This window comes from Cornus florida, unplaced genomic scaffold (genome assembly GCF_030987335.1).
Source record: "Cornus florida cultivar Cherokee Brave unplaced genomic scaffold, ASM3098733v1 CherokeeBrave_3.0.0_Hap2_Chr10, whole genome shotgun sequence".
Taxonomy (NCBI): Eukaryota; Viridiplantae; Streptophyta; class Magnoliopsida; order Cornales; family Cornaceae; genus Cornus; species Cornus florida.
The window spans coordinates 85,661,165-85,775,795 of record NW_026775580.1 but is presented as its reverse complement, the minus strand read 5'-3'; the positions used below and the strand labels follow the sequence as shown (position 1 = coordinate 85,775,795).

Below are 114,631 nucleotides of genomic sequence, written 5' to 3'. Positions count from 1 at the left end.
CAGAACAACTCTTCAAACATAGTGGCGCTATACGTTCACTTCAGACCAAGTGGACAGGCCGAGTAAGCCGACCTCTTGTTTAGCTGCTGAGTGCTGATGCAGGCATAGGAATTCACATTAGCCTTTTCTTGGTTTAATCATTTATCACTTGTCACAATAGCAATGACAGACCGTAATTTTTTTTGGGGAGGGTATTTTAATCTTTTTGAACATAGGAAGAGTGTAGCAAGATAAGAAGTAGTTTTCAAGATTCAAATAATGTCGTAATATATAAAATAAAATAAAGTACATGCAGTTCTCCGATCCTACATGCATCAGGACTAGCAAAATTTCTTAGGGGATAGTCCCCGTAAGAGATTAGTTGAGCTTCGCACCTCTTTAAAGTTATACTAGTTTCTTTAAGGATGGTGAATAAATAAGAAGAGAGAGAGCTAATTTATGCTTCATTGTATGTACATTACTCTTTAAAAAAAAAAAAAAAAAAACAAAACAAAACAAACCCTTAAACAGTCCAACACTGTATTCACACTACGCGTGCTTGGAATTTGATACAAACACATGAATAAGAACTGAGGCTAGATATAGGCAGGTTCAAAGAGGTTTCTGTTATTGTAGTTGTGCATAAACAGATTTGAGAATCATCAATCTAATTCTAATGTGAATATTGATGGTGCGTCTTGCAAGTAAAAATATAAGAGGCTGCATTGACGAGAATATGTTAATAAAAACTTTCGGCTAGGATGATATTATTATAAGATGTGGTGCTTGGAAACCAAGAAAATGACTTTGTACAAGGTATAAAAAAGATCTACAGAGAATCACAATTCCATTGAATATTGAGGCTGCAAGTTAAATTAATATGAGAGGTAAGAGGTTATGTAGCATAAGCCCAACCCCAGTTGCACTTTATTTGTGTCCCTTTTTCATCAATTGCCCTTTATGTATGCCAAAAGGCAAAGTTAAGAGTTGGGGTTTCATAATTTAATTTGAATTGTTGTGAATTCATGACTAAAAAGTGTTCAATGAGTGTTTAAGCTGAAACTTGAGCAAAGGGCAGTATAACCTGAATAATTGCATATCTTGAATTCAACTGTCCTCGGGATATAAGGAATGATATATAGACAAACTTAAGAATGCCGACCACTTAACTCAAAAAAATTTGTTATTGGGTAGCGCAGCATTCCCACTCATAATACAATCTCGACATCATATTGAAAACCGAGATTATGCGGGGTTGCAGGATATTCCCTTCTATACCACAAGACAATATACCCAGTGTATTGCAGTACCATATGACAATGCTCATCCACTGTCAAAAGTACTGGAAGAAGTTTTCTGATATCAACTGTCAAATTATGCTTTGCTGATAACATTATGGTCAATTTTGCTACTACCAAGAAACTACTTTTAGAATTATTTTATTACCTAAACAAGAGGGAAGAGTTACAGTAACAACAAAGATGAGATAAATCATGTTTGTTTTCCCCTTCAATTCCACGCACCAGTTCTCCGCATGTAAGTGAAAATTGACAGAAACATCAGTCTACAAAGGAAATACAAAGAAAGAAAAATGAATCCTACAGACTCTTGATCAATTCTTTGCTCTAAGAGAGTTGTTTTCTTTGATCCTTGCTCGGTTGTCCAGCTTAACAAAACGTTTGAGATCCTCGTAAGGGAGAGTTTCAATTTTTTTCCTTCTTAGCTCACTTAATGCAGGACGCTTATCCACCAGGCGCCACAGCCAATCAGGGTATTCAGAATCTGGCAAAATTTTGGGATCTGCTCCATCCTTGAGGATATTGGCACCAACCACTGTAGTGGATTTTACTTCCTTGCTCAGAGTTGACTTTGTACCATCAGCTGCTCCACCCCCTTTGGAACCCTTCTTTGCTTTACCCCCGGCGGAAAATGTTCTGTGACCCACCACCTTAACTTCTTCCTTGATGATGATAATACTTCTCAATGATCTGATACTATTCATTGCCATCTCTTTATCCCTGTAACATCAATGATCACGATTACACGGAAGACTCACGTCCAAGATATAAATATTCAAGTATGTTTTTTCACATATTTCTATTTATCTGCTGCATGTGTTCTCTTTAAGAAATAATAAATGAAAATAACAGCAAACAGATGTTGATTTCTTTTAACCCACAAAGTTCATAAAATAACATTTGCGAGAAAACATTCTAGCAGTAAATTAAAATCCCTTTGAAGAAATAATACTGCAGTACCGTCGTAAGTTTATTTCCTTCATTGGCCTTTAGGTCAATTAGTGATCTGAAATCTTTTATGCATATCCTACATCATATTAATTAATTACAGTGCAGAACCCAGCAAAATTCAAGGATCGCGATCTTTAGAAAATAAAATAAAATAAAATAAAATATAACTCAATGATCATTAAAGTACTATCTCTATAAGTTGCATCTAGTAGAACTTAACCATAATATCAAACTTCCAATACCATGAGTTGCATTTCCAGAGGAATTATTTAGCTTCTTGGAAGAGCATTGTCCTAAGAACAATTATATAATGTCAGAAATCCAGCTTAATTTACCATGGTTCAAGAGATGCAGATGCAGCTCATATATGTTTGCTGTAAAGATCCAATGAAGTCATACCAAAACCAATTGAATTAATCAAAAAAGGTATATGAATGCTAAAATTGGTTCTAGTTTACCAGTCTATTAAAGGAAGACCAAAGCCAAATTACATCATCAAATCCATAAATCCGTTGAAGGAAGTGTGTTTTCTACATCAAATCCTGGGATAATTCTACTGAATTATTTTAGTCATCTTTCTTGATCCAAGACATGGCTTCATGAAGCAGAAGCATGCGAGTTCAACGCCAAACTCCAAAATAATTATAAACCATGTCATTTGAGCCGTAATTGCCCTACAAAGACACTCAAACTCCACAATTGCCTCTCTTATTTCACCTTCAAAATGTTGGATGCTCAAGAATAAGATTAAGACCCCAAGGCTTCTCCTTGGTTGGAAATGAATTCAAATGTGCCGAGCCCATATGAGGGGCTTAGTTGAATTTTCCCTAATATAACCCAAATTGGATTCTTATTCAGTAAAGGCATTACCCAGTGTGGTGTGATCCCATTAATTAAGGGTGACAGCACAGGTAGACTAGGTACAATGTAACCTTTGATAGCACAAAGTGGTTCTTCATTCATCAAAATTTTTACAAAAAGTTTCTGATTTCTCCCATCATAAAAGCTACAATTCTATTCCCTTCCATCACAAAAGTGTGAATAAAAATACGTATCAGTTTCTCAAATAGAAAGATTCATTATTTTTTATTTTTTATTTTTATTCTCTCATGAAATTTCGATTAAGAGAGGCTTACAAACAATAAGATTTGAGCAGAGGCATTCCACTTCCTCAATTCACGAGATCTAAGCCTAGCAAGCACATTTTATTGATAAAAATAGATAATACACCAAACAATTAATTACTTATCGAAAAAAAAAAAAAAAAAAAAAACACCACACAATTAATTACAAACATATGAAACAAACATTTGATGTTGATTATAAGAAAATTATAAGCATGGAAGATTAAAATCCACTAATTCCCATTACTTGATTTTCTGATCCTAAAAATCAGCCCAAGTTTCAGATTTCAACCTTCAATTTATACCCATACAGAGAATGAGTTATCAAACAAACCGGTGGCTTACAAATAATAAAAAATTAAAAAATAATGTAAAAAAAATAATTGCTACAACACGGATTATCTCAAAGTGTTATAAAAGGCTCATTAAAAAAATATAATAATGAATTACAGCTATATATCTCAATTGTTCACATTTCAGAAACCCTAATCCCAAATCTAATTTAGAGCATTGATACAAAAAGAAGAAGAAGATAGATTTAAATCACCTGAGTGAAGATCGGCGAAAACAGCAGCTAATGAACGACAGAGATGAACATGGTAAGTTTCGTTTCGAACGGCGGCTTCGCTCCTGGAAGAGTTAAACTGAGCGAGACCTGGAGAGCGTGAGATGATCATGGGGCGTGTTTGGTCGCTTCTGGGCCGATCAAAGTGGGCCCAAAACAGCAACCCAAATCCAACCCCCTTCATTTAGTCTGACCCATTTATAAGTGATAATTACAAGGATATGATGATAAACCCCGCATTCTTAAAATAGAATATGTAAAACCACCCAAATTATAATTTTTGTGAAAGATAGATAGAAATATCCTCTATTGCACTGAGGTTAGAACCTAATGTCTCATTGAAAAGTTGGAATATGGTACGTTAGGTGACATATTGATTATCTATCAATCAATACTTATTATTATTGAAGAAATTTATATTTATTTATTTATATAAATAATAGACTCTTAAAAAATCTATATCACATGGAATATTTTTGTTGAACAACAAAATTATTATAATTTAGGCTCCATTTGCTTTGACGTAAAATATTTTCTTTGAAAAATATTTTTTTAAATATAAAATATATATATTTATTTATTTGGATGTTTGATAAAAATCTAGGTCTAGTCTATTAGATAGGACATGTAAAATATCTTGTCGAAAATTGATGAGTAAGTTATTTTTGTTTGGTTTTAATTTTTTGTTTATTCGTAAATATTTTACAACGTCCAAACAAACCGACCCTTAATATTCTATATAACGTATTCAAGATATATTATTATTATTATTATTTTTTTGTCACTTGTTATTCATTATAATTAGTATTGTTTTGTTGAATAACAAAAGTTAGTTTAAGAGATAATTTAAGTATAATTTTGTTGCAAATTAGATTTACACGGCGTAAATTTTTACTGTGTAAGCGTAACTAAGTCATTTTATGAAGAAAAAAAATTATAAGTTTTAATGGAAGGTTGTTGAGCATACATCCAAATCTTAAGGGAGGTCCAAACAATAAATCCACTTCACTTGTGTGAAATTTGATCGAATCTCAAGAAAGGTTATTATAATTTACCCTACATTTAATCACCGAGAATTCGACTCATCACATGCAATGAGTTATCGGTATCAAAAGGTACCAACTCTCCACAATTACCCAGTTTCATGTAGACATGATCCCATGTTATTTTTGGATCTATTACCTTTTATTACAATTAATTTTTTTCAATCGACACAAATATTTATATAAAGAATTGACCAATTAAGTAGAAATTTATGGGCCAAAGATCAAACAAGCAACCATTTTGTTGTTAGGGCATGGCCCATCACTAGTATCTTGGTCGGTTAATTCAAAACCCAATTGTTTTGTCACTCTAATATCATATAGGAGATATGATCCAAACATGATTAGTGGGAAGTGAGTTTTGGACGCTATGGCAACTAGTAGTATATTTGTTAAAATATTTTTATTTCCTAAAAAGGGTTTTATTTTGTGCCTGGACAACACAACAGTACTCACCAATTGCCTACCAAAACAAAACAAAACAAACTCATGAGTCAATTCGAGTCCAACAAGGACAAGAAGCTTGCAACCAAAGTAAGAAAGAAAGACGGTGAATACATTTTATATATATATATATATATAATGTATTCACCGTCTTTCTTTCTTACTTTGGTTGCAAGCTTCTTGTCCTTAAAATCAGGTCGGATTAGCGCTACTATATATACATCCTTTAAAATCAATATAACTTAAATTACTTGTACAAGACACAACAAAGTTAGATCGAGACTATGGCTGTGGTTGAAAGGATTTGTGACGCAGAAGTTCGTGTGTTCAAGTGGAACGAAAGTGAAAGGATTTCTAGTAACGAGGTTGAAGGAGTGTTGATGGTTCGTGTATTATTTGGGGAAATCAAAACTGGATTCCTAAAGAAGAAGATTCAGAGGAAGGTACGTGCATTTTCATTCAATTTCGACAGCTTACAGTCTCGAGACTCTTTAAAATCATTGGCGGATTTGTCTAATCATCTACCCCAACAAATTTTCTTGAAAGAAAGCAATGCTCGTATTCTATCAGCAATGATATTTGAGAATTTAGTTGGTAATTTTCAGTTTACCTCCATATTAAATTCGTCATCTCCTTCAAGAAAGCCCAAGATCGTCATCGTTATAGATGCTTTTGTGGAGAGTTCTCCTTTGCTCGAGGAAGACTTTCCTAATGAAGAAGAAGAAGAAGAAGAAGAATGTAGTAGTTGTGAATATGGAAACATTGAACAAGAGATGGCTTCATCAAATACTTTATCAGTGGACGGAAATCATGATCAACAACAAGAAGAGACTGAGATACTCGACATGGACTATGACTTAACAGATTTAGAAGTTGAAGAAGAAGGTGAAGTTGACAGTGATGTTGAATTAGAACAAGCAATTGAGGATGAGGAGGACTTGATGGACGATGATAATATTGTCTCAAACATTATGGTTGACAAGAAGGGTGATTCTTTGGATATTCTAAGCGCGCTAAGGTCTAATCTACTTATTGAACCAATTGCAGCAACCCATGAACCATATGTTCTCAAGCAAATTGAGATTGCAGTGAAGGTGACGAGATGGATTGATGATGATAGAGCTGCAGCAGACACGTGTTCGATATGTTTGAAGAAGTTCTTGATGGGGACACTGATCTCAACCACGCCATGTTCACATGTTTTTCATAGGAGTTGTTTGAAACGATGGTTGCCAAAAAATAGTTCCTGCCCAATGTGCCGAACACTTTGCGCTACCATAGTTCATATATAATTAGTTTAAGTTGTTATGTCTTCAATTAATTTGTGTTATTCAATGTACTGGCAATTAATGATGTCAAAGCCTCGGTCTCTTTAATTTTGTGATTCAAGTGTTATAAGTACCTTATTTTTTAACTCATCGTGTTCAATAAGAGTCTTTTGTACAGATGGTTTTTAGAATACTCCATGCCCTATCAAGGTTATATATAAAACCAGGAGAATGTTTTTGACTCTGATCCTCCAACCATCCTTCAAATAAGAAGTACTAACAGATTGATTGACAAGAATCATAGATTGCCTTATGATATTATGATTTTAGTGATATTCTTCTTAATTTGAACATTAACTAAGTTTGTTTGTTTCGATGTAGAATATTTTTTTCGAAAAATATATATTTTTTTTAAGTAAAATATTTTTTACTTTTACTTATTCAGTATTCGGCAAATGTCTAAATCGAGATTGAAGTCGAGCCCATCGGACAGGACGTGTAAAATAACTTGCTGAAAATTGATAGGTAAATTATATTTGTTAGATTTTAATAATTTTTTTTTTCTTAAATATTTTACGATAACTAAACACCAAAAAATAAAAAAATATTATACACCCAAACAAACAAATGGAGCCTATATGTTTAACATTAGTTATAATCAAAGTATTATACTACGCAATTATTAAATAATTCAGGGCAGTTACCTGTTTGATGCTGCATAAAAATAATCTGACAAATCCAAAGTTTGCGCTGAATGTTGCAGTATTTGTTTTGTTGGAGGATTTGTTTTGTAGCTATTATTCACATTTCCAAACATAAATCTTCGTACTGTTTAAAAAAAATTATAACATTTTATTTCAAATTTCATTGATATTTTTCTTGGAATGGGTATACTTCTAAAACTTTCAGTTTTTTCTTCTTGGATGAGTGTTCATTAAATTAAAAAAAATACTAAGCAGCATAATCAATACAACTGTTATTTTTGAGTAATTTTTAAAAATAGATGAGACTAATTTTATAGAATAATATATTTTTATTAGTTCGGCATATCAATGATATGTCATTTACGTTGTGCTGAATATATTCTTACAAAATAAAAGTCAGAAGGTTTAAGTAACTATACGAAAATCATAAAAGACTGTATAGTTGTAGTTGTAGGGAGTGTGTTAGTTTTTTGCCAAAATAAAAAATAATAATAATAATAAATAAGTAAATAAATACATTACTTGTTGCATGCAGAGAAGTTTACTTTAATATATATATATATATATATATTTTAAAGATAAGAATATTATTGGTTAGAGAAGAGGGGGAGGAGGATACAGGGCTCGAAGGCTCGATCTGCACACCGTGACTGATCCAATCTTTGAAACAACGTGACACTTGCAAAGTTCACTCTAAAGTTGATGCATCAAATTCAATTGGTCATAATTTCATAAATAGGTTAAAACCCATTCGATATAAATCAATTGACCAATTAAAAATAAAGTAATTTGTTTTGAAATTTTAATATCCTAAAAACACGACCCAATTATACATAGACATGTGTGGGGAGTCCGGTTATATTTGCCAAAAAGTTTCTAATTTATGCGTCTGCTTCATATCCACGCAAAACCCCGCGACCTAGTCCAACAAGGACAAGAAGTTTGCTACTAAACTTGTAGCACACGATTTCTATATATATATATATATACACACACACACATCGGCGCAAGAGGTTTTTTAGAGAGTGATGGCTCTGCTTGAAAGGTTTTCTGGAGCAAAATTTCGCGTGTTTGAGTGGAAGGAGGAGTACTTCTCCGGCAGCGGCAATGAGGGTTGGGAAAACAAGGGACTGTTGATGCTCCGTATATTCACTGGTGTTGATGTTGGGAAAGACGTCACTGGAATATTCCCAATTAAGGGCGGTGATGTTTTCGAATTTGATCTCGATTACTTACTTTCTCCGCACACATTACAATTTTTGTTGGATTCACTCATAGTATCCGAACTAAATTTCTTGGAAGAAATCGACTCTCGTGCTATCTCGGAAACTATGTTTACTTACCTTGATAGTAATTTTCACTTTACCCCCGTCGACTCAAACTCCACCAAGCCCAAAATCGTTATCGCTGTAGATGTTTTTATGAACATATTAATTAATTTTTCTGATGATGGAGGAGGTGAAGAAGAATTTTGCAATACTTTATCAATGGTGGATAACTATGATCAAGAAGAAGAAGAAGAAGAAGCTGAGGACATGGATGATGATTCGTCGGATTCAAAAGTTCAACAACATGAAGTTAACTATGTTGAAGAAGAACAAGGAACTGGAGAGGAGGAGGATTTGATGCATGATCATAATTATGTTTCAAATTTATTAAGGAATGATCATCCGGATATGTTGAGCAGATTAAGGTCTTACGTAGGTATTAAACCAGTTGCGACGCATGAAGCTGACGTTTTGAAAGAAATTGAGATTGCATTGAAGATCAACAGATTGATTGACGACGATCATAGATTAGCAGCAGATAAGTGTCCCATATGTCTGCAGGGGTTCTCGAAAGGGATGGATGTCGCAACCACGCCATGTTCACATGAATTCCACTGTGATTGCATCAAAGAATGGCTGTCATATAATAATTCTTGTCCACTCTGTCGATTACTTTGCGCCACCGTAGTTCATGTATAACTAGTTTATGTTGTTATGTAGTCTTTTATTGTGTAAGATTTTGGATCTATTGGGCCACATCCCAATCATTGTTCATCCTGTGCAGTTCATGCACAATTTGGAAAATATCAAGGAAACAGTTCAAAGCAGTCACTTGATTCATCCTGTGCAGTTTGGTACATAATTTTCACAATTTGTCTCAATTTTTATGTGGAGGATTTCCTTCACCTACTATTAAAATTAAAACTGATGAGAAAATATAGCATTTTGTATTAATCTTTATTGCCATTGTCCTTTCCAAAAGTTACTTTGAACCTTCTTACTTCTTAGCAAACAAGTTTGAGCTTGAACACACACAAAGAGTAGTAGCATGAAAATTCAAGAACACACGCAATGAGATGTGGCATGAAAATGCATAGTGTGAAAGAGAGACCCATCAGAAAGTTAAAAGTAGCACCTCTTACATGGGGCCGGCTAAGAGTTTTTATTCTTCTATTGTCAAATGAACTTATATTTTTGGATTAATTTATACCTATGAAGTAATATGGCATTGAAATAATTTTTTTAAATTACACCCTTATATATGGGTGAAGTGCAGAAAACACCCTAATATATACTCTGCATAGCACTTTTATTCCCTTATTTAAAAAAAATATGCAAATAACACCCTTATTCTTAGGGGTGCACACGGTTCCGGTTCCACTTCCTACGGAATCGGAACCAGTCCCAACAGTAATTAGAAATTGGAATCGGAACCGTTGGGATATGGAACTGAAACCGAACTAAATCAGTTCTACATTGAATTGCAGATTTCATTGAATTGAATTGCATATTTCATCTCCCTCATATTCTTCCTCTATCGTCTATTCTCATCTCTTCTTCACTCTCTCCTCCCTTTCTTCTTCTCTCTCTCTCTCTCTTCTGGATTCTACTTCTCACTTTACTTCACTCTCACTACTCTCTTTCTACATCTGATTCTACATCACTTCTCTCTTCCCAGTCTACTTGTGTTCTTCATCATTTGGTATCACAGCTTTTGCCTCTTACATCAATTTGATATCAAAGCTTTTGTGTCCTACATCAACCTTTCTTGTAGAGAAAGAGAAAAGCCAAATATTAACTTCTTGATCTCAAAACTGAGGCGGTTAAAAGAGAGACCATATATGATTAGGAGTCCCCTCTATCAGCTTTATTTATATATATATATTTGATAAGTAGCGTTATTTATATATATAACTGGCACACAATAACGGATCAGAGAGACACGCCATGGGTGGCCTCAAAGGAGCAAGTTTTCGTGTGTTCGAGTGGAAGCAAAAGCTTAATCAAGTTTCTGATTCTCAAGGACTGTACATGCTTGGTGTACATGTCGATGTCAAGAAAAAACTTCCTCATGGTACTGGTGTTGACGAAATCGGATACTTTGAGAATCGTTTTGTTAATGTATTCGAGCTCTAAAGCTTACTGTCACGAGATTCCATAGTTGTGTGGCTGTAGACTCAAAAATTTTCAAAAATCGACGGTACTGCTCTTGTTCTTGCACAACTTATGCCTGTCGACCTTAATAATGGTTTCTACTTTACCATACTCCGTCCCAGAAAGCCTGTGTGTTCGAAGATTCTTGTAAAGATGATGATGATGAACATGTTGATTGGGAGTGAAGTAGCCAAACAACAAGAGATAGCTGATATCCGATGCTGATTCAAAGGCTTCACAAATTCAAAGAAGAACTTGAAGTAAACTATCTTGAAGAACAAGGACCAAGGGATGACTCGGAAGATCATAATGTCTCTTTTTAACAGATACGAGGGGGAAAGCTTGCATGACTTTTGGGACATTTTGTGTACGCTAAAGGTTGTCTAGACGAACCAATAGCGACCTATGAAACAAAAGTTTTGAAACAAATTGGGGCTGCAGTAGCAGATATGTGTCCAGTTTGTCTGCAGGGATCTTGAAGGGGATGGTGTTTGCAACGACCCCTCTGCCGGCAGATACATGTTCGCATGCATTTCATAGGGACTGCTTGTTACCATGGTTGCCGAAGAATAGTTCCTGCCCAATGTGTCGATCACTTTGCACACGCACCATGGTTTATCTGTAATAATCAGTTTTTGTTATGTCTTTATTTCCAGAATTCTGGTCAATTTTCATTTTGCAAGCATCAAATACGTGTATATGATGAAATTTTGAGACATATACAAATATATATATATCAAATTTCAGATGGTTTATCAGTAAGTATGTTGCAGGAAGAACTTTTTTACTAACAAAGGTCAAGCATTGACAGACACAGAGAAACATAGCTTTCAAAATGCATCACCAAGGAAGATAATTAATGAACAAAGCTATGTATTTAATAAAAAAATAAAACTCTTTTATAATCTAGATCCATATATTATCCAGTAAATAAACAAAGGCAATCAGTAAACACACAACTTTCAATGTCACCTGTTTTTTCAGTTACAATGCCTACAGCAACAGTTCTTCCTGATGCTCTTAGGTATGCCCTCCCAAGAGCCTTGCAGCTAGAAAACTCCTCCACGCAAACCGCTCCTTGCAAAATGAAATATGATAAACAGACTCATCAGACCAGGCTTTAATAATTTGAGCAATTCGTTCCACACAACCTTAACAGTTTTTATTTCCATTTTAACAAACCTCAACTACTGCACTCTTGGTGCCTGCTTTGTCACCTTTCCAGTCTTTGGACCGAGTAATGACAATAACCTTACAACTCTAGTTTATGGTCCAACTGACCAATTCAATGTGCACCACCATAAGTCATAAGAACAGCAATTATTGCCATTTTAACAAACCCCAAGCCCAGCCCTAAATCTATACACTTGGATGACTAACATCAGATGGATCACTTACAATAGGAAGATTTAATTGGGTCAGTCTTATCTTCTGCTTGATCAGCCAGTATCACTTCTCTGGTTTATACTGAAATTATTAGATAGCTCTTCCAGCAGTAATATTATTTGAGGATTAAGATTTAACATTCAAAGACGTCAGGCTACTGGAAGGACCTTGTGGCCATGCAGCATATGCTCGTTATCTGAAGAATTGGCTTCCTCCACAATTTTGTGTCTGCTTTCTGACTTTGACGCTGAAGAATAACAGACCATTTGGCATTAACTGAAACTCGACAGCAGTGTTCTGACACTTGACAAAACATCTAAAGAGAATAAATTATTGAAGTTGGCTGCAAAAATAAAGTACCATCATAAAATAATATTAGTCAAATTCTACACAAGGAATGTCAAATTCTGCACGAAAAAACTGCATAAGTAACATACTCTCTTCCTGTCCTTAATCAGTGTGTCACCATAGCTCTGCTCTTTATTTAGATATTGAGTTTTCCTTATAGATGAGGCTTGCCTAATTGAAAAGTTTGAACTTAACAAAATATTACATCTTTGAAAATAAACAAATACCAGATGTCTAAGATTCTTAAACACTATACTTTCAAGCAGAACACAATCATTTGTTTTGAAATATAAGTGAAATAATAAAGTGTAATCTACGAACAAAAAATATATATATATATATATATATATATATATATATATATATATATATATATTATCTGACCTTATTGAACTCAACTCAACAAAAAATTGTACCATCCATTTGAGAGGGAGTAAAAGAACACTTGTTTCACGACTTTCGCCAACTTCAGAGGCAAAGTAGTCCTTAGAAAAATTATGAAGCGATACCTGAAATCTGAAGAACTCAATAATTTGAGCCACAGGAAGTGGAGTCGATCCGTACATTTTTGTTGTAATAGTCCATAAAAACTGTAGTCTCGAATGCTAGAGGTATACTTGGTCCTAAGAATGAAGAAATTGGCCAAAGCGTTACAAAACATTGATTTGGGTAAGTGAGACCAACATCTCACTTTTCATAAGAGGTCATAACTACAAAATGTTACACTTTTTGAAGCAAAGGAACAAACACATCAACTTAGATTATCAAAACTTATGCAGCATAGAATGCCACATGGGAAATTAGAGAATTCTGTAAAATGAAAAAATTAGCTAACATTCACAGACACGCTAAAGGTTGCTGGCATGCAGAAAATAGAATACTTCCCACACACGACATTTCAACATCAAAATCGATTTTATATTTACTCGGATATAAGCAACGGCTTATGAAATTGTGCTTACTCAAAAAATGAAGGAAGGAAGTGTTAATCCACTAAATGGAAGCCAGTGGACTCTAAATGACTGCCCAAAAAAAAAAAAAAAAAATCATTTAGAAACCTTAATAAAATAACGGAGGTAGTAACTTATCGAAAAAAAAAAAGACAATCGAGGTCAGTCAAATCCAATCAAGCTAGATTCTTGACCATATTTATATGAAAAGAATCACATGATTGGTTGGCCAGGATATGGAGTTCTTGACAAATTAGTATAAAGCCAAATAATGCAACCAACAGCACACTACAGCTGAAATTATGAATTTTATAACCTTAAAAACAAAGCCATACTTCAGATTTCACGAAAAACTTCGCAGAAGTGTGGAAGGAGACAAGATACAATTTTATTCTCCAAAAGATCTATTTCAATTAGTCATAGAGAGTTAATAAATGATAAATATAACTATTAATAACATGCATATTCTTAGTATTTTGATAACATGCAGATTCTAAGTATTTTGATAAGTAAACAGAATCTACTAAAAATGGCAAATTGGGGGTCCAATGCATGTACATGGGAGGTATACAACTTTATACAAAAGCCAGTAAAATAACTCGTATCTCTCAAAAACTCTACAAATGAATCTCAACTTCGGTATATAAAATATTCAAGAAAGAAAAATGATTGGTCCCTGAGGAACAAATCATTTTCCGAAAGCATCCGGCACCACTGTTGGATGCTTTAGGAGTGGTTTTGGTTATCTGTTTTCAAAGGACCTATCACCACTCTTCAAGAAACGAGTTGATTTATAAAAGGAGAATATTGTATGTAAAGTGATTTAAGTAACACTATATGAATATATGATCTTACGACATACAACACTCTTCTACACTTATGAAGCCACTAAAATAACTCCTCTCTCCCAAAAACACTACAAAAGAATCTACAGACCATGCTCTCGAAAGTATTGGTTTCAATCTTTAAGCAGGAACTGGGAAACTACTCTCCTTCAAATTCCAATTCATTCCCTGCAAAATGCTTCACAACAAGCAAACGGAGCTACATTCCATACATTCCTAGATCTCAGGCTCTTACAACCTTCCCAATCCTCTAAGCACATCAATTATAGTCTATGTTACCCGGACTCGGGTACGGGTGTCGGACACGGGTACGTGTCTAGAGGTCGGATCCACCAATCTATTCAATTATAGGACACGGGGACACGGAATAAAAGTGTCCAAAATTCGGACACGGGTACTTGGACACGGCATACAAAATATTAAAAAATGAAAAATCATATTAGTGAAAGTTTGATAGATTTAATCATATAGGCAACTAAGCATGGCATAAGGGGCAGCAACAAACAAGATAACTTAGATAAGTAAGAGATGATGTTAATTCACAATTGTTAAATAAGTTAAATAACTAAATAAGTACCTTATTGAATTGAGTCAATTGACTGAATTCTCACACTTGCACCACATAGATTCGGATTTCAGCCTTCACTCTTCAGTCACACAGCATACAAATACAACACCACAGGTCCACAGTCAGACTCTGCACTTCAAAAGTTTGCACCTGAAAAGGCTGAAATATTATTTGAAATTTATGTTGTATTGACATTAACATATTGTTATGAACTATTGAACTTATGAAAAAATAGAAAAAAATAAACAAATACAAAATTGTTGAGTAGAACTGTATAAAGATTAAAGACAGAGATGTTAGAAACTTAGGAATCTTAGGACTTTAGAGTTTAGAATTTCATAATGAACTCAAAGACTTTAAACTTTAAACCATAAGGTCCATAATTATATATCATTCATATCATAAAGTCATACACTAACAGATTACCAATAGGCAATAACAACAATACCAACTGCTAAGTGCCACCAACTACTAAGTAAGCAAGTACCAACAACTGAACAAGGTAACAACTTACAAGGCAACATTCCAAAAATTTAAAACAAAAGGCAAAAGTTATATCATAATTCATATAAAGAGATAAACATAAGAAAAACAAAAGCCAAAAGGTACGTATAGTTCATCTTTTGCTTCATTTCTTCAATCCATCATTCCTTGTTGGAATTCTTCAGTTGCTTCACTCCCTAAGGTAGTACTCTCTTCAAACTCTTCATCAAATGTCAAAGCTCTAACTCAGGCTCATTGATGGAAAGCTCCACAAGTTCCCCAAGAGTATTACCATAAATATCAAACTTATCACCACCTATTAAACAAAATAAATTAATAGTGATGTAAAAAAAAACTAAAAATATAGTAAAAGAATATCTATGAAAGTCCTGTTGGAGATATTTAAATTTAAAAGTAAGTTTATGAACTTACACAAGTCCCAATACTTTGTTGGCCCTTCCTTGTATTCTTTCTTTTTTCTTGACAAGAGACGGAGGTTGCAATGTACGAAGACCAAATCCTCAGCTCTACTTGTAGTCAATCTGTTTCTTTTGATGCTTTGAATAAGAGAATATGTACTCCAATTTCTTTCGCAACAAGATGATGATGCGGGCTGTGAAAGCAACTTGAATGCTAAAGCTGGTAACATTGGTGTTGAAGCACCATGATTAGCCCACCATGAAATTGGTTCCTCATACAATTTTGCATCAATAACATGAGGCTCATTAAAGTAACCAGATCCACTTGAAAAAGCTCCATATTTGATATAAACTTTCGAAGATCATCTTGATTGCTAAACAATCGTTTGAAACATTTGCTTCTATTTAAAGAAACCTCTTGATCTTCATGTGGTGAGAGCCGTGGAACTCCATCACTTCCACCTCCAATCCAAGCTTTAGTATAGTATTTAGGAACTAATGAATGAGCCATACAATGCAGTGGATTGTTGCTTTTATTCCATCGTGTCTCCAAAATATTGTGAATGACGTCAAAGAAATTAGATTGACCAGTGAGCAGATCTTGTTTTTCATGTCCAAATATTCTAGATTTAACTTTCTCAATCATTGTGTCCCACATATCATAAATCAAATGGAGAATAGGAGCATCAGTGTCTGCTAACCTTAGAAATTCAACAATAGGCTCAGTAAAATCCAAGAGATATTCAAAATCAGCCCACCAACTATCACTCACAATGGAAATTTTAACTTCCTTAGCCTTGATTTCAATTGCTGATTTTCTATCCCATTTTAGATGCATTCTCCAACTTGGATCCATCACCATCTTCTCAAGTGCATCCTTCACTTCCCTCATGCGTTTTACCATAATAATGCTTGATGCAAATCTTGTTTCCGCTACTCTTAGCAAACCCAATTCCGAGTAATTGTTGAAAATTGAAAGTACCATGCCATGGTTAACAATGAAATTTCTTATATTTTGCACACTACTCACCAAATTAGCAATCCATTTACATTCAGCAAATTGAGGTGAATTTTCAGATGGTTCACAAATACTTTTTAAAGCTAAATTTAGGCAATGCACAACACATGGAGTCCAAAATATGTGAGGATATATACCTTCAATTATGGCCCCAGCAGCCTTGAAGTTATTTCCATTATCAGTAATCACTTGAACAACATTTTGTGAACCCATTTCTTGGATCACGAGTTTGAACAGATTTGCTACATAATCAGCATCCTTTATGTTGCCACTTGCATCAACTGCCTTTAAGAACATTGCACCACCTACCGATGCAACCATTATGTTAATCAGTGGCCTTCGTTGTCTATCCGACCACCCATCAGAACAAAGGGACATGTTTTTCTTTTTCCAAGTATTTTTTATTGGTTGGAGCTTGCAATTCACATGTGCTTTCTCTTGGGCTAGCAATGTTGTTTGTAATCTATCGAATGTTGGAGGAGTATAGCCAGATAACTTGCTGTTGGCTAATGTGAGTGAATATTTTCTGAAGTGAGGGCACTTTGCCAAGTTGAAGGATAAACCAAACGCATAGAACATGCGAGCAGCTTGCTTATTTGCCACATCTCTTTATGTTACATTAAATGTATTTTCCAGCACTCCTGGAGCTGATGCCCTTCTTTTTTTGCATTGCAACAAATCTGATCCTTCAGGCAAGGACAAATAATCTTCCTTCTTTCTCATATTCAATTCTTCTTGACCTTTTTTGCTTTCAGAATGGCCATGTTCCTTCTTTAATGCTTGAGATACATCATTATTGATAGACTTGCAAGCTTCAACCCCTTGATTAGGAATCTTCAATAAATGACCCTTCACTTTTGAATAGGATCCAGTAACCTTTTTGTTGCAATAATTGCAAGACCAGGTTCTGTTTCCACCTCCACATACTGGTAGGCTAAGAACCTTCACATGATTCTATAATGGTTTTTCATCAAATTCTGACCCTAGAGCTTTTGATGGTCGTAGGTTTCTCTTTCCTTTCCCTTTGATAGATTGTTGAGATGGAGAGGACATTGTATCCGAACTCTAAAGCACAAGTGTATATATAAATGCATGATATATTTAATGAATATAATCAAACTTAAAAGAATAAATTATCAAAAAAAATTCTCAAAACTTAAAAGAATAAATTTATTCCAGTATCAGTTGTATCAATTAATTCAATTGTATAATCAATGAATGCATAAAGGAAATAGTACGTTCTTGGCAGAGACAATTGATTCTAACTGGCGCCTTCCCAAGTTACTAAAAGGTGGCTTTCGGTTTTCTGACTACTGGCAGACAATTGATTTTGACTTCTTCCTCTTCTTTTCTGTCTTACTAATTCTGCCATGAGAGAGAGAGAAAAATTATATATACCTATTGTTATAAATTATAATGAACATAATAAAATTTAAAAGAATAAAATTATCAAAAAATATTCTGAAAACTTAAAAGAATAAAATTATTTATTGGAGGTGCATAAAATAAGATTATACAAGTATGGGTTGATACAGTTGTATAATCATACGAAGAGAGAGAGGAAGAGAAGATATATATACCTGTTCAAGGGTTGTTTGTGTTGCAGTCTTGGAGATCAGAGACAGAGCAACATGGCGCAGGTGCAGGAAGAAGAGACAGAGAAGATGAAAATGGCGCAGGTGCAGGAAGAAGAGACAGAGAAGATGAAAATGGCACAGGTGGCGTGTAAGAATGGTGCATTGCTTTGAGCCACAAAATGCCACAGTAGCATTTAATGACTGACTAAGCCATCACCCCCAGCCTTTTGATTGATATAAAATCTAATATTATATATTAAGTTAAAAATTTTGTACTTCTTGCTTACTATAAGGGCATGCGTTTTGGAGGCGTGGTATTTCCAAGGCTGACATAAGAACTTAAAATTCAAACAATCGTACCTGTTGAAACTGTGATGATGTGAAGTCAAAATTAATGTATAGAATTAGCAACATTAATTTAATAATTAATATTTTAATTCTTTACCTATAAATAATGTAAGCTATTCTTAGTTAATGTGAAGTCAAAATTAATGTATAGAATTAGAAACATTAATTTAATAATAAATATTTTAATTCTTTACCTATAGATAATGTAAGCTATTCTTAATTAAATGATGATGTGAAGTCACAAAATTAGTGTATAGAATTAGCAACAGTAATTTAGTAAAAAATATTTTATTTCTTTACCTATAATGTAAGCAATTATTCTCATAAGTTCAATTTTTATATACTTATCTATTCATTACTATAGTCTCAATAGTAAAATAATGATTATTATAATCTCGTGAGTTCAATTATTATACAGTTATCAATTGATCAGTGATCACTATAGTCTCGTTAGTTACCTTTTAATTCCATGTGTTTAATTATATAGTTATATAGGATCACTATATTAGTATAACCTCCTTAATTCAATGTGTTTGATTGTATAGTTATATATAAATAACTATACTAGTGTGTGATTTTTAATTCCATGTCTTTAATTATATAGTCATATAGGATTACTATACTATTTTAGCCTCCTTAATTCAATGTGTTTAACCATATAGTTATATATGGATCACTAAACTAGTGTGAGATTTTTAATTTCATGTGTTTAATTATATAGTTATATAGGATCACTATACTAGTATAGTCGATTACTATACTATTATAGCCTCCTTAATTCAATGTGTTTAATTAGGACAAATATAATTCAATGTGTTGAATTATATAGTTAAATGTTTAAATATAAGCTTCTTCTTTTTTTTTTTAGTTAAATACTTAATTTCATTCTAATATTTTTGTAAATAAAATAAATAATTTAATGTGTAATTATTTATATAATTATCTTACTAATAATTGGGTATGTGAGATTTAAATAGAAAAAAAACTGAAGTAATATAGATTTTTTTTTTTTTTTTTTTTGTAGGATATTTATACCCTTAAACATGATTAATGAGTAATAAGAAAATTATATAGCAATAAGTGAGTGTGTAAGCTACCAAGCTTTAAACATGGGATAAAAAGTTAATTAATTTAAATATAATGTATATAATATTTTTTAGAATATTTATAAACCTCAAATATGATTAGTAATTAATGTGAAATTAGTTTACTCTCAATATTTTTTATATGGAAGTTATATAAAAAAGGCATAAGTATTTATTTACCTTTTTTAATGGATTTATGAGATTTAATTAAGGAAAAAACCTTTTATTATTTTAGACAATATTAGTTTTAGATTTCTTAATTCAATGTGTTTAATTAGGACAAATATAATTCAATGTGTTTAATTACTAAGTGTAACCTTCTTAATTCCATGTGTTGAATTATATAGTTAAATGTTTAAATATAAGTTTTTTTTTTTAGTTAAATACTTAATTTTATTCTAATGTTTTTGTAAATAAAATAAATAATTTAATGTGTAATTATTTATATAATTATCTTACTAATAATTGGGTATGTGAGATTTAAATAGAAAAGAAACTTAAGTAATATAAATTTAATTTTTTTTTTATTTGTAGGATGTTTATACCCTTAAACATGATTAATGAGTAATAAGAAAATTATATAGTAATAAGTGAGTTTGTCAGCTACCGAGCTTTAAATATGGGATAAAAAGTTAATTAATTTAAATATAATGTATATAATATTTTTTAGAATATTTATAAACCTCAAACATGATTAGTAATTAATGTGAAATTAGTTTGCTTTCAATATTTTTTACATGGAAGTTATATTAAAAAAGGCATAAGTATTTATTTACCTTTTTTAATGGATTTATGAGATTTAATTATGGAAAAAAATCTTTTATTATTTTAGACAATATTATTTGTCCACTTTAAAAAGCCAAAGCAAATAAGTCTTTATCTTTTGATCATTGTCATTTATATTTTTAAAAAACAAGAATTAATATTAATAAATAAATATACATGTAAAGTTATAAACTATTGTGTATTTTATTGTAACAGATTTGTATATATATTGTTATATTGATGATGGTAAAATAATGTACAAAGCCCAATGCCCAAAAATAACCTTGTCTAAATTATTATTTTAATGGACAAAAAGTGGCCCACAGTGTTTCCTGGGCGATATCAGAGTGTTTCTTGCACTGCTGGCTTGGCAATATAAACTCTGAAAAAAACAGAGAGGGAAAAATAAAAAATAAAATAAAATAAAACTGAAGAAAATATTTTCTATGAATACAAAATTACATAATTGTTTTAACTTATAAACAAAGAGTAATAAATAGGTTTTTTTTTTTTGGAAGGTAAATGTATTTTATTAAAAGAAAAAATTTACAGCAGGCCAAAGCCTCAACCAATGGGCCAACCCATAAATTAAACAGCCCATAAGGCCTTACAGATGGATCAAGACGTATTCAGTCTAGGGTTTCCTAAACTGAAGAAGTCTAAGCCAAAGTCTCAAAGATCATTCGGTTTCAAGCGGCGACGCAGTAGCCGCACCGTGGTATCAGTCTGGAGGCTCTGCCGGTGGCCGTATGAAGGAATCAGGCAGATCCCACGTGAGTATCATTCTCCTAGCACAACCAGAGTCTTTAACCACCATAGATGATAGTCTCTGCCTTATCAATAATAAATAAGGTTATTCTTATCAACACCCCCCCCCCCCCCCACACACACACACACATATATATACACACACACACACACAAGAAGGAAGAAAGAAAAGAACACTCAGATCTTTTGAAGGGGAAAAAACGCAACACACACGAGAAAAGAAAGAAAAGAACAGTCAGATTGTTTTTAGGGGCAAAAACGCAACGCAACGCAACAAATGGTTTAATTATAAGGTTAAAATTGTAAATTTACACCTATTTAATTAGGTTAAAATGGTCAACATAATTGTGGTGAATGGGTTACAGCTGGTAACCCACTAACCACAATTATTATTATTATTATTATTATTATTATTATATATATACTACTACTACCACCATATATATATATATACACACGTTTCTCAATGACAGGCAGCTGTCGGTCGAAATTTGTTTACGCGTTAGAACGTGAAAAAGACGCGCCAAATAGGGTAACTTTCTATGCAAAACCAACACGTGAAGAACCCTCGTCTTCTCCAAAACGTCTTTCCTGAAAATCGCGGCAAAACCAGTGAAACCAGTAATTTCCGACCACTGAAACCAAGGTTTTCTTCAACGGCCGTGTCTGATCTTGACCGTACAAGGTCGGACGCATATCCCGAGTCCGTGTCCGTGTCGTGTCGTGTCGACACGGACACCCTCACCGGAAAGGACGAGTCCAGGTAACACAGATTATAGTCCGTGGAGTGGCCCAAGCACCACCACTAAGGACAAAAGAAGGCCCCAAAAATCAGTTGCTACTCCACAATTAAGAAGATGGCTCACTGCTTCCACAGCACCCATGCTTTTGTAACACTCTAGTTTAGAGATACAAAACTCTCACCTTCAGTTTATCTGTATTGATTACAGAATCCATAGCTGCAAACCTAGCAAAAAAGTGCCGCCTTGAAGGAGGCCTTTGGGAGATATAACTTCTAAGGGAACTAGATGCCCCCCATCCCCTAGAGTGTACCTCATAAAAGTACCAGAAGCTAATTCTCTACTAGATGCCCCCTTTTTGAGAATATACCTTAAACTGCACTCCATTTAGCTCATCTTCCATTTCACGACATAACCTGGTCCCTTGCGTCATTTCTAATAAGGCCATAACTAGTCAATCTCCCAGTCATGCAAATCTGTCCTACTCTAGGGCTCCCAATCACACCTGTGGGCAAAAAAGACAAAATCTTGCAGCTGAGGCAACTTTATCTGTTGTGATCTGGAAGAGTTCCAATAACCTGTCTTTAAGGTCTCTTTCACAAATATATGCCAAAATCTGACTCTCCTTTCCGCATTACAATAAACATGAAGTAGCAATTCCTCCCAATCTTTTGTAGTACCTCCAGGTCCACTCAGTTCGAAGAATCCACCTCCCTCGACAACTAACCACCCCAAGAACATCCATACTTGTGCTCTACTACTCTTCAGCACAAGGATTCCTTCCTAGCAAATCATGAAGGCACTTCTCCAGCAATGCTCAATAAGACACCCTGAGCTCCCTAATTTCATAACCTCCATCCTTGAGTAAAAGGCAAACCTTATTCTATCCCACCAAATGGACCTTATGTCCTCCCCAATTCCCAAAAGATCATCTTCATGGAGCTTATATAATTTCGTTTCGCCAATGCAGGACTGGTGAAGGGAGACATGAATCCTAGCCAATTTACTTAATATTAATCCTTCCCTTCTCGAGAGATGTTGCCGGTTTATCCCTTAAGCCACCTCTGAAACTACTTCGAGATAGCATCTGAATATGCCTTCAACTTGAAGGAAGCCACTCTGTACCCCAAAATTGGATGTTAGATTTTCCATGTCCCCAGTCTTCCCAACTGGAATAAATAAGCTTCTCTTTCCCATATTAGCCGAAGACATGAGACCAATGCCTCAAGTGCTCCATATTTGCACAGCAAAAAGATGTCTTCTTCTAGCAGCAGGTAGAAAACTTCCATCTGATAGCCACTATCCAACTTCAGAGCACCTCAACAAAATCCACTCATCTGCCCTCCTCAGCAACCTGATCAAGTCATCACCAATAAACAACAAAGGAGAGAAGGGATCACCCTGCCTCACATCTTTTACTCAAAACGAACACTTCTAAAGAGCCGACCACAAAACAATAAGTCAAACAGTAGAAATACAAGGCTCCATCCACTTCATTGCCTGATTGTATTACTATCCTCTCCGGTAGACACAAAAGAAAACCTCAATTTACATGGTCATATGCCCTCTTAAGGTTTAGCCTATAGAGTACTCTCTCTTCCTCACTTCACTTTAGAGTCCACATATTAATTCGCAATAAGCATCGCATCAAAGATTCATGTATCCCCACAACCCTTTCCTGTGCCTCTGAGACAATCATAACCCTTTAAGTCTTAAGGATAAGACTTAGCCAACAACTTACTAACACTCCCTACCAAGCTAACCAGTCTAAAATCCTTAATGTTAATCGCACAGTGCACACGTCCTTTCTAAGTTACCACTGCAATAAAGTAAGCATTTCGACTCCTCTTTAAGATCCCCTGCTCAAAGAAATATGAAAAAACCCATCATCACCTAATCATTGACCAACACTGCTGAAAGAAACCCATGGTGAGTCCATCAGGACTGGAGAGCTTCACAGTTAACTACTATTTGCCGCACTTATAACATCAAACTACAAAACCCCCCAAAGAAGGTCACACATTCCTACATACAACCTCTCATGGAACAACACTTTATGTTCACCTCTTTTTCATTTAGCTCCAACCAATTAATGATGATAGTACAGAGTGATTAACCCTCTGATCGGCGGTAGCTATTTAATAGAAGGAACTTGGTAATTTTATCTCCATCCTTAAGCCACAAAAGTGCTCCCTTTGGTAGGAGGGATGGAAAAATAAATGGAAGGGAGAAGAGAGTAGATAAAAGAGGCATCGCTAGGGAAGGGAGGATGTTTGTCTCTCCTATTGTTTGGTTGAGTGGAAAGGGAGAAAGAGATAATATTATTATTTTACTATCATTTACTTAAATGTATAAATTGATACACTTAAATGAGAATAATATCGTCTTTCAATTAAATTTAACAAATATCTTTCTTTCTGTCTCCTCTTCCTCCCAAATTTAGATGGATGCAAAATAGTGGACCAAGAGGGATGCCTCACCCATCATCCCATACTTCCTCTCTTCCGGTCCCCTATACCAAACAATAAAAACTTTGTTCCATGCCTTCTCCCTCCACTTCCTTCCCCTTCCATACAATAAACCACAAGCTAAAACAATTTTGCCAACTTAACTATTCTGAAATCACAAATCTACCTAATTCCCTTTCTTCTCATCTCTGGAGGCCCATCCTCCCCTGTGAAAATGAATTGCTTCTCCTCAACCAATTTCTTATTTTCTTGCAGCACTTGGGCCAACAACGTGTACATGTCATTTCACCATTGTAACGACCCTAGCTGATGCCAAAATTTAAAAAAAAAATTCGACATAACCTCCCCTAAAAATGGGCCTTCAACAATCTGTCCCAAAACACAAAACACATAATATCATCCAGCATCTCATTCATCCGTTCATTATACCTCAATATAGTTCCTCTCATGGTGAAACATCCACACACCAATTAATCTAACTTATCATAATTACAGTCCAAAAATACATGATTAAGATTTAAAATCCCTGTTTTACAACGTTACATGATACAATTGCATGAAAACATATACCATAATTCCATTAGTTTCATTTACATCAAACAAAAGATAAGTTCGTTCTTAAGTTACAAGGCCATGAATACTAACTTAGTTACATTTCCACAACTACGAATATACATAGAACGGTCAAAATACAAAATAGCAAACAACCTTCTAACAACTTTCAAGCTTGAGGTGGATTGTCGTCCACCAGTTCATTTCCAAGACCTGAAAAAAATAATAGTAGGGTGAGCATAAAGCTCAGCAGGTGACACTTAAGACACACATCTTGTGTCCTTGTGAATCCAAATAAAGCATAGGCCAATGGGAAATGGGGATCATACAATGTCGGGAAATAATACAGCATAGTATATCCAATGCAATGGTATGAGATGCAATGCATGCTAGTGTCGCTCCCCGTTTTCATAATCCAAAACATCGTTTCCAAACTGTTAATACAGTCTGCCCTTTGGTAGCCCCGCCGCGACACGAGAGGAGGATTGGCTAGTGTCCCTGACCCTTGGTAACCCCGCGGCGTCATTATGGGGCCCAGCTAGCTCAACCACGCTAGGGCGACTCCCTAGTCCCCTCTAGGCTATATTAACCTCCGGCCCATTGGTAACCCCGCAGCGACCGGGTTTCGCATAAAACCATTTCATCAAAAACACTTCCCTAAAATTCCCCATATTTATTTCAAGAACAATTTCTCTCATTTCATGCAACCCAATGGTATGTGCATGTATATATGTTCCATACATTCAATGTCATGGCATTTAAAATTCTACACCATAAAATTAAACATTCAACATGTTCAACATCTCCCAAGTAATTATTAACACATTAAGATATAACAAAATACATTTAAGCATGCTTTACACATAAAACAACTCACATTCAAATACATGAATTTCTCTAGACAACATTTAAAATAATCATTGATACAATTAACTTCTAATTAAGCATGCTTGGCACAACAAATGATTATAACTCACAATGGAACAAGAAGGTAGTGGATTAAGGTGTCCCTACCTCAAAAGTGAGCCAAAACCCTTAAAATGGGTCTCTAAATTCGAAGTCCCTAGGAAGACCAAATCTGAAATTGCTTACACTAGCGCGTAGAGCTCGTTGTGGGCTTCGTTTTGCCTCAAACGGCTCTCAAATCTACCAAGGATGAAGGAAGAAATCAAGAGTGGAAGTTGCAAAAGAAAAAGAAAAAAAGGAAATACAAAGAGGAAGAAAGGCAGCGGGGAGAGAGAAGAGGAACAAAAAAAATGGGTCTGTAATCCCATTTAGCACATGATAACATAAAATAAGTGGGTCCCACAGCTAAATAAAAAATTTCTTTTAACCTAAATATATATATAGATAAAATCAAAAACTTTACAACCATGTACCACTCCACAAGCCTGTCTCCTAGCTACTAGTGCCATTGGTGTTTTTCTTACTCTACCAACCCATAAACTATCTCTACCCATCAACTCCCTCGCGAGACTACATCTCTCTCAATCTCATAAGTCTCAACCTATAATCTAGGTGCCTATTATAGAGTTCCAAACCCAGTTCCTTGTCTTGTTGGACAAGGATTACAATTGCTTAGAGCCCAAGACTTGCTCAACAAGAAATTTCCTAACAAAATACAACTCTAAAATAGAAACCTAATTAGAATAGGAATTTAAGACATCCCAACACTCATCACGTTCAAAAATCTCCCACTACATCATGTACACTCGCATTAGCCTACAACAAGATCACCCCATAAAAAGCTCCCCTAGCATCATCCACATGCCTATAAACCACACAAGTCAAAAGGCAGAAAACATAAAAGATTTCCACCTAAAAGTCCACCCTAGATACCACCTCATATCCCACATGTCAAAGACGCCTCTGCCAGACTTACTGTGCCCCGGTTAAGCCCACTCGAGTCATATCGAACTCTAGAAGACAATTTATCCTCATTGATAAATAAATAAACAGAATTTGTGGTGAAGCAAATTGCTTTCTCCGAGAGAGAGAGCTCCTACCGGGTAAAAGCAAACAAAAACACAAAATGATAATAACATACTAAGGACCAACAAGAAGCAAACTAACAATAAGTCAAGGAAGGAATTAGAAGTCATAAGAATGTTGGCAATCAGAGATTTAGAAGTCATAAGAATGTTTGCAATTTCTATTTCCGTGAGTCCAATAAAAAAATAATTGTTATTTAAATAGTCCTAGGAATATTGAGTTTTTTGCACCAGTCATATCAGAAATATAGTGGGGAAAAAAATAAAGTTATCCATATAGAGGAGAATAACAAGTTAGAAGTATTTATGGAAGGAAAGATGATATTGGCGCTCCAAAATGGTCCGAGACACTCCACTTCTTTAGTCCATGTGGCATTAGAAATGATGTGCCTCAGCCTTTTCTTGGAGGGTCGATATCATTTACCTTACCTAAATTGCTGCAAAATTACGCTGAGCAACATAAATTCAGAAACTGCATAAAACAAAATGCAACTAAAATTCATTGTCTTTGCCATTTCAGAATAGCTTAGATCATAAAGATCCTCATCATGAGCCCAGTCATCAAGTTGAACATAACAAATAAAACGGATTAACAAAACCCTTCTAATGGCAAATATATTATAAACATAAGAAAGGACAATGGACAACAGTAAAAATATCTAACTAACAAAGAATTAATATATATAAAAAAATAAAAAATAAAACAAAGGAAATGTTTAGCCTACACAAAAAAGAACAAGTCCATCAAGTTGAACATAAGAAATAAAACGGATTAAATAAAACTGTTGTACTGAAAGGAAGGGTACACCTTTTGGTCTGCATTAAATCAAAGCAAGATGTGGTTAAGAGACCGATCGTAATTGAGTTTGTCTCATACAAGATTATAGAACATTTGACTAAAACTGTTGTTCATAGATAGAGAGGATAGGTCATGCTTTTTGTTACTCGAAGTATCTTAATGCCACCAACTAAAAATAATTACTCAGTAAATAACATTTAACTATTGACCAGTTGAAATTATTGAAGTCCAACCATCGGACTAGTTTAATCTTCATAATTCTATATTGGTTCTCCCTGGTGAAGGATTTGGAGCTATGGTCTGAAATATCGTTGTGCATGTGTGGCAGTGGCAATCTATCTGTTAAAGTTTAGATGGTAATGCAGAGTAAACGGTTAGCTTCATTAGGGAAAACATAAATTTATTGGTTTTGCAAATGCAATGGTAAAATCTCATGAGATGAGAATAAATGAAGAATAAAGGTGGTAAGATTATGACAAATGGAGTTCACTTGGTAAGCCCCTCCTCTACAACCACCATAAATAAGGAACTCTGGATATTAAGTTCAAACGCTGAACCAAACCCCAACAACCATCTCTTGAATAGTCTAAGGTGCATAGTCTAAGGTGCAGTAATATTCTCCCCAAGTACATGAAGAGATTTAACTCATAGATAAATAAATAGAAGAGTATGATTTTGAGACTTTCTTCCACACATTCGACAACACACCAATTCAGAAAAAAGCTCATCAAAATCCAAATTGGTATATATATATATATATATATATATATATATATATATATATATATATATAATAAAAGAACAACATTATTGGAGCAGTCCTCCAAATGAGACCCATCAAAAGGCTAATAATTCACTCCTTGACCATTCATTCAATAAGGATACACAAAAATTCGATTTCCAATGATCATAAAAACTAAAAAAAGTAAATGACCATCCTATACATAAAAAATTGTATCTTTAGAGATCAGAAAATAGTTACGAAACCTGAAAGCGACATGTGGGGCAGGAATTGGATTCGGACAACCAAGCTGAGATGCAGCGCCTGTGGAAGACATGCAAGCAACAAGTCTCATAGATGATGTCCATGGTGTCGGTCGACATTACATCCAGACATATAGGGCACAAACCCACCGCCGTTGATCTGTCGTCCTTAGTCCGCTTCCAGACGTGGTCCTTCTCCGGATCAACTTCGAAAAAGCCCACCGGTTCGTCGGTGTCAATCGGTTCCAGTGGATACTTCCCGCCTTCACCCAATTTTTGGGGTAGCGACACTAGCTTACCCATAATCTGTTTGAGGTCTATATCTTCATCCCAATTATATATCGGATCTTCATAAGTATCCTGAGCAGCCATAGTATGAAACTCTTCATCTAATTCGTCGTCCGATGAATCTGACGAACATTGCGTATGCGAAGACGGAAACAACGGCGACGGAATGGGATGAGTAGTGCGGAAGCCGTAATTGGCCGTTCGACTTCGATCAACGTCAACGACTATGACTATTCTAGGCAAATTGCGGCGAAGAAGATTTTGGGGGCTAAAGCGAAATCGAGAGATGAGATACGTAGAAATCTGATGAGCTAAGGATAGGACGGTGTTGGGTAGGAATTGGTTTGTGGTGTTAAGGGCGTCAACAGCCAGCGATTTGATGGAATTATCAGATAAAAGCCTTATGCGGTCGAAGATAACAACCTCTCTGATATTCCTTCGTTGAAGAATTCACGTTGGTACCTAATGGTTATGAATTTGTCGGAGATAAGGAACATGAAAAGGGCTTTACAGTCGGAAACTCCATTCTTGCAGAGCTTCTCATTCCACCTGAATACACGCACTTTTCTGCTATCGGCTTCTTCACTCACAATCACCATCTCCGTCGATCTATCTTTTCAGACTCTCTCTCTTGCCTCTCTCTTTCTTTATATATATGTGGGGTAAAATTTGATTCCACAGAAGTACTCCTTCCTATACTAGGACACTCGCGTATGTAATGTAATCTTGCTCCCCACTCCTACAATACATTCACACACATTTATTATCTGTCCTTTGTTGTTTTTTTACCCTTGTTGATAACGGTGTCCAACATTATGGAGTTTTCAACCAAAAAAATTCCCTCATGTCCCTAATCAAAAAAAGCATAACCAGGTTCTTTGATAATTCTTAGAATTTGTTAAATTAGTAAGGAAAAACAATAAGATTTATTGGTCTTATCTCACAATGGATTTAGATAGGAAAGCTCTTAAATATATATGAGCGAGTATGTAAAATCACCTACAGTTTAAGTTTTTAGGTTTTTAAGTTTTTAGGTCAGATGACAAGTGTTCAGCCCAACTAAGTCATTTTATGTAATGTTCAAAGTCCGAGTCTAAGTCATTGTTGAATCTTTCGAAAATTAAGAGGGACGTATAGACGAGATCGGATAGAGAAAAATAAGAGCATATAAGAAGGATCAGATGGTAAAGAATTACTACCCAACAACTTACTCTTTTGAGTTAGATGGCAAGTGCCTATCTCTTTCTAAATTGCCTCAAGCATCCTAAAATAAATTCCTCTAGTCTTAAAGCAAGCGTTCAATTAAGCGAAAGCCTACAAATTAAGCCAAGGTCTAAATAGAGATGCCACAAATTGTGCCTTTTCACACGACTTAAGAGAGTTTTATGTTTGATTAAACATTCTAGTAAATTTTTTTGCATCAAGTGACTTTGAATTTTTTTTTTTCCTTTTTTGGTTTTCTTGCTACTTGTTATATATTGTTAAAAATATTTAAACAACGTCTATTTTTTCTTCTTTTGTTACTTTATACTAGGAATACATTAACAATACGTGATTCTTTATCTTTTTGCAATATTTAACAAATAATGATTCTCGAGCCGAGGACTTCAATCTTTAGTGACATTGAACAGATAAAATTTATTCGGCCCAGGACTTCTTCGTAAATAAGTCACATTTGAAAATTTTATCTTCTATTATTTAAAAAAAAAAACATTATAGTATTTTATATCGGTCTTGATTGACATTTTTATCTCAATGATTATTTCTAAAATAGAAACTTAATTAGAATAACATTTTTATAAAGTAAATTTAAAAAAATTGAACCAGCAAAATTTTTTTTATACAATTTTCTGTTTTTAGTTTTTTAACAACATAAAATAAAATAAAATAAAATTAAGTTACAAGCCGAGGCTTATATATTTTGAAAGGCGTGCACCACCATAAGAAAAGCAATTATTGCCATTTCAACAAACCCCAGCCCTAAATCTGAACATCATATGGATGACTTACAATAGCTGGATTACGTTTGGGCCTGGTGGGCTTCTTTCCTGCTTCTGGACCTTCTGGTTGAGCTCTATTCCATTAATCGGAATGGGCTTTTCTGAACAAACCCCAGCCCTAAATCTGAACAAATTATGCATAATGAGCAAGTTTGCTATCCTCTCAATAATGGGAGGAAACGGAATGAAATAGAAGGAAAAGGGTATACAATTTGATGAAATTTTCTTCTGTATTTTTTTAGGCCTTTGTTTTGTACTAGATTTGAATGATGTTTAAGTACAATCTTTATATTTTTTTTTACCATTTTTCTTTCCCATTTATTAGCTTTTTAAATGCAAAAAGTTTTAATGCCAATGAAAAAAATAGATTATAGTGATAAATTAATTAAAATAGTTATTTTTGCTTTCTTTCCTAAACTAGATTGATCAGTAAATCACCAACTTAACTAATGTTATTTTTTCTCTTCTTCGTAGCAAATATAGCCTTAAAAACTTTATTTCCTAGATCCAAGATTGCTTTTTATTTTTTTATTTTTTTTTTAAATACTTAGTCTTTTTTAATATTCATCAAAATGATCGAAAACTGTTTGTTGCATGGTTTTCATTGTAACTTGAACACATAGATTTTTCAATGGAAGATTTGAAAGCTTGGTATGGATTTCATACAATTTTATCACCAAATCAATTACTCTATATACATTCTTAGATTTTGCTAACACCTAATTTGAAAAAAATCTATGTGTTTTAAATTACAAATGAAAACCAAATTATGTTTATAACTCTGAAATGTCTCAACTAATTATATATTCAAAATTCATGTTTTCTAATTATATATTCAAAATTCATGATTTTTAGATTTGCGGATTATAGTCCTGTGACCTTTACAAGCAACAAAAGCATGTAAATTACAAGAATAGAAATAGCCAGCTTTCACCCATTTTCAAATTTTAAAATCCAACTTTTTTTTTTTAAAATAATAATAATAATAAAATGGAAAGAACAAAAAATGCAAAAAAAAAAAATCTTCAACTAAAAACATGTGGAGTGGATGGATAACTGTATTTGAAGAGATCCGACACTATCATTGTCTAACTCAAAAAAATGTTTTGGTGAAACTCTTAAAAAATTGTGCTTTAGCTCAAGTGACCTAAATCAAAATACTGTATGAATGTGCATCCATACACACACACACACACACACACTAGGCTTCTATGAAAAATTATTGGGTACTGCATGAGTGGCAAGTTTTTTTTTATATTTTTTCGCGCGTGTTTCCTAAACGAGTTCAATTTCTAACAAACCAATTTATTTCCTAATTTGACTAACCTTTCCTGAGACTGTTGAAAGCGAGACCATATATGTTTAGGAGTACCCTCTATCAACATTATATATATATATATATATATATATATATATATATAAGTGGCACACAATAACGGATCAGAGAAACACACACCATGGGTGGTGTCACAGGGGTGAATCTCAACCCTGTAACAGGTGGCCTCAAAGGATTAAATTTTCGTGTGTTCGAGTGGAAGCAAAAGCTTAATCAAGTTTCTGATTCTCAAGGATTGTATATGCTTCGTGTTGACGAAAAAGGATACTTTGTGAATCGTTTTGCTAATGCATTCGAGCTCCAAAGCTTACTGTCACGAGACTCCATAGAATCGCTCTCTCGTCGTGTCTTTGTAGACTCGAAAATTTTCAAAAAAGACACTATTGCTCTGAATCTTCTTGCACGATTTATGTCTGTCTACCTTAATATTGGTTTCTACTTTACCATGCAAAACTTGATCCGTCCCAGAAAGTCCAAGATCGTCATTGTCGTGGATGTTTATATGTTTGAAGATTGTTGTAAAGATGATGGTGATGAGCATGACGATCAGCCATGCGAATATGGAAGTGAAGTAGTCGGACGACTAGAGATTGCTGAGCTATCTGATGCTGATTCAAGGGCTTCACAAGTTCAAGAACAAGGACTAACGGATGACCAGGAAAGCTTGCGCAAAAACTTGTCTAATACAGGCGCATGTTTTTCATACCAGGAATCCGACTTTTGGGACATTTTGTGTACATTAAAGTGTTTTCTAGACGAACCAATTGCTACCTATGAAACAAAAGTTTTGAAACAAATCGGGCTTGCAGTAGTGGATATGTGTCTGGTTTGTATGCATGGGTTCGTGAAGGGGACGGTGTTTGCAACGAGCCAGTGTGTTCCCCCGGCTGATATGTGTCCCATTTGTCTGCAGGGGTTCTTGACGGGGATGATGGTTTCAATGACCCCGTGTTCGCATTCGTTTCATAGGGACTGCCTGTCACAATGGTTATCAAAGACTAATTCCTGCCCAATGTGTCGATCACTTTGCACAGGAACCACAGGTTTTACCGTAGTTTATCTGTAATGATCAGTTCTTTTTATGTCTTTATTTCCACAGCTCTGGTTTGAAGGTCTCTCTTTCCTTTTTTCTATGTCGGAGGCCAATTTTCTTTTTCCAACCATTAAATACATGTTTATATGATGAAAATAGACTAATTCCCGCCCAATGTGTCCATCACTTTTCACAGAAACCACAGGTTTTACCATAGTTTATCTGTAATGATCGATTCTTTTTATGTCTTTATTTCCACAGCTCTGGTTTGAAGGTTTCTTTCCTTTTTTCTGTCATAGGCTAATTTTCTTTTTCCAACCATTAAATACATGTTTATATGATGAAAATTTTGAGATATATCTATATAACAATTTTCATATGGTTTTTAAGAAGTGTTGCAGGAAGAACTTTTTTACTAACAATGGCCAGGCATTGACAGACAGACAGACAAACATAGCTTTCAAAATGCATTACCAAACAAGATAATGAATGACCAAAGTTATGTGCGAAATAAAATAAAAAAATACAACAAACGTACTCGGAAAACACAAAACTTTCAATGTCACCTGGTCTTCAGACATGCAGTACTATCAGATTGCTTTTAGGCATGCCCTCCCAAGAGCCTTGCAGCAAGAGAACACCTCCACCTCCTTGCAGAACGAAATATGATAACAGACTCATCAGACCAGGTTTTAATAATTTTAGCAATTCGTTCCAGAGACACAACCATAACAACAGTAATTATTTCCATTTTAACAAACCTCAACCACTGCACTCTGCTTTCTGCTTTAGACATCTTGGTGCCTACTTTGTCACCTTTCCAGTCGATCGAGTAATGAAAATAACCTAACAACTCTAGTTTCTCGCCCAACTGACCAATTCAATGTGCATCCCCATAATTATTGCCATTTTAACAAACCCCAAGCCCAACCCTAAATTCATACACTTGGATGACTAACAGCAGATGGATGACGAAGTTTGATTCAGTCAGTCTTATCTTCTACTTGGTCAGCTAGCATCACTTCTCTGGTATATACTGAAAATATGAGAGAGCTTATCCAGCAGTAATATTCTTTGAGGATTCAGATTTAACAATCAAAGACATACTGTTCAGGCTACTGGAAGGACCTTGTGGCCATGCAACATAGGCTCATTATCTGAAGAATTGGCCTCCTCCACAATTTTGTGTCTGCTTTCTGACTTTGATGCTGAAAAATACCAGACCATTTGGCATTAACTGAAACTCGACAGCAGTGCCCTGACACTTGATAAAACATCCAAAGAAGATAAATTGTTGAAGTTGGCTGCAAAAATAAAGTAGCATCATAGAATAATATTAGTCAAATTCTATCCGAGGAATGTTAACAGCAAAACAACATCTGATTGATCTTCCTATCACTTGTTTACCAGGGTTTTTTGCTGCACGAAAAAACAGCATAAGTAACATACTCTCTTCCTGTCCTTAATCAGTGTATCACCATATCTCTGCTCTTTATTTAGATATTGATTTTTCCTTATAGATGAGGCTTGCCTAATTGAAAAGTTTGAACTCCACAAAATATTATATCTTTGAAAATAGAAGATCCACTTTGCACATTGAGTTGCAGGCATTGTAGGCTTTGCATATGAATCATGACTTCATTGATTATTGTTATTAGGGGCAAAGATTGCATGTTGTCCAATAAGATCATGATCTGCATAAAATCAAAAGCTCCTATTATATTTCTCTGGAATGCATTCCTCTGCCAGAACATAAAAATAAAATCACTAATTAAGGCAGAAAAATAAAATAAAACAAAATAATTTACATGCAGTGGAATGAAAATTCCCCTTCACAGCAAAATGTAAAACATACATGTCAGAGAAAGAGCCCATATTGCAACAAAGCAAGATAAACAACAAAATCAAAACAAAAACACTTCAGAGAACCCTACGAACCATATGCAGGCAGCTCTATACAGCAATTAAAAATAGCAAAAACAACAATAAATTGTGTAACCCCTATACACTCCTATGTCGAGACCACTAGGAGTTGTTCTGGCATAGTATGATTTTGAGCTCTATCATACATGGTGTATAAGAGGCTTCTGATCCTCAGTTAATCAGCAAGTAAAGCTATTATACCCATGAACTTGAACCGATAAAGGTTGCCAACGTATCTCGCCCAAAAACAAACAAACAAACAAACAAAAAAATACAAAACAAAACAAAACAAACAAAAACAATTTTGTCAACATGAATAAGTGCAACAATCCACTCAACTAAAGATACAGGATTGGGCTCCCCTCAGATACCTAATTGACTTGAATTCAACCTGACCCCTTGCTAACATAAATTCAAGTAATATTTAAGCATGACTTCCTTCAAAGGGTGCCAAAATAAGCTAGTCTCAGTAGCCACTCAGAGACCTATAATGAAATGCACGGTCAACCAACAATTATCAAATTTGAAAGAAAGAAAGAACCCCATACGGGGTAGGTTATTGCATATTTGTCGTTATGGAAACATACATCAGAAAATTCAGCTATCACCAACCACATTAGGTTGACCCTTGTGGCTACAAAGATTTACAAACAACTTGCATTTTCACTAGGACCTCCAACTTGGAAACAAAGCCATACAAACACCACTTAGTGAATAAGTTGTAATTTTCCCCTTCATTTATCAATTAGGAAATTTACATGTTACATTCTGAATAATATTTTTATACATATCCTATTTATAGGTGCCCTGGGGACACTAGGTATTTTTAGAATGGGTTCTCTAGTGCTCTTGCTCCAAATTAACAATGCATACTCGCTCCAAACTCTAGGGATTATAAATTTCAACATCTCATCTCCATACTTCTTCAGGAAATTTCTCCAAAGTTATTTTTTTTTTCGGTTAGTAAATTTCTCCAAAGTTGCCCTTAAATGACCTCATATGGCCACAGAAGTGACAGAACCAGTCCTTGTTAAGCAAAATTCAATTTATGACCTACTACAAAATAGATCTCGATCATTTGTAAATGAAATCCTCTTGACGTGAGAATTTTTTTTTTTCATTGGCAAGAAACATGCTCACACACCCACTTTTTACCCACATGGGGACTTGAACCCTTGATCTTCTACTTTGGAAGGCAAGGAGGTACCACTAGGCCACAACTCACAAGGCATTGCTTCAACATGTTCCAGTCAAATTTAAAAACCCTTTCCTTGTTTAAGAAAAGTTGTGTTAGCATATGCCAAAAATACCAACAAGAAGATCATCCTCGTAAAATGTCCCATTGCATAATGACCAACTATTAGATATTCAGTTTCTGGGAATGTCTTGCATACCAATATTTTATATTAGCAAGTTCAGAACCTTCAACTCAAAATGATATTTGATCACCTATCTTCACTACTCAAACTTGTAAAGAAGATACTCCAAAGTAAATAAAATAAAATAAAAAATAGCATAAAAACATCTTTGCTATAACCATATTACGAAGGTCGCCATCGTATGTCAAGGACAAGCTTCAATTTAAGCATGAAGCCCTTTGTTTTCTCCGGTATAGGTGGTTCACAAGAGATCAGAACCCAACATAAGCAGATCCACTTTACATACAGACTGAGTCATTATGTAGACAATTATCAAGAAAGGAACATCTTTTCGCCATTTAATGCCATAATGCTGTCTTTCCTTCTAAGAATTGACCCAAAAAAAAAAAAAATTGACTTAGACCAAATGGTTCTAAAACCATCTGAACTGTATAACTTTGGCATTCTTGTCACACATTATAAACAAATACCATACGTCTAAGATTCTTTTAACACTACTTTCATGCGCTACACAATCATTTGTTTTGAAATACAAGTGAAATAATAAAGTGTAATCTAGGAACAGAATATATAAATATTTTATCTGACCTTATTGAACTCAACTCAACAAAATATCGTACCATCTATTTGAGAATGAGTAAAAGAAATCTGGTTTCACGGCTTTCACCAACTTCGGAGGCTACTTAGTCCCCACTTAAAAAAATTATGAAGTGAAACTTGAAATCCAAAGAACTCAATAATTTGAGCCGCAGGAAGTGGAGTCAATCTACACATTTTTGTTCTAATAGTACATAAAACTAGTCTCGAATGCTAAAGGCATACTTGGTCCAAAGAACGAAGAAATTGGCCAGAGCGTGACAAAACATTCATTTGGGTAAGTGAGACCAACATCTCACTTTTCTTAAGAGGTCATAGCTACTACCGTACACTTTTTGAAGCAAAGGAGCATAACGCATCAACTTAGATTATCAAAACTTATGCAGCATAGAACACCACATGGTAGATGGAGAATTCAGAATAAAAATGTAAAATTTAGCTAACATTCACACACACGCTAAAGGTTGCTGGCGTGCAGAAAAGAGAATACTTCCCCGCACAACATTTCAACATCAAAATCGATTTATATTTACTCATATATAAGCAACGATGCATGAAATTATGCTAACTCAAAAGATGAAGGAAGTTGTGTTAATCTACTAAATGGACACAAGTGGACTCCAAATGACTGCAAAAAAACATTTAGAAACCATAATAAAATAAAGGAGGTCAGTAACTTACCCAAAAAACAAAAAAATATATATATAATGAAGGTGAGGCAAATCCAATCAAAATAGATTTTTTATCATATTTATATGAAAAGAATTACGTGATTGGTCAGCCAGGTTATGGAGTTCTTGAAAAAATAATATAAAGCCAAATAATGCAACCAATAGCACACTACAGCTGAAATTATGAATTTTAAAAACATAAAAACAAAGCCAAATTTCATATTTCACTAAAACAATTGCAGAAGCGTCGAAGGAGACAGGATACAATTTATTCTCACAATTTAATTCATCCATCATAGAGGGTTGATAAATGATAAATGTAACTATTAATAAAGTGCAAATTCCAAGTTATGACAATTTATTGAAGCAAAAAGCATGGCAGAATATATATATTAGATTTCACAAGAAGTTGATAATATTAGATTTCACAATATATATATATCATTGACCAAAAATACATATATAAATTTTTTTTATAAGTAGACAAAATCTGCAAAAAAATGGCAAATTGGGGGTCCAATGCATGTACTTGCAAGGTATACAACTTCATACAAAAGCCACAAAAATAACTCATATTTGCCAAAAACTTTACAAAAGAATCTACAGAATAAGTATAAGACTCCAGTCTTCTATATCCAGAAGTATCATGTTCTCAAAAAGTATTGATTTCAATCTTTAAGCGGCAACTGGGATATTCCTCTCCCTCAAATTCCAATTCCTTCCCTACAAAATGAATCACAACAAACAAAGGGAGCTACATCCCATACATTCCTAGATCTCAGCCTCTTACAACCTTCCCAGTCTTCTAAGCACATCAATTACAACCCCTGGAGCTGCCAAAGCACAACCACTAAGGAGAAAAGAAAGCCCCAAAAATTAGTTGCTACTCCACAATTAAGAAGATGGCTCACAGCTTCCTCGGCACCCATACTTTTGTAACACCAACTGGAAATACAAAACTCTCATCTTCAGATTATCTGTGTAGCAATAACAGAATCCATAGCTGCTAACCAAGCAAAAAAGTGCCACCCCAAGGGAGGCCTTTGTGAGAATACAACTTCTAAGGGAACTAGATGCCCCCTCCCCTAGAGTGTTCCTAATAAAAGGACAAGAAGCTAATCTGCAACTAGATGCCACCTTTTTTAGAATATACCTTAAGCGGCACTCCATTAACTCGTCTTCCATTTCACCACAAATCCTGGTCCCTTGCATCATTTCCAATTAAGGCCGTAACTAGTAACTAGTACATCTCCCAGTCCTGCAAATCTCTTCTATTCTAGGGATCCAAACCACACCAGTGGGCGAAATATATATAAACTTGCAACCAAGGCATCTTTATTTGTTGTGATCTGGAAAAGTTCCGATAACCTATCTTTAATGTCCCTTTCACAAACATGTGCCAAAATCTGACTCTATCTCCTTTCCGCTAGACAATAAACATGAAGTAGGAGTTCCTCCTGATCTTTTGTAGTACCCTCCAGGCCCACTCGGTTCGAAGAATCCACCTCCCTCGACACCTAATCGCCCCAAGAACATCCACACTCGTGCTCTACGAGTCTTTGGCACAAGGATTCCTTCCTAGCAAATCCCGAAGAAACTACTCCAGCAATGCTCAATAAGACACCCTGAGCTCCCTAATTCCATAACTATTAACCTCCATCCTTAACTAGAAGGCAAACCTTATTCTATCCCACCAAATGGAAATTATGTCCTCCCCAATTCCCAAAAGATCATCTTCATGGAGCTTATTCAATCTCCTTCCACCAATTCAGGACTGGTGAAGGGAGACATGAATCCTAGACAATGTACTCCTTATAAGATTAATCCTTGCCTTCTCAAGAGGAGAAGTTGCCGGTTCATCCTTAAGCCACCACTGAAACTACTTCAAAATAGCACCCCAATATGCCTTCGCCTTGAAGGAAGGCAAGGGAAGCCACACTGTACCCAAATTGGAAGTTAGATCCTCCATGTCCCCTATCTTCTCAACTGGAAACAGATCATCCCATGTCCCCTATCTGTTAAAGTTTAGATGGTAATACAGAGTATGGGTTAGCTTCATTAGGGAAGACATAAATTTGGTGGTTCTGCTTATGGAGTGGTAATTCTCACGAGAATAAATGCATAATAAAGGTAGCAAGATTAGGACAAATGGAGTTCATTTGGTACCAAACTCCTTGAGGCCCTCCTTTACAACACCCATAAATAAGCAAGACCATCTCTTGGATAGTCTAAGCTGCAGTAATTTTCTCCCCTCTCCAGTACAGTATAACTCATAAATAAATAAAAGTGTATGATTTTGAGACTTTCCTTCCAGACATTCAACAACCCAATGAAAAAAATCTCATCAAAATCTAAATCCAAATTGTTAAAATTGAAGGGGAAAAAAGAAAACATTATTGGAGCATGCCTCCACAAAGACCCATGTCACCCATCAAAATACTAATAATTCATTCTTTAGATTTAATGAATGCTAGCTGGATTGACCATTCAATATTCAATAACCATATACAAATTTAGATTATTCTCTGCACAAATCCGAATTCCAATTATCAGAAGAAAAAAATAATAATAAATAAATATAAATGATCTTAGACACTAAACTATGTCTTTAGAGATGAGAAAATACTTACCAAAGCTGAAGACGACAGGTGGGGTAGGAACTGGATTTGGACAACCAGCGTGAAATGCAGCGCTTGTGACATACATGCAAGCAACAAGTCTCAACCACGATGTCCTCCTCCGTCTCCGTTAACATTACATCCAGACATATAGGGCACACACCAACCGCCACCGCCACGGCGGTTGATCGATCATCGTCCTTAGTCCGCACCCAGACGTGGTCTTTCTCGGGATCCACTTCGAATAAGCCTACCGGTTCGTCAGTCGCAATCGGTTTCAGTGGATACCTCCCTCTTTCATCTAAATTGTTCCTTAGCTGACACACAATGTTTATGAGGTCTGGATCTGGATCGTCATCCCAATTATATATCGGATCTTCATAAGTATCGTGAGCAATTGTAGTAAAGATCTTCATCTAATTCATCATCTGGCAAAAATCACGTAGGCGAAGGCAGAGGAAACAACGGCGACGGAATGGGATTATCAGAAGATGAAGTAGTGCAGAAGCCATAATAGGCCGTTCGACTTCGATCAACGTCAACGACTATGACGATTCTGGGCAAATTGCGGCGAAGAAGATTTTTGGGGCTAAAGCAAAATCGAGAGATGAGGTATGTAGAAATCTGATGAGCTAAGGATACGACGGTGTTGGGTAGGAATTGATTTGTGACGTTAAGGGCGTCTAGAGCAAGCGATTTGATGGAATCATCAGATAAGAGCCTCATGCTGTCAAAGGTAACAACCTTCTCTGACATTCGGGTGATTTCTTCTTGTTGGTGCTAAATGGTTATGAATTTGTTGGTGACACGGAACATGAAAAGGGCTTTACACTCCAAAACTCCATTCTTACGGAGCTTCCTAATGAATGTTATAAAATGATACGCCTCGTCACACGCGATGCAGAATGCATACTCTGACCCAATGACATAAAATGTTCTGTTAAAGCGGTTAGCATTCTTAAGAAGCATAAGAACTCACTCAGTTCTGTTAAATATTAGTTCAGATAATAATGGCACTATGGCAGTATAAATGAGTTTGAGATATTTCAAGTCTAGTATTTACTCTCAAGTAATTTAGATTACACTAATCTATCATTCAATCATTCTCGAATTAAATTGGAATGTGATCAACCACCTGACATTTCTACATCCCATGGTGTTAGCACTATTATACGCTAGGGTTGTGACAGTCCATAGTAATCAGTTTGGACAATCATGTCACATGGCTTCAAATACATCAAACATCCATAGGAATCTTCATTTCTCAAGAAAAGTAACACTCCTCCTGTAACGACCCTAAAATGATACTAATTATAAAAAATAATAATAATAAAATAATAATAAAATAATAATAAAAATAAAAATTTCGGCATGACCTCTGCTAAAAAGGGGCCTACAACAATCTGCTTAGATGCATAAAAAAATATGCAATAGCCTCACTCGGGCCTTCTAGACTTATCCAAACTGTCCCAACACACAATGCAAAATATTATATTCCAGCATCTCTTTCCTCCATTCATTATGCCTTAACTTAGTTCATCCCGTGGTGGAACAACCACATACCATTTCATCCAAATATCATAATTACAGTCCCAAAATACAAGGTTAAGATCAAATGTCCATGCTTTACAACATTTAGACAACTTATATAGAAGTTACAGCCCATAGATATAATTACAATAATAAGAGTCCATAAGTCTTCGTACAAAATACATTATGTTAAGTTTTACAAAAAATAGTGAAACTTAGATACAAAAATAACAAAAAACGATTATTTAATCCATGCTAGGCCTGTGGTGGAAAGTCATATGCCACTTCTTTTCCGTGTCCTAAAAATATTAAATAATAGGGTGAGCAATTTGCTCAGTAGGCGGCGCCTAAGACACACCTCTTATAGCCCCGTGAATCCAAATATTGAATAGGGATAAAGAATAGAGATCATTCTAAACCGAGAAAAATACGACATAAATTTCTCAAGTTCAAAACTAACAAATTTCCATGCCATGAATGCAATGCTATGCATGTCACTCCCCATTTTCAAATTCACTACAAAAACTTCACTTTTCAAACCGTTAACGTAACCCGTCCCTCGGTACCCCCTTGGCGACACGAGAGAAGGATTGGCCACTGTCCCTGACCCTTGGTAACCCAACGGTGTCATTTGGGGCCCAGTTGGCTCAACCACGCTAGGGTGATCTCCCTAGTTCTCTCTAGGCTATATTAACGCCACGAACTCTTGGTACCCCTGTGACGTGTCTGATTTATTTTTCTGGAATTTTGTCGTTGCAGGGGTATTTTCGTCTTTTGCCCTTTTCGTACCAGACACTGTGGAGTGTGTCAGTTATGTCCGAGAGTTGTCTGGGGTATTTCATTGAGTTCAAGACTCTTTGAAATGCGAGGGTGATCATTTTGGTTTTTTTTCAATTTTTCGGACCGGACGGACCTGTGTGGGACCCGTTACCGAAACTGTTGCTTCCGGAGTTTTAGTTGGGTCCATTTGCATCATATTTATTTTTATTTATTGTGTTTTAAGTGGTTGTAAATTAAATGTGTATGCATATATGTATGTGGTGTAAAATAAGAATAAAAGAAAAAGGAAAAATGAAAAGATATTGGTGGGACCCACCACCATTTTTAAGTGGTCATGAGACCACACCCTTGCTCCCAGTTTTCTCTATCTCTCCCGCAGGTTTCTCTCTCTCCCTCCCAATTCTCCATTTTTCTTTTTCTTTTTCTACAACTTCAACTTTAGATCCTTCTCTCATCAATTGGAGATTTTGAGTGCCGTTTGCGTCAAATTAAAGAGCGCGTCGAGGGCTTCGAGTTGATCGGAGCCAATCTACATTTGGGGGATCCCAAGATCCTAGGGTTTGAGAAAAATTTGGGGCTTTTCATCCAATTAGAGGTAGGGGTCCCTAATCCATACAATGTTGCACCTTAGTGAGTTAATTTTACTTGTATGTCCTAACATGCTAAATTGTGTTAATTGTAATTTAAAGTAATTTGATTTATGTAGATGAAATATGTTATCATGTGAAATAATTAAATTTGTATGAAAAGCATGCTTTATTTAAATCGATTGCCTTGAAAATTACATGATTGTTGTATTAGAAAATCTATGCCTATATGTGTTGATGATATTATGAGGAGCATGCCAAAACATTGATTTACATGCCATAGTATTTATCACTTTCCTAGAAATTGCTATGAAGAAACATGTTAAATTGTGATGTATAAATTTCCTCTATTTTCATACTGTTGGAAAAATATGTGGCATGCATTCATAGCATTGGGCATGAAAGAAATGGGCGAATTGTTTGAAATGATTTGAAACAAATGAAAAAAAAAAGATTTTTGGGGAAATGTTTTGATTAAAGTGATTTTGTGAAAACCCGGTCACTGCGGAGTCACTAAGGAGTTGGTGTGTTAATATAGCCTAGAGGAAATTAGGGAGATTGCCCTAACGTGGTTGAGCTATCTAGGCCCCAAATGACGCCGTGGAGGTACCAAGGGTCAAAAACAGTAGCCAATCCTTCTCTCGTGTCGCTGCGGAGTCACCAAAGGACGAGTTATATTAACAGTTTGTAAAGTGATGGATGTTTTTTGAAAATGGAGAGTGACATGCATGGCATTGCATTCATGGCACGACATTTACTCATTTTGAACTTGGAATTGATATGGTATTTTCCCCGGCTTAGAATGACCCCTCTCCCAATTGTCCTATTCATTATTTGGATTTACGGGGTCACAAGAGGTGTGTCTTAGGCATCACCTATTGAGCAATTTGCTCACCCCCTATATTTAACATTTTTCAGGACACGGATGGAAAGTGGCGGACGACGCTCCTCCACAGGGTTCGATGGGTTAGTAGACCGTTTTGACATACTTTGTAGCTATGATCTCATTTTATTATTTAATTATTTATTTATTTATTTATTTATTATTATTATATATAAATCCTAAGATGACACATATATTATGTATTGTGTTGACCTCGGGTTCGGGTAAGGACCCGCTTAGTGATTCGGACCCTCGGGTTCGGGTCGTTACAACCCCCTTGGCGTCCGGGTTTTTCACCAAAATCCTTTTCTCAAATAGGTTTTCCAAAACCCCTTTTAATTATTCATTTCAAAACATTTCCCTTCCTTCATTGCCCAATGACATGCATGTATGTCACATGCCTACAACATTATGGAATAAAAGATTTTCATATAATACAATAAAACATTCTTTATCATAATTTCAAGGATGATCATACATGTTTGCATACATCACTTCTAGCAATTTAACAACACAATAAATATAGGAAATCAATACTTAGACATGTTTTTCATACAAATCAACATTTACATATAATCATGAAATTTATATACCACCATAAAATCATTCTAGGGTAATTAACATCAATTAATCATGCTAATAACATTAATTAATCATACTAATAACATCAATTAATCATGCTAATAACAATTAACAGAAATTGACTCATAAAGGAACAAGAAAATTGCGAATTAGAGACCCCTACCTCAATCTTAGTCAAAAGCCCCAATTTTCACCTCAAACCCTAGGATTTAGAGATCCTTCAAATGATGGCCAAATGGAGATTGGCCCTAATCAACTCGTAGACCTCGTCGCGGGCTTCAATTTGCCGCAAACGGCACTTAAAAACACCAAGAATTGAGAGAGGAATAAAAGATTGAAATGGTAGAAAATAAGAAAAGAAGAAAGCAAGGAGAGAGAGAGAGAGAGAGCTCTGTCCCAAGTCTGAAGAGAGAAATGGCCAAAAAAATGATGTATGGTGATATAAAATACGTTTAGTGCTTTGTGGGGTCCACTCAAAAAAACAAATATCACTTTATGCTTTTGCAAAATTAATAAACATTACACCTCCAAAATTCAAAGATCCCTGTGCCCCCACCATTTCTTGACCTAGCTCCAGGCACTGCACTTATTACTAAGGCACCGTACAAGATGGCACCGATGGAGATGCAAGTTTCCCTCGCTTTCTAATATATTTTTACTTATCAAAAAAAAATAAAAAATAAAAAAAAAAATGGTAATGAGTTTGAATTATGAGTGGATATACTCACCCCAACCCTTGGAAGGGAGATCCGTTCTGAATCCTCGCTCCAGTATAAGGCAAGTCCACCAAAATAACAAGGTCAGGGCAAAGGCTTATCAGGACATGAATCGTTAATAGGGCATGCACACACACACGGAGACACAAGGGGCTTCCTTACAAGTACCATTTCCCTGCTTGCTTTAATCCAGTTTCAGTACATGAGGGACAACGTTTGATGCGCTTAAAACACCTTTATATGCAAATAATTTCCTTTTACTACAGCTGGCTGCAATTTAGATCACTGGAATTTCATTTTCATTTTTTTTTTGATAAGTACCGAATTTCATTTTCATTGTGACACATTGTGCAGAAAGCATGCATTATTTTAGTATGTTGAAAATAAATAAATTAATAAATCTTTTAAATTCAAATAGACAGTTCAGTGGATTGAAGCCACTTATATTCTTGAAGCTTTTGTAATGATCATCATCCCAGCAGATTTTGCTATTACTATCATCCCAGCCCCTACACCTTGCCTTATTGTACATACAGGCCAGCAAAACCCATCCCTGCCACAAAGCAAAAGCAGGTAGGAAACTCCATTCACCCCAGCCCCAGCCCCAGCCCCAGCCCCAGCCCCAGCCCTGCCAATAGATATGTAGTATCTCCGTCCAAGGACACAGAAGGTTACCAGAAAAGGCCCAACCTGTCACCATTCTTACAGACAAATTAAAAAAAGACAAAATTCTATGTATACCTCCCACGGATATGGCATATGTTCAGGAGAAATCAATTAAAAATTCATGCCATCAGAAACCTACTTCCTACTCTGATTTAATAAATTATATTTTCAAAAAACACTAACTGGCCACTAAAACAGCCAGCTGATTACATACCTTATATCCACTTCGAAGTGCCCCAACCCACACACTTTCCCACATGCAGAAACCTGCCCAAGTGACTGAGATTTGATAACATTGCATAGGGGCATTAGTAGAGGCTTTGAGTAATCTCTTGCCGGAAGTTGGAGAGAATCTATTGCATCCAACAGAAAGGGCCCCTTGTACCTACAATTTACTCATCATCATCATTCTTCAGTATATTTAAATATCACAAGAAGGGGAAAAGAAAGAGAACGAATTACATGAAAAATTTTGTAAAAATCCTACATAATAGTGAGATCTCAACTCCATAACAAAAGGTTGCAACTTTTCAGAAACCATATAGTATAGTTTGTTAATAAATGGTGGCCCTCGCAGAACATATATTTTACGGTACCCAAAGGCGTGCTATGCTACATCTTTCTCTTTCTATATTATTCAACCTCTCTCCTTTCCAAAGTATTCCACCTAGACCAATGTTAATATAAACAAGCAGATAGTTTTGCTCTGCTTTAGATAAAAAATTATTAGATGAGGAAAGACTCTACTCTAAAAAAGAGAGAGACATAAAATACATATACATAATCAAGCATATTTTTACCAACTGCTTCTCAGAAATTTGCTCTTTTCTTGTCTCCAAGGCTATGTTACATGCACTCTTCAAAAGTAGTGAAGTACCTATGTCGGGCACATATTGCTCGGACATGGGTATAGGATATGTGTCCGACACTTTTGGGTGCACATGTACTTAAAAAGCATATCCAACCATTCAATTATATTATACTATTACTTTAAATTTAGTTAAATGCCTATATTGAACACTATATTAGATAAAAACATTACTATACTCTATAAAATAAAAATAAATAAATAAAATTAATATTTAGCAGTGTTCATGTGCCCTTTTGTTTAAAGATATGACACGTCCGATGGATACATACCCATGTCCCATGTCCGAAACATATAGCCGAGCCCAGGTAATACAGCTCTATGGTACTAACTTTACACAATTTGTTTGCCTGCTTGTGCAGTAAGCTCTCGGAACATCTACCAATACCCAAATACAAATTATTATAATCTTTTTGACAAACATATTGATGGCAAAGCTTTTTTCATGCAAAGTACAAATCAGCAGAAGCACCTTTATTCTATCTCACGTACAAAAAGATATTTCTTCATTTTCATTTTCATCTGAGCATGAAGAATTTTCCATCCTTCCTTGCCTTGATATCCTTTTATTTTCATTAAAATATTTTTTTCTCCGAAAAACATAAATTATGATATGAATAAGATATACTTTCACAACATGCCATTACAATACCTCGCATTGATAAACATACTACCAATAAAACTTTATGGTACGACAAAGGTTTGACTGTTGCCAACATGTGATGAGAAGAGAAAAAAAAAAAAAGAAAACCTTATTTGCAACACTTCTACCACCCTACCATAAACTAGCCACCAATGATTAATAACTATAAATATAGCAAATTCAATGCATCAACCTATCATTTATATTCAATTTCTGAATCAAGTACTTATAGCAGTAAAAACTTTTCAGAACTGCCAAACTCTGTTGCATAAGATTGAGAAAAAAAAATTTGGTTGGGATTCTTTTGGTGCAAAGGACAGAAATTATAGCATTATATTCTAAATGATAGAGGAGTAGACCAATTTATGGAGGAGGCAAAACAAGCAACAAAAGATCCTTTTGATCTTCATTTTCCTTTGAGACAACAAAAAGCTCCTTCCTCTCATACCTTCCCCTCTACCAAACAATAAAAACTTTGTTCCATCCCTTCTCTCTTCACTTCCTCCCCCTTCCATCCAATCAACTGCAAGCTAAATCAATTTTACCAACTTAACTGTTCTAAAAGCACCAACCCCCCTAATTCCCTTTCTTCTCATCTCTCTTGGCCCTTTCATCCTCCGTGAGAATGCCTTCCTTCTCCTCAACCAATTTCTTATTTTCTTGCAGCACTTGGGCCAGCTTGACCCCTAAAAAGTGTATTTGGTCATCTATCCCAAACCAAATACACTTTGGATATTCTATCTCAAAGTAAGATGCTTGGTGCTAAACTAGTGTCATCTATTTTTTTCACTAGTCATATAAGAAATATAGTGAAAAAAAATTGAATTTATCTACACAAAGGGGAGTAACAAGTTAGAAGCATTTATGGAGGAGAGATAATATTGGTGCTCCAAAATAGCCCGAGACACTCCACTTCTTACATCCATATGCCATAAGAAATGAAGTGCCTCGGCCTTTTCTTGGAGTATCAATACCATTTACCTTACCAAAATTGCCGCAAAATTACACTGAGCAATATATTCAGAAACTTCAAAAAACAAAATGCTATTAGAACTCATTGTCTTTACCATTTCAGAGTAGCTTATATCATAAAGATCATCACTCAGGAAACGGATGACAATTATTCGAGTAAAGCCACTGACCTTTCTCAATTTTCCAACAGTTGGGGCATTGCATCACTCCCTTTATATTATAAACAATAGAAAGGACAATATGCAACAGTTACAATATCTAACTAACTAATATTTAGCATTCATAAAAAATAAAAAATAAAATAAAATAAAAAAGGAAATGATTAGTGTAAACAAAAATGAACAAGTCCATCAAGTTGAACATAACAAATAAAATGGATTAAATAAAACTGATGTTCGGAAAGGAAGGGTGCACCTTTTGCTGCATTATATCAAAGCAAGATGTCATTAAGAGACTGGTAGTAACTGAGTTCAACTCATAGATTATACAGCTTTTGACTAAAGCCGCTGTTCATAGCAAGAGAGGATAGGTCATGCTTCGTAGTGTTTGTTACTCAAAAACACTTCACAAATTAAATATCCTGCATAGGATGCTACTCCTATAGAACCAATGCTTTGTTACGAACTTTTCACTGACAAAATTCAATTAAAGTCCAACCACCGGACTGGTTTATACTTCATAGGGAAACAAACTTTACTCTGAACTGGTTCTCCTAGGTCACATATTTGGAGCTTTGGTTTGAAATATAGTTGTGCATGTGTGGCAGTGGCAATCTATCTGTTAAAGTTTAGATGGTAATACAGAGTATGGGTTAGGTTCATTAGGGAAGACAAATTTGGTGGTTCTGCATATGGAGTTGTAAAATCTCATGAGAATAAATGAATAATAAAGGTAGCAAGATTAGGACAAATGAAGTTGCTTTAGTACCAAAATCCTTGAGACCCTCTTTTACAACACCCATAAATAAGCACGACCGTCTCTTGGATGGTCTAAGCTGTTCAGTATATGAAGAGACTAACTCATATCATAAATAAATAAAAGAGTGTGATTTTCAGACTTTCCTTCCACACATTCGACAACCCAATTCAGAAAAAAACCTCATCAAAATCCAAATTGGTAAAATTGAAGGAGGAGAATATATATATATATATATATATATATATATATAAAATATTCGTCCACATTAGGTTGATATAGGCTAATTGCTAGCTTGACCATTCAAAAACCCAAACACAAATTAGTTTCTTCTGTAAGAAAATTCGACTTACTCTAAAAATTCTATCTTTAGAGATGAGAAAATAATTACAAAAGCTGAAGGTCAAGGCGACATATGGGGCAGGAATTGGATTTGGACAACCAGCGTGAAATGCAGCCCTTGTGAAAGACGTGCAAACAACAAGTCTCAACCACGATATCCTCCTCCGTCTCCGTTAACATTACATCCAGACATATAGGGCACACACCAACCGCCACCGCCACGGCGTTTGATCGATCATCGTCCTTAGTCCGCACCCAGACGTGGTCTTTCTCGGGATCCATTCGAATAAGCCTACCGGTTCGTCGGTCGCAATCGGTTTCAGTGGATACGTCCCTCTTTCATCTAAAACGTTCCGTAGCTTACACACAATGATAAAGAGGTCTGGATCTGGATCTAGATCCCAATTATAAATCGGATCTTCATAAGTATCCTGAGCAATTGTAGTATAAAAATCTTCATCTAATTCATCATTGTCCGTCAAATTGTCCGACGAACATAGCGAAGGGGAAGGCGGAGGAAACAACGGCGACGGAATGGGATTATCAGAAGATGAAGTAGTGCCGAAGCCGTAATTGGCCGTTCGACTTCGATCAACGTCAACGACTATGACGATTCTGGGCAAATTGCGGCGAAGAAGATTTTTGGGGCTAAAGCGAAATTGAGAGATGAGGTATGTAGAAATCTGATGAGCTGAGGATACGATGGTGCTGGGTAGGAATTGATTTGTGGCGTTAAGGACGTCTAGAGCAAGCGATTTGATGGAATCATCAGATAAGAGCCTTATGCGCTCGAAGGTAACAACCTTCTCTGTTACCTTCTCTGACTTTCGGGTGATTTCTTCTTGTTGGTGCTTAATGGTTATGAATTTGTTGCTGATACGGAACATGGAAAGGGCTTTACACTCCATAACTCCATTCTTACGGAGCTTCTCATTCCATCTGAATACAAGCACTTTTCTGCTATAAGCTGTATCTTTCCTCGGATTTCCAACTATACCATATACATATACACAACAATCGTATTATTATTACGTCAAAGTAACGCAATGTTTGATTCCACGTAGGTATTCCTCTTCTTTATTTTTATTTTTTTCGGAAATTCACGTAGGTAATCCTTTCTGTACAAGGACAACATAGGTAAAGAGCCAAAAATAAATAAATAAATAAATAAATAAAACAATGTTCAAATTTTCAAAAGACCATTGAAGTATATATTGCGTATTTGTGTGTAATACTCGTCGACTATCACATTTATTGCATAATGCTCTAATAACTAAATTATATTCCATTAAATTACTATTATAATTTCATTTTCTATTAATTACATTAAATATATTTTTTTATTGAAATAAATTATGATACAAATTCATACTAATTTAATTTGATGGCATATTCAAACTAAATTTGCATAAATTTATCTTTAAGATATTTTGTGTATATTATTTTTATTTTAATATATTTATTTTTTTAATAGTTTTAAAAATGCAATGCATTGTACTCATTTAATCTATTAAGATTTAATGTATTGTACTCATTTAGTCTATTAAAAATACATTTAATCAATCAAAAATTAAATATCTTGTATTTACTGTACTATTTAATAAAATAAAATTCAATATATTTTACTTATTTAATCAAGTGCATGCAATGGATTGAATCAAACACAAGCTAGACTTAAATTATTGTATATTTTAACCCGTTACAAAAAATTAGACATGAGATTCAACTAAAATTTCAAGAAAAAAAAATAATAAATAAAAAAAATAAATAGAAGCACCACTAAAATCATATTTCAAGAAAATATTATAGATAGTCCTATATGTACTTTATATCAAATTATTAATTTATGTAATAAGTAGGACCTATAGATACCTATAAGTAAATTTCTGAAATGTATTATGTTATAAATTTAACAAAATTATTAAGCTAGTACCTTGGCCCAAGATGATCAAATTATCGAGTCTCCACAATGGGGTTTACCTTGGTATGGTGTTCATAAGCAGCACTAGATTTACCTTGGTATGGTGTTCATAAGCTAGTACCTTCGCCCAAGAAAATATCATTGTCTATCCTTGAGGACACCAAAATGACCCCCGCTTGGTGTGATCCGCATTGCAGAGGATGGGTCGGGTGTGGACAAACGGGATGGAGCAAGTTCGCGCGAGATAGGCCCAAGTCTATAAAGTCATTACAGAAGCCCATGTTAAAATGAGGGAAGTTGAGTCCAGGCAAAGGGGAGCAGATAAGGCCCAAGCCAAAGGAGGTTGTAACCGTCTATAAATAAGGGAAATCGATAGGGAAAAGGGGTTAGAAAGTATTAGGAGTGAAGAAATTCTCTCTCTGTAAAAGGGGGAAATTCTTTGTACTTTCAATTGGCGCCGTCTGTGGGAAGAACAGGAAGGATTGATTGATGTTATTCCAGATCGGATCGATTCAACGCACTCTGCGAGGAAGACGATTAATCTGCGAAAGCTGAATCGATATTGGTGATAATACGATTTGTCTTGACGAGTCCAGGCTCCGGTTGATTTCGAAAAATTAGCGTCCAATCCAAACAGATCAGATCCGTGCTTGATCCGGCGAACTGCGCAATTGCAATCTGTTGTGATTACTGAATCCGGCCAGTAGCGGACTGAATTCAGCAAGTGTAAGTTCAGATCTGGTGTGCGCGCGTTAGCGGAACTCCGATTTGGTCAAGAAGTCTGCAGTTGATGACTTTGCTCTGATCTGGAATGATGATCAGAGAGGCGAACTCGAATCCTTTGGAGAACGGCTAGCAGACGAAGCTCGATGAGCTGATGAACATGATCGATGCTTTGAGGAAAGAAAATGCAGAGCTACGAGCTGGAATGGAGCGTCGTGAGGCTCCTGCAATTCCGAGGCCACCTCCTGAAGGAGAGGGAGCTTTACCGTCCCAAGTTGATCGTCAAGGTGATCCAGAAGATGTCAATTGTGTTGGTCCACGTCGTGATGAAGTTATAATCGGTAATCTGCCTCCGAATGTCCATCGAGTAGAGGATCGAGAAGGATCTGTTCATCTGGAACCGCATCACGAACGGATTATGAGGGAGAAAGCACCGGCATATGAACATAGGATTGCGTCACCGTGGCGGAGTAAGTTTGCGGAGGACAGGTCGTTCGATCCGCCATACCGACCTTCATTAGCAACAGTTGATTACCATAGCTCAGAAAGGAGATCTGCCGATCGTGGATTTCCGTCGTGGTTTTCAAGGGAAAACGAAGCATTGCGTTCATCAGCAAGGACGGTCGCGTCTCCGTTCACTGATGAAATTATGAACGCGCCGAATTCGAAGAAGTTTTCCATGCCGGTTTTCATTCTGTTTGATGGAACAACCGATCCGGTCGATCACATATACCATATTCAGTTGAAAATGGCTTTGAATACTAATAATGATCCTTTGATATGCAAATGTTTCCCTACGAGCTTGGCTGGACCAGCTCTCAATTGGTTCAAAAATATGGCTCAGGGCTCAATCGCCAGTTTCCAGGACTTATGCGATAAGTTCATAAGCCAGTACTACGGGAATAAACGTCCGGCTAAGGATGTATCAAGCCTTTTCACAATGAAGCAGCATGAGGATGAACGACTCCAAGCTTTTCTTACACGGTTCAACCTCGTTAAAAGCATGGTAATGGAGTGTCACCCGTCCACTGCAGTCCAAGCATTTAAACTCGCAATGAACCGGGGGACGCCGTTCCACACCAGCTTGGTGGTTAATACGCCAAAGACAATGGACGAGCTGAACGAGAGAGCTGACGGTTTCATTCGTCTTGAGGAGGAAGAAGCAGCTAATTCGAGGAAGACGTTAATTATTTCGACGGAGGAGAAGTCCAAAGCCAAGATCGGGCAAAAACAAGCCCAACCGCAACGTCACCCCTCATGGAAGGCTGAGAAAAGGCCCAGGGAGGAGGAATCAGTCACTCCACTTAGAGTCACCTTAGCAAGGCTATACCAAGAAAACAAAGATAAGTTTCGTCCTCCTCTGCCAATCAGGCAACCTCTTGAACAGAGGGATCAGACTAAACATTGTGCTTTCCATAGTGATTTTGGACATCAGACTAACGAATGCAGGAACCTAAGGAGGCAGGTAGAGATGTTAATCGCAAAGGGGGAATTTGCAAGCTATGTTCAAGGTCCGGCGCAAGAGCAGAACCGCCTGACTGAGCAAATCAAGCGGAACTAGAGGCCGAACCAACATAACTCTCAGCCTGTCCGGATTATAAATGCAATTCATGGCCGGCCTGAACAAACGACGGAGTCAGAAGAGTTGCTCAGAACGAGGTTACGCCAGGCCCAGCTGAAAAGAAGAATTGGCGGTGTGCATGTTTTGCACCAGCAGAACGCGTCCACATCGATGAAGTTTGATAAAACGGACCTGCTACGCGTTCAGATTCCTCATGAAGATCCACTAGTCATCAGTCTGACGGTTGCAGAATACCTGGTTCGGAGAGTCCTGATTGATCCAGGAAGTAGTGCGAATGTCATGCCCAGGGTGACGTTCAACCGACTGGAGATCGAACCCAAAAAACTCAAACCCACAGGAAATCCGTTGCTTGGACTTGATGGGAAGCGAGTGGAACCCATTGGAATGGTAGAATTGACAGTACAAGCTGCTGAGCGAGTTTTGACTGAAAGTTTTGTGGTCGTGGAAATTCATCCATCCTACAACCTCTTGATGGGCAAAGGATGGATTCACAGAGTTCAGGGCGTCCCATCAACCTTGCATCAAGTGATGCGATGTTTGGGTCCGGATAGGACCAAGGTGATAGACATACACGGGAACCAGGTTGCGGCTAAAGAATGTTATTCAGTAACTTTGAAATCTGCTGGAAAAGGAAAAAATCTCATCCATTCTGCCAATCCAAAATAGCAATTATAGAACCCTCCTCCCAGCAGGGATGGGGAGGAGGAGCCACCAGTTCTGATCACAGAACCCCTTCATGAAGTGAAGATTGACCATGAGAAACCAGACCGAACAACAAGGGTGGGAACCAGACTCACTAAAGAAGAGAAACTAGAGTTGACTGATTTCTTAACTCGAAATGCGGATGTATTCGCATGGAGCCATTCAGATATGCCAGGGATAAATCCTGTTGTATCCTACCATTCCCTCAATGTGGATCCGAATGCAAAGCCAGTGAAGTAGAAGCAGAGAAGATTTGCTCCAGAACGAAATAAGATTATAGCTGAGGAGGTTGATCGGCTGTTTGAAGCCGAATTCATCAGAGAAGTTCAGTACCCAGCCTGGCTCTCTAACGTTGTTGTAGTGCAGAAGAAGAATGGGAAATGGAGAGTGTGTATCGACTTCACTAATCTGAATAAAGCCTGCCCAAAGGATAGTTTCCCATTGCCCAGGATTAATCAAATGGTAGATGCCACCACAGGATATGAGCGGTTAACCTTCCTGGATGCTTATTCCGGTTATAATCAAATTCCCATGGATCCAGTTGATGAAGAGAAAACCTCGTTTGTTATTGAACGAGGGACTTATTGCTACAAAGTCATGCCGTTCGGATTAAAAAACGCTGGAGCTACTTATCAGAGGCTGATCAGCAAGATTTTTAAGGGCCAAATGGGAAGCACTGTCGAGGCTTATATTGATGATATGGTGGTTAAGAGTAAGAAGAAGAGCGATCATTTAGCGCACCTGCAAGATGTGTTCGGTGTGTTGCGCCAGTATGGGATGAAGCTTAATCCGGCCAAATGCTCATTCGGCGTAAGCTCCGGTCAAATTCTGGGACATGTGGTCAATCATAGAGGAATTGAGGCCAATCCAGCACAGGCAGAAACCTTGATCAGAAATGCAGAGCCAAAGACAATTAAGGAGGTGCAAGCACTCACAGGTCGGATAGCTGCATTGAGCCAATTTATTTCCAAGCTTTCGGACCGCTGTAAACCTTTCTTTGATACAATTCAAGGGCACGGAAGGCAAACCTGGGGGGATGAGCAATGACAGGCGCTAACCAACCTGAAGGAGTACATGCGTAATCCTCCGGTTCTGTCTGCTCCAGAGCCGAATGAGAAACTCTTTCTGTATCTTGGGGTATCCAGTATAGCAACTAGTGCCGTTCTAATCCGTTGCAAAGAGGGCAAGCAATTCCCGGTGTTTTATGTTAGCAAAACAATGTCTGAACAGGAAAGAAAGTACTATAGGGCCGAACGAATGATCTTGTCGCTGGTCAACGCAAAAAGGAAGCTTAGACATTACTTTGAATCTCATCCAATCGTCATTTTAACAACTTTCCCTTTGAAAATGATCTTGCATAAACCGGACCTATCGGGGAGAATGACCAAGTGGGCCATTGAATTGAGTTCATTTGATATTGTATACGAGCCCAGGACGGCAATCAAAGGTCAAGTGGTGGCGGATTTCCTACTTGAATGTGATGCTGAAGATGTGGTGGAGGATTATAATTATTCCTGGTGTTAGCTCTTCGTGGACGGCTCCTCGAACCAAATGGGGGCCGGGATTGGAATTCAATTGTGAACACCAGAAGGAACTACACTGAGCCAAGCGATAAGACTAGAGTTCAATGCAACCAACAATGAGGCAGAATACGAGGCGTTGATAGCTGGGCTGAAGTTGGCTAAAGAACTGAAGATCAAGAATCTAATTGCTTATAGTGATTCACAACTAGTCATTCGACAAGTCAATGGGGACTATGGGGCCAAGGATAAGACCATGGAAGCATACCGAACTGCGGTTCTGCGTGAGGCGAAAGGCTTTGATCAGATTAGGTTTATCCAATTGCCGAGAGAGTATAACGAAGATGCCGACCGCTTGGCTTGTAATGCATCCAGTTCTGGAGATACTTTAGCTAGGGTTATCCCGGTCGACATACTGATCCAACCTTCCATTTTTGAAGAGCTGCCTAATCCGACCACTCAACATGTTAATGTTATACCATATGAGCCGAGCTGGATTAATCCAATCATGGCTTTCATACGTAATGGTGCACTCCCCGAGCGTAAGGACGAGGCAAGAAAAATTAGGTCCAACGCGGCAAAGTATGCCATTGTGCGTGATCAGTTGTATAGACGCTCCTTCTCGGGTCCATATTTGAAGTGTGCTACCCCAGCAGAAGCTAGACAGATTATGCGAACCATTCACGAAGGAGTATGCGGAAATCATTCGGGAGGAAGATTTTTAGCACCAAAGCAATGACACAGGGGTACTTCTGGCCAAACATGGCACGAGATGCAGAAGAATTCTCTAGAAGATGCGATAAATGCCAGAGGTTTGGGTCATTGATACATCAACCACCTGAAGACCTGCACGTAATGGCCACCCCATGGCCTTTCGCGCAGTGGGGGATGGACATGGTTGGCCCTTTGCCGACTGCAAGATCGCAGAATAAGTACGTTCTGCTAGCAATTGATTACTTCACCAAATGGGTAGAAGCAGAGCCGTACCCTAGTGTCACCCAAACTCAAGTAAGACGCTTCATCTGGAATAATATTATCTGTCGTTTTGGCGTACCAAGGTCAATCGTGATGGACAATGGAACCAACCTCAATAGCAAGTAAGTGAAAGAGCTGCTGGAAGAATATGGAATCAACCAGATGTTAGCAGCAGTCAGTCATCCCCAGGCTAATGGTCAAGCCGAAATCACAAACAGGACAATATTTGCTTGTATTAAGAAAAAGCTGGAGAATGAAAAAGGCAAATGGTTAGATGAGCTTCCAAATGTCTTGTGGGCTTACAAAACAACCCCAAGACGGCCAACTGGAAAGAGCCCATTCGCTATGGCCTATGGCACCGAGGCGGTGATACCAGTCGAGCACTTGGTTCTAACTGTAAGGAGCTTGGCGTGGGATCAAGAGCAGAATGATAGAATGCTGAGGTTTAATCTTGATTTGCTGGAGGAAAAAAGGGATGCGGCTGCAGTGAGGCTTGTCTCTTATCAACAGACGCTTGTGAATAGCCATAACAAGAAGGTGAGGCACAGGGATTTCGCTCTTAGCAATCTGGTTCTGAAAAGGAAGGTGAGAATAGTCAAAAAGATGTTCTCCCCATGGGAAGGTCTATACAGAATAGCAGAGGTTATAGGGAAGAGGGCATACGTCCTAGAAACTATGACAGGAAGGATGGTCAATAAGCCATGGAATGCTACGTCTCTGAAAAGGTACTACCAGTAAAAGTAAAGTTTAATTTTAAGCAATATGCACTCTCTAAATTGCATGCTTGTAAGTGTACGAAATTTCCAAGCTTTATAAAAAGTCTCTTCTTTGTTAAAAATTTAATTGACACTTTTCCCATTCAGCAAAGTTAGTGGCAGCTGGCTAAAGCCGAACGCCAAACAGTTGCTAAAAAATAAAGTCAAGTGGCAAGAGGCGTTCAAGCCGAGCGCCAGGCATTCAGCAAAGTTAGTGGCAGCTGGCACTTAAAGCCGAACGCCAAACATTTGCTCAAAAATAAAGCCAAGTGGCAAGAGGCGTTCAAGCCGAGCGCCAGGCATTCAGCAAAGTTAGTGGCAGCTGGCTAAAGCCGAACGCCAAACACTTGCTCAAAAATAAAGCCAAGTGGCAAGAGGCGTTCAAGCCGAGCGCCAGGCATTCAGCAAAGTCAGTGGCAGCTGGCTAAAGCCAAACGCCAAACACTTACTCAAAAATAAAGCCAAGTGGCAAGAGGCGTTCAAGCCGAGCGCCAGACATTCAGCAAAGTCAGTGGCAGCTGGCACTTAAAGCCGAACGCCAAACACTTGCTCAAAAATAAAGCCAAGTGGCAAGAGGCGTTCAAGCCGAGCGCCAGGCATTCAGCAAAGTTAGTGGCAGCTGGCACTTAAAGCCGAACGCCAAACACTTGCTCAAAAATAAGTAAGAAAAGGACAGAATGGTGACAAAAGCCGAACGTTAAGCACTTGTGAAAATACACTGCAAAGCTGGAAAGGAGGGAAGTGGTGTTGAGCAAAAGCATTATCATTCATTACCAAAAATGCCCCAAGGTACATAGCACGATACATGAAGATTTTTTTTTTTTTTTTAAAAAAAAAGAAAAAAAAAAAACTGCTACTGGGTGTCAGTTTTGATGATTTTCTCCAGGCTGTAACCTGTCATTTTCGCCACCATCATCCTCTGGACCATTGAGTTCTTCTCCATTCTCATCTGCCCTATCATCCTTAGAAGGGGAGTCAAGATGAATCACTCCCTCGGTAGGCATAGGTCTGTCAGCAGTAACTGAGGAAGAGGGCACAATAGTAGAAAGGGGAAGAATGTTCAGGGGATGAAAGGGTGGGACAATTCCTGAGGATGCGACCTCTATACACTCAATAAAAATATACTCAGCCGGGTCGCAGGGTGGGTTTTGATAATTATTTGGGGGGTGGATGTCCATAGAAGCATCTAATTCATCTGGACCAGCACAAAAGCTTGATTCACCTTCAGGGGGAGAACGGTCAATAAAACCGTCTCTGTACCCTTCAGCATACCGGATGGCACTGGTCCTGGTAAAGCGAGCAAAGAGAGCTTTCATACCCCCTTCGACTTTACCAATCATGTTCATCAAGGAAGATCGTTCGTTTAAGAGCTTTTCCTGAGAGTTCGCATGAGACAACCGTTCAGCAATGAATGAGCCCTGAAGGTCTCCCTTTTCAGCTTTGAGAGAGTCCCTTTCTGTCAGAGCCACACTCTTCTCAGTTTTCAAGATATCAACCTCATCATGAAGAGAATCCCATTCGGTCCTCAGGGAATCCCGTTCAACTCTGAGGGAATCCCTCTCGTTTGCCAGACCGTCTCTCTCTGCCTTTAAGTCAGCAACTCCCTTCTCTGACTCGCTTAGCTTAGACTCCAGCTCAGCAACTTTAGCCTCAAGAAGATTCTCTGCTTCAACAGACCTTTTAAGGCCCACAGAGAGGGATTTAAGCTTTTTGTTCAGAGTTTCAATGGTTTTTTAAAAAGTGAACATCCCCGAATAAAGTCTGCATGAAGAAAAAGAAATTCAGGTCAGACTAGCTACTAAGGAGTCATAACAGAAAAGAAACACATTTCAGTGAAAAGAAGAGTCACCTTCATAGCAGCGGTTGGGAACCGTTGGAACATCTCACCAAAGGATAGCTTGTTCTGGATTTCAAGGTCTTTGGGGGTCCAGAAACCCTTGTAGAAAGCAAAGGAGGTGAGGGGGTTCTTATATATTGAGTCAGTGGGGCCAATGGTTGATCCATCTTCACGGCTGAGTAAAGGTCACCATGGAAGAACGGATGGAATCGGACCAGAGGTTCTGGCCGATTCGCCTTCAGGAATGAAGAACCGGGCAGGGGGCAATGGTTCAGTAACCCTGAAGGAAGCCGTCCTGATCCTTCGGGTCGGTGGGATATCACTCTGATCATGACCGCCCTCAGGCATTGGCCTTTTTCCTAAAATCTTTTCTGACAGACGAGCATTAGCTGGCCCTCCATTGTCTTCAGAATTCCCAGCATCCTGAGTGCTCTCTGAGGAAGTATCGGACGAGATGTTTGAAGGCATAATGACGGGAGCAGCAGGACGGATTTCAGCAGTATGGCCCACAATAGGGTTCTCTGCATGGGTGAGCTCAGAGGGCGCATCAGCAGAACGGTTTGAGACTTGAATCACAGCTGGAGCAATCGCAACTTGCTCTGGGGCAGAGACAGCAAGGAAAGACGATGTGGAAGTAGGTGTAGATGATGATGATGTGATAGCAGGAGCGTTAGAAGGGGTGGGAGCAGGACGCCTCCTCCTGCTGAACGATGGGATCTGAATGTTCTCCATTGTAGACCTTAAAAGAGAGATGTCAGAGAGATTATCAGATGTAAGCAAATCAGTAGCTGCAGGGATATTGTTCAGCACACTTTCTTGCAAGGTGTCTAGCCTAGCCCTGCAGACGCTATAAACTAGTTCATCATGGGGGATTTGAAGGCATCTACAAAGAAAAGTGCAAAAACGGGGAAGACAACTTTCACAGTGGCATTCAGTAGGATGTGTTTTCAGCTTTTTGTAGCCAGAGACAGAACATGCTCCAAAGGAAGAATGGATAGAGAAGGATTGGCCGAGCGGAGTCTGCCAATTCCCACCAACCACGATTAAATTTCGTCTCCAACCTTTTTCAAATGAGTTCTTATCAGTGTAGATCGACCGTTTGTCAATAGGGAAGAAGTGATAGTACAAGTCATTTTGTGAAATCTTATTAATCCGATAGTAGAGGAAAATGTCAATAATGTCAAGATTGAGACCCCTATCACGATTCAAGAGCAGGAGGACTGAAATTACCCTAAGAAAGTTTGGGTTAACTTGTAGGGGGGCAGAGCCCCAATTTGTTGAAAGCATAACAAAAGAACGGGTGTAGGGAGAACCTAATGACGTTCAAGTGAACGGCGGAGAATAAAACTTCCCCAGGAAGAAAACCCTCACCAGATCTCTCGTCTAAGTTTATTGGATAGACTCTGAGAGAAACGTCGCGAGGAATGTAATTCTTGGATCGAATGGCGTTCAGGTTGGGGGGAGCCATAGATAAGGGGAAGAGTCCTAGGCAGTAAAGGCGTCTTTTAAGGAGAGATTAAAAAAAAAAAAACTGACCTTGAAAGTTTGTGATGAACTCAGTAACGGTACAGTAGCTAAAAATTAAAAAGGAAGGACTTGCCGGAGAAATTGAAAAGGATCGCCGGAATGTGCAGGAAAGCAGCAGAGAGTAGAAGCGAGAGGTAAGAGGAACGGTGAAGGTTGAAAGACCGGAACTTATAAAGAGAAAAAGTAAAGGCGACATGGAACTCAAAAGGTTAAGGCAAAAAGTGGCACTGCAGATCTCGAAGTTTGGGTTTTTGTGCCAGCCGTTCGATTCCTCGTGTCACTGCTCCGAGCCGTCAGACCAAGATCGTGTCTTTTCAATAATCTCACCCTCATTAATGAGGAAAGAGATTATTGGGGGCAGATGAGGACACCAAAATGACCCCGGCTTGGTGTGATCCGCATTGCAGAAGACGGGTCGGGTATGGACAAACAGGATGGAGCAAGTTCGCGCGAGATGGGCCCAGGTCCATAAAGTCATTACAGAAGCCCATGTTAAAATGAGGGAAGTTGAGTCCAGGCAAAGGGGAACAAATAAGGCCCAAGCCAGAGGAGGTTGTAACCGTCTATAAATAAGGGAAATCGAGAGGGAAAAGGGGTTAGAAAGTATTGGGAGTGAAGAAATTCTCTCTCTGTAAAAGGGGAAAATTCTTTGTACTTTCAGTCCTATATGTATTTCTTATCAAATTATTAATTTATGTAATAAGTAGGACCTAAGAGAATTTTTTAAATGTATTATCTTATAAATTTAATTAAATTATTAAGTTACACTTGGCCCAAGATAATCAAATTATCGAGTCTCAACAATGGGATTTACCTTAATATCGTGTTCATACCGTTGTATTGAATGATTCCGGTCCGGATCAACGTCATTTAAAAAAAAAAAAATATCCGAACGAATGAAAGGATTTTGATCTGAGGTAAAAAAAAATTGAGAAGCTTTGGTGTTTGTATTTTTTGTGAACAGAGTACGAGGGAGTGATAGATGAAGTTTTTGGACTAAAATGTTTACAATGAGTATAAATAAAGTTGAATATATATAGTGTAACTTTAGTAAATAAAGAAATACAAATAAGATTGCAGCAAAGATTGAGAATCAATGTATGTAAAAAAAAAAAAAATCTTTTTATTTCTCTCTCTCTCTCTCTCTCTCTTTTTTTTTTTTATTACTATAATTTTATAAACTCAATGTGTGTATTTCTTTTTTGTAGTATGTACAATAACATTTTATTTTTCTCATCGTATTCTTTTTATTTAATTTATTATTGTAATTTTATAAACTCAATGTGTATAATTTTAAGCATTGTTTTCAAAATACAAAAATCTATCGAGAACAATTATAATTTTCTTCAATGAAAATATTACCAATTAATACTTTTAATTTTTATATTTGTAAAATATTAATCTTTCTTATATTTTGTAATAATTATTTTTTGTGCCTTTTAATTTAAATAATTTATATTTATCATGTTATTTATTTACTTATATAAAAATCAAGAAAACTGCACCCTCAAATGAAATTTTGGCGCCGCCCTGTCATCATTGAATGAGTACTTCATTGTGGATAAATCAGGACAAGAAAGTTGTAAAGTGGGTTGGGCCAAGGCCTGGTTAGGAATAAAAAAATAAACCCAACCCATGCAATGACTTTTAGGGTTCAAATAGAGTCAAATAAGGAAAGAGAGGTTATATTTCCTAAATAGGTACCAATTAGTAGTAGTTTGGCAGTGGGACTAAATAAGTTGTCTCAAAATCAAGCTTTCTATTATTATTTATAGAAGTCCTTCAAATCATCTTGTGCAAGAAGTCAGAGAGATGGAGATGGTGGATGTGGTTGAAAGGATTCATGCCGCACGGGTTCGTGTGTTCAAGTGGGAGGAAAAGGAGGAGGACTACTTTTCCGTAAACAAGGTTTTGGAATCCGAAGGAGTGTTCATGATCCGTGTATATATTGATAGTAGACTGGTCGAAAACTTTCATGTTTTCAAATTCAATCTCCATTCTTTATTGTGTCGAGACTGCTTAAAATCAATGTTTGATTGGTTCATAATGTATACACTAGCTTCCTCCAATGGTATTAATGCTCGTGTTCTATCAGAAGCTTTGGTTAGGAAACTTGTTAGTGATTTTCATTTCACTCATATGAACAACTCGTCCGATTCCAAGAGAAAGCACAAGATCGTCATCGTTGTAGATGTTTGTGTGCAGAGATTTGTTAACATCACCGATCTGGAGAACATCATAAGATCTTCTTCTTTTCCTGAAGAAGAAGAAGAAGAAGAAGAAGAAGAAGAAGAAGAAGAATACAATAACTGCGAATATAGAGACGTTGAATTTGAAAAACAAGAGATGAAAAATCTTGACAATGTTGAATTAATGCAAGGAATTGAGTATGAGGATGACTTGATGATGGATTATCATAATAATATCTCAAACAAGGACAAGGACAAGTTAGTAAGGATTAATGACAGTTTGGATATTCTTAGCCGGTTAAGGTCTTATCCAGGTATTATTGAACAAATTGGGAGCCAAGAAGCAGATGTTTTGAAAGAAATTGAAGTTGCGGTGAAGATCCACAAATTGATTGATGGTGATAGTTCAGCAGATGATAAGTGTCCAATATGTCTAGGATTCTTGGCGGGGGCATGTGTGATGACGACCCCATGTTCACATGTATTCCATAAAGATTGCATGACCGAGTGGTTGACAAAAAATAATTCTTGCCCAATGTGTCGAACAATTTGCGCTACTGTAGTCCATATATAATTAGTTTTTGTTGTTATGTCTTTTACTTGTTTCCTTCATTCAATATGTATGCTATTGGCAGTATTAAACTTGTGATTGAAGTTTGAGAATTTGGTTCTAAAGCCTCTATCTTTTATGAGGTATTTTCTAAACTTGTATTTGTATTGGATATTCTTGTCCCTTTTTTTCTAGGGTAAAGTATAGTAACACTCCTTGAAGTTTGTCAAAAGAACCTGCTTTTTGAACAAAAACACCCCTTGAAAGTTCAAAAATGAACAAAGACACCCTTTACTTGAAAAATTGGCCAAACTACCATTTGACAGTTTAAGAGACTTTTTTAACTTTACAATTTAATAAATTTGACCAATCTACCCTCATGAACAATTTATGCATAAAAAAAATTAAAAAAAGTCTCTTCTCTCTCAATAGTTTGGAACACAGGAGTCTGGCTCATTCAAGAGTGACCAACTGATACCTTTACTCTCACAATGTGTGTGGTCCATGGGGATCCCAATCTGCCAAAAAGAAAAAAAGGCATGGCGAAGCCAGCTCTGGGACACTAAAACTGATTGTGTACAACCAAGTTCACTGGATTAAATTCTCTGACTTGATGATATTTCTTATGCTGCTTGAACATATTTGGGTTTTATGCTAGATTTGCAGATCAGATGAGAAATTTAGAATTGAAATGTGTTGGGAACGCAAAGAACTGGATTTTGGCTTTATTTTTGACAATTATGTAATTGTCTTACATCTAAAATTATATTCACGATTTATTTTTTAAAGAACATTCTATATAATTATTTATTATAAACAAAAATAGGGGTTAGGGATAGTGATGTCATTTTATTAAAAACTTTTTTTTATGCATAAATTGTTCATGAGGGTAGATTGGTCCAATTTATTAAATTATAAAGTTAAAAAAGTCTTCTAAACAGTCAAAGGATAATTTGATCAATTTTTTATGTAAAAGAGTGTCTTTGTCCATTTTTGAACCTTCAAGGGGTGTCTTTGTCCAAAAAACAAATAAGTTTACTTTGTGTATCTTTTTGCCAAACCTCATGGGATGTGGTTGTACTTTACCCTTCTTTCAATAAATCATGAATATTTCGATGTAAAAGTACCTCATAGATTGAGAAAAGTTGTATATGATCAATGTCCGTTCTAAAATAAGGTGCAATAATCTCATGGGGTTGGAGAGTAATTTACCCAAGCTTTTTGTAACAAAATTTTAAAAATCCGTCCTCTTTTAAGAAAATAAAAATAAAACGTAAAAAAGGATAAATGCAAGAAAAAAAATTCTTCAATTATTTTGTTTGTTTGCATGGATAGTAATTGTGTGTACTACAATTATATTTTAATGCTTTTGTTATTTTGATGAGATGGTATTACAATCTTATTTTATAGTGAACCCACTAAATAAATATATTTTTTTATGTGGCAGGTTATAATTGTTTCATAACATCGATGACATAGTATAGTTACCGGAACAGGGAAGTCTTTCTCATTTATGTGAGATAGTAAATTATTAGATGCTGAAAGAGATCCAACATTATCATCATCCAACCTAAAAAAAACAAAATCAAATTTGGAGTGCAACACTTGGACAACTGGACTTTACCTCAACTCACCCAAACCAAATTTTGTAGCAATTTTTATTTTTATTTCTATATAATTTTATTAACTTTGTGAATTTAGAATTATTTTGAAAGAGAAGCACACTATTTTTTGTTGAATAGCTCCAAGGAGTAAATTTTCGTGTGTTTTGTTATATCCTATCTACAGAGTTTTAGTTTGAAGGTTTCTTTCCTGTAGTCAGGCTTTTGGTGAATTTTCTTTTTCCAAATATTACATACTTGTTTATATGATGAAAATGTTCAAAGCAGTGTGCAGTAGTAAGAATGATGCAGGAATAACTTTTTTACTAACAAGGTCAACATTAACATAGACAAAAGTAGCTTTCAAAATGCATCACCAAACAAGCAAATTACCGAGGCAAGTAATGTATGAAATAAAATAAATAAATAAATAAACTTTGCATGTGTACATGAACAGGACGACTCATCGATAATGTACATCCATATTTCTTCTATCCACTAAATAAACAATGTACAATGAAACCACAACTTTCAATGTCACCTGTTCTTCAGGTATGCAGTGTCGGATTGAATTATTCTCTCTCCATTATTCGGGTTACAATGCCTACAGCAACAGTTCTTCCTGATGATCTTAGGAATGCCCTCCCGAGAGCCTTGCAGCTAGAAAACTCCTCCACGCAAACCGCTCCTTGCAGAACCACCTGAAATATGATAACAGACCAATTAGACCAGGTTTTAATAATTTGAGCCATTCGTTCGACACAACCATAGTAATTATTTTCATTGTAACAAACCTCAACTACTGCACTCTGCTTTGAACTTAGACATCTTGGGGACTGCTTTTTCACCTTTCCAGTCTTTGGATCGAGTAATGACAATAACCTTACAACTCTAGCAGCTTCCTTTGCATGATGTATATGAAACTCCATCTGCTCATTTCCATAAAAAAAGTTGTTCTTATATCTCCATATCAAAGTAAAACAATGAAGATTGACTTAATCTACGGAGGACGTTACCTGAGAGCCAATTACAATTGGGGTTGTAACGTCTAAGACAAGAATCTTCAGTTCCAAATGGTTTGCCACTGCAACTGGAAAATCTGGGTGGCATAACACATCCCCACCCATCATCGCATGGCTTCCATCAAGACCTTGTAGACGGACAGCCACATTGTCTCCGGCTCTCGCAATAGCACAAGCCTGAGAATCACGTTCCAAGGAGCGTACCGTGCCCATGTCTCCTGATGGCATAACTAGAACCTATCACCCACGTGCATGGACAAATACTGTTATAGTAGTAGATTCAACAAATCCGGTTAAGAAAATCATATTGTTAGTCTATATATTACATAAATCCTGACTAAAAGGTAGAATTAATCAAGGTCATTACACGGAAAATGGGATTTGATTTGCATTCCATACTTAACAAGCAGCAACATCCAATTTCATTCATTCATCGTGCGGGCGCCGAGGGGGGGAACCAATTTCATTAACCGCTTTTCAAAATGTCAATTTTATTCTCACAGAACAATTATAGAAACCATGCAGAGTGGTGGAGGGGAATGGAGAGGGGCTATTAAAGTCATTTTTTATTTATCAAGGAGGTAACCCAGATAGTGAATTTTATGAAATGACATGCCTCCACACATGATGCAGAATGCATACTCTGTCCCAATGACATAAAATACTGTGTTAAAGTGGTAAGTGGTTATGGTTCTTAAGAAATGTAAAAATTCAGTTCCGTTAAATGTTAGTCCAGATAATGATGGCAGTATAAATGCGTTTGAGATGTGGACACACTAACCCCAATCCTTGGGAGGGAGATCCGTTCCCAATCCTCGCTCCAGTATTAGGCAAGTCCACAAAAATACCAAGGACAGGGCAGAGGCTTGTCAGGACACTAATAGTTAATAATGCATGCAAGGCCTTGCACACACATGGAGCCCCTTACAAGTAGCATTGCCCTGCTTTCTTTAATCCAGTTTCAGTACATGAGGGACAATGTTTGATGCGCTTAAAACACCTTAAAATGCATATAATCTCATTTTACTACAGCTGGCTGCATTATAGATCAAGGAATCTCATTTTCATTGTGACACATTGTGCACGAAGCCTGCATTATTTTAGTATGTTGAATATGAAAAAATTATTGTAAGTTCAAATGACAGTTCAGTGGATTGAAGACACTTATAATCTTGAAGCTTTTGCAATGATTATCTTCATTTTTTTTCCCTGTTTTTTTTGCAATGATTATCATCCCAGCAGCTTTTGCAATTTTATTATCATCCCAGCCCTTGCACCTTGCCTTATTGTAAATACAGGCTAGCAAAAACCATCCCCGCCCCATAGGAAAAACAGGTAGGAAACTCCATTACCGCCCCCGCCCCCAAGCCCGACCATTAGATATGTACTATCTCCGTCCAAGGAGGACAGAGAAGGTTACCAGGAAAGGCCCAATCTGTCACATTCCTACAGACAGATTAAAAAATATATAAAATTCTATGGATTCCTTACATGGATATGGCATATGTTCAGGAGAAATGAATTAAAATTCAAGGCAACAGAAACCTACTTCCTTCTCTGATTTAATAAATTATATTTTCGAAAAAGACCAGTTGGCCACTTAAATTAATTGCTTTACAAGAACTAAAACAGCCAGCCAATTACATACCTTGTATCCACTTCGAAGTGCCCCAGTCTCCAATTTCCCACATGCAGACACCTGCCCAAGTGACTGGGATTTGATAACATCACATATGGGCATTAGTAGAGGCTTTGAGTAATCTCTTGCCGGAAGTTGGAGAGAATCTATTGCATCCAACAGAAAAGGCCCCATGTACCTGCAATTTAATCATCATCAGCATTCTTCAGCATAATTCAATACCACAAAAAGTAAAAGATGGAGAAGGAACTACATGAAATTTTTTGTAATTGAAAATCCTTGGTAATAGTAGAATCTCAACTCCATAACAAAAGGTTGCAACTTTTCACCAACCATAAAGTATAGTTTGTTAATAAATAGTGGCCCTCTAGGAACACATATTTTTATGGTACCAAAAGGCGTGCTACGCTACATCTTTCTGTTTCTATATTATTCAACCTCTCTCCTTTCTAAAGTATTCCACTGTGACTTACAAGATGCGGCGTAAATCTGAAGATGTTAATATAAACAATCAGATATTTTCACACTGCTTCGGATGAAAAATTATTATAGTAGGAAAAAGAGAATAAGAGTGAGGAAAGACTATTCTCTAAAAGAGAGAGAAATGCAAAATAAAAATAAATATAATCAAGCATACTTTTACCAACTGCTTCTTAGAATTTCGCTCTTTTCCCGTCTCTAAGGTACTAACTTTACATAATTTGTATGCCTTTTTTTTGCAGTAAGCTCTCGGTCCATCTACCAATACCCATAAACAAATTATTATCTTTATAACAACCATAATGATGGTTGTCGAAGCTATTTTCATGCAAAGTACAAATCAACAGAAGTACCTTTATTCCATCTCACATACAAAAAAATATTTCTTCATTTTATATAGTGGGGTGATGTTCTCTTCATTTTCATCTTAATGAAGAATTTTCCATCCTTCTTTGCCTTGGTATCCTTTTCTTTTCCTTAAAATATTTTTTTCCCCGAATAACATAAATTATGATATCAACAAGATGTACTTTCACAACATGCCATTACAGTACATGGCATTGATAAATATGCAACCAACAAAACTCTATGATATGACAAAGGCTTAACTGCTTCCAAGATTTAACTGAGATGAGAAGAGAAGAAAGAGAAAACCTCATTTGCAAAAGTTCTAGCACCTTACCAAAAACTACCCACTAATGATAAATAGCTATACAATATAGCAAATTTGATGCATCAACCTATTATTTATATTTCAATTTCTGAATCATGTACTCCTAGCGTAAAATCTTTTCGGAACTGCCAAATTCTGTTGCATAAGATTGAGAACAAAATTTGCTGGTTAGGCCTCTTCTAGTGTAAAGGACAGAAATTTTATGAAGGCTGCAAAACATGCAACAAAAGATCCTTTTGATCTTCATGTTCCTTCGCAACAACAGACTCAACAGTGTAGTAATTTGCAATAAAAATATGTTTAAATTAATGTTCCTCATATTACCAAAAAGATTTATATATATATAATAAAAAAAATTAAAAATTAAAAAAAAAAAAAAAAAACTTATATGCACTATATGTATTAATTATATCATGTGTTATATGTCTTCAGCAATATAAAATTGATGGGATACATGTTAGGCTATATGTATTGATTGCTTCAAAAATTCATAAAACCATATGCACCGTCTTGGGTGTCATTATATGTTGATGACTTGCAATAAATATGTGTCATCATCATTATGCTGTTATTGTCAATATCTTAGCAACCAAGGGTCCAAGGCCGAGTTAAGCAAAAAAATTGCAAACTATGTTTGAACAGGCGCAACCTCCACCTGAGCCTAAAACAAACCTCAGTATAGTCCAACTCTGAGCAAGGCAAGCTCAAAATTCCTCTTAGCTTGACTTTTTACTCCTAGTGACAATAACTTTTAAAGTCTTTGTATTTTGATCCAAATACTATTTAAAGTTTACTTTATGCTTATGGTTCCAATTTAAATAAAAATTATCACAAACAAAAAAAATGAAGATCCCATGAAGCTTAAACAATTATAACTTGAAAATGACAATTGCAAGCAAACCCACCAGGACAATAATCGTACATCAGAAGCAGCTGCCACCAAATTTTGGTTTTCCATGGCACTCAACGGAACCCATAGGATAGAAGAATCCTTGAAGCCACATGAGCGGAGAAATGTTCCAAGTTGCTGTTTAATGAAATCAAAACGTTCTTTGGAGTATTCCACAGCATCCATTTTGTTAATTGCAACTATAATTTGATCTACACCAAAACTTCTAATAAGCCGTGCATGTTCCCTTGTTTGCCCTCCGGTGATGTCCATACCTGCTTCAAATGAGCCAACTGAGGCATCTATAACAAGAATTGCAGCATCTGCCTGTGTTGCCCCAGATATCATGTTTGGAACGAAATCTTTATGGCCCGGGGAGTCAAGTAGAACAACATGATATCTTTTGGAGTTTAAATAAGCAACAGCTACTGTCATAGTTATTCCTCTCTCCCTTTCTTCAGCACTCTCATCCAATGCCCATGCATAAGCAAAGGACCCCTTTCCCTGATAGGATAACAAACAGCACCATAAATCCAGAGCTCTTACAGCATGAAAAGCGCACAATCCCACAAAATAGATGAAGAATGTTAGTTATATTACTTGTATTTTAGCCTCTTTTTCATATTTGTGCATTTGCTTTTGGGATATTTGGCCCAAAAGATGCAGCAGCCTTCCCGAGAGTGTTGACTTCCCCGAATCAACGTGGCCAACCTAAAATGATAATTAAATATTTAAAGGATAGTACAAATATGCTTAACAAAATAAAAATAAAAATAAATAAATAATTAATTAAAAACTAAGGAAATAGTCACATGACTACATCAGATGGATATCTTACAATAGCAAGATTTAGTTGAATCAGCCTATCTTCTGCTTTGTCAGGTAGCATCCATTTCTCAGGTTTATACTGAGAATATGATATAGCTCTTCTGGCATCAACATTCTTTGAGGATCCAGATTTAACATTGAAAGACATATTGCTCAGGCTACTGGAAAGACTTTGTGGCACATGCCCATTAACTGAAGAATTGGTCTCCTCCACACTATCATGTCTGCTTTCTGACACTGATACCAAAGAGCTATCAGATTTTTTAGCACGTGACTGTAATTTGCCTGCAGTGTTCTTCTCTCTGTCGCTTGATGGAACATCTGAAGCAGATAACTTGTTGAAGTTGGCTGCAAATATAAAGTAGCATCATAAGAGAAAATTGTCCAATTCTAATTCAGGAATGTCAACGAAGGAACCAAATCCAATTAATCTAGCCACTACTTTCACCACCAATAAATATGCAAATCAAAATATAGTTGCACTAAATTTGCATAAATAAAAATTGCCCAAATGTGAAAATTTTAAGAACACAGAACAGTGTTAGCAAGACTTAAATCATCAGCATTATGATAATAGACAGGTAAAGGGTATAAACTATCTCACGCAAGGGATTCAAGTGTTCCAAAAAAATCCTGGAAACCCTCAGTAACGACAAGTAACGCCTCGGTTTTCACATCCAGTCATCTAGGTGCCTCTCATGCACATTGCATGGCAACTTCGCTGCCAGTGAGCCTCACCTTGAGCCATAATTATCAATGTGCACAGTGCACCCTTCTTTCTAAATAAAGTCCCACTCTTCCAGCATGTGAAAGAGCATTGGAGCCCTTCCCATGCTCAAGCAACCAACAGTCAAGTAGGTAATATCTCGTTTTTACCATAGAGGAGTGAGAATCCTTTCGGTCCCAAATTCAATTGAGATCCCACATCCCTCATAAAAAGCAAATAAAGACTCCCTAACTTGGGAAACTAGATCGGCTTCTGACAGTGAGATCAAGACACACCATCTGACACAACAGAGGAACAAACTTATCCTCCTAATAATCCAGACATTAAATGCTCTAGTCTAGAGAGAAAATAATAAAATATTCCTAGACACAATTAAGACGTGATATATACATAATGGAGAAGCTGAAGTAATTGAACAGTAAAGATAGTGGTAGTCTAGCTCTTTTCAGGGCTATATATAGTAAAAAAAAAAAAAAAAAAATGGTTAGGTAAGTAATCGCGCATGCACACAAATGTCCACCCTTTGAGGGAGGAGAGATTATACAACTGGTGCTGGGTCACTGGCCCATTGGTACGGCTATATATAGTAAATATTCAACAAATTATTTCCTCTGAAGTAAAATTCAGCTAAAACTCATATTTGAGACCACTAGAGTATACCTTTTGAACCCATTTTGGAGGCACGCTTTCCATTTGATACCAAGTCATCTGGAGATGGGACATCAAACTTGAAAGGGGCTGTTATCATCAAAGTATTTAAGGATGAAAATGATTAAGAAAAGACAGTTTTTCTCAGAATGAATCCAAAAATAAATAAGAGCTGAAAAAAAAAAAAGAGAAGAACCATATTCTACAATGTAAGATAATTAATGTTAAACATTAGGGATCGATGTCCTGTGTTAGAACATGTGCAGACCTATATGGAAATGGTAATGGTTTTGACTGCTAAAAGCCTTATGAAATTCATGAAAATTTCCTTGGATATTTCCAAGCTTGTGGAAGTTATTGCACTCTTCCGTTGAAAAATCATCTTTCTGTTGTTGATAGGTCACAGCGGCCACAGCCTTTTTGGGTATCCGATACAGCAATGATGCAAAAAGAGACTTGGCCATAATGGATGCTCCAGAATCTTTGCACATGCCATCAGCTGCATGAAAAAAGATCTATTCTATAAAGGGGCAATGAACATGAGATTAAGCCCACGTAACAAGGATGCAAACTTAGGTGCTGGTGCCCAAAATAGATGCAAGCTGTCTTACATGGTCACCTTGAAAAACATATGCAACAAGGATGTGTGACTAAGCGGTAGGTCAATCAATGATTCGGATTTTGCTTTGAATTCAATCACTAGTCCAAATCTTACTAAGGATCCAAATTATATTATTAACAAGTAAATACAACACTAAATAAAGGGCGGTCTGACCTAACAATAATATGACTTACAGAAGATTATTATATAATACATATATTTTAGTATAGAATTATATTGTTAATAACTTGATGTGAATTCTAATTTTATTGACGTATTTTATTATTACACAACATAATCTATGAAGCTCATACAGTTAATAACTTACCAAGTACAATCAAATTACTACGATTCAACACAATCTAAATTATTGGATTGGAGCTGATTCTTTACAGATTCAAATTCTTATCTCATATTTCAGTCAGATTATCCTAATGAGCAATCTATTGAGCTTCAAGCACTATCAAAATACTAAGGTTCAACGTAATCTAATCATCGGGTTAGAGCCAAGTCTTAGCAGTTTCAAATTCTTATCTCAATCAGACTATCCTAGCAGGTGGTAGATTTAAAAACTTACTCTGTCAAATGTGTGGTAATGTGACTACAACACTGAAAAATGCAAAGAGGAAAAGTACCAAATAGAATAGGAACAAAGAAGTAAAGAACAATCCATACAACTCAATTCTACAAACTTGAGAAAATAATCCAAAATTAACAGAGAAACTCTTGAATACCTGTATTCTTATTGCCGTTGCTATAAATGTTAACCGAAGGATTACGAAGAGTTCCGCATATATCACATGCAGACATACTCTCTCCATTATCAAATGTACAAATTGAGCAACTCCAAACCACAGGCCTAACACTGTTATGGTTTGTCTCGGGTTCTTCAGCTGCTGCAACAAAGTATTCATCACACAGTTAATGAAATAGAATGTAAAATAGGAACTTCACAAGCCTAGGAACTTTTCAGTGGGACAACTACATATATATATATATATATATATATATATAGGTGTATATAATATATCGGATAAGAAACAACTATATGTGTGTGTGTGTGTGTGTGTGTGTGTTTCCGACTTATCACCTTACTGTATTGCTTCCCAAAATTTCTTCATGCAACTAGCTATTAACTAATATTCAAAAGAACAAAGAATAGGATGCCCAAAGGTGCAAAAAATAAAGGACATTTTTTAGTTATACTGCATCATATATTAATAATTATACAGAAACAGCCTCTAATACCTTGTATTTCCTAAGGAATCAAGTTGATTCAACAATGTACATTGCAAAGATATCTAAAATTCAACTCAATTCAGCAAAGCTTTTTCCTAACTATTTGGGTCTTCTACATGAATACGAATCATGTTCATCATTCCTCTCTATTTTAGGGCCACAGCCTCATTCAAAACACATACTGGTCTATGCAGGTATATACATTAATAGAGATATCTCTACATAAATGCATTTTCCTTAAAGGTGCATATAAACAACTTGTATATTATGACAGTCCTCAATACCCATAAAAACGACTCTGTAGCCATGAAGCTATCTCAGGTATAGAAAATACGACCAAGAAAAGCCTCCTAAAGGTATCCACTTGGCACTACAAAGAGTAAAAGCCTGAATTAAGAAAATTACTCACGGTTTTCTTCTGCGATAGAACCAAAATCATCATAATTGTAATCTTCGTAGGCATCATAGTCTTCATCATAATCAACTCCATATTTAACTTTACGAGGCATGGTCCTGATTTCTATCCAACATATAAAAAGAAGAATAATCCCAATTAGATATACAAATCAACATAACAATATATCATATAGAACAGAAGCTAAACAGCATAGAACAATGAGAACTTTTCGCATTCAAAAAGAGAGAATTAAAATCTCACCAACCTTAATTAAGCTGATGAACACACCACCTTCAAGGGAACACAATTTCACAACTAAATCATGCACTAGGTAATCGTCCTATATAGTTAGTTAATTCTTTGCACCATCCAAGAGACTTCTTGATTTATTTAGATGCCAATCCTTATCAAGTCTAGGACTGACCTACAAGTCAATTTAGCAGCTGGAGAAATCAATAACATTCCCATCAGTATAAACAACACCAACCAAAGACTAAAACATTGAAATCCATTTAATTATTAAAAAAAATAGCAAAAATCAATTTTTTATAACTTTTTTTGCTTTGAAATCCATTGTTGGTCCAATCAATAGTGCTAGAATGGACGAACTAAATATAAATCTAGAGTCTAAAATTTAGCATTATTTGCAAAAATAACTACCCTTTGGCAGTAACGTTTACCACTACAACAAGTAATAGCCTTGATGCTTTGGCTCCCAAGAAATCAAAATAGACATTGAAAACAAAATTGCTCACAAACCCAACAACTAAGTTCGACTACGCCGGAACTTAACAGATACCTTGGGGATTATTCTCAACCCTAGTGAATAGATAACGCCTAGTAAGCTATATATATATATATATATATTCAATTAGGTCCTTAACAAATACATAGTGAAGGCAAGTTAAGCTTTTCACTTTCTTACAAAACGAAGAAGGAATAGAGAGGTACCTGAGAGGCTCGACTGAGAATGTTCTTCGAAAAAGAGAATTTAGAAAGTGATTCGTTTCTCTCTGCTCTCTCGATTGTGATATTCATACAACAATTCCCTGGGAAATTCGGATTGGGACAAGGACATCTTTAACCTCTCAGCCAGATTCAGTGCTCAATATAGATCTCATCTGAAGTTTACTAATCTGTGTCGGACTTAGTGGCTGTTTCCTAATCTGTGTCGGACTTGGTGGCTGTTTGGCAATATTTTCTTCTATTTTCTTGTTTTTTTCTTTTTTCCCTTTTCCTAGTTGGGAATAAAATTCGAAACTTGGCAAACCCTACAAACACAAATGGCCACTAATTTATTTATTTATTTATATAAATATATGTACAGTATAATTTTACATTATGCCTCCTAAAATTATCCCATTCTAACAAACTATCTAGTTTTTTCCTCTACTTTTTCTTCAAATTTTTTTTTTTATTTATTCTCCTCTAATAAATACGCAATCCTTTTCTTTAATCAAACCCTAATTTTTCTCTTTCATAATTCACTCATTTATATACATTTTTATTTTCTTTTTTTCCTTTTCCTGGTTGGGAATAAAATTCGAAACTTGGCAAACCCTACAAACACAAATGGCCACTAATTTATTTATTTATTTATATAAATATATGTACAGTATAATTTTACATTATGCCTCCTAAAATTATCCCATTCTAACAAACTATCTAGTTCTTTCCTCTACTTTTTCTTCAAATTTTTTTTTTTTTTTTTATTCTCCTCTAATAAATATGCATTCCTTTTCTGTAATCAAACCTTAATTTTTCTCTTTCATAATTCACTCATTTATATACATTTTTTTTCTTCTTCTTTGTTTTTAATTTTCTTTTTTCTTTCAAATTTTTTTACAATCTGGAGCGGTACACCTCTTCTGACTCTTGGTCTTCCTCCGACTTTTCATGGATTGCATGAATGACTTTCAGTTGATTACCTTCCATTTTCTGAGGATTACCTTCCCTCGGCCTTCGATGCTCCTTCGGCCCAAGATAATTTGCTAGGTCACCTCTGGCTATCATGTTTTCCACCTGCCGCCGAAGGGATCTGCAATCATTGGTTGTATGCCCATAATCCCTGTGGTAGGCGCAGTGTTTGTTTTTGTCCCTCTGCTCCAGGGGTTATCGCATTGGTTGAGGGACTGTGAATCTTACTTTGTTCTCCTGGAATAATCGAGCCAATGTGGTACGAAGAGGTGTTATCCTCTCCTCGATCTTTTGCCTTTTTCTCAGGTATTTGGTCGACTGGTGCTGAGGCATATTAATTTCTTTGACTTTTTGAACTCGAAGCTTTTTCCCGAGACTTATTTTTTACCGTGACGAGAGTGGCATATTATGCTCGGTGGGCTATATTCTCCTCAAGTTGAATGTAAATTTGTGCCCTAACATTGAGAGTCTGCATATCCGGAAGGGAGTATTTAACTAAAGAGGTATAGAACTTAGTCCCTTGGATCATGCCGATCTTGAATGCTTCTATAGCAATCTCAGAGTGACAATCTGCTATCTCTAAAGCCTCCATGTTATATCTGGACAGGAAATCATGTAACGTTTCTCTTCTCTTCTGTCTTATAGTGAAGAGACTAGCGATAGGTTTTTTTCTGCTTCTTATTACCACAGTATTGTGCTAGGAACATGGTGCACAGAGTTTCGTAGTTCGGGATGGACTTGTGTGGCCTATTTTTGAACCATTCCAGCGCAGCTCCTGTCAGACTAGTTGGGAAAACTTTGCACATGAATGCGTCATTGTGGTTATCTAGGGCCATCTTCTGAGAATAGTGATCGAGGTGACGGGAAAGATCTCCCGTGCCATCGAATTGAGCAAATGCTGGCATGGTGAATTTTTTAGGTCTATCAACGTAGTATATTTGATCAGTGAATGGAGTCTTCACCAGAGAGGCCTTATGCTCCCTGACCATCTCGGCAGGTGTCTGAATCCTTATGAGCTTTTTTTCATCAAAAATTTCCTAAACACCATCTTGCACGCCATTTGTCCATACTGTGAGTTTGCGGCTGGATTCGGCCTGTTCGTCTTGTGTGCGATGAGGGTGGTTGTCCGAAGCAACTGCCTCGGTTCTCGTCCTCTACTCCTGCCGACTCTCGTTGGCTTGAGCTTCATCAACAATAGAAATATTGCAGTTGGGGGGAGCTCCTACTACATTGCCTGGTGGTGGCTGTGGTGCTAACTGCGCCATGGCTGTCTGGAGAGCATCGTTCCTTTGTTGAATTAACACAATCTGAACCATACTGGCCTCATTTGCTTGACGGAGGGTCTTGAACTGCTGTAAGAACTCTTCTCGTATCTTTTGCATTAGTTCCATCTGTTGATCGGCTGCAGCTGTGGCTCCTCCGATTGACATCCCGGATCATAGTAGCATAAAAGATTTCAAATCACTCGTGGGGATATATTTCTATACGTTTCCCACAGATGGCACCAAAGTGTAGGTGCAAAAAATTCGTTTAACTAAAAAGCAAAAAGAATAAATACAACTCACTCAAATAAAAGAACAATTAACAAGAACAATTCAGAGAAAAGATTGTAATGCTCGATGATTTTCATTGGAGGTCTAAGCCTCTATTTATATATAAAAAGATGGTGGAATTATGGTAAGATTTGCTATTCTTGTCCTCTAATTTATTCCATATATAATTCTTTACTTACAAGGTTCTTTTCTTCTATAATTCTTTCTATGCAAGACTTTTCCCATGCATAGCTTCTTTCCATATGGGATTCTTTACTATGTAGGACTTTTCCCACGTAGAACTTCCTTATACGAAGGATCCTTTGTTAAGCAGGACTTGATTAATCTGAACTGGACTTGGATTATAATGCAAACGGGCCTGATGGGTTTTTTAGCAGGCCAAGAGGTTAACATTAATAACCTTAGATCGAAGTTAACTTTATTTGGGCTTAATCAAGATTGGGCTTTAATAACCAATGAGGTAATACCTTATTTTAATGACGTGGATGATTCGAAGTGTATGGTATATTTCTATACGTTTCCCACATACGACTCCAAAGTGTAAGTGCAAAAATTCGCTCGACTTTGACAAGTCAACGAAATCTCTACAATTACTACACCCAAAATAATAATGGAGAAAAAACAACAAAGTAGAGAAATTGTATAGAGATAGGGGGTATTTTGATGATATGATTGAACCTAGGATTACCTAGATTGCCTACAGAAATTGTATAGAGATAAAGGAATATTTTGATGATATGACCGAACCTAAGATTACCTAGATTGCCTATGTATCTCGCCTTATAGAGCGTGGGAATTAGGTTGGAACGTAGTTCTGGCGATAAGAATTGGATCTCTTTTTTTGGGGGCTTTGCCCTTTTTTTGTGTTCCTTATTGAGGGTCCTGAGCCTTTTTTATGTAGGAAAAACCCTAATTGAGTCCTTTTAGGACTCGTATTACTTGTCCCTTCAGAATCTGAATCACATTATACTATCCTTATAATAAGGATTATTTGGTTTCCATAGATTATAATCCTTCTTCTAATAGAACTGTTACTAAAAATGGGTTTAGTAATATATTCGTAATTGGGCTTGGGGTCTCATCATCTCGAGCCATCTAAATTAGTTTAGCCCATTATGCTTAGTTAACCCGCCCCAAGCTTCTTATAGAGGCCCAATTTGAAGGTTGAATAGTCTAAGTGTTTGTAGTGGTCCCCTTATGTGCTGATGTGTCTTGTCTTAATTGGAAGGGGAGATTTTTGCCCCCACACTTTGCCCCCAAATCCCTTTAGTTTGATGTGGCAATCATAACTAGAGCGAATTAATCGTAGCTAATGAATTGTAATGGTAACTGTAGTGAACCAAAAGTTATGTTAGTTAAAAATTGGGACAGTATGCCTTGACGACGATGACCTATATTTGTCTTCTTAGAAAGTGCAAAGACCTAAAATAAAGGCCTCTGAGGAGGTTGTAGTTGAGGTGCCCCCATGTTCAAAGGTGGCGTCTTATGTTGAGCCTCCTTCTGTTCAAGCTATGGCGATTAGTTTAGGTGACTCGCCTTAATGAATAATGATGGTGACCAACCTTGGTAATCATCTTTAGTGATTAGCCTGGAGATCAACCTAGTGTTTTTCTTGAGCAATTAGCTTCAACTTTCATGATTAGCCATGGTGATCAACTTCAGATGATCAACCTTCTGCACTGTTTGCTATTATTTATTAAGAATCGACTTTTCATGCGTGTAGACTCTTCATACTGATGATCGACTTTTCATGCCTTTTGATACTTCAATCATTATTTTTGTAAAATCTTGGCCTTCGAATTTTCTTCTGAGGCAACGTATTTTGCTTCGGCACTTTTCTGTGTCTTAGGTAATTTTTATAAATTTTATACTTCGGCTCTAGTGAGTCCGAGGTAATTTTTGTGTAACTTTTGTTCTTCGACATTCTCTTATGCCTTAGAGGATTTTACATGAAAATTTTACCTTCAAATTCTTTGGGTCTGAGGTAATTTATTTTTATCCTCGGCACTGTTCTGTGCTTTAGAGGATTTTATATGGAAATTTTAACCGTCGATTTCTTTGAGTTCGAGATAATTTTTATGTAATTTTGTTTCTCAGCACTCTTTTGTGCCTTAGAGGAATTTTGAGGTCCTCGGATTCTTGAGATCCGAAGGCGAATTTTATTCCTCGACAGCTCTTTGTGCCTTAGAAGAATTTTGAAATCCTCGGACTCTTGAGTTCCGAAGGTGAATTTTATTCCTCGGCAGTTCTTTGTGCCTTAGAGGAATTTTGAGGTCCTCGGACTCTTGAGTTCCGAAGGCGAATTTTATTCCTCGATAGCTCTTTATGCCTAAGAGGAATTTTTTGATACCTTTGGACTCTTGAGGTCTGAAGATTATTGTTCCTCGACAAATGTTTATGCCTTAGAGGAATTTTGAGGTCCGAAGGCGAATTTTATTCCTTAGCAGCTATGTGGAGTAAAAAAACCCCTCCAGTTACAAAACACCACGTGGCGGCAAAAAGCAGCCCACAACCAAATTAAGATAATTAGAAGCCCACAATCAGTTAGCGGCCTAATAGAAAAAGCCTTACGCGTGTACCATTTAAGCCCAATTATAGTGAAGAAAGTTCTACTTTATATAAAGGCTAAATGGGCGGCCCAATCTTAACAAGACCTGAATTCCATAACGTCTGCCATAATGATGAATGCATGATCTGTAGATGTAATTACCCACGTTTGGGAATAAAAGCCAAGAAACGGCTCCATTTAAATCTCTGAGGAAAAACTTATAAATAGAGCCTGAACGAAAACAAAGAGGCATCGAATTCCCAATACTACTACTCTCTCAAACATTTATTTGTTGTCTTCTTGATTTTTTTTTGTGTTCTCCACAATATATCTCCTTAGGTGTTCGGGTGTGAGAAATTGCACTTACAAGCTCTTTATACCTTAGAGGAATTTTGAGGTCCTCGGACTCTTGATGTTCAAAGGTGAATTTTATTCTTCAGCAGCTCTTTGTGCCTTGGAGGAATTTTTTGATACCTTCGGACTCTTGAGGTCCGAAGATTATTGTTCCTCGACAGATGTTTATGCCTTAAAGGAATTTATTGATACATTCGGACTCTTGAGGTCCGTAGATTATTATTCCTTCGGACTTTTGAGGTCTGAAGATTATTGTTCCTTGGTAGATGTTTATGCCTTAAAGGAATATATTGATCCCTTCGAACTCTTGAGGTTTGACGATTATTGTTCCTCGATAGATGTTTTGACTTAGAGGAACCTACTGATCTGGGTCGGACTCTTAAGGTCCGAGGATTATTGTTCCTCGGGAGATGTGTTGCCTTAGAGGAATTTTGAGATCCTCGGACTCTTGAGGTCCGAAGGCGAACTTTATTCCTCGGCAGTTCTTTGTGCCTTAGAGGAATTTTGAGGTTCTCGGACTTTTGAGTTCCGAAGGCAAATTTTATTCCGAAGGCAGCTCTTTATGCCTTAGAGGAATTTTTTAATACCTTCGGATTCTTCAGGTCCGAAGATTATTGTTCCTCGGCAGATGTTTATGCCTTAGAAGAATTTTGAGGTCCGAAGACAAATTTTATTCCTTAACAGCTTTTTATGCCTTAGATGAATTTTGACGTTCGAAGACGAATTTTATTCCTCGACAACTCTTTGTGACTTAGAGGAATTTTTTGATACCTTCGGACTCTTGAGGTATTGTTCCTCAGCAGATGTTTATGCCTTAGAGGAATTTATTGATACCTTCAGACTCTTGAGGTCCGAAGATTATTGTTCCTCGGCATATGTTTATGCCTGTGATACCCCTCATTTCTAGAGCCACGGATGATCAAGTCCAAGCAAAAATCCGAGGAATACCAAATAATTAATATATAAATAAGCACATAATACAAATATGAAATAAGAATAAAATAATAAGCTGAAAAGAATTATAAATTAAAAATCCTCAAAATTTATAAATGAATATAAATTCCAAACTTTCAAATATCTGTACAACTCGGAAATCCATCTAATGGACCCCTATCCAAATCCCAAACTGAAAAGGAAACAACTGCAATAAAAATCAAAAGCTAAACATAGAAAGCAGTCCTATGTAGTCGGAGGAGTGAGTGACTGTATCTGCTTTGCACGATCAAGCTCTAACCCTAGAAGTGACGAACACCTGAAAAATAAGGGAATGGGTCAGGCTCACATGCAAGTCCTATCCTACTACGATCCATACATAAACCTGATATGCAAATACATCCTAGTTAGCTTAACAATAACTAAAGTAGTCCATATAAATATATATACACGCACTATAGGACGCTCACTAGACTATAATGTAGTCTCAACCTAAATAAAAGGTAACATGCAAATCGCACGTAACGTGGTCATGTATACCTAGACCTTCCAGGGAATAGCAACTATATCCAGTTATCCATCCTAGGCGATATACGCACCCTAACCATGATCCTGAGACTCAAGCTTATATCACGGCACCATAAAGATATATATATATATATATATATATATATATATATATATATATATATATATATATATAAAATCTGTTCAAGATATGTCATTCAAATGTTTATTGACCTGACATAAATATAAGTAGGACTTAACTTTTATAGTTAATCCAACTTATTTCAGAATAGGTAGGACTTAATGTTTTGAACTAATCCGTCCCTAGAATAGGTAGGTCTTAGTGTTTTGAACTAAGCCATCCCTAATATGCCACCGTCCCATACCGGTGCATATTCATACATATAAGTAGGACTTAACTTTTATAGTTAATCCAATTTATTCTAGAATAGGTAGGACTTAGTGTTTTGAACTAATCCGTCCCTAGTATGCCACCGTCCCATATCGGTGCATACACACACAACCAATCCAGTAATTGACAACACAATACAAGCAGTTCATCAATTATAGTCCAGAACAGTATAATGATAATCAGAATTGTTATCGAATACATTATAGTGACATTCTTTAACGTAAACTTCATAACAATCCATAACTTCAACAATTGATGCAATCTAAGCAATTAAAACATCAATTAACTCCATACAAGCATACTACAGTTTCAGTTAATCAATTATGCTTATTTCAATGCTTAAACATGATTAATACTGCTTAATCATACATACACAAATTGCTAAAACTATAGTAAGCAATTAAATCCTCTAAACAGTCCATAACCTGATACCGGTTATAATAAATTAAATATCAATTTAATTCAATCCAAGCCTAGTTAATTGCCAGTATTCCATTAACTTTATAACACTGTTGAAATATGATTAAATATTATTAAATCATATGCAAAATATTCGTTAAGTTTCATTAAACAAAAACTTAACAAAACAGTACTCCACATACATGCTTTCCTTTATCTTTATATTGCTTCATTCTTTAATAAACTAATGTGATAATACTTCCTAATATTTTCATAGGTTCATCACGGTTAATTATATCCTTTAGTGCAATTTAAACAGATTAAAAATACTTCAGACAGCCCAAACAGCCCCTAAAAAGACCAAAACTACGCGTTTCGGGCGAGAGCAGGGTCTTATAAATTGAGAGCCCGCTCCATTTACATGGGAGCCTGCTCTTAGATGTTGGGAGCTGGCTCCACACCCCTTGGAGCCGGTTCCATCAATGAGGAAGCTGGCTCCCTCCTTTTGGGAGCCTACTCTCTCACTCCCTGAAGCCGTTTCTCGGTTCTGTTTAGTCTTCCTCGCCTCCGGCGATTCCCAAGCCTCTGTAATTCTTTTAATACTTGTTCCAGTGTTTAATAAATATCCCAGAACATTTATAAGGCATCGACATGCATCAACGATATCAATTAAACCAAACTTAAACATAAAGACAGCAGGAACCAATTAACGGAATTTTAAGAATTTGTAAACCAGTTTAATTCAACGAGATTAAAAAAAGTTTAAACATGCATAAAAGATTTGTTTTAACATTAGTTAAACCCCTGGAGTCTACCTAAGCATGCACAGAACACAGGTTTAGGGCAAAAAGTTAGAACAGAGACTTGCCTTTAGGTTTCCGTTCAAAACCTTAACCTTCCGTCTCTGAGTTTTTCGACCACCTTCTAAACTGCCGTTCCACACCTCTGTTGCTCTTGGTTTAATCCAGAAGGAATCCCTTCTTGGTTCAGCCCTTGTCCCTAGCCAAACCCTAACTTTCCTCTCTTTGTTTTCCTCTCAAAACTCTCTGTATTTCGTCGCCTTCACTGCTACGTGACTTGGGTTCTAAAAACCCTTAGCAGACTTATACAAGTATTTATATAGGCTTATACAACCACAACCCTAATTTTAATTGTATTAGAAGACAGAGAAAAACAATTCATCATATAGCTAAGTCGGCTACGACACAAAAATATAAAACCCTAAAATCATTATTAATAAACCAGTATAAATATAATTACTAATAAATCCTAATAGTTAACTTAATCCTTTACACACACACATATATATACATGTATATCCATCTATAGGTAATAACTGTACCCATAAAATTCCATATCCAAACCCAACTCCGTTGTTTAAAAATATTAATTTAATTTAAACATATTTTATCATTTAAACAAATAAATCAATTTAAACAATTTAATCAATTTAAACAATTAAAGCAAACCCACATAATCATATAATTAAATTAAACAATTAAACAAATACACAATTAACAAATTAAACAAATACACAATTAAACAATGAAATCAATTAAACATAAAAACACATAGCCACGTAAACAACTAAAAATGCCCAAGAAATCAAATTTAAATTCCAATTTTATCCTTTTAAAAACTAGGGGTATTACAATGCCTTAGAGGAATATATTGATCCCTTCAAACTCTTAAGGTTCGAAGATTATTGTTCCTCAGCAGATGTTTATGCCTTAAAGGAATTTATTGATACCTTCAGACTCTTGAGGTCTGAAAATTATTGTTCCTCGGTAGATATTTATGCCTTAGAGGAATTTATTGATACCTTCGAACTCTTGAAGTCTGAAGATTATTGTTCATCGGCAGATGTTTTGCCAGAGTCCGAAGATTATTGTTCCTCGGCAGATGTTTTGCCTTAGAGGAACGTATTGATCCCTTCGGACTCTTGAGGTCCTTTAAACACAGGACTTGGAGATGGCTCGTGGGCCGCCTCTGTTACCAATGGGTCCTCTTTGCAATATGCTTGTATGTTTGAGTATTTTTTAATCTAAAGGAGTTGATCAAGTTGTACTGTATTGTAATACCCTTAATTTTAAAAGGATAGTCTCGGTATTTATTTATTTATTTTAATTGTATTTTTAATTATTTAATTGATTATTTGACTAATTGCTTATGTGTTTAATTGAATTAGGTATTACTTGATTATTTGATTATGTGTCTATGTATTATTTGTATTTGTCTATGTGTTAATTGTTTAATTAGATTATGTGCTTAAATGGTGTTTTGATTAATTGCTAATTAAATGCTTTCTTTTCTTTTATTATTTTCTTTTATTTTTCTTTTATGGTTATGGGTAATAGTAATGGGCCAACCAATTGAGTCCCATGGATTACTTGAATAGGAGGTTGGATGTGTATAGATTATTACCCATGGATAGTTGTGTATGTATATATATATATATATATATATATATATAAAGGAAAGTAATTTATTAATTACTTTTATGGTAACTTGGGTAGTAATATTTAATCTAATGTATATGTTTTATATTTAAATAATAAAAATATACGTAGATTTGATATGTGTTATGTTTTAAGTTACTTTATAATATTATGGTAACTTAAGTATTATTAAATAATCCATTAATAAATAATGGAATGTGTATAATTTATTTATTTAATAAAGATATACATAAATTATATACGTAACATATTTTACTTACCTTTTTAATATATATAAAAGGGAAATTAATTGATTAATTACTTTTATGGTTACCTGGGTAGTAATATTTTATCTGATGTATATGTTTTATATTTAACTAATAAAAATATACATAGATTTGATACGTATTATGTTTTAAGTTACTTTATAATATTATGGTAACTTAAGTATTATTGGATAATCCATTAATAAATAATGGAATGTGTATAATTTATTTATTTAATAAAGATATACATAAATTATATACGTAACATATTTTACTTACCTTTTTAATATTTTTAATATATATATTTTTTTAAGTTTACTTGGATTGGGAAAAGGGTTAAGGTTATTTTATTTAGCCTATAAATATATAGCTATAGGTTGTAAAAGGGGGTTAGAAATATTCACGTGATATATTCTAGAGAGAGAGAGAGAGTTAGAGAAGGAAGGAGAAAAAGGAAGGAAGGAGGAGAAAAACCTTGTAGAGAGAAGATCAAGGAAGAAGAAGTTTAACTTCGATCCGAAAGTTTAAGGCAAGTTCTTCTTCTATCTCTTTCCCTTTGATTCGTATTTCTGTACATGCTTAGGAAATTTCAGGATTTATTAAACACATAAAATTAAATAATTATGCATGTTTAATTGGATTAAAACATAGGTTTTATGAATTTTGTTCAAATCTGTTCTTGTGTTATGAATTGATAAATGCATGATTTTGATTTGATTTCCAGTGTGAATTTTTCCATGTTTAAATTATGTATTTTTCATATCTGTAGATGATGGAACGTAGAAACATGCCTAGGATTCCTGAATATTAAATAGGAACTAAGTTTGGGTTTAAATAAATTTAAATAGACTCAATCATAATGATGCTTGCTATTTGAATGTTTTAAACAAACGAATGAATTTAATCTTTTAATATGTTTTAGCAATTAAGATTAAATGTGTAGGATGAATTGGATATGGAGAATGTTTAATTGACGGTATAATAAAATATCATCATATGTATAAAAATCAGTTTATATAGGACATATGATATAGGAAGCTTAAATAAATAATAAGTTATTCTTATTTTGTGATAACTTGATATCATATTATCATAGTTATTTCTGGATTGTTTGATGTATTTCCTTAATCGTTACATTAATTGTTGGATTGTGTGGTTTAATGCACCGGTATGGGACGGTGGCATTCTAGGGACGGATTAACTTATCAGTTAAGTCCTACCTATTTTATATAAGGGAATGGATTAACTATAATGTTAAGTCCTACTTATATTCAAGTCAGGTCAGCTGAACAAGTTGAATGACTTATGGAGGATTAATTTATACTGAATAGGATAGTTACTAGATTTTATATATATAAGTATGGTGCCATGATATGAGCTTGAGTCTCAGGATCAGTGGTTAGGGTGCGTATAATGCCAGGGATGTGTAGCTAGATGTAATGTAGTTGTATACCCTGGTAGGTCTAGGTACTCATGCCCACTATATGTGCGTTTTGCATATTGCTTACTATTCAGGTTGAGACAACTATATAGTCTAGTGAGGTTTCTTTAGTGTGTATATATATATATACGGACTACTAGTTACTGTTGGATTGACTAGGATGTATACCTGTATCGAATCTCTGCTTGGACTGTAGTAGAGTAGAACTTATTTGTGGGCCTGACCCACCATTATTTTTCAGGTGTTCGTCAAGAGTAGAGGTTGTTCATGCTGAGCGGGGATCAGTCTACTTTATTCTTCCGATACTGCATAGGAGTTCCTTTATGATTCAGTTTCCTGATTTAGATAGTTATTGCTGTCATTTGTTTAGTTTGGTTTTTCTAGGGGTCCACACAGTATGGATTCCCGAGTTGTATTTTAGAGGATCAGTTATATCAGAAGAGTTTATTAATTAATGAAAATATATTCTAAGGTTTATTATTAGATTTTCATTTTAGTTTCTTGTCAGCATTTTATTTATTCTTCTTTATTCTTTTGTACTCTGTGTTCGTTTATTATCAATTTCTTTTGATATCCTCGGGTATTCGGGCGTGGGCCTGACCAACCTGCATTCGGGAATTCGGGGGTATCACATGTATCGATGTGGGACAACATACATATTTTTATTTGTGTCCACCTAAAGAAAGAATAAGAGAGAATATATTTTTTTTCCTTAATATCTCTTTAGGACTGCTCATCTTGCCCCATTACGGAAGGTATTTCCCCATTAAGGAAAGAAAAATGGTCTTTTTTTTTTCTTCTTTTTTATTGTTCTGTATTTTTTTTTTTAAAACCAAAACCAACTATCGAGTTTAAGCAGAACACAAATACCAATGGGCCAATGGCCTAGCGGTATCGACTTTTTACTTCCCAAAGGGAGGTTAGGGGTTCAAGTCTCAAAAGAGACGTGTGTGTGAGTACCAACTAGGAAAAAAAAAAAAAAAAAAAAAAAAAAAGCAGAATACAAATATAAGCAAATAAGAAGTGATGATACCAGGTAGCTTTTGCATCTATCAAAATCTATATAAACATTAATCACAAAGTATAAGTATCAGTTTTGCACTTTTCAACTAAGGACCGATGACATCATCAATGCTCATACTTGATACTCTTCTTATATATAAAGATTTTGAAGTCTTTCTTTTCTCTCTTTGTTTTTTTATTTTTTATTTTTATATACATATATAATTGTTTTAAAAAGCAATGATATATTCAACCATAATGATATATTCAACCACCTACAGTTTTCAATCTGTAGCTTTCAGATTTTGGAGCGGCAATGGTACATCAATAAACTCAGCAAAGTTACAACATATATAATACCATCTCATGTTAGTGCAACCTTTGGATACTTAGCCCCAAAATACATGATGTATGGCAAAATTGATGAAAAGATCAATGTGTATTCTTATGGGGTTGTGATCCTGGAGCCAGTCACTGGGAAAGAAGCTATTGAAATAACCCAGACATCTAATCAAGAAAGCTTAGTACTCTGGGTACTTCTCCAAAAGAACATAATTTTTATTTTGAAAGAAAACTTTTCATCCTAAAGTTCTGAGCATTTATGTCAATTTGATAAGTACTCCACTGCTCTATAGATCATGATTAAATCAAATAAAATAATCCAGGTAAACCAAGATTTTGATATATACCCTTGTGGATTAACGGGATAGTGGTTTTGCATAAACTCAACGTCCCAATATGCGTATATAAATTTTATAGATTTACCATCTTCTTATTTTCTACAAGAAAAACCTTGGCCCTAATCATGCCTATTGGGTTTTGATTCAATAATAGAAATCAAGAAGAAAACATTAATTAAAGTCGATAAAGTCGGCAATCGTACCTTGATCGAAGGTTAAACCATTAGAATACCTTTAAGTCCTTTGAATATTTGCTGCAAAATTGAATGGGACTACTCATTTGGCGATCCAATGCAAGAGCACATATTTCTAATCTTGATCAAGCCCGAGTAAAGTCAATATCGATCCAAGGATATTAATGTTAACCTTTCGGCCTGCTAAAAACCCCATCTGGCCCATTTATATTATAATCCAATTCCATCAGATTAATCAAATCCTGCTATATAAAGGATCCTTCATATAAGGAAGTTCTGCATGGGATCAGTCCTGCATAGTAAAGAATCCTATATGGAAAGAAGTTCTGCATGGGAAAAGTCTTATGTGGAAAGAATTATAGGAGGAAAAAACCTTATAAGTAAATAATTGTATATGGAATGAATTGAAGGAAAAGTAGAGCAAATCCTACTATAATTCCACCATCTTTTTGTATATAAATAGAGGCTTAGACCTCCAATAAAGATCATCAAGCAATATAAGTTTTTTTATTTTTTTATTTTTTGTTTTTTATTTTTAATGATTGATATGCTCCTTGAATCAAATTCCTAACTCTATCTCCAATACAAGTCTTATATAACATAAATATATAATAATCTTGAAAATATACAACTACAATTCAAAATATTTAATATTTTATCTTTAAAGAAACGTAACACCAATATATGTGTGTGTGTGTGTAATGACAGACATCTCTTATATATAACAAAATTATAATTTAATGACAAAGTGAGAGAGTAATACAGTAATATATAGGGTTAGAATATTCACATAATTCTTTTTTTTCCTAATTGATATTCACATAATTCACAATCTCCTTTTAACATGTTTTAACTGTCTCGTTTAATAAAATTAATACTGATGTGTTTACGAAATAACACTGTATTCGTATCAATATATCATACTTTTCAAGGATTTGACTTGATAAGGAAAATTTAAATGTAGATCATCTCCCCAACAAATTTGGCAACAAATGAATCTCCTCTGATCTCGCAAACGAACTGAGGGAAAACTGCTATAAGAATGAGACCCTACCAGTCAATCAGGTATGATGAAAAACGATTATTAAATCCCTAACTTTCTTTTAAACCTCCAGTGACTGACTTGATCATTGGAGAGCTTTTGGCAGGCACCACACCGGTGTCGTCAATATTGATCGATCTTCTATTCTCTTCGTTGCAGGGAAACGATGTCATACCGAGCCGCACGAATTTCTTTCCCAACATGACCTATTGTCATTTCTATGCCATATTGTATTTGTGTTTGTGCTATAACAGTAAAGAGCTAGTTAGGAATACTAAATCCTGCAGTTTTACCATTTTTTTTACATAAAAAATTGGGTAACTCTCTTTACCATTTTTATAAAAAATTGGGTAATCTTATATTATTTTATTCGTTACTTAATGTGTTTAAGAGTGTGACTTAATCAATTACTTAACTGAATTTTAATTAATTTACTGAATTTTAATTTTTGTTGCAAGTTGAAGGGTATGAGCTAAATGGTCACTGACAAATTATTACATGATCTGAACAATTGTCCCACTTGACACATTACCAAATGTGTGAGAGTGGAATAAACTTCATTCAGTTTTTTGTGAATATGTCAAATGGTTCGTTGGGATGGATAATTCCGGAAATATGTAATAATTACTCACCAACACCCCCGTGGAAATGAAAGCAACAAAGTTCCACTTTTGATTTGAGGGGACACAATCCAACCACCAAAAGGTTGCTGCTATCCGTGTGTGATCACAAATTGGTAAATGGAAGCACCAACTGGTATTTTACCAGGAAGCTAAAAAAGTTGCAGCAGGCAAAGAGGCACGGCCGCACAGACTCGGCATGGGTACATGAGCAATGTGCTTTGTTAATTTGTCAAATTTTCGACCACCATTTTATTTTCTAGTTGGCGAGCCTAAGATGGAGCTGGAGCTGCGATATTCTTCTTTTGAGTGAGATTTTACGAAGAGTTACTATTTGGACATAGGTAAGACTAAAAAACTTCTTTCCTACCAAAACTAACAATATAATTGTCAGAAATAGTTGCAATGGAACACTGAACATATCTACTCTAACCATACTAGTAATTGAAGAGTAAAACAAGTAACATTGTATTTCCTGCACCTACCTGACAAAGTAGGTGAAGATATTTTAGACTAATTGTTGCCTTAGATAATTAATTTTAAACCTCAATTCACAAGTTAATTAAGTGAGACAAGAGTACAATACCGGTAGGCAAAAACTCTGAATCGTTACAAGTTTACAACTGCAAAGTTTATAATGTTCAAAGGATCCTGGTATATGTCATCTGAAAGCCTATGATATCAAAAAATATACAAGCCCTTTACCCGAAAAAGGAGAAAATAAAACAAACGAAAAAAAACTTTACAGAATGAAATATTTATTTAACATTCAAAGGGAAACAAACAAACAACTCTAAAACGAATTTAAAATAGTTTCAGATAATGGACTTTTGTTACAAAAATTTTAGGGATAATGAGACTTTCTGATCTAATTTAACCAGTAAAAAAAAAAAAAAAAAAAAAAAAAAAAAAAAAAAAAAAAAAAGAGGAAAGATTTTCTGATATTCTTGGTTATGGTCCCAAATTATTAGCTGATGCAGCTCAAATTGTTGTCAGTATGCATTTATGATCAGACTATAAAAGATCCTCATATTTTAACATTGGACCTTCCCTCATGAAATTAAAAGCGCAGCAAGAAGAATATTCACCATAATGAAAGAATTAGATATAAATCAGGTGATTCAGATGCAGAAATAAATGAAAACAGATCATACCATAGGCATCAAAAGTTGAATATATGTAGAAGTATGAGCTGGAGTCCAAATTGTTGTTGGACATGGAGAGATAAAGGAGCAGAAAACCATACAGAAAAACTAGATTTGCATCACAAACTTCACAATCCCATCTACTTCATCCACAAAGACCACTTAACAGCCTCTAAGAACTTATCATTCTTTCGCAATGCGGTGATCAAATTAATATAGGATGTTCAATCAGGCTCGATTCCATTTTCTCTCATTTCCTTAACCAAACCCACAGCATCTTCAACCATTCCTGCTATTCCATATGCCTTTATCAAAGTGTTATAGCTGCACAAATCAGGTCCTACTCCAGTTTCTTTCAGTTCCATCAGTACAGTACTCAACTTCTTCAATGCATCCTTGCTCTCCGTAGATATTAATCATGATATTGTAGGTATAATGATCGGAAGCACAACTTAATTCCTTCATTTTCTGCAACACACTCCTAAACTTCTCCATTTGGCCTTCCTTGCCATAGGCATCCAACATACAATTGTAGGCTTCAAGAGAAACCATAAAACCATTAAATTGCATTTCTCTAACGGTTAATGACATATTCTTGTTGGGATTTATATGCCCCGACATTGCAAATTCCTATTTAAATTATAGTGACATATGTTCCAGACATATATGAAATATTTATGATTTATATAATTGGTGAATTCAATGTATTATGTTTCGATTCATTATAGAATTGATAGTGTCCATTTGATTACAAAAGATATTTATATATGTATGTGATGGCGATCGATACATGAATATAAATAGTAATCATAAATTATTCATAGTCGGTAATTATGGATGGACATTTAATTAACTAAGACTTGAACCGAGTCGATGATAAATTTAGATATATTGTAAGAGCCGTCATATGCAATTGCCCCCTATCACAGTCATGACATTTGACTCTCAAGTATGAGAGAAGTATAGACTCTTTTATTAATTAATAATTACTTTGATTTGTTCGGCGGATACTTTGTGATACATAGATCGGCACTTTGGGTAGTTATGTAATTAATAGTTAGAGGGTTATATTCTCAATATTTGCATTAGTGCTATTTGTATTTATTTTGTATTAATTATGGTTGATCACAAATTAAATTTGAAGGCCTTCGTATGTTTTAGACAAAATATTTTCTATATATTTATTTAGTAAATTATTATTTTTTGTCAAACAAACTTTTATTGTGATCAAGCCGGAAATAATCAAAGGTAACAAAATAATTATATTAATTATGTTGTCGGATTGATGGCTTTATAATCCGATAAATAATTATGTATAGAGGGGTCAAAATGCAACATTGACTTAGAGGTTATTTACTATTTAATTGGGATGCAATTAATTTCTTTTAGTGGAGTAGAAATTAATTTATGAATTAATTCCGGCAAATTTTCGGTCGCCAGAGACTCGTCGCCGGCAAAGGGAAGTCGGAGCGAGGGAGGATGATCCGGTGCACCACAGTGCACCAATATTCAGTGCAACCAGATCAACAGCCATCATATCTGCATCAGCGGCGTGAGGATATCAGGTGTGACGCGACTTTGGAATACTCAATGCGCCACCAACCACAAGGCGCGTGAGGTACACGCGCCAGCAAGAACCAGCGCGTAAGGCGCGTGGCGGCGCGTCCCACACGTTGCCACCTTGCAAAAGCTTTGTGATACCCCTCGTATTCTAGAGCCAAGGGTGATCAAGTCCGAGTACAGATCCGAGGGATACCAACTACCAATATGTAAACAAGTAGGAATAAAAAATTGAATTAAGAATACATTAATAATACGTTGAAAGAAATCTAAAATAAGAATCCTCAAACTTTAAATAATAAATTAATATCATTTAAATCCTTCAAATCTGTACAACTCGGGAATCTATCTAGTGGACCCCTAATAATTCCAACTGGTAAAACATTTATAGAAATAAAATACCAAAATAAGAAAGAAAATCCTATGTAGTCGAAAGAGTGAGTGACTATATCTGCATCACCACGATCAAGGCCAACATCCAACTAAATGGAAAACTCCAGCATCCATCTATGTAATTGACAGAAAATATATATATAGTTATTTCTTCAATTAATTCAAGGCCAACATCCAACTAAATTAACAGAACCTAAATATTAGTTCAGAAATTTAAGTCCAAACTATAACCCAAGTAATTGTAGAATAGTGCTTAATATCACAACAATTACTATCCAAGCTTAAATCCATATATCGCAGAACAGAATTTGTATTTCATCAATTAATATCCAAGGTATGCATAGATCAAACATGATATATAAATGATCCTAGCATGCTACCATAATAAAATTTATAAAGATATATATACTCCGTTAAACTGCTGAAATTAAACTGGGCAATTAAACCCATTCCTTCCGTTAACAGCCTGCATCGTTGAACTTTCCTATGGTTAAATCCATGGGTACTAAGACCTTAATTTATTATGTGTGGCTCTAATATAGCATGGTAATATTATTTAGAATCCACATTCCAACCCTTTTTAATTTGTAGACACATTTTGCACAATTAAATCCTTCTGGTTCGTTAAGTCCGTAAATAGCCTACGACTCGCTTTAGATTTTCCTACGGTTTAAAACATTAGCATATAAATAAATTAATGCATCCTAGAGCTTTAATACTCCATGAATTAGTGTTTAAAAATTATCACAGTAGCCAAACACAGTTCAAAACCACAGTTGAACCAAACTGTGCACAAACTGATCCAGTATACACACAAAAAACATAGATCCTGCTCCCAAAACAAATGGAGCAAGCTCTAACCTGCCTAGAGCCGGCTCCCATAACCTTGGAGCCGCCCTAATAGAGTGGGAGCCGGCTCTTTACTTCCTAGAGCCGGCTCTCCTTCTTTGAGAGCCTTTTCTACTTCTTTTGCTTCATTCTGCTTCGTCTGATTGTCGTCTGTGATTCCGGCAAAGTCCAGTGTCCTACCCCAAACCTTTGTAGCATTCTTAGGGTTCTATTCAAGTTCCTAAAGTCCTAGAAACCCTACATATTCCAGTGTGATGTAATTGACAAAAACCAAAACCCCCACAAAACAGTTTATGAAACAATCCAGTTTTATATTTCAAGAACGCAGAACAGATTACTGAAATAATATAACATGCTTAAAATCCATTTTAATAGTTTAATTAAGTTCCTAGAGTCTATATAGGATGCATAGAACACAAGTTTACAGGAAAGGAGTAGACTGAAACTTGCCTTAAGATTCCGGTTTGAAATTTTCATCGTCGTGTCTAAGTTTCAGAATTTCTCTAAGACTGTTCCTTCCTTTAATCACTGCTCCAGTTCTATCTCACAGTAAACCATTCCTTCCTCTTTGATACGACCTTCAGTTCCATCGCTGAAAGCCCTTCCCAATTTTCCTTTCATGTTTTTCCCCTCAGCCTCTCAGTTTCTCTTTTTCTTTAGTTACGGGAATAGAGTTTGTTTTTAAAACCCCTTACCAGACCTACAACTTATATATATATAGGCTCCATTAAAACTCTAATCCTAATTCCACGACTCAATATATGTTGGCTAACTAATTATAACATAAACCCTAAACTTAATTATAACTCAAACGATGCATTAAACCAATGACTAAACAATTACGTCCACCCTACAACACAACTGTAATTAGAAATTAAATAAATACCTTTAAAACAAACAAATCAGTCAATAATTAATTCACATAAAACCACAATTATACACATAAGTCAAATTCCCATTAATAAAACAAAATGCACATAAATTAAATTTAAATTTCCATTTTATCCCTTTTGAAAACTAGGGGTATTACAAGCTCCTGCAGGCATGTGAAGTGCGTGAGACGCGCGTGGTGGCGCTTGAGACTGCGTATGACCAGATTTTGTCTTCTTCTGGTGCACAGAGCCTTACGGTGATCCTCCGGGTTTTTTTTTTAAGGATTATTTTGTACTATTTTCGCTATATTAAAGAGTGAATTATTGTCCCAAAGTGGATTTTAACATTATTCTCCATTATTTAAAGATAATGGTAGTTTAATGGGGTGCAATAATTACAGCACTTAATAATTATAGCTCTTAAATGTTAAAAGCTAAATCTATTGGCCATTTTATTTATTTTTATCTGTTATTTAATTATTTGTTTAATGCATGGAATAATTAATTACTGATTATTATTGTTCATGCATTGGATCTATGATTTTTATCTAATGACCTGATTTATATTAATTAAATTATGAAAATTAATTGGATTTAATTACTAATTAATTAGAGGGCACTTACTGGAAAACGAAAAATTATTTTTGTAAATTATTTTTTAAAGTGTGCCTCAAATTAAATATTAGTGAATCATTTAAAAGTCCAGATATTTTCTAAATTTAATTGGATTAAAATCAAGGCGTTTTGCATGCATTAAATCATGAATTGAAAATCCTAATTATAAATAATTAAAAATTGAGTGGGAACGGGAATTTTTATACATTACCACATAGCATTCGTTATTATAATCATTGTAATTAGATCTTAAAAAAAAAAAAAAAGGCTACACGCATGACTTGAAGAGTCTTAATATTACAATAATGATTGTCTAATGAAAATAAAAATATTAAATATTCATTGTAATTAGATCTTTAAAAATAAGGCCCTACGTATGATTTAAAAAGTCTAGATTATAATGACAAGGTATTTAATGTTTTATTTTTCGTTAGAGCATTAATAACGTTATATACTTAATCTAAAATCAATAGTGTTAACTCCCTAACAGAGTGGTTTACACTAATTGATTTTAGAAAGGCTAAACATAATCAAGAATCATTTCATATACATAGAAAATGCATTGTCTTAAGAGATATGAAAATGATGGGATTTGTCCGCCAATAGCAATAATGAACTTTGCTAACCGAATAAGTTATTAGCGTATTGGTTATCCGATTTTTCATGTAGTGGTTAAGGGACCCATATATTATTATTTTAATGGAAATGTTCACCTAATAGCAAATGAATCTCAACAATAGTAATAATGAACTCATCCATCATGATAAGTTATTGACGTATTGATTGTGTGATTTATTATGCTACGAGGTTGAGGGACCCACATTAATTACAAGGGATTGTTCACCAATAGTGATAATGAACTCTTATTCAATTGAGATTTATTATACTATGTGGTTGACAAACTCACTTTAATTTTAAATATCCATGACAGAATTAATAATTCACCTTGCATATTATATGAATGCATTTATATTCAGATTAATTATGTCTAATCTATTTAATCTGTTTGCTAACATATTTAATATAATTGAACCTTATTTATACAGACTGGAAAAGGAACTTAGATATTTTACTCACAACGTAAGGGTACAAAATGTATTTACTACTCCTATACTTAATTCTTTTATTTTAAGATACCCAAGAGAACATCAATGCTTTTAATTAATGAAATAAGGCAAATGATATGGCTCGGTGCAACATTCTAGAGTTTATCTCGAATACGCTCCAAAGCTAATATTTGTATTATTTTATTTGCTTCAAGCATAATGTTAAATCTCAATGAGATGTTTTGGTGAGATTGGTAGAAAATATACCTAAGTACTATGTCAGATTTAAATACCATCAAGATAGCCTAAAGAACTCCAGTAAAAGATCGTATTTTGAAAATGATTGTTTGTTATTTATAAAACTAACTGGAGGTCAATATGGCTGACTTGGGTGGTAAGTTTCAAGTTGACATGATTATTGTCTTGTTACGAATCTCATTCGACTCTTTTAGAATGAACTAAATAAGGAACTAGTTTGAGTTCACACTTGCTGATATTCTTATAAAGTTGGTAACATATGAAGGAATAATCGAAAGTATGGGCATTGCTATCAATCTAACCTAGTATATACCATCTTCTTCTAGGCCCAAGTGGAAGGGCAAAGGAAAGAAGAAGGATGATAATAGGATTAGGTTAGCACAAAACATGGGTATCCAAAAGGTTAAAGGAAGTAAAACAATGTAAGTTGAGGGCGAAGGAAACTTTTTCTTTTGCGGTTAACTAAGGCACTAAAGGACGAACTGTCTAAGCAACGATATGGTAAAGGAAACTGTATATTTAATCATTGAGCCATGTTATGTGGTTGTATCTATTAATTCCTTATTGATAGATTCTAGAGTCACTAAACATGTTTGCAATTCATTGCAAGGATTTCAGGAATCTAGAAGCCTCGATGATATGGAAATATATTTGTCTTTTGATCTGATGCCAAGGTTGTAACTAAGTCAGTGGGAGTATTATATCGGAAATTAGAGAGTATGAGGATATGAGTATTAGAAAACTATCTTTATGTATAGATGTTAGACGCAATCTCATTCTTGTTTCACTTTTGGTTTTAAAAACTGTGTTGTTGCTTTTGGTAAAATTGCTTTTATAAAATTGAATAAATGTGCGATTACTTCTGGTGCATTGAAAGATGGTTAATATACTATAACTACAAGCTCTTAATATTTGCAGGATGTAGAAACTAATGTTGCATCTTCTAGATTGAATGTTAAGAGAATCTTTGTGACTCTTGACTCATTGTATTTTTTTAGTGTCTATTATTGGGTTATAATCAATCAAAATGGAATTCAAAGATTGGTTAAAGAAGGTTTATTACCTAGTGAGGCAGGGGAGCCTAAACCAAACTTGTGAATCCTGTTTTGAAGGATAGATAACCCTAAGGGCTTAATCAGCCAAATGAAATAAACATAAAGAACAATTGGAGTTGGTACACACAAATACGTGTGGTTTTCTGAACATGCAAGCAAGATTATTCACGTTTTGGATAAATTTACCTGATGCGACACAAGTCTTAAACTTTTGGTATATTCTGAAAGTGTCACAATTGATGTGGAGTACAGATTAGGTAAACTTATCAAAACACTTCGATCAGATCGTGGATATGAGTATTTCTTGGGATAGTGCAAAGACTATATGGTCAATGAAGGTGTTGTGTACTAGTTTTCCGCAATTGACGCTCAATGAATTGAGGTGTCAAATAGGAATAACAGAATTCTGCTTAATAATAAGCACCGAATATTGTATATTCAAGCGCCCTAAATTGCATTAGTGAAGTCCATCGTTTGATTCTTTAAGTAGATTATCTTCATTTGTGTGTATGTATATATTTTCAGGTCCATTTGCTAAAAAAGGAGCAAAATCAAGGCTTTGTGGAGTTTTGGCCATCAAAAGGCACAAGGCTGAATTTCTGGCAGCAGTGGATCCTAAACTTTGCTCACCATTTTGGCCTTGAAAACTTGAGAACTGGACTTCCATCATAACATGACATATTTAGAGCTCTAAATCAGCTTTCCAAATCTTCAAGTGGTTTGTCATTCGGAGTTCGGAGTAGAGATTTATGATCTTCTTATCATAGGTGCTCAGAACTGCCTGGCAGCAATGAATTTCTGCCTTGCTCTTCAATTTCGACCAACCAGACTTGAGAATTGGATCTCCACCAAAACATAAAGTTTTTATAGATCTGAATTAGCTTTCCAAATCTTCAAATGGTTTATCATTCGGACTTCGGAATGCAAAGTTATGGCCATTTTACCAAAGTAGGTCCGGGCGGAGCAAGGCAAGAATGGAGCATTCTGCTCCAATTTTGAGTGCTCGAGCCCTTATTTCGAGTGCTCGAAATTAGGGCAGAATTGCATCCGGAAATGGCCCATTTTCAGCCACTTGCATCTTGGGTTCCTCAATTCTAATTTCCCTCTTTAGTGGTTGGTTGGAGATGTTGGTTGGTGGGGGTTTTTAGAGGCTTATCTCTAGAAGATAAGGGAGGGAGGCCACACAATTCAAAAATCCTTGATTTTTACAAGATAGAGGAGAGAGAAGAGAGCAAAGGAAGGAGAGTTCTTGGAGCAAGAAAGGGGAGCTTGAAAATGGAAGGAGGATCCATGGTTCTTCTTCATTCTAAGGCTCCCATGTGTAACTAACTCCTCCTCTAGGGAGGTAATGGAACCCCTCATTGTAAGCATGCTTTACTTTTGATTCTAGTTTGGGAAAAATAATGTATTTTTGTGGTGATTCCATAATCTAGAACTCTTACTTGATGTAATGAATTGATTTTGATTTAATGATCATGTTGGACCTACTTTCTTGTCTTAGAATGTATGTTTTCATGGTTGTATGGTTTACATTTTCATGGTGACAATGAAGATGAGATTTTTGGAATGGTTTTAATGGCATGTTGTTGAGAGATTTGATAGGTCATAGCTTAGGTTCTTCATTTGATGGCTTATTCTTAATTCTTAGCTTCTTGTGCTCTTATCATGTGATTGATGGTTTGACAATTTCTAGCTTAGTGAACATGTCTTAAATTACACTTTAGTTTAGGTAATTGAGCATGTAAAATCTTTGATAAATTGTTCTTGCCTATTGATTCCATGAATCCTTTGAAGGTAATGTAGTAACCATGAGTAACTACTTATCATAGCCACATATTTATGTTGTTTTTCCCCGAATGAATCATATTCTAGCATGTTTATATTGTAGGTGGTGAAGTTACTTCCCTAGTCTCTTTTACCGACATTTTATCTCTTTTAAATTCTTGCAAGTTCTATTTTATGCATCTTAATTTCATAGCTTTAGTGACAAACCAAGCAAACACCCTATTCCCCCTTATCATTCTAAAACGATTCTAGACGCTTAGGTTGCCTTAAACTAGCGCAGTCCCAGTGGTTCAACTTACCCGACCAATAACCCTATTTTACAATGATTCGTGCTATTGCGAAGGTTGATGTTTAATTGACCAACCGATCAATTTTTGGCGCCGTTGTCAGGGACTTGCATACGGTTTAGCGACCAAGGTTCTAGGGTTAATTTTAGTTTGATTGTGAATATTGTGTCTTGTGAATATTCCTTGTGTGTTTTGACCATCTTTGTGTTTTAAGTGTTGTAAGATTCTAGGGACTCGAAGCTCGCCGTGGGAATGCTAGCAAATTGTAAGTCTAGAGGACCCCAGGTAAGTCTCGTGACTTCTAGTTTCGAGTTGTGAATATTGTGCATGTGTTAAATTTAGTTTTAGTTTAGTTGTGAATCCCTTGTTGAGGCTCTTATCCTGTTTAAATTTCGTGTTCAAGCATCGGTCCTTGTCGTGGCCAATTTAATTTTTGTCTTGATAATTGAGGAGAAAGGGAATATCATATGTGGAGGTTATGGTGATGAAGTGTTGTGTTGATTGCTCTGTGTGTTGTTGAATTACTCCTAGATGGAGAATAATTATCTCCCAACTCAATTCTACACACCACATGAGTTTTGTGCCTTTTGCTCTAGTCATACACATCATACAAGAGATTGTCTTCCAACGAGACAATTCTCGGATTTTTATCTAGAGTAACCAAATGCAAATTTCTCTGAACCGGGTAGTGATCCATACTTCAATGGTTATAACTTGGGTTTGGGAGATCATCAAAACTTCTTGTGGCATGACATAGGAAATTCAGCCCCACAATCTCTTGGGCAACATTTTCACTCCAATTTTCAACCCAATGATCATTATTTCCAGCCCTCTTCTTCTCCTTTTCTACCGTCTCCATTGGATAAGTTAATAGCTGCCAACGAACAAATGATAGAGTCTATGCATACGCAAATGATGGAGTCCAACAAGCAAATGTTGGATGACATTGTTAGCATGCAATCCACCGCCTATTCTCATTCCCAATCTAGAGTTGATTTAGATGACCAAATAGCCCAAATTCAACAAATGGTTGATGTTCTAAATCAGGAAAAGGAAGAAGAATTTCCAATTGAACTTGTGGTCAATCCAAAAGAGAATTCTATGAATGATGAGTTTACTTCTAGTAATTTTCATCACGAGAATGTTCAAGTGGTTACCGCATGTGAAAATGAAGAAATAGTGGGTGAAGATCAAATTGTCGCCACACAAAAAATTGAAGAATTTGTGGTTCAAAATGAGGAAATTAATGATGATGAGATTGTATCCTATAAAAATCCAGCACAGCCCCTACATAATCCCTTGCTTGATGCACCTCCTTTAATGGAGGATCCTCTAAAAACATGCTTAGCTCATTTTAATTATGAGGATTTTGATGTTGCCAATTCTGTTTGCGAGGTCAATTCTTTGCTTGATATTCCTCCACTCATTCACTCTCCTCATTGGAAAACATCAAATGTATCTCTTTCGTGGGAGCTTGCACCTCCTCTCATTCCTTCTCCTGAGTTATCTCAAGCTATTGAGCCCGAACCGCCGGATAGGTGTGAGGAGGATGTTGAAAGTCTGAAGGATAACTTGTTGAGCATTCCCATGCTCAATATGACCCTTCATAAGTCGTTGCTTGGTGCACCCTCACCTAATCCATCTTCTTATAATCCAAATCAGCCCCATAATCCAAAGTTCTTCATTGAGGATGAAGAGTGGATTGAGGTCTTTCCATTACCTCTTTCCAACTTTTGTCTTCAAGCTCTTTTCCTTCCGCTTCCAAAAGAACTTTCTTACTTAGGGAAGCTTGAATCTCTTGAGAGACATGGTATAGGGTGATGAGGACTAACCTGATCTCGGTGCGTCTAGCTATCGACGTTAAATTTAGCACTTATGGGAAGCAATTCTTTCAATTTCCAAGCTTCCCTCCTTTCAATTGCCTGAGCCTTGAAATTTTCCAGGAAATGGTTTCGAAAAGCCAAAAATTTGATTTTTCTGGAACGCTCTTCAATTGTGTTTCATAATTTTAGACCGGCTTATTAGACCTTCTCAACTCCTGTTTTCATTCCCGCAAGTTTCCGGCTCTATCAGACAATTTTCTCGGACTTTCGACATGGCACTCACATGCACAGCCTCTCATCTTCAATGCATTATTGGATCATGGTTCCTCAAAATCATCCATGCATTTGTGTGATGTTGCAAAAGTTTGAAAAGTTTCTTAAATTCATTCATGCAGTAGAGAGTAGTTGCAAGGTCTCAAAATTTTCCCAAATTTCATCCATGCATTTGAGATGAAGTGCAAAGTTTAAGTTTTTCCATGCATTGAATTAAAATGGAGTTGCTAAGTTTTAAAAAATTTTCCATGCATTTGAGATGATGTGCAATTTCAATTTTTTTTTTCTTTTCTCCTAAATTCATCCAAGCATTGGAGAAAAATTGCTCAGTCTGAAAAATTTTCAAAATTTTCCATGCATTGCATTGAAGCTTAGAGCTTGGCAATTTTTCCATCCCTGCAATTGCAAAGTTTTTGAAATTTTTTTTCCCACAAGTCCATCCATGCATTGCATTAGAATAATGTGCCAAGTTTCATAATTTTCCATGCCAAGTTTCACTTTCTATCCATGCATGCAAGGTGAAACTATTCTATCCATGCATTGATTTGGAAGCATATTGCAAGGTTTTATCAATTCTTCAGCTCTCAGTTGATCATATTCACATTCACAATGCATAAGAATAAAGCACATAATGTTACAATGCATGCAAAAATTCATCTCTCAACCTCAATGCTCACTGCCGAGTGCTCCAAGGCTTTAACCAAGATTCCATGAGCCTACTGCCTTCATTTAGAGCACTCTAGCTCCCATTTGGAGTGCCCTAAATGTGAACCATCAATCCCAAGCTCATTGCCTTAATTTAGAGCACTCTAGCTTCCAAGTTGAGTGCTCCAAATTCTTCAACCCACAATGCTGAACCTACTACTCTCATTTTGAGCACTCTAAATTCTGGTTTGAGTGCTCGAATTCCATGCACCAACCAACCCTCACTCTCTGCCAAAATGTCGAGCACTCGAAAAGACCATTTCGAGTGCTCCAACTTCCTTGCGCCAACCATCTTGCCCTCTGCCGGATCTTCGAGCACTCGAAGACCCACTTTGGAGTGCTCGAATTTTGCTTCACCTCCAACCTTTCTCTCTTTCATCCACTTCCTCAACCCATCTTCTCAACTCCCATTCTCGCAGCCAACTCCCCATCCACATGCATAACTATGCACCAACCAACCTTCAACCTTCTCACCATCCCTCTCAAACCAACCTTCCCAACTCTCGGCCATCACCCACAAACCAACCAACCCTCTCTCTTGGGCAACCTCAACAACAAACCACCCAACCCACCTCATGCAACCCCAACTCTCGGCTTCTTTCTCTTCCATACACAACCCATAATCAACTTCCATGCAACCCCATCAACACCATGCAAACTCAACCACACAATCACACCTCAACTTCCATGTATGCCCCTGTAAATCAACCTCTTCACCAACCCAACCTCATTTCTCCTCTCGGCATCTCACACCCCATACCACCTTCACCCACGACCTCCAACCCCCATGCATGCCCCTCTCAAACCAACTCAACCCCATCGGTATCAACCTTAAACCAGCCTTCTCTCCACCTCACAACCCCCTCCTCAAACCTTTCCTCCGGGATGACACACGCACACCCCATGCATGCATGGAGCTCCCCCCCTCTCTCTCTCTACAACTCCACCCAACCCAACCAACCCTTCCCCCTCGGCAACAACCAGCTACCAACCTTCTTCCTCTCATTTTTCTCTCTACACACTCGCGCCTACCTTCTGCTTGTTTTTTGAGCACTCGAAGCCGCATTCAACCTTAATCAACCCATCCCCACGACTAACCATACCCCATGCCACCATGCAAGCTAACACTTTTCACCCTCACCTCAACCCCTGCAACCCCCACTCAACCTCGGCAGCAACCACAACCCCACCACCTCACAATACTTCATCTTCCTCACTCCAACACCACCTCACCATCCATACACCAACCTTCCTTCCTTTCTCTCTCTCAACCCCAGCTTGCAAACCAACTCACAACAACCGCACCCAAGCACCCTCAACCTCACCCAACAAATCCCAACCAACCTTCGAACCTTCTCTCTTTCTCGGCCTCTCCAGCCAAACCACCCTCCAATCGGCAAACCAAACATCACGACCACCATGCCCACCACCTCCCGGCAACTTTCTCTCTCTACCCAACCAAACCAACACTCCTAAAAAAAAAATGATAATAACAATTCTTAAAAAAAAAAAAAAAAAAAAAAAAAAACATAATACTATATATATATATATATAATAATAATAATAATATTAAATAAATAAATAACATAACATAACATAATAATAACAATACTAACTATACTATAAAAAAAATATATATATTGTATAGATTTTTGTCTTTCTTTAACATGCATATTTGTATTCTTATTTATGTTTTGATTTTTCTTATGAGACCTATGCTTTCACTTGTGTATAGTAGTTATGTTTCGATAGGTTTTCCTGTCCAAGTTTGGGGGACGCAGTTGCGCACTCACATAGCTGAACATCTTCGCCTTCGTCACTCCACTTGGTATTATTGTTCTTTAACCCTCTCTGTTCTTATTTTCATTCACTTGTCTTCACACATTGAGGACAATGTGCCATTCAAGTTTGGGGGTATAGTGTACGGGATTGTATATTGTAGAGTGTTTGCATTTGCTATTTTGTTTAAATAGATTTGTATAAAATTAAAAATTAAAAAAAAAAATGGAAGCAATGATTTTGGAATTTTGGAATTTGTTGGAGATTAAAGCATGTGTTGAATACTTTGTGTATAGAGGTAAATGATAGTTTTGAATTGAGAAAAATCTGAAATGAACATATGGATTCAAAAAGGTTTGTATAAATGCTTCAATTACATTATCTTCAAGTATTATTCTCTTCCATGCTTCACAATGCACAGATGCACATTGGAAACTTAACTGTGAGGCATGCAACTTGATTGACCTTGATCTTGGCCTAGTTAATCTGATTTGATGAACCTGATAGATGGATATCTTTGGCATGTATTTTGAAAAAAAAAAAAAAAAAAAAAAAAAAAAAAAAAAAAAAAAATCTGAGAAAGAAAGAAAATAATGACCAGTTGACGTTCGTAGCCTTTTCAACTCGAGCTATTAAGCCCTAGGAGTGTCTCTACACTTAGCACCCTAAAGCCGTCTGGTTTGGGAGTGTTGGCCTAACGCTCGCTACAAGGGTTGGTTAGAAAGCTTAAAGGACTTAAACATTGCACAGTCATTCAAAAAAATTGTAATAAGCATGGTTCGCTGGAGTTCGTAGCCTTTCCAACTTGAGCTATTAAGCCCTTTGGAGTGTCTCTTCACTTAACACCCTAAAGCCATCTGGTTTGGGAGCTGTTGGCCTAACGCTTGCTACATAGGTTGGTTAGAAAGCTTAAAGGATTTCAGCATTGCACAACCATTCTATGTTTCACTTCTGAGTTACAATAAATTGTTAGCTTTGTTCTGTAATAAATTCATGCCTTAGGGACTTCATTTAAAAGGGAATTCAATGATTTGAAAACTTGTGCCTTGGAATTGGAAAAGAAAGTAAAAGCCGCATGTTGAGAATCCAATCCACTTTCACTGAAGCTTGAGATGATTTCTATTATAGATATGACAATTGAAGTATTTATATAGACTATGATGCTAATGCATAAAAGTTGAAACTTGAATAACCATTTTGTTCTATCAATGCTTCATATACACAAGGTAGTCTTCATAATGATTCCATCTCCAGTGTTATCTATATTCTAAGTTTTCAAATGAGCTTTGTGCATCTTTATGCACCATGTTTGATGTTTGTGGGTATAATTTCTGTTAAACCCTCACGAGACTTCACTCGACCTCTAGGGATGCCTAGGGGTTTAAAAGGCTTGTTGCATATGCTAAATGCAACCGTTGCTCTCACGAAAAAGGAGATTTGTTGTCATTCCATTGAGTTTTCCATTTTGGTTTTGCTAAGGGACTAGCAAAATGTAAGTTTGGGGGTGTAATAAGCGCCGAATATTGTATATTCAAGCGCCCTAAATTGCATTAGTTAAGTCCATCGTTTGATTATTTAAGTAGATTATCTTCATTTGTGTGTATGTATATATTTTCAGGTCCATTTGCCAAAAAAGGAGCAAAATCAAGGCTTTGTGGAGTTTTGGCCATCAAAAGGCACAAGGCTGAATTTCTGGCAGCAGTGGATTCTAAACTTTGCTCGCCATTTTGACCTTGAAAACTTGAGAACTAGACTTCCATCATAACATGAAATATTTAGAGCTCTGAATCAGCTTTCCAAATCTTCAAGTGGTTCATCATTCGGAGTTCGGAGCAGAGAGTTATGATCTTCTTATCATAGGTGCTCAGAACTGCCTGGCAGCAATGAATTTCTGCCTTGCTCTTCAATTTCGACCAACCAGACTTGAGAATTGGATCTCCACCAAAACATAAAGTTTTTAGAGCTCTGAATTAGCTTTCCAAATATTTAAACAATTCATCATTCGGAGTTCGGAACGTAAAGTTATGGCCATTTTACCAAAGTAGGTTCGGGAGGAGCAAGGCAAGAATGGAGCATTCTGCTCCAATTTCGAGTGCTCGAGCCCTTATTTCGAGTGCTCGAAATTAGGGCAGAATTGCATCCGGAAATGGCCCATTTTCAGCCACTTGCATCTTGGGTTCCTCAATTCTAATTTCCCTCTTTAATGGTTGGTTGGAGATGTTGTTTGGTGGGGGGTTTTTAGAGGCTTATCTCTAGAAGATAAGGGAGGGAAGCCACACAATTCAAAAATCCTTGATTTTTACAAGATAGAGGAGAGAGAAGAGAGCAAAAGAAGGAGAGTTCTTGGAGCAAGAAAGGGGAGCTTGAAAATGGAAGGAGGATCCATGGTTCTTCTTCATTCTAAGGCTCCCATGTGTAACTAACTCCTCCTCTAGGGAGGTAATGGAACCCCTCATTGTAAGCATGCTTTACTTTTGATTCTAGTTTGGGAAAAATAATGTATTTTTGTGGTGATTCCATAATCTAGAACTCTTACTTGATGTAATGAATTGATTTTGATTTAATGATCATGTTGGACCTACTTTCTTGTCTTAGAATGTATGTTTTCATGGTTGTATGGTTTACATTTTCATGGTGACAATGAAGATGAGATTTTTGGAATGGTTTTAATGGCATGTTGTTGAGAGATTTGATAGGTCATAGCTTAGGTTCTTCATTTGATGGCTTATTCTTAATTCTTAGCTTCATGTGCTCTTATCATGTGATTGATGGTTTGACAATTTCTAGCTTAGTGAACATGTCTTAAATTACACTTTAGTTTAGGTAATTGAGCATGTAAAATCTTTGATAAATTGTTCTTGCCTATTGATTCCATGAATCCTTTGAAGGTAATGTAGTAACCATGAGTAACTACTTATCATAGCCACATATTTATGTTGTTTTTCCCTGAATGAATCATATTCTAGCATGTTTATATTGTAGGTGGTGAAGTTACTTCCCTAGTCTCTTTTACCGACATTTTATCTCTTTTAAATTCTTGCAAGTTCTATTTTATGCATCTTAATTTCATAGCTTTAATGACAAACCAAGCAAACACCCTATTCCCCCTTATCATTTTAAAACGATTCTAGATGCTTAAGTTGCCTTAAACTAGCGCAGTCCCAGTGGTTCGACTTACCCGACCAATAGCCCTATTTTACAATGATTCGTGTTATTGCGAAGGTTGATGTTTAATTGACCAACCGATCACTTAACATGGTTAAATCTATGATCAGCTATGCTATATTATCTCTTTCATTTTAGAGTTTAGCCTTAATGATATCAATGCACATTATGAACTGCATTCCATCTTAGTCTGTCTCAAGGATATTTTTTGAGCTGTGTTTTTTACTAAATGTTAGTTTAAATCACATGCACATATGGGGTAGTTTTGCACATGTGCGCTTGATATAGATAAGTAAGTTGGAAGCAGATCATAGGTATGCTTGATTTGATGGCTACTCTAAAAGCACTATGATGGATTATTTTATGATCTCAATGATAAAAGTTGATTGTTTACACTCACTGTTTATCTATAGGAGGATCATCTTATCAATCACATACCTAGTAGCATAATGTTAGAGAATATGGTATTAGTACCAGTTGTACCACAGATGAACACACTTATTATAGATATTAAGAATTATATATGAATTCCATATTGATGCGTCAGCATCATCTAGTACACAGATTCCTGTATCGGTATACTGTTGTAGTGGGAAGATTATCATCCAATCTGACAGAATCATATTTTTAGGTAAGACCTTTATGGACATCCCTGTTAAACATGAGTTTGACCTAGTAAGCTACACGGAAGCGTGAACCGATATGGATACAGATCATTTTGGCAAGTTACTATGAAATCAGAGTTGGAATTTATGTATTCTAAAAAAATCTGGGATCTTGTAGAACTTTCTAGTAGGGTGTTACCTATGGAAGGCAAGTTAATCTACAAAAAGATACTAGAAGATTTCTTAGTGAATGAACCATGTGTCTATAAGGTAATGTCATTATTTTTCTAATTATATATATATATATATATATATATATATATATATATATTAATGACATCCTACTCATTTATAATGACCTGGAAGTTTTGTCATCATTCAAGAGGTAGTTGTTCAATTATTTTGAAATGAATGATCTTCAAGATGTAAGCTATATTCCTAGGATCAAGCTTTTGCAAGATTAGGTTAAAAGGAAAATAGGCTTATCTTAACAATCCTACATTGATAAAGTTTTGACCAGTTTTGGTATGCAAAACTCAAAGAATGAGTTCTTACTTAATTGACATAGATTGTTCTCTCTAGTAAGTAGTTTTCCAAGACTAGCAGAGGAGATTGAGCAAATGAGATTGGAACAATATGCTTCGACATATGGGAGTCTCATATATGCCATAGTCTATACTAAATAGGACATCCGTTACATTATAGGTATAGTCAGTAGATATCAGTCCAATCCGGGACTTGATAATTGGTCTGTTGTGAAAAATATCATTAAGTACCTTAGGAGAACCAATGATCTCATACTCATTTATGGATGTGATGATATGGTCCCAGTCAGGTTTGCTAATTCTGATTTTAAATCAGATGTAGATATTACAAGGTTCATGACTTGGTGTATGTTCACTTAATGGAAGGGAAATCAGTTGGTAGATTGTTAAGTAAATTTCAACTGTTGACTCAAACCTGAAGGTAGAGTACAACAGCCTTAAAGACAACAAAGAAAGCCTTTTGGTTTGATCTCACTGATTTAGAGGTTATGGAGCATACTAGTCTATCTATCGAGCTATATTGCGACAATAGTGCAGAAGTAGTCTAAACCAATGACCCAAGGCTCCATAGATGAACAAGGTACATTGAGAGGAAGTATCATGTAGTACATGATATTGTTCGGCAAAAAAATGTACTCATGGCTAGAACATTGCATTGAAACACAACTTTGTTGATCCATTAACAAAGGTGTCATCGATCAACAGTTTTGATCGTCACCTAAATAACATTGGAGTTAGATGCAATTTGAATTGTCTATGAGGGCAAATGGGAGCTGTTGGGATTTATATGCCCCAGAATAGCAAATTCTTATTTGGATTATAGTGACATATGTTCCTGACATATCTGAAATATTTATGATTTATATAATTGGTAAATTCAATGTATTATGTTTCGATTCATTATGGAATTGATAGTGTCCACTTAATTACAAGAGATATTTATATATGTATGTGATAGCGATTGATACATGAATATAAATAAATTATTCATAGTCGGTAATTATGGACATTTAATTAACTAAGACTTGAACCGAGTCCATGATAAGTTGAGATATATTGCGAGAGCCGTTGTATACAATTGTTCCCTATCACTATCATGACATTTGACTCTCAAGCATGAGAGAAGTATAGACTTTTTTATTAATTAATAATTACTTTGATTCGTTCGGCGGATACTTTAGGATTCATAGATCGGCACTTTGGGTAGTTATGTAATTAATAGTTAGAGGGTTATATTCTCAATATTTGCATTAGTGCTATTTGTATTTATTTTGTATTGATTATGATTGATCACAAATTAAATTCGAAGGCCTTCGTATGTTTTAGACAAAATATTATATATATATTTATTTAGTAAATTATTATTTTTTGTCAAACAAACTTTTATTGTGATCAAGCCGGAAATAATCAAAGGTAACAAAATAATTATATTAATTATGTTGTCAAATTGATGGGTTTATAATCCGATAATAATTATGCATAGAGGAGTCAAAGTGCAACATTGACTTAGAGCTTATTTGCTATTTAATTGGAGTGCAATTAATTTCTTTTAGTGGAGTAGAAATTAATTTATGATTTAATTGAATTGGATCCATGGTTTAATGGACCAGACCAATTATTAATTTATACAAGCCCAGAAAATAGTAAGCCCAAAAGATTCTCACCCATAGCCCAAATTGATATTGGAGTCCTATTAGAATTGAGATATGCAAATTAGAGATTGAGAAGAATTTATTGTTTCCTTTTCTTATCTTTATGTTGCTTACATGGGTCCATGTATATTTTAAGGTAGACTTTTTGGAAGAAAAGAATAGAATATATTTTCTCTCTCTAATTTTTAGAGTTTGTTTTTTCTTCTAAAGGAGGCTACCACAAGCCTTGTCTCCAAAGTCATTCATCAAGGCTTATGGGTGATTCCTAAAGGCAAAATCATTACAAAGAAGATGAAGATCCAAGGAGAAGGCATCTAGTAAAGGGATCTACAATAAGTGAGAACATTCACTTTAGATGAAAGATTTAAAGGTTTACTCAAACATTTGATGTAAGTATTCAATCTATTAATTGAATGATACAACATATTTTATTTTTGTATAAAAATTGTCTCTATGTGATGAATCAAGATCTATGTATGAAAATCTCTCAAAAAGTTTTTAAAATTTGCACGTTTCCCAATAATTCTTTATGTCGTTAGTGTGTCCATATGCAGCTAGTATGATAAGGAATTATCCTTTTCTTTGAATTCCAAGTAGCATTGTTGTAGCCTTCAAGTACATCTGGATGTTTGCAGTAATGTAACTTGTGATCCATACCGTTAGATCATTACAAGAGCAATCCAATTGTGTCTTCCTGGATTATTTACTCGCTTAAGTTACCACTAAGAAAAATAAATACAAAATAAAATTCTTGCCTCATATAGACTGTCTGGGAAGGCTATGTTTGTATTAGTACAACCCATCAATAATCCGTGAAACAAGTTGATTCACTGCCTTGATTGCAAACTAACTCCAATCTGGTATCAATAAGAAATAAGATTACAACATCAAAATTCACAATTATGTTGTCCAACCTTAACCAAAACTTCTCCGGAATATTGAGTTTGACTGTTAAAACCTTTGTCAGAATCTCATCGGATTCTGGATTTGATTGCTAGAAACTTCATCAGATTTTCACCAGAATTTCTTCGGGCTTAGGGACCCCACTCACTATATTTTTAACTTGTTTCAACCTCTGAAACTGTGAGTATCTTATGCCTATATATGTATAGGCTCATCCTAGGCCTATATATATGCTCCATAATGATGGATAATTAAATAGGATATTTAATCAAACAAGTGGTCCAGAGTTACAAATCATTTATAAAAGAATAAATAATGTATTTAACTCCTTGTTAGTGGGTGATTAAATAAATTATTTAAGCTGTGGAGGGAAAAATCCCCCTCTAATAAGAATCCTCCACGTCGATAAAATAAGGTATTACCTTAATAGTTTTCTTCTAGCCCATCGAAGCCCAATTATGAGCAAGCCCGGGTAAAGTCACTATCGGCCCAAGGTTGTTAATGTTAAAATTTCAGCCTACTAAAAACTTATCCAGCCCAGTCTCAATTATAATCCAAGTACAATTGGGATTAATTAAATACTCCTTGACAAGGGATCCTTCGTATAAGGAAATTCTGCATAGGAAGAAGTCCTGTATAGTAAAGAAGTTTTACATGGAAAGAATTAAAGAAGGAAAGAAACTTGTATATAAAGAATTATATATGAAATGAATTGGAAGAGAAGCGTAGCGAATCCTACCGTAATTCCACATTCTTTTTGTATATAAATAGAGACATAGACCTCCGATAAAGATCATCAAGCATTACAAGTTTTTCTTTGAATTGTTCTTGTTATTAATTGTTCTTTTATTTGAGTGAGTTGCATTTATTTTTTCTAGCTTTTTAGTTAAACGAATTTTTGCACCTACACTTTGGCGCCGTCTGTGGGAAACATATAGAAATATACCCCCATGAGTGGTTACAAATCTTTTATGTGACTACGATCCGGGATGTCAGTCGGAGGATCTGGAGCCACAGCTGATCAACAGAAGGAACTAATGCAGAAGATGTGTAAAGAGTTCATATAACAATTTGAGACTCTTCGTCAAGCAAACAAGGCCAGTATAGCTTAAATCACATTAGTACAACAAAAATGATACTCTCTAGACAACCATGGAGCAGATAGCAGCACAACCAGGCAATGCAGAGGGAGTCCCCCTCAACCACAATATTCTTCCTGTAGATGAAGCTCAAGTTAATGAGAATCGGCAGGAGAAGAGGACGAGAACCGAGGCAGTAACCTCGGAGAACCATCCTCAGCGCACACAAGATGAACAATCTGAATCCAGTCTGAAGCTCACGGTATGGACAAATGGCGTTCAAGATGTTGTTTAGGAGCTTTTTGACGAAAAGAAGCTCTTGAGAATCCAGACATCTTCTAAGATGGCCAGAGCGCATAAGGCCTCTCTGGTGAAGACCCCATTCATTGATTAGATATACTACGTCGAATGACCTAAGAAATTTACCGTGCCAGCCTTCACTCAATTCGATGGCACGGGAGATTCTTCCCGACACCTCGATCACTACTCTCATAAGATGGCTCTAAATAGTCACAACGATGCATTCATATGCAAAGTTTTCCCAACTAGTTTGACCAAAGCCGCACTAGAGTGGTTCAAGAATAGATCACACAAATCAATCCTGAACTACGAAACTTTGTGCACCATGTTCCTAACATAGTATTACGGTAATAAGAAGCAGAAAAAGACTATTGCTAGTCTTTTC

The 114,631-nt window shown here is 35.9% G+C and overlaps 8 protein-coding genes across 21 annotated transcripts; 3 read left to right on the top strand and 5 right to left on the bottom strand.

The window, feature by feature from the left end:
• Nucleotides 1–1,382: 1,382 nt before the first annotated feature.
• On the bottom strand, nt 1,383–4,050 carry LOC132279659 (large ribosomal subunit protein mL54-like). Its single transcript, XM_059781695.1, has 2 exons — nt 3,900–4,050; nt 1,383–1,997 (listed from the first exon to the last, which is right to left on the bottom strand). Exon 2 carries the CDS (start codon nt 1,985–1,987, stop codon nt 1,592–1,594), a length of 396 nt encoding a protein of 131 aa, XP_059637678.1. The 5' UTR covers nt 1,988–1,997; nt 3,900–4,050; the 3' UTR covers nt 1,383–1,591.
• Nucleotides 4,051–5,688: 1,638 nt separating this feature from the next.
• Nucleotides 5,689–6,696, top strand: LOC132278047 (E3 ubiquitin-protein ligase SDIR1-like). The gene has a single exon (XM_059779877.1). It carries the CDS (start codon nt 5,689–5,691, stop codon nt 6,694–6,696), a length of 1,008 nt encoding a protein of 335 aa, XP_059635860.1.
• A 9,315-nt stretch (nt 6,697–16,011) lies between these two features.
• On the bottom strand, nt 16,012–17,394 carry LOC132278046 (uncharacterized). The gene has a single exon (XM_059779876.1). It carries the CDS (start codon nt 17,392–17,394, stop codon nt 16,012–16,014), a length of 1,383 nt encoding a protein of 460 aa, XP_059635859.1.
• A 7,667-nt stretch (nt 17,395–25,061) lies between these two features.
• LOC132279657 (uncharacterized) lies at nt 25,062–29,839 on the bottom strand. Its single transcript, XM_059781693.1, has 2 exons — nt 28,896–29,839; nt 25,062–25,331 (listed from the first exon to the last, which is right to left on the bottom strand). Exons 1-2 carry the CDS (start codon nt 29,262–29,264, stop codon nt 25,278–25,280), a joined length of 423 nt encoding a protein of 140 aa, XP_059637676.1. The 5' UTR covers nt 29,265–29,839; the 3' UTR covers nt 25,062–25,277.
• A 3,179-nt stretch (nt 29,840–33,018) lies between these two features.
• Nucleotides 33,019–33,582, top strand: LOC132278045 (E3 ubiquitin ligase BIG BROTHER-related-like). Its single transcript, XM_059779874.1, has one exon. The coding sequence runs from the start codon at nt 33,019–33,021 to the stop codon at nt 33,580–33,582; it is 564 nt and encodes a 187-aa protein (XP_059635857.1).
• Nucleotides 33,583–33,987: 405 nt separating this feature from the next.
• Nucleotides 33,988–51,204, bottom strand: LOC132279656 (RING-H2 finger protein ATL11-like). Of its 6 annotated transcripts, XR_009471371.1 has the most exons (5): nt 50,233–51,204; nt 46,696–46,866; nt 34,957–35,243; nt 34,311–34,853; nt 33,988–34,199 (listed from the first exon to the last, which is right to left on the bottom strand). XR_009471371.1 is itself a non-coding variant. In XM_059781692.1 (3 exons), the coding sequence occupies exons 1-3, from the start codon at nt 50,501–50,503 to the stop codon at nt 46,487–46,489; spliced, it is 423 nt and encodes a 140-aa protein (XP_059637675.1). In that variant the 5' UTR covers nt 50,504–51,203; the 3' UTR covers nt 46,443–46,486. The 6 variants fall into 6 exon arrangements, 1 of the variants encoding a protein (XP_059637675.1); XR_009471369.1 differs by having other exon boundaries at nt 33,988–34,853; nt 50,233–51,203; XR_009471373.1 differs by lacking the exons at nt 46,696–46,866; nt 50,233–51,204 and adding an exon at nt 45,828–46,393 and having other exon boundaries at nt 33,988–34,853.
• Nucleotides 51,205–56,223: 5,019 nt separating this feature from the next.
• LOC132278044 (uncharacterized) lies at nt 56,224–57,408 on the top strand. The gene is made up of 2 exons (XM_059779873.1): nt 56,224–56,668; nt 56,759–57,408. The coding sequence occupies exons 1-2, from the start codon at nt 56,224–56,226 to the stop codon at nt 57,406–57,408; spliced, it is 1,095 nt and encodes a 364-aa protein (XP_059635856.1).
• A 9,100-nt stretch (nt 57,409–66,508) lies between these two features.
• On the bottom strand, nt 66,509–76,525 carry LOC132279655 (uncharacterized). 9 transcript variants are annotated; one of them, XM_059781689.1, is made up of 13 exons: nt 76,198–76,524; nt 75,512–75,689; nt 75,255–75,369; nt 74,345–74,506; nt 73,278–73,508; nt 73,022–73,099; nt 71,645–71,982; nt 71,407–71,517; nt 70,823–71,310; nt 68,774–68,942; nt 67,120–67,362; nt 66,898–67,032; nt 66,509–66,804 (listed from the first exon to the last, which is right to left on the bottom strand). In XM_059781689.1, exons 3-13 carry the CDS (start codon nt 75,337–75,339, stop codon nt 66,676–66,678), a joined length of 2,169 nt encoding a protein of 722 aa, XP_059637672.1. In that variant the 5' UTR covers nt 75,340–75,369; nt 75,512–75,689; nt 76,198–76,524; the 3' UTR covers nt 66,509–66,675. The 9 variants fall into 9 exon arrangements, with proteins under 9 accessions (XP_059637672.1, XP_059637667.1, XP_059637670.1 ...); XM_059781684.1 differs by having other exon boundaries at nt 75,259–75,369; XM_059781687.1 differs by having other exon boundaries at nt 74,345–74,503; nt 75,259–75,369.
• Nucleotides 76,526–114,631: the final 38,106 nt, after the last annotated feature.

Excerpts from the sequence above, each read along its gene's own strand:
- LOC132279659 (XM_059781695.1), bottom strand. The coding sequence starts at position 1,987 with ATGGCAATGAATAGTATCAGATCATTGAGAAGTATTATCATCATCAAG.
- LOC132278047 (XM_059779877.1), top strand. The coding sequence starts at position 5,689 with ATGGCTGTGGTTGAAAGGATTTGTGACGCAGAAGTTCGTGTGTTCAAG.
- LOC132278046 (XM_059779876.1), bottom strand. The coding sequence starts at position 17,394 with ATGTTCTATGCGTTTGGTTTATCCTTCAACTTGGCAAAGTGCCCTCAC.
- LOC132279657 (XM_059781693.1), bottom strand. The coding sequence starts at position 29,264 with ATGGCTGCTCAGGATACTTATGAAGATCCGATATATAATTGGGATGAA. Across the intron at positions 25,332-28,895 it reads GCCCCACATGTCGCTTTCAG|GTCTTGGAAATGAACTGGTG; the intron begins GTTTCGTAACTA and ends TATTTTTTTCAG.
- LOC132278045 (XM_059779874.1), top strand. The coding sequence starts at position 33,019 with ATGTTTGAAGATTGTTGTAAAGATGATGGTGATGAGCATGACGATCAG.
- LOC132279656 (XM_059781692.1), bottom strand. The coding sequence starts at position 50,503 with ATGGATCCCGAGAAAGACCACGTCTGGGTGCGGACTAAGGACGATGAT. Across the intron at positions 46,867-50,270 it reads CGCCTTGACCTTCAGCTTTT|GTACAAGGGGCCCTTTCTGT; the intron begins GTAATTATTTTC and ends AGTAAATTGTAG.
- LOC132278044 (XM_059779873.1), top strand. The coding sequence starts at position 56,224 with ATGCGTAATCCTCCGGTTCTGTCTGCTCCAGAGCCGAATGAGAAACTC. Across the intron at positions 56,669-56,758 it reads GGATTATAATTATTCCTGGT|CGATAAGACTAGAGTTCAAT; the intron begins GTTAGCTCTTCG and ends CACTGAGCCAAG.
- LOC132279655 (XM_059781683.1), bottom strand. The coding sequence starts at position 76,284 with ATGAATATCACAATCGAGAGAGCAGAGAGAAACGAATCACTTTCTAAA. Across the intron at positions 73,100-73,277 it reads CCATTACCATTTCCATATAG|CCCCTTTCAAGTTTGATGTC; the intron begins GTCTGCACATGT and ends TGATGATAACAG. Across the intron at positions 71,983-73,021 it reads CTCCAAAATGGGTTCAAAAG|CCAACTTCAACAAGTTATCT; the intron begins GTATACTCTAGT and ends TTATATTTGCAG.